Source organism: Lepeophtheirus salmonis, chromosome 1 (assembly GCF_016086655.4).
Source record: "Lepeophtheirus salmonis chromosome 1, UVic_Lsal_1.4, whole genome shotgun sequence".
NCBI classification, from domain to species: Eukaryota; Metazoa; Arthropoda; class Copepoda; order Siphonostomatoida; family Caligidae; genus Lepeophtheirus; species Lepeophtheirus salmonis.
The window spans coordinates 36,748,845-36,889,329 of NC_052131.2; the positions used below are offsets into that span (position 1 = coordinate 36,748,845).

Sequence of the window (140,485 nt, forward strand, 5' to 3'; positions counted from 1 at the left end):
TCTGATGTTTTTAATATATTTAGCTCTCATGAGTATATATTAGACTACTTTTATTTTATAGATTCTCATATTTTGGCATACAATCTGGTCCGTAACCCGACACCACGTAGCCCCAAGTCTATGGTAGATGTGATAACTAGTGTTGTGTCAATCCGGGTTTATTCGGTCCTGTCTTAGGACCAGTTCCATTGGTCCTTAACTGTCGGTACTTGGAATTTTTCATACAAATATAGAAGGTTTATTAAGCTAAATAAGAAAAAGATTATTGCACATAAAAATGAAATAAATTATTATAATACGAACATATTATATTATTGTTACTTAGTTATATAAATTATTTTATTATAGAACGGGATTACTTAAAAAAAGGAAAAATACCCTCAATGACGTCACGAGGGATGGATTTTACCTTCTTTAAGGACCGACAATTGGACTGGATGGGACCAAACTGGACTGGACGGTGGTCCTCGATGCTAAATAAGGACTGACACAACACTAGTGGGAACCGACCTAAAGTGTGATTCTTTTATTTCTTGGACTGGACTAGCACAGTAGAACACTACAGTGGTAAGAAAGAGGAATATTATGTTATGCGACGTAAAATGTCCTTTTTCAGTTGTATTTTATGTGCATTCCTTTTGATGATAAGATGAATACATTAAGGACTTTACGTTCTTATAAAACAAGGATGGGGAATTAATTAGGGGAAAATCCCCCTCTCTCTCTTTCATTCCAAATTGGTATTTCTCTCCTTTTCTTTTTTTTTTTTTTTGTTCTTTTTCTAAGAGAGGTCAAAAAGGAGAAAAGAATATAATATGTAACTGAACATATATATATATTTATGTTTTTTGACGGTAATTTTGTTCCGGAGAAATCGGAAATGAGATTTTCATTCTTCCTTTTATTTCTTCTCATTTTTTTCTTTATTTTTTTGGTGGTTTTTCTTTTCTCCCCCCCCCCCTCCTTTTTCTTCTTCTTCTCATTAAACGTCAAAGGAATTGTTCTTTTTTTTTCCTTTTTTTTTGTTCTATCTCTCCCTCTCCTTCTTACTTGGTTGATTCCTGAACATGAATAATAATAATACAATATTCAATGTATCTTCTACGAGAAGGATGGATACATGAATGATGCTCTCCCCTTCCTTTTTGATAGATAAAACGTTTGCTTATTATTCATTTAATGTGCTGCATTGAGGGCAGGAATGAACAGATTATTTATAGTGTTGTGTCGGCTTGAGGATCCACCCGATGAGGATTTGTCGACTCCTCTCAGTCAAATGTTGAATCCATGCGTTTCAAATTGAAGAAAAAACAGAGTCGTCTTTATATTTTATGTACTGGGTGATCCATTGACATCTGAACACTTACTAATTCAATAATTAATTATGGATGAGTCATTGAAATTCATTCATATTTCGATACATTAAAGCATAAACAGTTAGTAGCAAATAAAGTGAAAACCTGAGCTCACTAGCTTACGTACAACTCCAGAAAATGACCCCTGAATGTGATCTAAGAATTTCCATTTGCGCACTACAAGCAGTTGAGCATCTACAGGACCACCATCTACGCACTCAGTAAGTCCGAAACGTTGGAGAGGAAGAAGGGCTCTATCAAAAAGGCCAAATTTGACCCGTATGTGTTAAAAAAACAGCCAAGATCAAGTCCATGAGGGTCCATACAAGAGATCTTGGAGTTTCACACCAGATTGTTTTGAAATCTATCAATAAAGTGGGTGGAAAGAGCCTTGTGAAGGTGGAGAGGTCATTTTAAATATCAGCAATAAAAGAAACACTGGCACTTCATGACAAAAGACTACATAAACCAGACCCATAATTGCCGATAAGGGCGGTTACATTAATTGTTAAAAGAGCTCAAACACACATCCATTTATAGTATTAATTTTGGTGAAACTTTATTGTTAATTAATAAATTATATCTAGTTGAATTTTAAAATTAAAAGTGTTCAGATTGTAATGGACCACACGGTAGTTGATCGGCTTAGTAATATTTTTCACTAAACCCATCAAATGATATATAATGAATCACAATTCCTAATTATGTTATTCTCATCTCTGACGAGACATATACGGTTTTGAAAAGAATTGCATGACTTGACAGTTTCTGAATAAGTTTATCCCATTACTGTTTATAAAACAACATCAAATTCCACGATATAATACTCAAAAAGTACGTAAGAATCGCACTTAAGGTGTAGTACCACATCTATTGTAATACGGGTATAGTCAATATATTTATAAAAGTTTTGCATATTCCAATCTTCAACATTAGGCTTTGAAATATATTCATATCATTTATTTTAAACAGAGTATTTCGTTAAACAGATTATCTTGAAATTTTGATAGCTATCTTTTGAAGGTTGGTACACACCCAAGTTAATATAAATACAAAGTTGTACCATAACGCGTGTACGCCTGAGTTTTGACTTCCACCACACTTTTAATATTGACGTCATAGTCGATAAGTGGTTCTGTGTTTTGTTAAAATCTGTTTTTCTTACCCAGTAGTCGGCACGATACATTAAATTGATAATTCGTGCAATAGTGACGTCATAAACTATGAGTGGTTGCGTGTTTTGTCAAAATCTGTTTATCTTACCCAGCAGTCTGTGCTATACATCAGATTAAAGATTATAGCAAGCCCGATTACATGAATGTCTAAACTTGTATTTCTATAAGCCTTGGTACTCACTGAAAATGAGGTGAATTAAAAAAGAGCGAAATCTTTTCAGTCCATGTGTTACATACAAATAAAGGTCTTTAAAAAATTGGATATTATAAATTAATAAATGGGTTGCTTCATTATCTTTCCTCTCTCCTTTTCTTCGTTTTCTAATTTGTCGACTCTATTCTGTTCGAGTCAAGTCTACACAACACTAATGATAATTTCAGTGTCTGTTGTTTTTTACTTATTTGATACAATAACTATTATGTGATAATGAGAATTACCGTTGAAATTTCAAAAAAAGAATTGAAACGTAAATAATACAACGAAAAATAGCAATATTACTTCACTCTGCTGTAAAACCCTGAGATATGAGTCAGGGGCTGTAGCCCCCTCCCCACCAAGGAATTTTTGAATTCCTACTAGAAAATTAAATATTTGATTAAATTTGAATTTTTTTTTATTTTTCAAAAAAAATTCCAAAAATTGTGTAATAGCTATGGATTTTTAAAAAATTTCTCCCAAGAATTCAGTACTTGAAATTTTTTTTCATTTTTTCAATTTTATATTTTCAATTTAATTTTAAAAATCTTTTCCAAAAAAATTATTTTTTGAGAACAGCTTTGGATTTAAAAATTTTACCAAAAATTTAATTTTTTGAGAATGGCGGTAGATTTGTGAGATTTTTCTTCGAAAACTTAATTTTTTTGAGGATAGCTGTGGACTTTTGGATTTTTTTTTTTTTCGACTCTTTTTTGTCCCCCTACAGCCCTAACACCAACCCCCTCGACCACACTTTTTGGTTTCATGCCGAGGGAAAGGCCTGTCATCAAAACACAGAGGCTCTCAAATCCACTGGGACGTCATGACAGAGGACTACTTCCGCAGCGGGTACCAGGCCTTTGGTAATCATTTCCTCCAAGGGCGGCCACATTAATGATTAAGAGAGCTGAGACACACATCTATTTATAATATTAATTTTATTTAAATTCTATTTTTCATTAATAAATTATATCTTGTAGAAGTTTTAAATTTAATAGTGTTTAGATTTTAATGGAGCACTCGGTAAATTGCATTGACTTACTAGTTCAGGAACCAATGGAACTCGTATGTTAAGGTATTTCTGTATATACTTGTTATTATTATTATTTTGATGATATGGGATGTATAAATTATGTTATTTTCCCAGGAGCAATCAGTACCAGTCAGTACCCACTATTTTAACACCCCCTGCCTCAATGACTCTTCAAATGAAACTTCATCATTTAAGAATTTTGTTACGTACTGTGTATGTACTCAACTCTTCTTCTCCTTCTTATAATTATCTTATAATAGCAATCTGCATGATACGTCTCTTCAAAAAAAAAAAAAAATCCGTAATAAATTTGTCAACATCATGAGGAGGTCGTGAGAAATCATACGTAGAACATTAACATGTACAGTATTAGTAGTACATATGTACAAGACATCAAGAATTATGAAACATGGGTGAATTAGGAGGTATGGATCATGTGTATGGGTTTCAATGTTGCACAAATTGCAATTTCTATTTCTCATAAGGCCTAATATTCAATTACAACATTAGTCCTTCTAATGAACAACTATTCAATAATGATCGCATTTCAATTTTAGTGCCGGAATTACTGAATTGTTTCAAAAATATCTTTGGAATACTCACAATTAGTAGGAGCGATAAACTTCTTCTAAAAAAATATGAAGGCCCTAATTTTGATGCAATAAAACTACTTATTTATTACGGATTTACGAGTTTTGTACTTTATAATTTGCCACAGAATATGCACTAATTAATTAGTAATTTCCCTCCAAACAGTCAAATATTAAATAATTAATTTATAAATTAGTGTTGGATCAGTCTAAAAAAAACACTGAAAAGACTGCATTTCTATCAGTTTGCCCTTAGTAATTTAGTCAGTCATAGGACCGGTCCTTATCGATCTTTTATCGTAACTACAACAGTTGAAATGACGTAGTTACTTACTATGTAATTTAATCAGTTTAAGTTTCAAAGCTAGTTCTGACTAATCGGTCCATAGGACTGATGAATTTTGAAAAAGAATCGACCGATTAGATAAAAGACTAATAGAAGATGGGGGGGGACTGATTAGGAATGCTGTACTAGGACCGATGCAACACTAAGTAATATGAACCATTCAATAATTCCATTATTATCATCGTAGGAATTCTTCATTTAAAAAGATTACTCTCAAATTTTACAAAAAACATACAACAACTGGAATCATGTGTTTGTACCGAGGGGACCATTAAAAGCTGAACACTTTAAATTCTAAGCTTCAACAGGATATAATTTATGAATAAACAATAAAATTTCAACAAAATTAAATCTATAAATGGATGTGTGTCTGAGCTCTCTTAATCCTTAATGTAGCCTTTCTTAGTGGCAATGGTGGCTTCCAGGCGGCGAAAGAATATCTGGCACCCCCTGCGGATGTAGTCCTCAGTCATGATATCTCTGTGCTGGCTGAGAATGGCTTTGAGGGTCTCGTGTTTAGATGACGGACACACCAGGCCTTACCCTAAACATGTACCCAAAAAGTGTAGTCAACCGGGTTAGTATCATGGCTGTAGCGGGGGCCAAAAGTGTCAAAAACGAACTGAAAAGACTCAATAAAAACTTGTTCAAAAGATTCTTTCAACGGAGGAGATGCAATTCTATCATTGCAGCTGTTTAAAGTGGCCACTCCAACCTAAATCACTTTTTTGATAGCTCTCTGAACAGTCTGGTGTGAAATCCCGAGATCTCTTGCATTGATTATCATGGACTTGAGGGGATTGGTTTGGGCTTCTTTCTTGCTGACGGCGTAGACAGTGGTCCCCGAGACGCCCAACTGTATGGTGTGCGCAAATGGAAATTTGTTGATCACATTCAAGTGTCCTTTTCTTGACTTGTTCATACGCTAGAGAGCTCAGGTTTTTTTTTCTTTAGTAAATAATTGTTCATGCTTTAATATATCTAAATATGTATCACTCAGCCTTCATTAATTATTGAATTAATAAGTGTTCAGACTTGAATGGACTACCCGGTAAAGGGCTGAATGTATCAGTGCCACCTAACTAAATACCTCCACCTCCTCTTCCTAGCTGTAACACATTGATAAGGACTAATAAGACTCAGTAATCATATAATTAATACGAATATACGTACAAGGGACTGAGATACATTATAAACATTCATAATATTTATTATCAAGGCACGTAAAAAGAACACACTAGGTAATAGTTTCCTGCCTCAATACTCTAGTCTACATATTATTATTTATCATTCATGACCTCAAAGGAAGAGGTCTGATTAAAAGACAGAGTGACTCAGTCGTTCCTCTCTTTTTCTTCCTTCTCTTCTCCTTTTTTCTTCTTCTTTACCTGTTTTTTATTTTTCCTTTTTTCACTACTAGTAATAGGTACTAAAGCCCTCCCACTTCTCTATTTTTTTCCTCTCTTCTCCTTTTTCTCTCTCTCTCTTTCTAACTAACAGGCTAAGACGCTTTCTTACCTGTTATTTTATATTAAAAACCCGCCTTTCTACCTGTTTTTTATTATATTATTTTACTTTACCTTTAATCCAAGTAATTTTATTGGCCTCCAAGAGGCAAAAGAGAAGGAAAGAGAATACATACGTCCTCCCTTACGTTTCTCTCTCTTTCTTTCATGTTTTACTCTCATCTGACGGAAAAATATTTGATTTTATCACCAACATCATCATATTTTTTTATTTAAACTAACTTGGAACGTTTGTTTTGTTTTTTAGGGAGTAAGTGAGTGTGTCTGTACTCTGTACATATTGAAGTTGCAAGATGAGATAATATCTTCAGCGTGTTCATTAAGAGTTGGTGGCTCAAGGTGTCATGCTGAGATAGAAAAAGGGAGAGAGTCGCATCATCAGCCTCCTAGCAGCACCAGCAGTCAACCACCAACATAACATCACCTTCCCTCGTTGTCCCTTCAATCCATTGGACAAATTTATCCCTTTTTACTACTCCAAAAAAACCGTCTTTTTATCGTTATTTTGAATGACACACGCACGGGAAAAAATAATCTAATCGATATTATGAATAATATAATAAAACTTAATCGTGTTAGATGTATACAAAGTACGTAGGAGTAAACGTCGCTCTAGGGTTGTTTGGGGTAGGCGAATCCCTCGATTATTATTATTTATATTCGCGCGTCATTTCACTAAGACATCATTATCCTATTACAAGAATAAGAAGCTAGCTGCCTTAACAAACAAAACAATATGTTATGTGGCGGTAACTACTCCAACCCATCACTAATCTTCATCTGGTGGATTTTTGCTTTTTTCTCACATGAATATTGTTGTTTTTATTATTATTCTCTTACTCCCTCAGGAATTCTGTGAAGAAGAACCTGTTATAGAATATTTGATATACATATGTACTGTACACATAATATGTATTAATATGTTGTTTTGAATAACGAGTAACGACACTGTACGTACAAAGTACTTTATTCCTCCTTCAAATCTTTATACAATTGTATTAAATACCGAGTGGTCCATTAAGATCTGAACACTTTGAATTTTAAGCTTCAACAGAATATAATTTCCACAAAATTAATACCTTAAATAGATGTGTGCCTGAGCTCTCTTAATCATTAATGTAGCCTCCCATAGGGTCAATGATGGCTTCTAGGACCCGATGCAAGGCCTGGCACACGCTGCAGATGCAGTGCTCTGGCATGGCGTCCAAGTGGCTTTGAGGACCTCGGTGTTTAGATGATGGACACTCCTGGCCTTCCCTTTGACATGCACCCAAAAGGTGTAGTCGAGGGAGTTGGGATCAGGGCTGTAGGGGGTCCAAAAGTGTTCAAAATAATTCACAACAACTCGGAAGATTAATTTATAACACATTCAAAAGAGTCTTGCAACAAAGTATTTGGTCTTCTTTCATTTCTGGTGTCAAAAGTGGCCTCTCCATCCTCACAAAGCTCTTTTTGCCCACTTTTTTTTATAGCTCACTGGACAGTCAGGTGTCAAATCTCGAGATGTCTTACATGGGCCATCATGGAATGGGGGAATTAACCTGGGCTGTCTTCTTAAATTCCTCCTGGATCCAGTTTGGCCTTTTTGACAGAGCGGTTCTTCCTCTTCAACATTTCGGACATGCTGACGGCGTAGACAGTAGTCCTGGAGACGCCCAACTGGTCGGAGTGCGCGAATAGAAATTTGTCGATCACGTTCAAGTGTCATTTTCTGGACTTTTTTTTTGTCGCAAGCTAGAGCTCTCATGTTTGTTTTCTGTTGTAAATCATTGATTATGCTTTGATATATCGAAATATGAAGTCATTCCAATAACTTAACCTTCATTCCTTATTGAATTATTAACTGTTCAGATTTCAATGGACCACCCCGTAGCTAATAATATATTGTATATTAGCTGATATTATTTTATATCATCTTATTAGAAATATGACGTCATTTTACGTTCATACTCCTCAGTTATCTTCCTACGGGAGGAAGAACGCCATCTTGTCCTTTGAGCTACGTACAATTGAGTACAACAAGCATGCTGTATGATTACGTCAAACCTTTTGAAGGTTAAATTAAAGGAGGGAAAATACGTTTCCAACTACAATGATATATAAATAATAATAATTAATTACAACGTAACTATTTTTCTTTATTAACATACATTGAATTACGAGTCCGGAGAAACCTATAGAGGGAGATCATTTTTTTATGCATTCTTTGTTATCATGAAGGCCTAACCAACAAAGTTTTATAGTAATAAAATCATTTTTTTTTTCAGTAAGATAAAGGAAAATCGTGAACTACTCCCGTGCATTCGAAAGTCAAAATAGGGTTTACAAATATTAAAAAGGATTAAACCTTTACTGTATATGAAAAATATATATCTAACGTTTTCTTAATGCTATACATAAGTTTTAATCTGCATTAATAATATATTGTTACATAGTACTACAATATAACTTCAATAGTGTAGACAATAAATTAATAGTTACAATGGAAGTAATCATATTTTTTTTTTTGTAAATTTCCTTTTTTCTCGTACCTAATCGATAGAAAAAAATATTCTTTATATCTTGTTATTTCATAGTGATTTTCAGTACCTATCATTTGGTTTAATTCAAACATCACAGTGTATCATTTGTATCAAGTAGTATTCAATTCAGGTGACAATGTTAATTGTATTTTAAAAGCCACTTGATGAAGTTACATCAAGATTACTTGTGGAAATTTATTTATTTTATTTTATAACAATATCTACACTGTGGTCCAAATAAATTGGTAACATATCTGAAGGCTTACAACGAACAAACTTGATGGAGTAGAACCATATTTTTTTTGTTATTTGAAAGCTATATTTAATTACATTCAATTATTCATGAGATCCACTTCTCTTGATAGCTTCGACCATACTGAGCCGGAAGCTTTGTTAGGTCCAGAAGACCTCGTGCGGATCCAGCTTTGCCCATAGTGCTGGTTCCTAATTTTGCACTTTTAATTTATATTCCTTAGATGGATGGATTAGCCGAATGAAGAAATTACACATTTCAACAAGACAGTATACCGCCTCACAAGGCAAAAAAAGTACAGGTTGTATTGGCTACACTTTTGGTGCCCGGATTTTTGGCCTGCTAACAGTCCGGACCTGAACCCATGCTATTTCTATCTCTGAAGGAGCGTCGAGCATGAGGCCTGTGTCAAGTATCATTTGTTTGTGGAGACCTTGAAGAAGTCCATTGCCCGTACGATGGGAAAGCTGGATTCGCACGAGGTCGCCCGGGGATGCCCCTGTGGCTCAGGTTATTAAGAGAGGCGGATCTCATTATGAATATTTCAATGGTAGCTTTCAAATAATAAAAAAATATGGTTATACCCCATCTAATTTGTTCGTTGTAAGCCTGTAAAATGGGCACACATTGAAAAGTGAGTCCAGATTTATCAGAATTGATCTTCTCCAAAAAAAAAAGACCTAATCTAGCATAAATTGGGTTGATCTTTCAACATTCAAGAAGTAATATTGTATGCTTCAAACGGTACTCAAAAGATAACTTATTACGTATGAATTTATTTTGAATTTATATTCGTAGCATTACAAGTAGTTACATATTCACTTCCTCGTTTATTCCTATTCATCTCCGTTCCTTCCTTTAAAAAAAATAAAAATATTTTTGTATATAAATAAGCAAAAAAGAAAAGAAAAGAGTGATATATCATAATTCATCTCAAGATTTCTATCCCTAGCTCTCCTTCTAGTTGTCTAGCTCCTTATCATCTTTATTATAAATATTATTATGTATGTTACTCCAACAATCTAAATCCTCAAAATGAGAATGGAGCAAACTCCTCCTGATATTGTAATTACATTCATGTACTAGTATTATTATACATATGCTATGATAATAAATTGAATTAGGAATTTGATGATGCCTTAATGAAATTGCTGCTGTGGATAGGAAGAGATTGGATTAGGTGAATTAGCCACGTCTACTAACCTTCACTAACGAAACTTATTTCTAATTAACAATTACTTAATTACAAAAATATGGATGAAAAAAAAAATAGTAATAATAACAACTAAAAACAGAGGATGTAAGAAATTAGGAAACAAAAAAGTTTCACCGTGTATGATTTATTATATTATTAGTATTTAATTAAAACTTTCTTTAATGAGCTGTAAAGGAGAGGAACACGACGAAGAACGAGGAAACAGAAATCAATTAGAATTATGTATACTTTAGCTGGTAATAAGTAGGAATGGAGTAAAAAGTACTAGGTATTCCAAATATCGAGTAAGTTTCATCGACAATACACTGTTATACGCTATACTAATTAACGCAAAAATAAACTGTGATATATGCATAGAGCCTAATATTTCATAGACATATGTTAACTCCATTATAGGCTTTGTATTCCAATTTCTGGAATGAGATGAGATGCCCAAGAATCTTAACTATAGTTTAGAAACTTTGTTTGATTTATGAGACTTTGTTTGCCCCAAATATGGCCTTTCAAATAGAATATATTCATAATTAATTATTTCATTGTGACAATGCATTTTTCCTACTTTTAGTGACATTTGAGGAGCCTCTAATAGATTAATAAGAATAATTCTAAGGTATAAATTGATTACAATCCCGACTCTAGCTTGTTTTTGTGTTGACGGGATATAATTGAAAGTCACATCAAAATTACATAGAGCCATATTTATAAATTTATATTATGCTATTATTCGATTTTTTCTTCCTTTTCTCTCCTTTTTGTGGTTGTTAATTGTAACAAACACCTTTTTTGTTTGAAGGTAAATAACAAACTTCTTGATGGGACCCATGAACTAAGGAGTATTAAACGATTAATTAATTAAGACATATTTATCTCTCTGTTTATCGTAATGTCATTTATGAATAATGATGACGGAGATAGATGAATAATAATAATATTGTCTGTTGTAGCTGTAGTAATGAGAACGATAACCATTCGAATAATTACTTTATATTTTAAGCTACTTTCTTTATGATGCGTTTGTCGCAATAAAAAATTAATGAATTGTACATTATATTTATAGCAACATCATCATTATATTTATCGTCATCTCAATAGACAAGGAAGATTCGATCCTCTCTCTCATTTTTAGAAGATGATAAAATAATAGGAAACAGGGAGGAGCTCTGCGTGCCCATCATCAATTAGCACCCCGGAAATCAAGGTGTGAATACAAATTTATATGAATCAAACTATAATTTGACACATTGTTGTAATGTGAGATGGTTTCCTATTTATTTAACAGAGTAGTCACATCTCATCCAAAAAAAATAATAATAATAAAAAAGTAACGTAAAACAAAATAAACAATTTTTGAGATGGGGTTTGCTCTCTCCCTCTGGTTGGCTCTACCGCCGTTCTTATTTTGAAGACAAACTCCTTGATGAGAGAGAGAGAGAAGAAGAGGATCTGATAAAGATATTTAAAGAAAAGTGGACACTGATTTACACCTCAAAAAAGTAGGCAGATGCCATTTTAGGTCTATATGTGAGTGACTCCGTGTATTTTCTTAAGAACAGCTGGACTATTTATCTATGTATATTAAAAAGTGTTATTTTACACATCGTCTGAAATAATTAAAAGAGAAGAGATGAAAATAAAAAATTAATTCGTTAAGTTCTATGCGTACAACCGAACATAATATACCACCACTAAGCATTCCCTGCATTCTAAATTTAAATAATAACAGGTCGAAGTAGTATTACATAGTATATAAAGTTCTCATCGAAGCCATATTCCCATCCTCCCCCCTCATCACTAAACAAACAACCATCAACCACCCTTTATTACGAGGGTTGTTATGATTTTTCTTTTCATCCAATGTCAGCCTTTGTTTTTATTTATTATTTAATCATAAGTGAAAAGAAGGGCTGAAGCGGTATTAAAGATGCTCCGTCCTTGCTGTTATTATTTAGAGTCCTGGATAATTATAAATATTGGTCATCTCAGGTATTTTTAAAAAATATTCCTTGTTACTCAATACATTATTCTATGTACGTTATATTCAGGTCGATGATCAGACGACGGTGTCAGATTAATTTAGATGAAGATCCCTTGGAGTAAATTTACGTTAATGACTTCCGTTATCATTTTGAGTCTGGGTATGTATTGTACTTTTTATTCCTTCTACGAGCAAGTGATTAGTTTATTGATTTATATATTATTTGCATGATAATGGGCCTATGGAAGAGGAGGGAGGGGGGGATTTATGACTTCCGTTTGATAAATTAATCTTTTTATTTATTTGATTTGAACAGATTTATGATATGAGGTTTTCTACATCTTTATATATATAGAGAGAGATAGATGTTTGATACAAGTTGATACTAGTATAATCTGCTTGTACAAACTACAATTTCTACGTTTCATTACGCTTTATTTAATTACGACATCCGTCATTTAGTTTGAACAATGACCAACTACTACTTGATGCAATCATTTTATTTTGATTTAAATAAAACTACGGATTTATTCAGTATTTACGAGTAATCTCACTGGACATTTGAACTAGGTATATAATTGTATCATTTGGAAAAATCAAAAGTGGCATCATTAATATTAAGTTATAGCCTTATCTTCATCACACGTCCACTCTAAATCCTTCATTTAAAACAATCCATCTCAGCTTTTGGTTGCAACTTGTACAGCATATATATGAGAGTGGCTCCTGCTTCTAAAAAGGGTGACAACGACAATGATTTCATTACCCCTCGAGTAAAATTGCATCAATCCCTCTTGATTTATATATATATATATTTTAAACAGTGAAATTAGATACTTGAACATTCATTTATTTCATCTCTATATAGTATATTATTATTAATTATAGAGTTGCCCTTGTTATTATTCTTAACAACCTTGTGTGTATATGTAAAAATATTAATTCTTTATCTTTTTGTGTGTCTGTTGAAAGATTTTTCATAATAGTAGTCATACAATTGTTTCTGTTACTTTAGTTTATTTTACCTTTTGACATCAAAAGAACGAAAGAAATGTACAGAAAATACTTTGTTCTCATATTACAAGTCTTCCATTAATGGATTTTCTTTAAACCGGAACGGAGCTATGAGAAAAACACGCGCTTTTCAAGCGACTCCATGACTACTTACTCCTACCACTTCAATTAAAATTCCTTTTAAAAAAGATGTATATATAGCAGGATATATGTATACTCTTTAATTAAAAAAGATTATTATTAATGTGAGAAAAAAATATATTATATATTTCCTTTTTATAAACAACTTCGGGTCATAGTTGTTTATTTAAAATACTAAACTAAAAAAAAAAAAGTGAGTTGAATATATATATTGTAATACTAATAATAAGTATACCCTTTTAGTTTTCTTCATTCGTGCCTTAGTTTCCATTTTAAAGATTATTGAAGAAAGAGTAGTATATATTATGTATATATAATATTAAAAGTCTTATATATATATATAGGTGATTTATTGAAGAGATATATGTACTCGTATATGTTTGTGTAACTGTTATTTGAAGGGAGGAAAAAGAAATGAGAATTACCATTTTGACGAGACGACACACACATTATTGTATGTAAATCAATAAATTAAACAAATTCAAAGTGAAGATATATATGCAAGTCGTGTAGGTTCTATAAGCAAGCAAATTCCAAAAATGAGATGGAAAAATTCTAGACTCCTTGGTGTAGGGATTACCCATATTTTAATGGTGTAATGTTGACCTAGTTGATCATAATATTATAAAGTACTAATGCCCTCAGATATATTGTTCCTAAATGCATAACAAGTAAGACATTTGAATAGCTCAAAAAGTAGTTGGTAATTAACTTATTGCTTATACATAGTATAAGTATATATAGTTATCATTATTCTATTATTCTACTCATCTAATTTCATATATATATATTTTAAATCGGTTAAAGACTCCTGGATGTTGTGATGACTTCATTTAGACTATTTTGAGGCTCAAAATGTACTTATATTTGATTACTTTTTCCATTCTTTTCTTTTTGAATGCTCACATCTTGTTGTTCAAGATGACGTATGTAACTAGGCTTTTAAGTTTTAATGGATATTTTTGTGCATCCTGAGCTGATTATTTATGCATCTAAGTATACAGAACCGGTTTGTTGAGTATCTCTACTCATGTATTACGTGACGTGCCGTGTGTATACAACTCCCAAATGGTGATTATTATTACTTAAGTGTAATTTTTGTGAATCTATGTATTCAAGGGGGTGATCCTGCTAAAAAGATTACCTCCCAAATACTACAACAATTTGATAATATTCTGATGTGATGGGCACTTACCACATATAGCGCTCTCCGTCGTCATCGTCGTCGGTGGGAGCGCAAGGTCTTCTTACTCGTCAATAAAGCTTGCCTCTTTTTTTGACGACGACGCTAAAGGCCTTAATAGTAATTCCCCCTTCCTGTCTTTGGCTTTCTTTGTTGTGTGGGCTTTGAATGATTCAATGTAAATATATGTTTTCCCTTCAAGAAAAATACTATTAAGTGCCTTCCAATTTAGAGCCATCTTTAAAGTATATGTATCTTAATTTGATAGATATGCTGAGTTTAAACAAATAGATATAATTTTAATAAAGTATCTACGTATAAACTCCAAGGTGGGTGAATCTTACATGTGTCAGAAAGAAAGGGAGCGCGCTCCTAGGGGGAATTTGTTATTCACATCTACAACTATAGCTAGTAGTAGAAGTAGTTGTAGTAGTAGTAAGGGCAGCAACGTTTTTCCACCACCCAAAAAAACGCGCTTATTTTTATTATGATATTTTTTTTCTCCGTTCCCCGAAGACTCAAGTTTATTTCCGAGTGAGCTACGGAGCAGAGTGTGACAAGAAATTTTGAATGTTAGAGTGATATGTTCATTGAAATTCATTTTTGTCTTCTTTATTATTATTATTATTATTTACACAATTAGTGATTGAACATCATAGAATTGAAGTAGACAAGTTTGAAATATTTATTAACACGTACACTATTCATCATAAATATAGATATATATGAAGTGATGGCCTCTTTACCAGAGTCACCCAATCTTGCCTTTGCAGCAGCGGCTGCCGCCGCTGCTGCTGCTTCCGCAGTACATCGAAGTCCTGGAGTAGACTACTACGCTAACATGATGAGTAAAATATGGGGAGCGGGGATTCTTTCTCCTCCTGGAGAGAGCAGCAACATCCCCCTTCCACCTATCAATTTGGATAGCCTGCGATTTTCCCCCCAAGACCAAGTCAACTCAGGTAAAAAGACGACACCACTTTGACCTTATTCTTTAGCTTTATTTTATGACACCCTTAGGGTGTCATAAAATATAATATAAATGTGTGTACTGCTTATAAAGTTATGAAAAAAGTAGGCGGAGATTCTGCACATGAAACTTTTTAGTTATAGTTTTTCTTTATCTTGTGACTTTACTCATTTAGGCGTCAATTCCGATAAAATCCATCCTGGACTCCTCAACAATAACAACAACAGCACCAATCATAATAATAACATCCCATCTAAAAAAATTACATCCATCAATAACATTAATAATAATAATAATAGTATTATTAGTAACAACAACAACAACAACAATAATAATAACAATAGCAGACTTGCCTTGAAAGGACAAATCACTTGCAACTGTGGAACCACCTTTCCAAATCTCGAAGTTCTTGAGCGGCACATGGTTGCTCATCATCCTGAAAACACTAATTTAGTAAGAAAGCTTGATGCTTGTATGGATTGAACTAACATTCATTTCTCCTTTTTAGCTGTGTGCCATTTGCTCCAAGCAATTCCCTAATTTTACCAAACTCCAAAGACACATGACCAATCACAATGATAGTCCTGATCTTAGGAAATTCAAGTGCTCTCGTTGTGGAAAAGCATTTAAATTCAAACATCACCTCAAGGTAGCTACCTTCTTTTTTATTGTTTTCTTTTATTTGCCTTCATCTATTAGATATAACACACCAAAACCCTTCTCAAAAGTTTTATTTAAAAAAAAAAAAAAAAAAAAAAAAACCCTCAAAAAAATGTACTCGAAAGAAAATGCATAATATTGCTGCAGATCTTTGAATGATTTGTGACGATGAAATACATACATAACATATAGTTTGCTAATACTTTTTTTTTCTTATTATATTGTCTTTTCCGAATAGTACAAACTTTTTTATGTATAAACTTTTTATTTGTTCAAGTCTTATTCTCTGTCTCAAACTACTTAAAAGTGGGGGATTTATTTATGCGGAAAATGAGTTAAATAGCTCCTATTTTTTGTTTTTTTTTCCTTATAAAAAAGCTTGATGTGTATGATTTGAATAATTTTATCCTCTTTGTTTTTTATGAGAATATTTAATTTAAATGGCTGTTTAATACTTTCAGGAGCATGAAAGAATCCATACCGGAGAAAAACCTTTTGAGTGTAAACATTGTGGGAAAAGGTTCTCACATTCTGGGTCTTATTCCTCTCATACAACTTCCAAAAAGTGTCTGGTGAGTGTTTTAAGGATATTTAAATTCAAGTTTAATTGTCATAACAAAATTTTTCTTATTATTTTGTGCAGCAACTTGGACGACGACCCAATGGTGGTGCCCCACCTCAAAGCCACCATCTTCCACAAACCTCATCTTCACAGTCAAGTCAACAACCTATGCTATTCGGAGGATCTCCATCGAAACAAAATTTGGCAACTTCTTGGTCCTCTTCACTTCGACCCCCATTCCATCAACCCCATCCTAAGCCCTTAAACAGTCGAGATCACCAGCAATCCATGCCTCTTTCCCCTCCCCTTACACCACTACCAACCGCTCGATTTCCACCTCCTGGAGTAATGCTTCAGGGACCGTATCCTCCTCCTCAACCTCCCCATTTGCAAAGTTTCTTGCTCGCTGCAGCACAATATAATCCTCTAATAGGTCAAGGGCCCAGACCGAATCATCTCGAGTTTATGGAAAATCTTCAGAGATATTTACAGATGCGTACAAGTCTTGCTGAAAATAGCATGACGCCCCTTATCACCACCAATACTACTACTCTACCAATGTCTGTCGTGGAAGAGGATGACGATAAGAAATCTCACGAATTTAAATTAATGAATAACAATACTTTAGAAGAAGAGGATGCAATTATTGGGAGTGGCGGAAAGTCTGTCATGCTCAAGAGAGAAGAAGAGTTGGTTGAGGATGAAATGAAGGAGGAGGATGTGGATGAAGAAGAGGATGAGGAGGATGAAACCAAAAACATGCACAACAATAATACCAACCTTCGAGAGGACGTGACACGCTCACATGACAATAACAAAGTAGATGTACTCAAACAGCAACTACAGGAACAGGCAAGACTTGTCATGATGAAAAAGTTCTTGGAAAATGTTAATGCCGAATCAAAGAGGCTAGATGGAACATCTCTCAGTGAGGATCTTGCGGATGGATCAGATTCTTCTGTTATAATTCCTTGTAAGTTTGACTGTGGTAGAAAGTTTAAATCGGATGCATTAGTGGATTTGATTCGTCATCAAGAGAGTTGTGACTCCATTTGCGATGATCAAGATAGTCAAGACGGAATGAACGCAGGAGGCTCTGCTGGTTCAGCAGATGAGAGAAAGGTGAGAGTGCGAACACTGATATCTGAGGAGCAGTTGTCCGTGTTAAAAACGTATTATACACTAAATCCCCGGCCAAAACGGGAAGAGTTGGAAAAAATAGCAGCTGAGATTGGTCATCCTTTTAAAGTAGTCAAAGTCTGGTTTCAGAACTCACGTGCTCGAGATCGTCGAGAGGGAAAGCCCTTAAATCAAACTTTGGGCCCATATCCAGGGGATGCCTCATCTCCTCAACTTATGGCAGGTCTGCTTTCTAGAGTTTCGGCTGCCCTTCATAATAACAACAATAGAAAATGCGACTCCAAGACTCCAGATTCCACACTTTCTGAAAATACGTATGATGATCAGCCCTTGGATCTCTCCAACAAAGGATCCTCTCCTTCAGCCTCTCCTGCCTCTCAACACAAGGACGAAGCTCTCAATCTGAGTGCTGGATGTGGTGGTAATTCCGCCATTCCTCTCTTTCCTATTCTACCGCAAAATCTATCTACTCTACAAGACATTTACAAGCTCAGAGAGGAGTCAAACAATGAGGATGAAGGTGGCTACGTATGCACAAAATGCAATAAATCCTTTAACAAACAAACGGCATTAGCTAAGCATTGCAGCATCGAGCATTCGGGTAAGACTTGTTTTTTTTTTCTCTATTTTAAATATATATATTTATTCGTCTTCTTCTTCCTCCTCCTCCTAAGTAAATTTACAGTAAGATGGAAAAATAAGAAGAAAATGAAAAGAAACATAATTTGTTATTTGTCTGAGAAAAGAATAGAAAAAAAATAATATTTTCTTTTTATTATTACTCTACTACACACACTATTCTTGTTCATGCATCAAATACAAAAATTCTCTTCAGAGAATAATTTTTGTTTCTTTCTTTTTGCTCAAAAAAATTATAAAGAAATTATATCTGCATTATTACGTACGGAAATGGCATTATCCTTTTGTCTTAAAAGGAAAGAAATGGGGGGAGGGGAAAGAGGAAAGAACTTCTTCGATGTACATATAAAATGTAGGTTCGGAGATAGATAGACATACATACATTTGATGAAAAGGAAATTGAGTCTATTATCATTATATTATTGTTTTAATAATTATTTCTTTCTTTTATTTATATTTGTAGAGTCGAGACCCTATCAGTGCGAGTACTGCGAAAAGGCATTTAAACATAAACATCATCTATGTGAGCACAAACGTCTCCACACGGGAGAAAAACCCTTCCAATGCTCTCAGTGTTTGAAAAGATTTTCGCATTCTGGATCCTATAGTCAGCATATAAATCACCGCTACAAGAGTTGCAAGCCCCTCAACAACGCACCCACGAATACAAATACCACCTCCACGAATCCCAACTCACCCCCGTCTCTCCTCGTACCCCCTCCAACTACAACAATCACCTCCTCCTCTTCTGATGGATCCCCTACATCTTCACTCATTATGGAGAATGGACATCACCATCATCATGAAGGATCCGCTCCTCTTAAAGAAGAGAGTGGAGAAATAACAACAACCCTTCCACACTCGCATATGAACAATCTCATTCGATTCTCAAGACCTGTGGTCGTGGATGATGAGGAGGACAACCACAAAAATCCTATTCCAAATATGAACAACAATGAGGAAGACTCTCAGTAGTGGTGTCTTCTACTGGAACACCTTCCTCAACCACACCCCCACACACCTCCCCACAACGATGATAGTCAATTTAATTCTTACTGAATAGATTTTTTTAAATGTAAAGAAAATATAATATTTAAATAATTTTGTTAAAAATGCTCTTTAGAATGATGATGATTTTCTCCTCTCTTTTATTTCTCTCTCTCTCTCTCCAAACTTCAAACATTCTTTAGACATATTATTATTATAATTAATACTACCATTATTGATATTATTATTATTATAGAAAGGATCCCCCTATTAAAAGAAATTTGTAAATAGTTCTACGAAGGCCGCTTACCATTTTGTATACTTTTTTTAAATATTTCATTTGCGGTCGACTTTTTGTTTTGTTTTATGAATTTTTGTAAATAGAGGCTTTCTAGTTAAGAAAAAAAGAAGAAAAGCAGAGAGTAACGACTACTATTATATACAACCTTCTACTTACTACTTGAAAAATTCGCCAAAAACTGCGTCCTTGACCAAAAAAAGATGTAAAAAAGAAAAGAAGGGGGGAATCAACCCCGGTTTACTCTCTTTATTTTCCATATAAAAAGGCTTTCTTTTTTAGCTTTCAAGTATATAAATTTATTTTTTTCCCTTTGGCTTTCAAATCACATTTCGTTTCCTTTTTTTTTTTCAGACTGTTTATTACACCGTATAAAGGAACACAGATTTATTTTTTTTCTAAAAAAAATTTAAATATATATATAAAAATTAATGAATTATAAATAAAACCAACTAGTTTTATATGTTGGAGGGTTATGCAGTGCAGGTTATGGGCCCGCATTTAAGTCGTTGATATTAAATTCTCAAAAATTATATAATTATTGTTACATATGTGATATATATTTTCTGTTCCTTGATATTTCTTTTTTTAGTTTCTTTATCATTAATTTTTTTTGGACTTTATAATTAACGCTCGCATGATACACCCCTCCCTTTCCCCACAACCACCTTCTATATGTACGTTTAATTTGTAATAGTAAATTTTTACTTGCTTTAACGGTTATTATTTTTAGGCTTGCATCATTCGTATTGGTTGATCCCCCCAAACTCCCCTCAAAAAATTAAAGTTATTATGACGATTCTTACCATTATGCACTACAGACCTTTTTTTTTTTTTTTTACTATATTTTTTTAGTTATCTCGTTATTTTTTTTCTCATGAAAACTATTGTATAAGGATAGACAAATGTACCAAGTTGTAAATAAAAACATTCCTATATTTGCCGTTCATTGCGACAGAGAAAATTAAATAACTTGAAGTGTTAATAATAATTTATTTCATTCTACGTGAATCACAGTTCTACTTTGAAAAAAAACTAAAATGACTTGTATATATAAATATATGTTCTAAAATGAATACAAATTCGAACTAGCTCATCGAACGGGTCGTCGTAAGTTAAAATAAGCGTTATAGATATCTTCTTACGAATGGATCTACCTCCTCTTCACTTTCATCAATCATAGAGATAATCTCTTCGTCGGAGGGTTCAGATTCTTCATTCATAATTACATTCCTTCTTGATCGGACATTTCCAGAGTAGCCATCCCGGGGAAGGGCTCTGTCATCAGAATTAAAGGATAGAGAAGGGAAATTATCCCGAGGAAGGGCTCTGTCATCAGAATTGAAGGATAAAGAAGGTAAGGAGTCTGATGAGGAACTAGAATAGGAACCACTTTTCCTTGGCCGAGTAGGGATTGCACGGGGGGAAGAAGAGTAGGGGGATTCGCTCCTCCTAGGTAGTGAACTTCTGAGAGAGGATGAGACGTCTTTTCTTGGTTGAGATGCGGATCGACGTCTATAGGGAGCTGCTCTACCACTTAGTGAACGGGCTCCCCCAGAAAAATAAGTACTTCGCTTTTGAGGAGTGGAATCCTCGTCATCATTTTCCTCTACTTCCTCAACCATAGACATCAAATCAACATCCTCTTCATCTAAGGTGTGCCCAAGTGTGTTCATATGCTCATCTTTCATATCGACAGATTCTACCACAGCATCCACTTCTTCCTCTTCCATTATGTTCCTTCTCATGCGCTCATCTCCCATATAAACAGATTCGACCTCAGCATCCACTTCTTCCTCTTCCATTATGTTCCTTCTCATACGCTCATCTCCCATATAAACAGATTCGACCTCGGCATCAACTTCTTCCTCTTCCATTATGTTCCTTCTCATGCGCTCATCTCCCATATAAACAGATTCGACCTCGGCATCAACTTCTTCCTCATCTTCAGCAATAAGAAATGGATTTGCACTCCTTTTCTCAGGTTGAGCCGCCATTTCTTCTTGCTGTTCAGCTTCATCTGCGCTTCTTCGTCGTCGTCGAGATTTCATGGGCCAATCCATCAATTCAGTTTGATCTTCTTCCTCCATCTCTCCTTCCTCAGAGTTGCGTCTCCTACGTTCCTCCTTAGCAATTTCTTCCTCGATTGCAGAGATAGCACCCACTACAACAGTATCATCATCCTGAATATTTGCTGATATCTTATCTTGAGCTTCCTTGCTAATCACATCTACATCATCATCATCCACCTCCAAACTCCGATGATGAGCACCAAAAATGTCTGAGCCATGGAAAGGGAGTTCGATCAACTCTTCTTGAAGTGCAGCCGCACTTTTTGCAATAGTTGCAGCGGGCTTCAAACCGTTTCCTTTTCCAAACAGATTTCTGATGATGTCTGCCTTCCATTTGGGAACAAGCGCCATCTTCCCCTGGACACTTCGTTTCTCAGGTTCCTCGTGAATATCATCTTCTGGCTCAGAGCGATACACACGACGTAGACCTCCTATTCTGGGAATATAAACTGGAGAGTAGAAGAGATTCGGATAGAAGCGAGAGGGAATCAGACTACGTCTTTGGTATGGAAAGCGGCGGAATCCATAAAAGGACTTAGGATCCCGCTCCAGTTCCTTGATATCATCTACATCAGATTCATCCGCTGCAGCACCTATAGAGCACGGATACAAGTTTAAAGCTTGAAACGGAGAAATATCGTGTAAAGAAAAGGTGAAACTTACGGATTTGTCCAATACAAAGTACGGTAAAGAGGGAAAACAGAATGAAGTTCTTCATTCTGTCAGAATTAAGACTAAAATGGAGGCAAGGGAAGGAGAACTCCTTATATATGTACTGGGATGACTCAAGATGAAGAACAAGTCGGTATTCTTGTTCATCCATTTCTTAGGATCTGCAATTCGTCTGAGTGACACAGTTATTAGTAGTGATGTAGCCTGACTCACCCTTTGAGTCTCTCTCTCTGCTTCGCTACCTATGCACGACGTACGTAGGTACGCAGAACAGGCTAGTAGCTAGGGGAAAGAGAATGGAGTCAAGTCATGTCAAGAATTATGTGTCTACCTGTGATAGGTGTCGATAAACATTAAATAAATATTCTTTTGTCAAAAGGAAAATAAAAAAAAACATACATTTTTCAAGTCACCTATTTCTTTAAATATATGTATGTATGGGTCTGTACATATACATGTAAGTATTATAAATCTTTTCCAAGATTCGTTGCGCATGAGGGACAAGTCAAAAAGACTAATTAAGTAGTAGTCTTTTCTCTCTCTCTACGAAGGGTCAATCCCCACTATATCTTTTCTAAGACCGGTTTCAAGTCATAATCTTAGTAAAGTAATACACAGACGTCTTATTTACCATTCAAGGATAACCAATTTTATCATCCATTTGTAATGAGGAAAGAAATCCCCCTTTTCATTGGTCGTTTTTATCTTCAAAAACAGGGCAGAGAAGCTGCATGGATCGATTTTAATAATAAACATCACCATGGCGCCCCTTTTCTTCTTAATTAACCTTCTTTTTTCATTCTTAGCCTTTCTTTCTCTTCTTCCATTTGAAGAAAAGGAAGAAAAAAGAACCTTTCCTCTGATTGGCCGGTTTATCGCTCCTTCGTCTCTACCTGTTCCTTTTTATTTATTTTTTTTAAAAAGAGAAGAAGCCTCCTACAAAACCTTGAGAGAGAAAAAGGTTTTTTTGACTTTAAAAAACCGGCGGGGATCACCTGAGGCTTAGACATTTCCTCGTTAGATGGCTCTTTTCTATTTAATGTATATATTTTAAAATATGAGAGATGATGCAAGAGACCCTTACTCAAAACGTTGATTACTAACTAATCCTTCTTAATTAAAAGATTTAAAAAAGAAGTAATGTTTCTCTGCCTAACATACATAAATAAATATTATATTCCCCTCCTTTGTAATGTAAAACTCCTTTTTGAGAGAGTTAGATGACACCTTACTTACTCTTCTCTCCCTTACTCAGTCATCATTTGACATTTCTCGTGATAGCTAGGGATTGATTATTTTCTTTACCAGCTTTTTTTATTTTAGCAGAGTACTCTATGAAAGTAGCGAGCTAGGAATAATAAGGAGAAGAAGAAAAGAGTTCAAAATGGCGATGACAATAGTAGTAGTAGTAGTACACATAATAATAATAATAATAATAGCTTGAATAGCTGAGCTGCAAAAAGAAAAGAAAAGATAGCTGAGCTGCAAAAAGAAAAGAAAAGAACCGTTTCTTCTTCTTTCATTTATTTCTCATTATTTTACGGCTATTAATTCTCCCCTTGGAAATAAGGTTTTCTTTTACTATATAATATAAGTATGTACGTATACAACACTACGTACATTTCCGAATCCGGAAGTAGTTTATGGCCAAGAGTCTATGATGATTATGTTGATAATAGCAATAAAAAACAACTTGGAATAGCTATATGTCCTGATTATGAATATAATTACGTATTTAAAGGATGGTGGTGATGCTTTGATTTTGGGTAATTGAAGAGGAGGTAGGAAGGGAGGGGGGAGGGGGGTAAATATATATATATAGAGAGAGAGGGTATTAATCCTCTTCTTCTATCACATAAAAGGTGAGAAGCAGCTGGGGTCCCTCTTCTTGTTTAGTCAGGCATACAACATACAACTAAAGTGGAAACAGTAGCAACTCTGGATTTTTTTGATTTTTTGATTAATAACCATGTAACCGCTGAAGTAAATTAAGCTATACTACACACCTATGTTGGTAGTTGGTGCCTACATTTTCATTTTTCTTTGCTTCAAAACTTAGTCAACCGCATATAATGGGTGAATAATGACTTATTACACCTTCATAAAAGAAAAGTTTCGTCATTCTATTTCTATGTACAACGGTTATGTATTCTTTTTGAGTGGCTTGATCAAATAAGCAACTACGGACTACATTTTATGAATATATATACACTCATAGTATGTTGTTGTATGAGATTTAGCTCATAGAGAGCCTTACTTTTAAAGGGTTCTGCATGTTTATCAGAGTGGACAATGCATGGGCCCATTTATGCAAACCTAATAATATTCGCTCTTTTATATTGAATTTTCTCTCCTAAAAAAATCATTTCTTATGTCTATTGGATGGATAATGTTGGAAACGTACATCAACACAAAAGGGATCTTGAATATAAATCAAGAAAGAGAAAAATTAAAACACAATTACTCACTTTTTAAACTTCATAAATACAAAACGGGAGTGTCCAACCATTTTTCCGGAAGGGGCAACTTGATACGACACTGTTGGTATGTAGATCCATACCATTACACGTTTTTAATAGGATCTAAAGGGCTTAAGTTGATTTATTTTTAGGAGTAAGAGTCACATAAAACCATTTAAGGGCCGCAGGTTGTTCATTTCTCATATAAACAAAACAAATTTTCTGATATATTTTAGTCAATAATGGACTTTATATTCAAATTTCTTGGATGTTTAGAGGTATTCAGGGAAGTTAGCTATAGTCTAAAAGTAGGACTACTCAACTTATATGAGGAAGGATCTAGTTTGACAAGTTCTAAACTATCCATATGTCCTTTAGTTTTTATGTCTAGCTCAAAAATGAGATTTTTTTTTGTTCAGATCAGAGATTTTCTGATGACATTATGTCTCCTCCTCGTCCCTAAGGTGACAATACAAACTCAAAAGGTCATAATTTTGACTAAAATCCGCTAGTTAAGTAGTTCTGGTCTAAATCAAGGCTAGCCAACTGGTGATCTGAGGTCCGAATCCGGACGTTCTGTCTGTTGAAGTTGGACCCCAGGCCCCAGGTTGCTTTTTTCTCATATTTTCATTGTAAAAATCAAAAATAGAATACATACATTGGAAATTGTCTAACTGGACCTTTACACATAATAAGTAAGGTTTAGCCTTCGTTTTATTATTTTTAAAGACTTTATTTTGCTCCAATATGGCCTTATGATATTATTTTTCTACATTAGTGACAGGGAATTTTTGAAACTTTTGAGTAGAATAGAAAGTGAAGATTAATATAAAAGAATACAGACTCTCGTTTGAGAATAATCACTCCAGCTTTCGTTTGTATTGATGTAGCACAGATACTTGATTTGTAATTTCTAGAGAGTAAGAAAGTAGATTATAGGGAGTACAAAGGTGAGAGTATCTCAAGGAAAATGCTCAAGTGTGACAATTATTAAAATAAATGACTTTGACCTGAAGGAAGTACTACTGCTTTAAGTTGCAAAATCTTAAATAAGCAAAGTGACAAGTTGGCGTTTACTTGGATATATATGTTAAGTGGTGTGATTATTTCCAAGTGTGAAAAAACTAGGTAAATTACTACCTTTGCAAAATTATCTATGTAAAAAACAATCTATTTTTTTTGCAAATAAACAAAAGGAATTTAAAGAACTTAATGATATTCGCCTTCGTTATAATATGTATATATGTATACTCTTGCAATGTCGTATAAACAATTATAAAGTATCAAAGCATTCTCTTTTGACATGCAATGTCCATGCTTCAAGTATATATTATGTAGGTATATGTTCTGTACAAATTCTAACTTGTAGGTATAATCAAATTGTACAAGTTACAATCCAAAAAATAAATGAAAATCAATAAATGAATAATACACGTGATGTATTTTTCAACTATTTTTATATATAAAAATAATTATAATTAATAGACAGTTATTATTTGGCAACCTAGATGATTATAATTCAAGTTTTTATCAATTTTAAGTACATCATAAGAGTATATGTCAATAGAAATACCTTCCGCTTCACGTTGAACATAGATATTTGTATTAAAATAGTAAAAAATTACAGCATTAATAAATCAATCAGGGCTATTAAATAATTTCCTTATCCATATCCCAAGTACTGTAAATCCTTCATTTAAAGTTATTCATCTCATTTATTGGCTACAACTTGTACAATTTACTTGTACCAGTTACAACTTGCTCAGTACATATTATATATGTCCTTCTCCTGTACCACCAGTTGCAACTTGTAAAATCAAATTGTACAAGTTGCAACCAAAAAACGCAATGAATAATTCGGATCATTTTTGCTAAGGATAATGTTAGAGCAGCTTCAACTACCATAATTCCCTTATTTATCTTTTGGCAGAACGTTGATTATTAAATAAAAGTGGATCTTTAGTATTATATATTCTATTTACTTCCTTAGCAACACATGAGAGTTACATTGCACACTGATTAAAATATACTCGCTAATGCAATAGTAGAGAATACCTTAAAATCTTCCTCCAATCACAACCCAGTGCATATATACATATATATAAACACGTCTCTACAAATCACTCACTTATTTATGAGTGAACAGATAGTACAATAATTGAATATTTCTTACCTTGTCCACATATCAATGGTCTAATTTAGGACTTCTTTATTGAGAATTACTAATGGATAATTATATTCTGTGGCAGGTTATAGAGCTCAAATGCTCAAACTTACATTATACGTCAATACATAATAAATTCAATATTTTAATGAATTAAAATGAAATTATAACGTCAATTAGTAGTTGTAATTATAATCATTCATGTAGTAATTAAATAAGACTATGTCAGCTTCAAGTTGCAGCTTGTATCTCCTGTGACACGCTATAAAGTTCGATTGTCCATAGTTCCATTTTTCATAGTAGGTAAATAAATAATTTTAATAAATCATACTGAGATTCTAGTATTAATGTATAAATAGACATTGTAACGCCTGATGATGTAATTAAGATAGACGTTATAACACGTACAAATCGTAATTTGTACAATCTATTTATACAAGTTCCAACCAAAAAGTGTTATGGATAATTTTAAATGAAGGATTTACGTTACTTAAGATGAGGATGATGCAATATTTGAATATCCCATGGATGAGTGATGTAATTTTTGACTATTTTAATAAAAATAACTGAAAAATCAGTATTATGTGCACGTTATAAAGTTCAAATACCCACAGTTATATTACCTATAAATACATAAGCACCATGCAATTTGTATAGATCGAAATAAAATGATAGTATCAATGTATAGTTTGTAATAAAAATGCTTGATGTTACATTTTGATACGAAGATATATCAACTTGTACAATGTGCTTATATTAGTTACAACTGGTGCGGGTATCACAACTTCTACACGTCCATATACAAATAAATTTATTTTTCTATGTACGCAACATAAACATATATCTGAGTATGCAGATTTACGGAAAGATAATATCTTGTAGGATGCGGTTGCAAAAGTCTAGAAGTATAGAAATGCTGGACGTTTATTACTTAAATTGGAAAAATCAATTTATACTTAATGTAGATAAATTCTTAATCTTTCACCCAATATAATTTTTTTTTTCAATTCGTTGCTTCGTTTAATCGCACAATTGGCTAGAAAATAAGTTATTTCAAGGTAGTCTTTAAATTTACAAATAAACTATAATGGGTTTAATAAAAACCATTGTGAATTTAAAAAAAAATATTTATCAGGTATTTTGTTAAGTTTTCAAAAAAAAAATGTATGCGACGTACTTTAATTTTAATCCGACATTAGCATTTTCAGTCTTTATTACTGCGCAATATCAAAGTACTTTGTCTTAATTTTTAATCTATCCTTTTTTTTTCAATAACTATCATTAATTGTCTGGAGAGCGTGGGAAGATATTCATATACTCGAATTTCATATTATACAATTCAATAGTAGATATTTAAAAGTGTCAATTTTTGCATAATACTGTGCTCCGGAATTCATAAAAAATCAATTCAATTCTTTTGATGTTTAAGAAAGTTGTGTTGGTTTATTGAAATATCATACATATTTTATTAGACCACAGATTTTGGTGTAGGTTATAACATATACACTACGGAAAAAACCCCGTGAAATTTCGATGATAAATTGGTCAAACTTTCTTAATATTGAAGCTAAAGACATGAGAATGGTATCAAAATGTATTTTATACCATTATCTATTGGATAAAACAGGTTTAAAAGGGGAAAAAATAGAATTTCAAATTTTTTGTACATACTTAGTATATTTATATAATTTTACGATTATTATAAAAATATAATGTTAATTTGATTCTTGCTTTTTTGTATTTTCATTTGGAGGATGTAAATTTGTAGCTACGTTATGTCAGAAAATAAGAGAATGGATAGAGGTAATGCCTATGATGAGTATGTACATATGTTATAATACTATTAATAGATCCGTAATATGCATTCATTCTTACCTGTCATTAGGGAATACTGAGTGTACAATAATATATTTACTTCAAAATGTCAAACCTCATAGATTTACTAAATGTATGTATGTACTACAAAGTATAATTAAAAATTCATTAAATTAATTTAATGCACTACCGGGTGGGTCTAATAAAATACGTGTGCAAATAGGTAAAACTCTTTATTTCTTCTACGTGCTATTGTACCCACCTATAGCAGATGTATGCCTGTGTGGACTGTTTACATTATTATATCCAAGAAAGAAAATCTTTTTCTAATTGAAATGTTTGTAGGTGTAATTTGAATTATGCTAGGTATTTTGAAACATTCACTCTTAAAGGGTTTGAATCACACTGTTCTCAATGTTGATTACTTTATTAGGGTCATTTAAGCATAGGTGTGCGGTCAACATTCAACCCTAGTTTATTTGCTTTTGAGTCATACACTTACTTACATACATAAAAATACATATCTTGTACAATGTACATTTATCTAATTGTGTAGACTTCCTTCGTAGAAGTTAAGCTGAAGAAGAACTGAATCATGTATTGTATTATTACTTACGTAGAACCAACACGGAACTCCAAACTAATACGTCTCAGAAGGATTGTTGATGCTCAAATTGAGTTCTGAATCCATTTTCCCCATAAAATATAAATAAATACGGATTCATCCAAGGGTTCTCAACCCTTTTACTCTAACGTAACAAGATATTAGAAATGAAACTTCAAGATATTAAAACCCATATTTTTTTGTCTATAATAATACCTCTTCTCCGGATGTACATCAAAAACTTCAAAGACACAGTCCAACAATGGCCAAAAATCCGCAAAACAACAACAACGCCAAATAGTGGTATGTGTCCGACGCACAAAATGTATCATTTACACAATTAAAAGTAACATGAGCCAGGTTGGATTTTCATGCCCAAGCATAGCAGCAAAGTTTTCTCACCATTATGTGTTGAGTTGCGAATATAACAGGGCGTCTCCAGAGGTTTGGGGTCTATAGTAACCCCAAATACAGGAAAAAAAAAAAAAAAAAAAATCCTGTGGACACCCTTGATATGCCAAGTAACAGGGCCATGAATATATATTTTTTTGGAGGGGGGGTGGGGGTTAAGTTACTTTTTGACATTATATAGGGGTGTCCACAGGAATTTTTTGGGATCGGCCCTGATTAAAAAAAAAAAGATCAATTGAAAAGATAATTTTTTGTCCTTTGAAATTTCTCCCCAAAGTAATAGCTTTTGTGTTATAACGACAAAAAATCATTAATTTTGGAGGGTTGGGTCAAGCATTACGGCCCACTTCCTCGGGACGTCCTTATAATGTTTTTAAAGCTATTTTTTGAAAAAAAAAAAAGTCTTTTTGACAAAATATTTCAAATTTAACAAAACAAAAAACAAAATCGGCCAAGGGTGTGTACCCCCCCCAAATATCTCTCCAGTTAATGGCGTGTCGAGTACTGAGACTGTGGAGTTCCGGAGTTCTTCTGTATGATGTACCAAAGAATATGAAGAAAAATCAATTTTCCTTTCAAATGTAATTATTCATGGGTCGAATGTGTTTTATGAATGAATTTTCGTTCTTTTCATTCAAATTCTCTCTCTTTATTACGATTTGAGGTAATACATATAGATGTGGTTTTAGTGATGGGTGTATTTTGAGTTGGAATTTGATTTGCTATATCCATTAACATGGACTACATTTGATAATATATTAGAGTCCTCATAATATGAACTTGCTATCCACTGATAGGACTAGATACATTACATATTTGAATAATGCCCCATATGTACATACATATCACTACAAGTCGTAACTTTTTACCACCTTGTGTTTTGTATATATATATCCACTTAATATATTCTTCTATATATATCCAAACATTTTACCCTAGATTTATTCTGAATTATGAATATGGAAAATCGTAATGTTTCCTGAAGCCCTCTTTTTTTAATGTTATTCTTCATTCCACCCATTTCATTATTCCTTAACCATAATCATATATATATATATATATATATAAGTTTTAAGGATCCTTCTGCAAAAATTAATTGCACTTTACTTTCAAATGATAACCATTGTTATTTTAATTTCCTATTACAAGTGTACAATGTACACATTAGAGATGGACTTTGCCTATTTTTCCCCCCTCTCGAACCGAATAGACTGCATATTTATCGAGATATTAAAATACCTGTGAGTAATTAAAAGCTATAAAGCCTTAATTACATCGAACCATCAAAAGTTCAGAACAATGGAAATCGCAACAAAGTAAGGGAAAGGGATGAAAATTGTATGTATTTTAGACATGTTAAAAATTTGAAGAATGTTTTGGAATATAGCAGCTAAGCTGTGCTGACATTACATTAGATCAGCTGTGAAAATAGAGGAAGGAGAAAAGGATATATATAATTATGAAAATCTAGTGTAAAAAAAGAAACCAAAAATCCACATGGTAACCCTGACAATTTGAAGAATGTTTAGGAGAAGAGAGAGACTAATGCTCATGACGTTTCACTATATCAGCTATCATCAGCTGTGACAAGAGAGGAAAGGATAAAAGGATATAAATAAAGACATTTGCTAGAAATACTCCGATGTCGATACCCATTTCTACGTTGAGTCCAACAAGGACTTACAATTAGAACTCTTAACAAATCATCAAGGTTACGCTCCGCCATTTATGAGCACACATGAACGTTCAAACAGATTTTGAATATAATTGAATCTATATAGGAAAGGATTTCCACTACTCAGGAATTAAATAATAATGGCAACTGCTAAGGAAAATAAAGTTCCTTCGTTTTATTACAAATTAACGGGCCAGAAACACGTGCACATGAGTGGTACAAAGCCTTCCAGGAGTCCCTCAAAAGTAAAGGTGATGCTCATTATTTTCTTTGAGATCTACAGTCTGGCGCATCCTAAATTTGTTCCAAATGGACAAACGGTCAATATGGAGTACTATTAATAGTAATTAAAAGATGATTGAAGATGGTACAGATTTACTTGAACAACCCAGTAAAATACAGGGGTAAAAAGAGGTATTCGGCAATGCATACAAATACCAATTAATTTTGTATATAAATGTGGGTATTTTTTTACAGTGAGGGGCTGAGTGGTGAGAGACTTAATTTTGAAAATTATTATTCATCATTATGAGTGGAGGAATTAGACAGAGAAATAAAGGATTTTGCTTGCTTGCGTATGTAGCGAATCTTTTGAGGCGTAATGGTTTTTAATATCAAATAGATAATGGAGCCTGTAATTGTATACCTTCTTCCTCTTCCTCCTCCTGACAGGCTGAATTTATATCCAGGTGCCCTCTATTATGTGGTGATTTTCTCTTTTATGTTGTTCCTATATATATATATTGTAAGAATGGGGGAGCCTTTCGTTATTGTACTTGCAGTAGTACATAAACCACTTACCTCCTCAGATTACTTATTTTTCACCTCAACAACAATAATAATATCCAGGGATAATAGAGATGCTACTTTTTTTTCCTTTTGAACAAAAGTAAATTCTCTCTTTTATGTACACACTATATATGTTTGAGCTTCCTCTTAAATGGGCTTGATGAACAGCATGGATAAAGAAGAAGATTGCATGAATAATAGTAGGAACAGGGGTAGTAGATCTACACAAAACGTTTACTAATCCATTTGTGATATTCAATCTGTCTGATGGTTCAAAAAAGATGGAAAAAGAGGAACTCTGGACATTATGTGCTTCCCTTGAAGTAACCATTCAAGTCCATCTAAATAAATATTATACGTATTTAAACAGATGATGACCATTTCAAGTGTTGCAGTTGTATTTGCCATTAAAGGATATGGCTCTTGAGTTCCCCTTGAACTACTTATATTCATTTATAGGAAATCATTTTTTTAAGATGTCTAATCTAAGATAATTATAACTCCTATTATACAAACTCTACTTATCATATTGTAAATAACCCCAATGGTACTAGAAAAACTGCCCTGGGGGAAATTGTCCGTGGAAGATTGCCCTGGAGGAAAATTGTTCGTTTTTCCTTCAAACTTCACGATGAAAAATTATAAATTTGCTTAATAGTATTTATGACAAATATCAAAACATATTAGTTTGTTCCATGCCCCAAGGGAGTACCTTCAAGTGTGAGCAATATTAGATATATAAAATATGCTTGAATACCCTCCGCCCTCTGAATGACCAGGGAGTAGTGTGGGATAGCTTAAAACCACACTACCCTTGCGTTTGGCTTAAACTATTTTTTGGTATGAAGGGGTTCCTTGGATATATGTGATGCTTCGGAACTATTTTGAAAGGATTCAGGGCTACCCTCAACCCGAGGGCTTGGAACTATTTCTTAATATTAAAGGGGTTCCTTGGATGTATTTGATGCTTCGGCGGTGGTTTTTAAGGATCCAGTGGTACCCTCAAGTATCCTGAACAATCCGACGTCTTTGAATTAATTTGCGGTGTTAGAAGGGTTCCTTGAACGTATTGGCGTTGGTTTTTAACAATTCCACACTACCCCCAGGACACTGGCCAATCCGAGGGTGTAGAATATTCAAGCGTATTTTAAGAGGTCTCTCCTCCTTCTATATTGCAATAATATTACTCACACCTGAAAGTTCTTCTTTGAGAGATTAATTAGAGATTTAATGAGCATTAAACTGCACTCTTTGATTATTTTGATGCCTTTATGACTAGGATGGGCGGCTGACATTTGAAAATAGTGGTTCTAAATCAAATATTTTGAACTGCTTTGATCGATGATGCGTGAAAAATTGAATGTTTGGTGTGGTATTGATTGGAAATACGAGGGTCTGTGTACATCGTAAAAGTGGAAGCAATGAAAAATGGGGATGAATAATTTTAAATGAAGAATTTATAGTCCATTAGATGGTAGATATTTTAAAGGTGTAATATTGGACTGAACCAATGAAAATTAGCAATAAACAAAGGATATATGACTGTTAGATTATAATCCAAGGTTAATTCATTCGTATATATATATAATACCAGTAAAGTTGACGTTGCTCGGGCCAAGGAGAGCGCGGGAAATCACATTAACAATGATCAATATTATTCCTTCTTAATGTTTAGACCCCTTCGGTGCGGGCAGGCAACATGTATTTAAAAAATAAATCGTGATATAAACTTCAAATAACATATCACCATAATATATGCATGAAAATATTTGTCCAGATGTGAAGTCATTTTTTTATTCTCGTCAAAAAATTGCCAAATCAAATTTTGTGAAGTAAAGTGCAGAATACTTTTTTGCACTAGTTTTACAAAAAATAATTAGTAAATAGCATTTATTGGCATTGTCAAGGGAAACACAAACATACCAAAAAAAAAAATCGTACTTGCAAAAACAAAAAAGTTATGAATAATAACATCGAAGAAATAACTCTTCATAACTTGTTCATTTTTGCAAAAATTGCAAAAATATTTAATAAAATGTTCCGGAAATTTTTTGTATGGATAGTTTTTTGGCATTTCTTCTGAAAAATTGAAAATTGACGTTATTTGACGTTGATTATTCAGGAAATGGGGTAATTTTGAGTTAAAGATCAAATTTATTCCAAACAATTTAAACGCAAGCGAATTTATAGAGAAATTTCAACAAACTTTATTTTGTCTACGAATCCAGTATTCTATTGGAAATACATTTTTTTGCACCTGAAAAAAAAAAAAACGATACTGCAATTTTTACCGATTTCTTTTTTTCTCTCATAACTTCTATGATTTTGAATAAATTTAGAAAAGGTTCTTATTCGTAAGGTTGTTTTTTGGTGCGCCAATCAGTCACACTTTGATTTTTAACTTGCCCCCCCCCCTATCCCCCATGCCCCCATGCCCCCTATACCTCCAAAAAACAACTTTTGTTTTTTGGGTATAGAATGAGCCCTCCTTATATGACAGACACTGCAGGCCTTCCACTCGACATGCACCCAAACGGTGTAGTGAAGAGGGTTCCCCTCAGGGCTGTATTGGGGACAAAAAAAAAAAGAGTCTGGCAACGGAGTAAATGGGTTTCTTTTATTGTTTGTGTCAAAAGTAGCCTCTCCACTCCCACAAAACCCTTCCAACTCCTTTTTGACATCTCTCTGGACAGTTTGATGTGAAGCCCGAGATTTCTTGCATATGCCCTCATGGACTTGAGGGGATTGACATAGGCTGCTTTCTTTAACTCCTCCGGGTTCAGTTTCGCCTTTTTGACAGAGCCCTTCTTCCTTTCCAACGTTTTGGACTTGCTGACGGCTTAGACGGTGATTCTGGAGACGCCTAACTGTTTAGATGCGCGAATGGAACTTCGTCGATCACGTTCAAGGGTCATTTTCTTGGCTTGTGCGTAAGATAAAGAGCTCAGGTTTGTTTTGTTTAGTAAATAATGGCTTATGCTTTAATATATCGAAACATGAATTTATTTAAATAAATCTACTTTTATTAATTATTTAAATCATTTGTTAAAATTGAATTAATTAAGGATTTACAATTGCCATATTAGTATTTAGGATGAATGCCTCTTAGACATACTACTAACATACTTGAAAAGTAAATCTTAATTTCAAAAGAAGCCATTATCAATAATTTATTGTCTGTTGTTGTAGTCGGGGATATTTTTTGTTGCTAAATTTAATGGTGCATAAAAACGGCTTAAGATGTCAATTTAAGGTACTCAAGTAGTTTTGTTTTTGAAATTTATTTAACTGTTATAGAATTTATATTGTGAATTATTTGATAAGAAAGTGGGGGGCACTAGGGGCAGGTAGACCTCAATTACACGCACCACCTTCAAGTTAGTCTTATTATTTATCTTTTAACATTTTTATGTATTTTTTTGTGGTACATAATATTAATATAAGTAATATGCGGTCTGAGATGGAACAATAATGAATAGAGATATTCTTGTTAGTAAAATAGCATTCTATTTATTGAAATAATAATTTTTTATGCTTCAGGTTGATTGTCATTTTAATATAATTTATTAAAATAAATTAATATCAGGGGTTTCCAAAGGGGGTGGCATGGGGAGGGGGCTGTAGCCATATTAAGCAATTTTTGCTTTTCACTCCAAAATTTTATTTATAATTTTTTTTTCAAAAAATTAAATATTTGAAATTAATTTCGAAAAAAATTAATTTTTGATGAGCAGCTGTGGAATTTTTGAATTTTTTTCAAAAAAATTTAATTTTTTGATAATAAATATGAATTTCGGAAGTTTTTCTCTAAAGAATTTAATTTTTTGTAAGTAACTGTGATTTTTTGAACTTTTTTCCCCTAAAATTTATTTTTTTGAGAATAGCTATGTGTTTTTTAAATTATTTTTCCAAAACATTTAATATTTCAAATTTATTTCGAAAAAATAAATTTTTTGTTAAGAGCTGTGGAATTTTTGAAATTTTTTCAAAAAAATTAATTTTTTTAAGAATAGTAATGAATTTTGGAAGTTTTTCTCCAAAACAGTTAATTTTTGTAAGCAGCTGTGGTTTTTTGAAGTTTTTTCTCAAAAATAAATTTTTTTTGGGAATAGCTCTGAGTTTTTGAATTTTTTACACAAAATTTAATATTTAATTTTGAAATTTTTTACCCAAAAATTTAATTTTTCAAATTTTTCCACCAAAAAAAAGAAATTTTATATAATCCTGCAGACGCCCCTGTTAAATTTTATACAAAATCTCTGTAATATTTATCTGTATTTTTTAAGACCACCAAATAAAAACTCAATTGTGAATAATTACTGTACCGTATCGTGAACCCTCAGTGTCAAACCACAGTTCTACCGTCGCAGTCCTAATACGTGCAATGTACATATTTTATGTGTCCATTTTAGTCATTAATTTCCATAATTCAATCACTTAGATATCCGTAGATTATGATGTAATAATATGAAATTAGCTCTTTTTTCCCTGACACAAACACAGTTGTACTTGTTTGTATTGTTAGGTGGGTAATTTTGTTTGAGGACTACGTTTCTTAACCTTAGTATCGTATTTATACAACTTCAATAACGGGTGAAAACTTGAAACTTATAAACTTGGAAATTAAAAAGAAAATGGCCTGTCATTCTTTAATTATTCACTCAACTAAAATCTTTATGACTCTTTTTTTGATACTTAGCCAATATCAAATTGATTCATTTTATTCAGGCGCGATTGGTCTACAAATGGCAATAAGCCTCTTGTAAGCCTGCCCACCTCTGTTGGAATATGACCCGCAGGAAAAAGAACTGATGGCTTTAGCCTTAAATCTCGCTGTGATGACATTTCTCATCCGATTTAAAAAATTCAAAAAACAAGAGGTGCTTAAGATACATGACTAACGTTACAATTACTGACAGTTTGAATTTTCTCTCACAAAACCTCTCAAATCAATATAATACAAGTGTGTAAGTTTCAAATTCTTACCTGTTGTAAACCTCTCATTTTTTTTTAGCTGCTAAAACTTTTCATTCTTTTATGTAGGCAATTTATTCATCATATAATGCCTTATTTACATATGATATAAATATCTACTTAAGAACTCTAATACATTAAAGCTATCATTTCATTTTGATCTATTAAAATAAGTTATTTATAAGTTATTGAACTGTAGGTATTTGAACTTTTTAATCTGTGACAAAATTGTCAAAAAAACCACAACAATATCCTTGGTATATTCAATAATTGCATTATTCTAAATCTTCCATCTTATTTTACACAAAATATATAGAGGTTTTATTTTTGTTTATAAAGTGAAATGGTTACAAGACAATGTTGTGACTGCAAACTTCCTAAGCCTGGATATGTCAAGCCCTGGATTGAGAAAGTTGCAGGTGAGAAGCCATTCGTCTGGCAACATGAATCTTATCCACACCACATTGCAAAGAAAACGTAGCCCTGGTTGTCAGATTTTTTTTTGACTTTGTTGGACCTAGTGTTTTGTGTCCATGCTCATCAGACTTCATGGATTTATTTTTGTGGGGTGCTTTTGAGCGACATACCATCAAATCCTCCTGCTACACAAAATCCGAAGTTGATGTTTAGAATCCGGAATGAATTCGGGAATCTGGCAAATGAGACTGTCACCAAGACATGCTCCTAATTTCAGAGGTCGAGTTGAGGCCGTCATTGACACTACAGACGATTACCGGGCGTGCCATTGCAATCTGAAAAATTAATAATTCAATAATTAATGAAGGTTGAGTAACTGAAATTAATTCATATTTCCATATTTATTAAAGCATGACACTTGAATGTTATCGACGAATTTCCATTCGCGCACTCCAAGCAGTTGGGCATCTCCAGAACCACTGTTTACGCCGTCAGCAAGTCTTAAACGTTGGAGAGAAGGAAGGATCTGTCAAGAAGGCCAAACTGGTCCCGGCGGAGTTAAAGGAAATATCCCGGGCTAATCCCGTCAAGTTGATGAGGGTCCATACAAGTTATCTCGGAGTTTCACGCCTAACTATCCAGAGAGCTATCAAAAAAGGGAATGGAAAGAACCTTGTGAGGGTTGAGTGGTCACTTTTAATACCAGCAGTAAAAAAAACCCCATCTCGGGCGTTACCGGACTCATTGGAGTTAGTCTAAAGTCTTTTTTGACACTTTATTCCCACTGACAACCCTATACCAAGGCTTGGAGTCTACTTCATCCAAATACCGAGGACCATAAAGCCACCGTCAGAAAACACTAGAACGCCATAATAGAGTACTATATCTGAAGCAGGTGCCATGCCGAAGGAAGAATGCCTCTGTCATATAGTCCAAACTGTGGCAGGAGGAGTTCAAGAAAACAGCTTAGGCCAATCTCTTTAAGCTCATGAGTGCCCATGCAAGATACCTCCGTGTTTCACACGTCCATAGAGCTGTTAAAAAAGTGGGCGGAAAGTGAAGGTGGATAGGCCACTTTTGGAACCAGAAATGAAAGAAACCTCATGTACTCCGTTACAAGACACATTTGAACTCTTTCTTGACACTTTTACAGCCCTAATGTCAGCGTCTATCATTCAAACAACAAGGCCCTCAAAGCCACTATGAGCCAGTACTAGCACGCCTTGACAGAGGACTACATCATAACTTCTTTCGCCGCCTGGAAGTTATCATTGCCGCTAAGGGTAGGTTCATTAATGATTAAGTGAGCTCAGACACATATCTATTTATAGCATTAATTTTGTTGAAATTCTATTGCTAATTAATAAATTACGTCTTGTTGAAGTTTAAAATTCAAAGTGTTCAGATTTTAATGGACCACTTGGTAGATGTCGCACCTTGTAGATAAAACTATTTCTAATGAACGTTTTAAAACAAAATCTAAATTCACACATACAAGTAAGTTGTTAATGGCGAGAAGATTCCCCATTTTCATTTGGATATTTTTATACTTATAATAATTATTTGTTTAAGCATTTCATTGCGGTACATGCTTTACTCTTTGTACTTGTATGGCCTGTCTTAATTAATAGTTTCCTTCATAAAAAAAGAGAAGGAGTAAGCAATCGATTTACAGGTCAATTTAGAGTAGTATACAGTATGCATGTACAACTAGAATTTTCCATGAATAAATAATAATTATTATTAATATCCCCCTTCACTAAGTATTTTGTTTCTTCCTTCGTTCGACTGTCAAACACACCACGCCACACACAAGAAAGTTAAATTATTTTAAACATTTTAAAAGATTTTATTATTATTATTTTTGTTTTTATTATTTTGCTTTGTCTATCAAAATATTTCATGACTTTTGTATTTCATGAATTTTTCAACAACCTGTATGACAGGGTACAAATTAATTTGTTTTTCTAGACCTTCACAAAAAGTATATTATGTAGGATTGGCCAATTAAAAAGACGTTTTGAATTTTTTAGGCAAGTATATTATTTATTATTATTACTATGGAAATTCATCAAATCCTATGGAGTTTTTGCGATTTATCGACTATAAATTACATTATATACTGGGTGGCCCTTTGAAATCTGAACATTTAATAATTCAATAATTAATGGAGGTTGAGTGATTGAAATTAGTTCATATTTCGATATATCAAAGAATAAACAATTAGTTATATAACAAAACAAATCTGACTCAATGACTCATAAACCTGATCATATAATTTCCATTTCCTCACTCCAAGTAGTAGGGCCTCTCCAGAACCACTGTTTACACCGTCAGCAAGTCCGAAACGTCGAAGAGGAAGAAGGACTCTGTCAAAAAGGCCAAATTGAATCCAGAGGAATTAAAGAAAACATTCCAGGTCAATCCCCTAAAGTCTATGAGGCCCATGCAAGAGATCTCGGAATTTCAAACCTAATTGTCCAGAGAGCTATAAAAAAAGGGGTAAAAAGAGATTTGCAGGGGTTGAAGAGGCCACTTTTGATACCAGAAATCAAAGAAACCCCTCTCCTCCGTTGCAAACTTTCTTGAATGACTCTTTTGAACTCTTTTTTGATACTTTTGGCCCCCTACAGCCCGACAATGACCCCCTTGACTACACTTTTTTGATGCCTGTCGAAGGGAAGACCTGCAGTCATCCAAACACCAGGCCCTCAAAGCCATTGTTAGACAGTAATTGGACGTCATGACAGAGGACTACATCTGCAGCGGGTGTCAAGTCTTCCGCCGCCAACTAAAAGCTATCATTGTTGCTAAGAAGGGCTACATTAATGATTAAAAGATCTCAGACACACATCTATATCTATTTTAATTTTGTTAAAATAAATTGTTAATTAATAAATTATATCGTGTTTAAGTGTAAAATTTAAAGTGTTCAGATTTTAATGGACCACTCGGTAAAGTCATGTTATATATCATATATATGTATACGAATACACCTTGAACAATCAAGGCTGAATATTTGGATTTTGAAGGTTGAATTAATGGCAGGAGTTACATATTATATGTATGTATGTTTTAGCGCTCGGCACGAATGAATTTTTGGGAGACAATAACTAATTAATCTGTCAATGTTTTGTTCCTTTCAAATTGGTAATCCAGTAAAAATATTCAAACAAATGCCCGAGTATGGCCATTTCAGCTGCTTAGTCAAAAACGGCAACTCCCTTCTTCCAGATTTAAGTAATTTAAAGACTTTTTATATATTTTTTTATACAAAAATATTTTGAGCCTGTTTTTTTTTTTGTGTTGATAATATCCAAAACAATCGGCAACTTTTGCCGATTAATAATTTTGCCTGATTAAATCACGCAGTCTTTTATTTTCTCGTTCTTTATTTGTCCAACTAAAGGCTATCAAAGAGTAAAATTAATTAGAAACAATCGTGTAGTGAATGGGTCATCTTTTTATTTAATGTAATCAGAAGAAAGTTATTTTAATTTCTTAAGACATTTGATACATGATTGTTTTAATTCAATTGTATCTTTCATTTCTTAAATGTTTTAATAATAGAAAAATAAACACTATTTAATCAAAAAAAGAAAAGTGCAATTTTCATATATTTATTTTTCATTGATTAATATTCTCGCCGATATATCGGTCAGGCTTTATTATAAATACGATTAGTATTGTCTCATAATTTCATTGTTGGAATCAGTACAGATAAAATGGAGTCCTGAGTGGGTTGTAATTTGAATAAAGGATATGATGTGACATGGATGAAAATAGGAGAATGAAAAATAAAGGATGTGTTAAGTCAGAGGTTCTCAAACTTTTTGCAGTGTATATCAGTCGATAAAATAATATTTAAGTCTCCAAGTACAACCATTATGACCGAATGAATATAATAGGCTGGAGAAAAAGTAATTTTGTATTTTTCGCTATAATTCAATGCTATAAAATGTAGTTTAAAACTTCCGATTTAAGCCAAGTATTCCCCGTTCTGTTTGATAACTTGTTGCCAAGGAGAATTCAACATCATAATGCTCTTCTTGTAGAAGCTCTTGGCCTGAATTTGAACCCATATACAAGAGCGCGTTATCCATATACAAGAACAGATGTTAATCATATTATGACAGGTCCAGACTGTAGAGTTTATGTCCCACCAAACACAAAGTAACACTTTTCTGGCAGTCTGGGCTACTTTCTAGGCCTTCAACCACGATCTCTGTCGCTTGACATTGATGTAAGTGATCCATTTTTTATTCCAAGTGACAATCCACTTTATAAATGGATTGATTTTTTTTCCGATTCAGCAAAATAAATTGGGAAAACCTTCACAGGCTTATAATGAATGAACTAGATGGGTTAGAACTCAATCTAGTTCGTGTGTATCTAGTTTAGAACATTCTACTGGTTTTGCACTTTTAATTGACATTCCCTGGTTGGATGAAGTAACCCAAGGAACAAATTGAACCTTCCAAAATATGACGGAATATTCATTCGTTATGAGCCTTTAAAGATTTTTTTAATTTATCTGGACCACCCTGTAGGCTTTTTAAGATCTGTAAAAGTTCAAATACACAAATCCAGTTGGTAGATTGTCTCTTAGTATCCTTTTGTTTTTGACTATTAGATAAATTCGGAAGAAATTATTATAATTACGAGTTATCCCCACATTGGAGTTATAAGGCGTCCAAAAACAGACACATTTTGCTTTAATAATATGAATTCAAACTCCCTATCAAATCCTTGGTGTTACTCTCATAAGCACACTCAGATGTAGCTTCAAAATACTTAATTGTTATCATCTTTAAGAGTAAAAAAATAACCAACAAAGTCTTGAGATTTTTTTTGTCAGGAAGTACATTAGCTCCTTGCCAAACCTCGTGCCTCAATGTGTACTTTCTTGCCTGTTGAAGTTGTCCTAAGACTTATGGGCCAACTTGTAGATACACAAAACATATTATGTATATATATATATGTCCATTTCACCAACTACATCTGTTGAATCAAAAAGAGCTCTTTTAGCTGATGGTAAATTTGTCTTTAGACTGAGAACTCTTTTTAACCATAAAATTGTGCTAAACTTTTTGCAGGTCTATTTTGAGTGCAAACAGGTTATTATGAACACAATAACTTTTATGAATTTATTTTGCAATACCCAAGAGGCTATTTGTTTTAGGACGTTCAACGTTATATACAGGTGAAATTGGTGCCTGGATAATGAAGACAAATGTGATTCGTCCTTTTATTTTGAAATACATCGATACTTCATTCCTGATCCGCAAGATAAATTAAAGCACATTATTCCTTCTTTATGAAGAGTAAAGCTTTACAAATGAAGTGTAGCATTAAGTCATATGTATTTTGACTCCTGTAGGTGAGTGAATACTCAAATGAAGCATGGGATAAATAGAGACTAATAACTAAACAAATAATAATTGTACATTGTACTTCATTTTGACTCCATCTCTACTCTGTAGATGTAATCATGATTATATTACCTATACAACATACATACATGATGTAAATATATGTGACTTAGACCCGCTCACATTCCTTAATTTATTTCTGTTCATTATTTTTTAAACGATACAATGACCAAGCAATTAATTTTTGTTTAAATTATGTTTACTATATATTTTTTTTATTCCTCTCGAGTTGGAATTTTGAGGTACCTCAAAAGACATCACTAAATCATTTTTCATCATGCCCTGTGATATTTTTTGCGTAATTAAAGGAACATCCGCAGGATTATATATATATATATTTTTTTGCAGGGGAAGCTTGGTTTTTTTTTATTTAAAAAAAAAAAAAAAATCAAAAAGTTAAAATTTTTTGAAAAAAATTAAAAAAACTAAATTTTAAATAAAAAATTTTTAAATTTTTTTTTTCTAAAATCCACAAATATTTACAAAATATTAAATTTTTTTGAAAAAAATTTAAAAAATCAACAGTTCTTCATAAAAAATTAAATTTTTTAGAAAAAAATTTCAAATATTAAATTCTTAGCAATCAATTTCAAATATTAAATTAATTTTATTTTTTTGGATAAATCTTTTAAAAAAAAATTACCCAATTTTTTCGTAATTTTTTTTTCATCCTGACTAAAAAAAAATTCTAGTTAAAATCAGAAATACCTTAATTTTTGAGGTGGGGCTCAGCCGACCCCCTGCCCCCCGGCTTATCTAATGTAACAGCATGACCAATATTCTTTCTCTCCTCCAAAAGATGCTTCAAATTGTCAGGGTTACCATGTTGATTTTCATGAAATTTAATTTAATAGGTTCTGTGGTCGGTTAAAATATTTCAAGTGGCAATTCGATCCACTTTATTAAAAGATTTGTCATCCTTGGGCTAAACGAACGCCGTTCAAAGATTTTTTATACCTTAATGGTTCAACTTTTCCAGCGTTCAGGGCCTTACAAATGAACAACCCTCATTTTCCGCTCAATATCCAATTTCAACATTTACTCCCTTTTGAATCCATCCCTTTTTTAGGCTGCAAGAAATTTGTTGTTATTTAAAATGGTGTCATTCAGGTCATCAAAGCCATCATCTTTTATTTTATTTTAAGAAACATATCTCCAGATTTTTTTTTAAAATTTAGTGCAAATGTCAAATATTTATCTAATATGAATGTATGTATGTTTGATCGTTTGAAGGTCATTGACATTTATAAAAATGGATTCCATATGAGGTTTGGAATGATTTCTTTTACTTCTAAATTATGATGTATGCAAACTCAAAAAGTAGGATGAGAATGAGCTGATTGCCTCTTTTTATCTCTCTCATTTAATAATGCATTTGTGCTCTTATTTATATATTAATGCATAAATGCAATGAACATATTGGGCCTAACTATATATATAAATATAGTTTGTTGCTTTTGATTGTAAGAAAAAACAAACAAAAAAAAACCCTTTTAAATCAAACATTTTCATTTAGTGTTTGTTTTCCTTTGAGAGTAATAATTAGTGATGGGACGATGAATCAGAATCGGAAAAAGAAGAATTGCGTGTTTTTTCTGGAATTGGGACCAGGAAAGAACTATTAATAAAGTAAATAAATGTGTGTCTGAGCTCTCATAATCATTAATGTAGCCGCCCTTAGAAGCAATGTTGGCGTCCAGGGGGATCCAGAAGGCCTGGAATCCACTGCACCCTCATGGCATCCCAGTGCTGACTGAGAGTGGCTTTGAGAGCCTCGATGTTTGGATGAAGAACACTGCAGACCTTCCCCTTGGTATGCACCCCAAAATGTGTAGTCTTGGGGAAGGGCATCAAGGCTGTAGGGTGGCCAAAAGTGTCAAAAAAGATTTCAAAGGAATCAATGGACTCTTGCAATGGAGGAGATGGGTTTCTTTTATTGCTGGTGTTAAAAATGGCGTTTCCACCATCACAAGGCTATTTCCTTCCACTTTTTGAATAGCTCACTAGACAGTCTGCTGTCAAAGTCTGAGGTCTTTTGCAGGAGCCCTCATGGACTTGAGAGAATTGACCTAGGCTGTTTTTTTAAACTCCTGCGGATCCAGTTTGGCCTTTTTGACAGAGTTTGTCTTCCTCTTCGACCTTTCGGACTTGCTGACGGCGTAAACAGTGGTTCTGAAGTTCTTATAATATGTAGATGCACAAAATATCATCCTGGACCGTCCGTCCTGTGCCAAAACAAACACTTGGTTCCTTCTCTATCTCCCGTGAAGGAGATGTACTCATTCATTCATTTGCAAAAATGATCATTAATCTACATTTTTTTTTTGTACATTCAATATCTACATACTACAACCTGTCACATGCTTCAAAATGATAGGCATGTGTGACGCAAATTTATCCTATAATTTTTTATTATTGCTATTCCCCCTTCCATTTTTTTTCCTCTTGTAGAAATCATTTTTCTTCTTATTATTCTTTTAAGTCAAAGGAAGAGGTAAGTGTTTCTTGTACCTAATATGTTGTGTATAATGTCAAAATGGAAAAGTACACTGCGTTTTAATAACTGACCTGCTTTAATAAATATACATATGTGTTAGTGCTAGGCTACTGTAAAAGAGTTTGAGCTCGGTCAAGTTCGAGTTTTTGAAAATTTCCATGTAGTATATAATGCGGTGGATCATCCTTGCATACAACATATCCAGTGATGTAAACCAAGTGATCAAAAATTAAATAACAAATATTAAATTTTTTGCAAAAAAATTAAATATTTGTTATTTAATTTCACAAATATAAATTTTAAATTTTAAATTTAAATTTCAATTATCCACAGCTATTCACAAGATATAAAATTTTTGTGCGAAAAAAAATTTTAAAAATTTATTTTTTGGGGAAAAAAATTTACAAATTAAATTTTTTGTTTTGCTGTATAATTTGCTAGATTTAGGTCGATTTTTTTAAAGAAAATAGACCTTTAAAAAAAAAATTACCCAATTTTCTCGTAAAATTTTTTCATCCTTACAAAAAAAAAATTCTATTAAAAATCAGAAATACCTTAATTTGCAGAGGGGGGCTACATCCCCTCCAGCCGACCCCCTGTAGACGCCCCTGCTGATCTATTGAAATAGCATGAACATTATTCTATATCTCTTCAAATTGTCAGGGTTACCATGTTGATTTTCGGTTTCATTTTTAACATGCCTATTGTACAGGGGATTTTTATCACTAACGATGTCCATTTTTCTTTTAATAGAAAAGGATCACCTGGTTGTGGTAGGGTTATCTCGGTAATTCTGATTCCAATATAACTCTCAGTATGTCGATATTTTTCATTCTTTTTTTTTCTTTCGCTAGAGTGTAAAACCTCCACTTAAAATCAAAATTAGTTATCCATTCCAACTTATGGTCGATTATCCCTTTTTGACATTTTTTGTTACATTGACCCTAACTATTTATCTTGAGCTCTGAAAATTTTATGACCTCTTACTAAAACCAAAATATAACTTTCGTTTCAAATTTGATCAAAATCAATCAGTAACTTTTACCATAATCCTGGTGACTTACAAACAGAGGACAAAACATACCCTCTGTTCAACTTTGTTGCCCAGGAAAAAATGTCTTTCATCCTAATTTTATTACTAAAGATAAATTTTATTCTTGCTTTTTATAAAAATGATAATTTTGTTTGGGACGGAAGGTAAGAAATTTGAGAGTAATTTGAAAACAACCATTACTCAATGTTTCGATTTATTTCTATAAATATTCGAATTAAAGAAAAATCGAAATTTTGAATTAATATTTCGTACTATTTCCATTGTCATTAAAAAAACAAAACATGTCGGTCTAGTAAAGTCAAGTTTCCTCCCCGCGTTCAAGTAATACTCGACTATCCAACACTAATCTATATTATACATATAATATCTATAACAAAAGACAAAAATTATTTTAAATACGTCAAAAAGAAGTTTCCTTCTTAAAATAAGACGGATTGGTAATTAAGACATCATGAGAGAGGAAGGAAGAAGAAAGAATTTGATAAGAGAATTTACAAGTTAAGCAAAATTGGATAGTATGGATAATTAATTTTCTTATCTATCATTGGATTGCTCTGTAGGTAGATATAATAACATACATACATATTATGTATATCACGTAGTTAGTTTTGGTGTATAACCGAACATTAAATTTGAAAGGAAGAAAAAAAAAAAAAGTCCCAAAATCATTGGGTAGTTAGCCAATTCTTCTTCGCTATGGAATAATTAATCAATAAATGTTGGGAAGTGTAGTTTATAGTTTTAAAGAAGGTGATTCTAATTCAACCAATTAACGTTCAGAACACTTATTAAGGGAAAAGAAGAATAAACCTCGACTGCTGACCTCAGAATAGACTTGCCATTTTTGTGTGAGTGAGGTAACACCATGACATAGCTGTTAAAAAAATGACATTGGACGAGCTCCAGACTTTTCTAGTTGGTAACTTGACCAGTCTTTTTTTATTTTCCAATGATGTTATCATTATTAATGAAGAGTAAACACTTAGCTATAAAGCAGGCTTGTAAGCGTTCTTCTATTTTGGCGTTCCGTTCCGCGTTCCAATCATAAGTTAATACCATATCCACTGTACGACAGAAAAATCCGACTTCCACTTTGATAAAGCCAGGGAGACCTCATTTGAGAACTAGGCTTCAAGATTTTTTAAATCAATAATTCGGTGAATATTAGCGGTCAAATCAGCTACAATTGACTAAAATCGGTTTATTTATTGTTGAGATGGAGGCTGAAAGACAAAGTATTGCGATTTGATTCGTGCAGAGCACAGTAACAAGAGAAGAAAAAACTGGACTCTTGACTAGTCGAAAAACTCCAACCACTACATCGCCTACGCGGTCTATTAGGTTCCGCCGGTTAACCACACTAAGTTTTCAGCTCCTGCAATGATTCATCAGACGAGAAAAGGATGTCCTGTATTTGTTCCCCAAAGGCCTGAAAATCGGGGCCCAGAAGTACCAGGACGTCCTCAAGGAGGTGGTCCTTCCCTGGGTGAGGTACAACTATCCAGAGGAAATCTGTGTGTTCCAGCAAGGCACCAACCCAGAGCACAAGAACATATCAAAAGTAGGGACTGTATCATCTGCTATACCACCGTCGATTCGCTAAAGACCTCTGTCGAGGGGTCATGTTCTATAAGAGATTTAAAAAGTGGCCCCTCAGGCTCCCACTGTCACTGCCTACTAAGAGATAATCTTTGCTTTATGAGCCATTTAATTCATATTTAAAAAAGTAAAAAAAAAAATATATAGTCTTTGATTTCTTGAATGTTTTCTAAATACTATTGGAATGGTAAAATGCTAAAATCTTATTATAAGCGGTTTAAAAGTTCCGCTCCGTTCATTGGAACGTCGTTGTTAAATTTTGCGTTTTGTTAAGTATATGTTAAAAGGTCTAGAATTGAGGAGTGACATGGGGGACATTCCTACCTATGTTTGTGCTGACTTCTTGGATTTCATAGTTGCTCCCAGGTAATCAAATTAAAGGCCATTAAAGGCCAAAGCTACACTTATCACATACATTCATCAAATTTCAGGATTCTTAGGATGAGCACCTTCATTTTCAATTTCTTTTTTTAGACATACGGTCTTACTTTTAACAAGATTAATTTATGTATGTTGTATCTACTTATCTCCATAAATAAGCTGTAGGTAGACTCTACTTTATCTTTCCATTCTGTTTCAAGCAAGAACAATGTACAATATGTATCTTTCTTGTACATTTTTTCTTTTTTTTTCTTACCTTTTCTTCAAAAATAAATAAATAAAAAGTAAAGAGAAAAAAAAATCGCTTAGGACAGTTTTTTCTTATGAGAAGAAACAAACAGTTTTGAAATAATTGTGGGTGATGATGTTTTTATGACAGTTCAGTAAAAAAAAAAAGAAAAGAGTGTGACCTTCATGCTTTATTATTGTTAGGTGTTGTGGATTTAGTTGTAGTATTACGAGTAATCGTAGTAGCATTTTCTATTGTATATACAGACCTGTCGGCAAAATTATATATATATATTAGGGGGGTGGGGAAAGAATGGTTTTTGGTTGCTTTATGGGAATTTTTTTTTTAACTTTTTTTCAGAAATCTGCAACAATTCACAATTAAATTTTTTAGGGAAAAAATCAAAAATTAAATTTCATATATTGATTTTTTTGGAAAAAAACTAGAAATAATCAGTTTTTTCTAAAAAAATTTCAAAAATTTACAGATATTCACAATAATTTTATTTTTTGTAAAAATTTCAAATATTAAATTTTTTCCAAAAAATTTAAATTATTAAATTTGTCTCAAAGAAATTTCAAATATTAAATTTTTTTCCAAAAAAATTTAAATTATTAAATTTTTCCCAAAAAAATTCTAATATTATATTTTTTCAAAAACAAATCCTAAAATTAAATTTGAAAAATTAATTTTTTAGAAATTTGGATATTTGGAGGGGGGGGCTACACCCTTCCAGCCAAACACTTGCCGACTTATCTGATATATGTATAGCCTACTAATGTATTACATTCAGAGGAGAGGGGGTTGATTGAAGGGTATGTGGATTCATCCATCAAAGAGTTGAAGCAGTATGTTATTTCTATATTTTTAATTATGAGGTCCCCTGTTTACAAGGATTAACGGGAGGTATATATAAATAAATATAGGAGTGGGCTCATTTAATTAAAAAATAAAGCTCCATCTTCGTAGGAAGTAAAGGGTTGTACAGTGGTGTACATACGTTTCTGAATAGGGGAAAATGATAAAAAAACATTCACGCAACCACTCATATATATGCAATATATTACATGTTCAATAATTCCGAAGGCTTTCTCAGAGATGACGCCAATATTAACCAATGTATACAATTTTTTACACAGTTCCAGCTTTCAAACGAAACGTATCAAATTTTAATGACAATCCGGCTATTTGTTTACAAGTTACAGTGCTTGAAGTGACGCTACTTTTTGTTCAAGCCCAAATTTTGGCTTGATAATTTTTATCCAAACTCTATTCCTTAAAAAGTGAATGTGGAAGGTTGGTTTACTGAGTTTAAATGTAGCTGTACAGACACCGATGACGCTGAACGCTCTGGACGCCCAAATTCGTCAGTTCTTCACGAAAACGCACAAAAAGTCCACAAAATAGTTTTGTCCGATCGTAAAATGAAGGTGCACGAGATAGCCTAAAGATATCAAATAACGGTGTGTTTACTGTTTTGCATGAAAAATGTCTGGTATAAAAAAAAGGTGATCTCAAAGTCGGTGCCACGTTTGCTCACAATTGACCAAAAACTGCAACATGCAAGGACTCGAACCGTTGTTTAGAGCTGTTTTACTCTAATAAACCAAAGTTCTTGCGTCAATATGTTACAATGGACGAAACATCTTATTAAAAATAAATATACATATATATAGGTATATGTAGCGATTAACTACATTGGTAAATATGACCGATTCTCACATATGGACTTTAGGGAGGAGTAAGGAGTATCACCAAAAAAGTCTTCACCTCATAGTCGAAGACATACACTTTGTCGTCCACAACCGATAGAAAATGGTAATATTTTTCAATCTCGTCTGAGACCTTCACAATCCAAATTGAGCCTCAAGTTGGCGAAACGATAACTTGGATTGTTCGGCCAAAAGGGTATAATTTTAATTCGGGTTCACCAGTTTGGGTGTTTCAATAATAGGTCATACACATTTAGACTCATGAAACATACTCGCTTTTATTCTAGTAAAATCTATAAACATTATTATTAAAGTCCGGTAGAGAACCGGTCATATTTACCGATGTAGCTAGTCTTTAGATATATAATTTATCATTCTTGAAGGAGACTATGAAAAAAGTTGAAGGAATGATTAAAAGAAGTGTTATGTGTGTCCTTATTCAGGACTTAAGGCTGACAGGGGCGTCTGCAGAGGGTGGGTTGTAGTTTTTTACTGTTTTTTTTTTTCATTCCGGTAAATCATGGAAAAGAGCCACAAATTTAATATTGAAATTTTTTTTGAATAAGTAATAATTTAAAAATCCAAAAAATGTAAAATTTGAAATTTAATTTTGAAACTTTTTTCCAAAAAATGTTATTTTGAAATTTAATTTTATGAAACTAAATTTTTAAATTTTTTTTAATATTATTTTGGAAAAAATTTTAATTTTTGAAATTTATTTTTAAAAATTTTTAGCGAATACCTTTGAATTTTTAAATTTTTTGATATTATTTTGGAAAAAATTTTATTTTTGAAATTTAATTTTAAAGATTTTTTGCGAATACCTATGAATTTTTAAATTTTTTGATATTATTTTGGAAAAAATTTTATTTTTGAAATTTAATTTTAAAGATTTTTTGCGAATACCTATGAATTTTAAATTTTTTGATATTATTTTGGAAAAAATTTTATTTTTCAGATTTAATTTTGAAATTTTGTAGCGAATACCTATGAATTTTGAAATTTTTTTAAAAAAGATTAATTTTTGTATATTTTTTAGTTAAAAGAACCAAGCCCCCCTCCCCTTAATAAAAAATATAATATTGTGGATTTAGACGATAAAATATAATATTGCGGATTTAAACGATAAAATATAATATAGAATTTTAGATAATATTTTTGGAATAGAACAGGAACAAAATATAGAATAATAAAAAGTGGATTTTGCCGGGACAATTTAATGTTCAAATATCTACCCCAATATTATTTGTCGATCAAAATGAATAAGTATTTTTCATAGATCCAAATAATAGCCTGAATTTACTATAGTTCTTAATTTGAGTTGCAATTAAATTCTAATACGAAAAAATAAGAATCTTCTTATGCAAGTTAAATTTTGTTTAAAATTGTAACATGTAAGGATGATTTATTTACTTATATTCTATATAATATTTATAAATTGAAAAATTATATAGCAAGTGTTCCCATCAAATGATTTTGTATACACAGCCTGGGGGCGGGTGCGAAAGGTATTGGACTTATTAAATCCTGCAGTCTAGTTCAAGTTGGAGGGGCTGTGGAAACTCCAACACTTGTATAAAGTTCATAAACGACGGATGGTACAAGATGGTCTTTGTGTTCTGTACAAGATAAAGTCTCTGTACTGGAATGGGCAATAAAATAAAACTAGCAATGCACCCATACCAAATTTTTAGCAAATTCCGGTTTTGGACGATTCCAATACCGTTTTCTTATTAAATGATTGAGATTGCCCTAGTAAGACCAGAAATTACGTTCAAAAGTTTAAAAAAAGTACTCAATCGTATCGTTAAGCCTGGAGTCGTTGGCTATGTGGGTACGTACGTTGTCCCACGTGAGCAGAAGGTCCTTTATGTGAGTTTTGTTCTTGCATAGGGTGTAAAACTGCTTTCATGTCGTCTGCCCGTACTCTATCGTTGTTTCTCGGCTGGTCGTGGTCCTGGGAGGCTGGGTTGGACCAAAAGTCGCTTGGGTGTACAGGTAAAGACCATCAGGATCATCTTCCTCATGAAACACCTTTTTCAACCCTAAATGTACCATTTGTAATCTCACCAGCCCACCCAAAAGATGATTGCACCTCTAGGGCAGGTATCAGGGTTAACGATAAGGAAGTCCATGTGGATCTCAGACACTATTTTGCTCATTTTGTAGCGTATCAAAAAGTACGCACGAAAATTGTGAGTCTCCATATTCCGCAATGAATGGAGAGCCACGTGCAAATCGGATATTTATGGATGGGTTTGGTTATTTCTAAATTCTTACTTCAACTAAATTTCCTGTAGAAATCGTCAAATGTGTATAATCTCTCTATGTACTTTCCTCCCAACTTTTCTTCTTTTGAATTTGACTTAAGGAGGTCGTTTATTATAGTTATTTTATTGATTTGTAACCATCATTTTGTCTCCAAAAAAGAGCCCAAATAAGTCATATTATCCGTAATAGACAATTATGCATACATATCAGTGGAATCGGGATTATTAGGCCAATTCCGATACTTTAAAAAGGGAGATTTTTCCCGATTCCGATGCATCGGTACACCCCGAGTTGTAATCCTTCTATTTTGATTAATTAATAAGGAACAATGGTTTAGATTATCATAAAATATTTTTAATTGATTCTGCCTCCATCCAATATGTCCGACTTTCACAATAATATACTTGGGACGTCACGTAAAAACGTATAATTCTCGTGAAAGGTGGTTGAGGGGGGGGGGGGCATTTGAATATATACAATATATAACTATAAGAATGAGTGTTTTTTTTGGATCGTTGAACGAGTACCTAAAAATCACTTTCTTCTCCTTTTTGAGCCTTGTCAGTACTAGAGGAGTAAGAACAGCAGATGAATCTCTGATTCTGCACCTGTACTTTTAATATAAGACTCCACTAACCATACGCATCATACAAACGTATACACATTATATGTACAATCAATGCGTTTGAGCATTATCATCTCTTTTATCAAATTACAGTAGGGACACATCTCTTCCTTTATTTCTTTGTATACCTAACTATGGGCGAGAAGGAATAGGATCCCTAACCTTACTTTTATTACCTACGCAGATATCCCATTCATTATTACATATGAACTGATTTCTTATTTTTTCTCCTCGTGTCTGTTGAGGATTCATTAAAGTGGTGAAAATTATAACCAAGTACCGGTTGCGGTGAAAAAATCTTTACACTTTCAATCTATAACTTTATCAAGATATATTTCAGCAACCATTAATAGTAAATGTCACTAAAATAAAAGTATCTTATATGATGTCTTGCCTACCCTAATCATCCATGTAGTAGCCCCAATTGGCAGCAATGATGTCTTCCAGGGTATCACAGAAGTACTTCTACCCATTGTGGATGTAGTACTCAGAATTGGCATTCCAGTGCTGGTTGACGGTGTCCTTCAGGTTGTTGATATTTGTGTGACGGACGGTGCAGGCCTTCGACTCGACATTTAACCAAAAAGTGAGGTCCGATAGGTTGGTATTTTCCTTGGTCAGAAAGGCAAGTTGTCCTTGAATCACTTCTGAGACTTTTTGGACGTGTGTGCAGGCGCACATTCCTGCTGGAAAACCATGTTCATGTCCGTGTAGTTGGTCTGGATCCATGGTAACATGGCAATCTCTGTTGGTTTCTTGCACGGACCGAAATTCGTTGGTCACGTTCAGATGGAATTTTCTCAGTTTCTAAGAGCCTTTGGAAGATCTATTTTTTTTGAGTTTATTTTTAGTATTTTAATCGAACAATTTTACCACATTCACAAAAACCTTGATTTATGTAGCAAAAACAAAGTCTAAAGATTTTTTTTCACCTCACCCGGTAAATATAGATGAATAAAGAGAGAAAGAAAAGCACAAAAGATAAAAAAATTAAAATATCCTTTGTGGAATGAAGAAAAAAAAAACTGAATAAAATTATATTTAACAAAAAAAAAATTTGCTCTTATAAATAAAAAGAGAGATATAAAAAAATAATTTGAAAGTGGTTGTTCATTCCCTTGGTTCAAACGTGTATTATTCTGTAAATGAAAGAAATTTTTTTAATTATTATTATTTTTACAATATAGAATAATAAGTGAAAGAAAATCAAATCTTGGCATCCATCATTTATTTTTGCCTTTCACTTCATGACAATAACTAAATCTGAAAGACACGTCAGAACTGGACACAAAAGGAGTTCCACATAAATGGACTTTGCTATATGACTTCGTCATATGAAAATTCTCCCAGACAGTATTGACTGGCATGAAAGTTTTGCTGTGTGCTTGGTGGGATTCACAGGAAATGATCACTATGAGCTACTCCCCTATGGTGAAACGGTCAAATCTGCCCTTTACTGTCAACAATTCGACGGTTTGAAGCTAGACAATCGAACAGAAGCGGCCAGTGATGGTGAATAGGAGACCAGTTGTATTTCATCAAGACAATGACAGGCTTCACATATATTCGATGGCGCACCAGAAATTCCGTGAGCTCAGATGGGAAGTTCTTATGCATTCAGCCTAAAGCACGCCCCGGCATCAAGTGACTACGACCTGCTCCTGTTTATGGACAACGATCTTGTTGATCAAACATTTGGCATCGATAGGGGGGGTATGAAAATTGGTTGTCCGAGTTTTTTGCCCATAGGGACAATTCTACGAAAAGGGCATTATGAAGTTGGATTCTTGTTGGCAAAAAGTTATCAAACAGAATGGGGCAAAACCTTGTTTAAATCGGGTAACACTGCTCAAAAAGCATTGAAATAAAGCACAAAATACGAAATTACTTTTTCCTCGACCTATTATATATAAAATAAAAGCTATTTATTTGAGGAATTATATTTCGGTGTTGATAATTTTTAGGGCTACCCTCACCCCATGATCAATCAAGCTAGACCATCAAGGATTCAATGTTTATCAGAATAATACATGGTTGAACATTCAAACGTGGAGACGAGAGGTTGCTTAAAAAAATAATATCAATTTGGTGGGGTACTTTCTTGATTTCCTTCTCCAAACTGAACACGAACTCAGGACCCTCTTTAAATTGTGCCCTACACTTGCTGCTTTCATAGAAGAGGTCTTCTTCATCATTCTTCATGTTGGCCAACTAGAAAACCGGGCTTCCGTAGTACTTCACAATGTCCATAATCCTCGCCACTTCAACTTCAGAATCTAGGTGATCTGAGAGCCACTGCCTTTCGACTTTTTGCTCGCTCATGATGACGATATGATGGAATGTTTATGTTAGTATGTTTATACACAAAGGATGCATGAACCAGAATGACGTCAAAAATCACTAAACCTTCCTATATTAATTAGAAAATTAACATTAATTAACAGTCCAGGTTTTTCTATTCTATTCTATTTTAACTATTTTTGTACATGAAAGATAATTAAAGTTGTACATAAAAAATTAAATGTTAAACTGGGGTTGGTATTTTACTATAATATGCCAATCGATTTGGACTCGAAAGTCCTTTCAATTTTTTGAATGGATATAAAGTACTCTTTATTGGATCTTATTTCTGAGGACTTGAGCTGAACTCGATACAAATATTGAAGGACTCCATGATGATATGCAAAAACTTGGAATGGTGAGCAAAGGCTCGACTTGTGCCTGTTTTAATAAGGACCAATAAAACCCACGAGTCCAATTTGAGATTGATTTTTTTTCTTCATCCATTAAAATGGTCCCTTTTTCACTCCTATTAATAATATATTATTGTTATTAGTATATATTAAATGAAATAAGACGACTTTGGTGTGAGTCTGGACTCAGGTGATAACGAATGACCCACGCCTTTTACCATTTATTTATAGGGATTTATACCCCCATCTCATAAATTTTGATGATGATGTGAGGTGAGCAGATGATAATGAGTCTACATAGGACATTGGAAGTGTCCATTAAAAAAAAGAAAACTAACCGAGAACAGCTAGTGATTGATGGATTTTCCCTTTTTCATGACTCGAAATCCACAGAGAGAGAGAGAGAAAGCCATTTTTTCCATAAATAATAATGTGGATATTGTGATTAAAGAAGACTCACTTTTTGACAAAATATTAAATGAATTAACTATTATAATTTTATTTATTGGATGCCCAAATATTCATTTCTTTCGTTTTTTCTCTCAACATATATGTATAAATGTGATTCAATTTATCATTTTTGGGTCAAATCCTATCAATCATACAATTATATCTACTCTTTTTTTTTTGCAAATATTGCAAAAATGCAGATAAAAAAATGAAACTATTAGTCATAATTAGAGCACTCATCCAAAAGATTTCGTTATTCCTCAAGATGTGCTAGTCAAGCATGTGGGTCACTAATGCTTCAAATATATGGTCCTTCAACATAAAAATAAGCTAGAATGAACTCTATAGAAATTGAATATTTTTATAAATCCACGAATTAATTCTTGATTGTAAATTGCACATAAATTAAAATATCATTGACATAATCAAACAATTAGAAATTGATAGATTTGATGGTTGGAGTGTCAAATTGTGGTTTAAATTAAACCAAATAATAGGTAGGTTGGCAAAGCTGGACCCACACGAGGCCCCACGGCTAAAACTTCGTGTGACAAAAGTTACCATAAGCCTTTAAATATTTTCTCAATTTATCTGGACACCCCTGTAATATACATACATTATGTAACTATGGTGTGGAACTAAAAATATAATTTTAAACTTTGAGATTGTTAGATACTGATTTTAGTATGTGGACGTTGAAAAGGAGGATGAGAGTGGTAGGAAACCCCATTATCAATCCAGATAACCTCAATTATATCATTGGGAGGAGTCAAAGTGATCACCCTATAGCCCAAATCCTAATCCATCTTTATTATTCTTTCTGGCTGGATGTTAAGATGAAGGTGTGTTGAGTCAATGAAGAGATCTGTTGAATAGGCCTTGATTAAGATAGATCTTGACTCCATCCGTAAGTTTTATGGATCTTTCCGTAAGAGGAGAACTACCATAGTAACAACTCACATAGATAAATAAGTGAGGGTATTTGGAGATATTTTTTGTATTAAATTGTATTTTTGTAACATATACCACAAGAAATATATTAGCCATTCAAGAATAATATGCAAACTGTGTACATTTGGAATTTCCAGCCCGTAAATAAGATGTTCATAACAAAAAATCGCTGGTTTTGATATAGATTTTTTAATTTATAATTTAATAAAGACCAGTTAGTATTAAGAAATACAAAGTCATGGACTTTCTAAGGGTCTATTCTGTCTCTCAGTAATTATTTACTCAGTTTTAATTCTATTGAACTAATCCTTCATTTTAAGGATACATCCTATGCTAGCTTGTAGAGTTTAATATAATTTCTAAAGATACATTAAGGATAGAGGCGACAAGTCCGTTGAAATAATAAAAAATGTGTTCACTCAATCACACAGCATCAATCAAAAAATGACAAGAGATGGACATTGGGCAATGGACAACACGCTTAGGAAAAATTATTCTCTTCAACTCAATATGTCTAATTTCTATATTAGCTCACTCATATGTAAAGTAGAAATGAACTTCAAAGACAATGCCTAGTTAGAGCTACTCACAAAAAAGAATTGAAATTTTTTAAAAAATTTAAAAAAGAAATTTCAATTATTACATTTTTCTAAAAAATTCAAAAATCCACAGCTATTATCAAAAAATTTAATTATAAATATAATTCTTTTTTTAAATCCATAGCAATTAACAGAAAATTAAACTATAGATTAAGAAAAGTCAGTCAAAATTATAGTATTACAATTATTCCATCTTACCTCAGGGGTATCTAGAAGGGGTGGGCTGGAGGGGCTGTAGCCAACCCCTTGTGGACACCCCTGAATAATTGTAATACTTTAATTTTAACTGACTTTTCTTAATCAATGCAACTCCAATCTGACCAATTAAAGGAACAATTTCAAAAAATTTCGAGGAATCAGGCTTTCGTAGAGTGCAAAAATAAAAAACTGTAATTGTTCTCTATATAAATACCATATCTAACAATCATGCGAGATAAATAGGAACTTAGCGCAGTAGTTAATGTTAAACCAATCAAATTTACTCAATGATAGGGTTGTTGTCTTTTTCTTTCGAGTTTTTTTAATATTGTGATTAATAAGGGATTTTTAATGAAAAAAAAAGAAAAAAAGAAGAAGACTGACAGGAGAAGAAGAAAATAGTAGCTAAATATCTATTTTCCACGACTCAAATTGCCTCATAGTTTTACAGACATTTCATTTATGTAAGAGTTAGTGACGATATGAGATAAACAAAGAGGAATCCGACATAGTTTCGTCTTTAATGTCGAACACACACACACACACACACATATTATTATACTATGCCTTTGATTCCCGACTCCTTTTCTTTCCCATATATAAAAGTAGCAAGATACATATTTACACATATTAGGTTGGGGAATAAGTAATTTCGTATTTTTCTCTTTATTTCAAATATTAATAAGATGCTTTACAATCATCCAATTTAAAACAAGTAAGTCCCATTTTGTTCAATCGCTTGTTGCCAACGAGAATCCAACTTCATAATACAATTTTTGTAGAAGGAAACCACTCGGGCAACCAATTTTCATAGGCATTCTATTGAGGCCAAACTTCCGATACGAGCACCTTCAGCTTTTGGCGCGTCATCAAAGATGTGTGCGGCCGGGTGTTATCTTGATAAAGCACGATTCCTCTCCTATTTGAGTTTCTTTTTGTATTCAGCCTTCTGAAAATGGTTCAAAACGGTTTAACGTTCGATGATTCCGTCTGCTAACATGACGGTCTATTTTGATGTTTTGCTTGATTTTATTGACATTTTCGACGACAGGCCTATCAATACGGCGTGCAGCATTCACTCCTAATGTACCAGAATAAAATCTGTCGAACCACTGCTGTACAACGACCGAAGGAATATCAGCCACATATATATTGCAAATTTTCTAGGTCACTTTTGACGCATTTTCCCCTTCGTTATATTGTAAAAATAACAAATATGGTGAATGTCTTCCTTTAAGACCTCCATACTAGACGCAAGATAATTCATAACTGAACTGGTAAAGCACAATACTGTCCGAAAAGCGTTTGTAGTATAAATTTGCTACCTTTACAAAACCTTATCGTATGATCCAATGCCACCAATAAGGAACTACATTTACCCTGTTAAGAAGAGGGGGGGGGGGTGTTGAATACGAAATGACTTTTTCTCCAACCTAGTATAATAATATTAAATCGTTTTGATGTTTTATCCGGAGTGACCTTAATGTTTTGAAACTTTCGTTTTTATTGCAACGTGATGATGCACTTTGCTGTTATCTTTTAGTACTAAAGTACCTATTTAATCATAGCGTTTCAAAGTAGATTAAAGTTCATAGACGAGTAAGAAAGTATATAGATGCAGTGTATAGATGCAGATACATAAATTTCGTTGTAATTCCGTAAAAACGCACTCCTTATTACCCTGTGCTTAGTTACATAATGTAATGCACAGTCAATTCTAATCCCGTTGATCTAATAGTCGATTTATCGTCTTTTTTGCATTAACAGACAATTCCTTCAATTTATCTGGATCGTACCAATAATTTTTTTTTTTGCTAAACTATTACATAAGTTGTACAAGATGAAAAATTTATATTGGATACAAGTTTGAATATCATAGGTTTTCAATATATTAGGTCGGTATAAAAGTCATTTCGTATTTCCAACCTTTTTTTAACTAAGTAAATCTTGTTCATTCTTGGTCACATCGGATCATACGGTACAGTGATGTAAAGGTTTGAGTGTATACTACAAACTCTTTTTGGACAGTATTACTCTTGACCAGTTCAGTCGTGAATTATCTTGCGACGAGTATAGAGGTCTTAAAGGGAAAATTTCGCTATATTTTACATTTTTGCTACCTGAAAGGAAAATCCCAGCGAAAGCGATCAAGAAAATTTGTAATGTATATGGGGCCGATACTCTTACAATTCGTGTTGCACAACATTTGTTCTAGCCAAGACAAAGCTAGGCTGCACACATCTTTGAGGATGTGCCAAAAGCTCTGGGAGCTCAGATGGGAAGCTCTTATGCATTCACACTACAGTTCAGGCCTGACATCAAGTGTCTACAACATGTTCCTGTCTATGAATAACTAATTTTTTTTTGTCAATAAGGACAAGGACTTCTTCGAGAAGGACATTAAGAAGTTGGATTCTCCGTGGCAACAAGTCATTGAACAGAACAGAGCAGAACATGTAACACTTTGTATAAAGCATTTACTTTTTCTTAAACCTATTATGTATAGTATATCTGACCCCAAGATGTATTAAAATTATACTTGTACATTGTTGTAGAATTTTATATATATTGTGGAGACAACAAATTAGCCATTACAATGTAATTTGCTAATTTTCTCATCCCCCATTGATTCGTGTTGAGTCTTATTTAGTAAATAAGGCCACTTAATGGATTTTTATCAAGAGTTATAGGAAAATGAACACTTTATTTAGTACAAATGTCAACCATGAGCCCCCAAGATGGCCTCTCCTTCAACCATGATGCAATCTATAACGTCAACACGAGTGTTTTATTATTTTAATTTAAATTATGTATATAAATGATGTATGAGCGCGCCATCTATCCAAACTTGTCCAACTATAGACATAATAATATATTATGTACAATAAATAAATAAATAAAAAAAAACAAGAATAAAAGGGAAAATCCCAAATAAACTTCATTTATATTCTGGGATTACATATTGCTATTATTCTTATGTACCAAAATAATAAGAATAAAGAAAAAGTTGAATATTTGAATATATTCAATCACGTAAGACACACGCAAATGACTTTTTTGTGAATTCAAGTGTATTTTCAATTGTGACATTCTTACATCGTTTGTTTTCTTGCTTTTATATTACTACATATAAAATATATACATATACATGTATATAGAAGTTTGTACGTTTGAAGGAATAAAATAAAATGAAATAAAAAATGGGAAAAAGTTGATTCCCATTTTCTTTTAGTATTTGTTTGCTCTTTTAAATTGCCTTTCAGATAAAATTATCTTTGATGAATGAAGAAGACCCGGGGTTTAAGGACATATTTTTAGCTCCAAGAGAATCAACACAGATGAGGACACACTTCAATTAGCTCTCTCTAAATATATGTACTATATATCTATCTCACTGAGTCACACTCCACGCCTTACTGTTTAATAGTGCTTGTTATTGTTTTAAACAATTGAGATGATTACTAGAGTGTATAAGACATAACTTGTTTTTATTTCTGTTTGTTTTATTAGCGGATGTTTAGTATGATTTTTCAAAATAAGAATGAAGAACCCTTGGATCCTACTACTGATTCTCTGGAGACAACTCGAACTGTAAATCATTCTCCAAGTACCTTGCCAAAAATAAAACGCCACCTTTTTTTGTAGTGTTTGTGGTGGATGTCCCTTTCAGAATCCCTTTTGGTTTGTGGAGAAGCCCACGGTAGTGACAGTCTATGACGAAAATGGGGAAATGATTCCTAACAAGGCTCGTGTCATGTGGGGACGCATGGAGAACTTTCGCTGTGTGGACTACTTCCAAGTCGAATACTTTCAAAAACAAGATCCTCAAGGCACCGTCCGTCTCACTCCCAAAATCAATCGACATCGACGAAGCTTTGAAATTGACGTGATTCCTTGTACAGACTATTACTTTAAGGTAAATCATTTAAGCCTGGTTGGTAATTTCCCATATGCAAGATGCTATTCAGGGTTATCTTCTTGTACATAGGTCATTGCGTCAGAAGATTGGAAAGGAATGAGAGAGGACTTTAAAATGAACTCGGAGGTAGTGTACTTCAAATTGGCCTACACGCCTAGATTTATAAATCGACCCACAGTCAAGGAAAAAAGACGAGGACAGTAGTGAGTGATTTACCCTTAGATATCCTTTCAATTATTTCTCTTTCAGTAAATCTCCAGGTCGAGGAGGGGCTCCTCCTCCATCCGACTCCCCTGAGCCAACCCTTGAAGAAGAATACAGCATCAAAGTCTTTTGGCGTCTCACTGACGTGGACTATCCCATTTGTTTGGATTACTTTGAGCTCAAGCTCTATGACAACTCCTACAATGAAACCGTTCTCACACGCAACTTTCCCCGCCCCTTTAGTCGACCACGGTTTGAATTTGTGGTGAGCAACAAGGATGCTCCATGCGACCTGGACTACCTCTTTATGCTCAAGGCCTACGGCTATAATCGCCTCTACTCCACAACGGATTGGACTCCACCCTCCTGTGTTGTAACAACCCCTGCCCCAACGACTACCACAGAGACATCCCCCACATCAACCGTGGCTGGAGAAACAACACCTGGATTGGGTCAGCAGCTGGAAGAGGTCCTAGCTGAGAATGAACGGCTCACTGTCAAAATCAACGGACTCAAACAGGAATATGAGAAAATTGGGCTACAAGTGTATTTATCGTTTAAAGAGGACTTTTTTAAGGGATTACAAGACTTTTTAGCAAGTAGACACTCTGGAAATACAGCTGGCCTCGTTCCAATATCAGGGAACCAGTCAGAGCCCCTTTTTGGATAGCTTGATTTAAATAATATATTTATGTACCGATCTATGGTGTTATGATCTTATTTACATTTGAGAGTTTATTGCGTTTTTTGAGTGGTAGGTGTCTCTGCATCATGCAAAGGAAAAGAGTCTTTTGAGTCAGGGGCCATCTTACAACCAAAAAGATGAACCACTCAGAAAGAAAGAAAGTGTTTCCTTAGTGTGTATATGTGTATATATACTAAAGGAGTAGAAAGGTACTCTTCTAAATACCATACATAGCTATAGATATTTGGATGCTTTTCCTTCCTCCTTCTCCGACTGCTCCTTGGAGAGCATCATCATCATCATCCTTTTTACAGGTTTTCTGTGTGTACTGATGATGTAAAAGCGGGCGCTCCACCTTTTCTCTCCTCTGTCGTAGAAGAATAAATAATAAAGCCCTCTCCCCCCCTCCTCCCCAAAAAAAGGGGAAATTCGTGTGTTCTAAATTTACGGCAGTCCCCTTTTGAGAAGGAAGAAGGAGTTTTAAGTAAAGGATCGTAAAAAAGCATCGTCACCTTCCCAAGGATTACCCTTCTTCCCTTTTTCTTCCCCCCCTATTTTTTTTTCTTTTCTATCCATCTCTCACTCTGTCTATCCATTCTCCATCACATTATATCCATTCTATTCTACATACCTTTTTCTTCTCCTTCTCTTTTTTCTGGATCATGGGTGCTGCTGCTTCCATCTCAACATGACAAACAAAAACCATCTCTCTAATCTCAACGGTGAGTATCTCTCTCTCTCTCTCTCTTTCTTCTTTTCTTTAGCTATGTCACTTTGTGTTTCATGCATTTTTATTTTTTTGGGGTAATAGTTAGAGTTTGTTATTGTTCTCGTTGATGGTCCAGGAGACATAAGTAGGGAGGGGGGCGAGCGCGCTTTTCTCTTATGAGCAAACCATAAATACTATTATGATGATAGAAGAGTGCATGTTCTTTGAATGGATACGTGATGCTTTCGTTGCGGTAGCATGCAAGCGATCCTTTCTTGAGCGACTTATGTCACCTGTTCCTCCTTTTCCTCGCTTACTCACTCATTCTCTCTTTTACATATACACTCAAAACAGGAATTATATTCCGATTATGGAGCTAGGGATTACGATCCGGGACTGTCATCTATGTCGTATATCTTTGTACGTTGATGATCACGTTCCTGAAGAGAAGAGAAACGGGGATGATGTATATCTACGTAGAGAGAAATTAATGACCAAATTTATATATATATATAGTATATACCATTGGTCCCTCCAAGAGTCCTAATTAAAAAAAGAATAGATGGAGAGAAAGGTATTTAAAGTCTTAAAAGGAAACAGGAGAGAAGTGAGTGAGTGGGATTGGAAGCGTGGAAACACAAAAAAAGAGCTTGCTTTCTCTCTCTTTATGAGTATTTGTATGGACCTACCTATGTATGTATATAACACCATCCACTACATAAGATTATTTTCTTCTCTTCTTCCAACTTTCCAAGAGCCCCCCTCTACTATGTACACACACACTTTCATTTAGATTAGTATGCTTACATATTCAAGGTGAGCTTTAATCTACATACTAATTTTGCCCGAATATTTGGTACTAAAAACATATTCTGATGACCTTTAAAAAAAACACCGAATATATTATCCGAATGTTCCTATCTTTGCCTTAATTTGAAGGGTTAGATGAGTAATTAACCTCTGTAGCTGACGACTATGTTTACGCTAATAAAATAATACAGGTAAACCTTGGTATACGAGTGTCTCCACATAATATTTTTTTGTATGTTTTACGTACTTAAATACATATGGAACGACGTAGGTCAATGGATATTACGATCGGGAGAAATTGTTTTCTTGAACTCAATGTCTGAAGGTTCGCGCCCCAGTCGTTTCTAGGGAAGGAAATATACTTTATGTATATGAACGTCAGTGGTCAAATGGAGTAAATGTAATACTATAATGTTTATTTATATCTACTTAATCAGTACAACTCCATCTGAACATTAAAAACAACCAGGTTTTCGCAAATAAAGCAATACAAGTGTTCTTTGAGATACGAGTCCCCCCACACACGAGTTTTATTTGTATGTTTCGTGCTAAAAAGCATTCATTTGAATTTATTTATTTATTTTATTCTTGAGATACGAGCTGGTCAGTTTTAAATACACATTTCTGATATGGGATACACTTACGAAGAGCTCGCTCAGAAAGGAGTAAAAACTCTTTCGGCATGGTTGATGAATTGCCTGTCTCAGGTGGTATACAGATGTTGTTGTTGTTTTGGGTAGGTAGTTGTAGAATGTGTCACCATACATCTTCCCCCCTAGCCCATTATCCCCCCCAATAATCATTAAGCATTAGTATTGTTGTTATTGAGATGTGCTGGCAGGTGCTTCCATTATTTCTATAACACCCCGCACACATCTCCTATCCTCATCATCAATTTGAATCAGGTATAATAATATAATCAGTGCCTTTCTCTCTCTCTCTTCTCCCCAATAATAATATTGTCATCTGCCTTCTTCTATGTAGGTACCTAATTCTTCTTTTTTTTCAAAGGAGCTGTTTGATGAGAGGAGGATAGTGGTGATTATTGTAAGTTTTCTTCTGCTTTTGCAAGGTAAGGAGAGAGCCCCAGAGATAGAGAGAATAAAAAATAAAAGGGGGGGGGGATTACCTACTTATTCCTCTAGACGTAACCTCGGCTCCCATTCCCTCATCAACACTTTTTCTTCTTTTATGTAGGCATCTACATATTTAAAAGAATATCTCAAAAGATACCTACCTACGTGAATACTAGGAGAACATAACATAAACGACTTCAATTCCTATTCATAAAGAACCCTTTTTGACACCTTTAATATTGACTAGTGTTATTTCAATATCAAATATTTTGTACCCGTTCTGGAACCAAAATTTGTATTGGGATTTCCATACTTTTTTTCACTGCAAATATATTTAAAAGAACAATTTACTAGTGAAGAAATTGGAAGACTTTTTTTAAAAAGAAAAACCATTTTAATTATTGTTTTTTTTATATATATAAAGGGGGGGAGGAGGGGGAGGGGGTTAGTGATGGATCAGTCTAAAAAGACTGCATTCTTACTTGTTCGGTCCTAATAAAATTTTCAGTCCGGACCGGTCCTTATGTGTGTTTTAAAGAAAAATGCAAGAGCAGAAATGACGTGGGTTACAACTAACTACGTCATTTGAGTCGCTTGAGTTTTATCATAATAATTTATATAGGAAAATTTGTGGGTTACGTCATCGACGTTCAAATATTGTTATCACATAATGGTGCTTCAAGTACGGATTTCAATATCAATTTAGTTTAAATAAGTCGGTACTAGTGTTCTGTCAGTCATTAAAGAGGGTAAAATCGATCCTTGTGATGTCATAGAGGTGTTTTTTTTTTTGCTTTTTTAATTACTAGATTATATAATTATAGAATCAACTATATAACTAAGTAAAGAAATAATGTGTTCATTTTATAATGCATTATAATGAAAGCAGGGATATTTTTTCCAAGATATGTGCAATGCTCTTGATACAAACCGGGGCAAACGTTATTATTTTATCATCTATATTATTCACATTTTGAGAGGTGAAGAGTTATTTTTTTTTACAATTTTCCTATGAGTAATGTAGTAGAAAACATAATTAACTGTCGATTGCTAAGAAAAACATAGTCCTAGTCACCACCATGAGCCCATAGTACGATTAGAGGATTGAGATATCGGCGTTCCTCCTTGAGGAATTGTTCCAGAAGGCCATCGAGGAGCAGACTGGGGACTCGAGGCAGATGATTGTCATTGTTGTCCATGCATGGAGACTATGGCAATGTTTGTCTGAGACATGGATAACTAATTATGTGTTCTACAACATTGTTTATAGGAAAATCGTAAAAAAATGTCGCTTCACTTTAACGGTTGATCCGGTATCTCAAATATCTTATCCAAAGGCAGATAGGATCTGTCTGTCCTAAGCGTTCAGTCTACCTAATTACACAGAACTAGTCAGTACCTATCCCTGTGCTCCGAACAACACTATACTTTACTATGCACAATGATTCCTTTTTGTATAGGATATGGTGGGTGGTTGAAGAAGAAGAATGGGTAGGAGGGGAGGGGGGAGTGGCACGCTACAACAACTCTCTGTTGACAAAATCTTGTTCACCTGCATCAATCTCTCTCCTTCATCTGCTCCTGTTTTCTTTTATACCCTTTTTTATTTAGACCCAATTTTGTATGTACTTGGAGCTATTACCTACTTAGTTACACATCCACATAGTTATATATGAATATATATCTCTCTCTCTCTAACATAACATAGCATAAAGGTTATTTCCAACTCCACAATATTGACTCTATTAAAAGGTCTTGAACCTTACATAAAAGAAAAGAAACAAATAATACTAATCATTTTTAGGGAAATTAAAGTTGAAAAAATAAAATAAAGGAAGGAATTACGTCATTATGTAAGGCTTAAATAGAAAGAGAGAACAATGGGGGTTAAAGAAAATACGATGGGGAATTAGGAGCTACACAATACATATACCATATATTGAGAACTAGAAGTATAGAAGGTGAACTTTGAAATAGGTGTATGTGTGAATGATTTATGGATTAGAGATCGGGTTACTTTTAATTGTTTCTAGGAGTTGAAGGGAGTAAGTGGTCGAGGGTGGTGTTGAGTGTGAATGTTGTAATAGCCTTTATACTTTGATATTAGTTGAAGGCAATGGCGGAGACAAAGCCCCTCATACTGAAAGTCCCAGTCTTTGCTCAGTAGGAACATTGACTTAAGATCCTTTAATCTTTTTATCAAGTCCAGTTTGAGTATGTAGTTGAATACTTTCATGGAGTCGAGATCGGGTCCTTAAGTACAAATCCATCTTTGTCATTGTACGGGTAACACACTTTTTAGGGCCTCCATAGACGAACGATACTTGGCACTGGGCTCATGCTCGACCTACCCTCAGAGATAGAAATCTCATGGGTTCAGGTTTGGGCTGTTTGTAGGCCAAAAACAAGATATCCTGCACTTTGTTGCCCTTGTGGGCCGTGCATTGTCTTGTTGGAAGGTATAATTTATTCCTTGGTCTACTTCATTCATCCGAGAAATGTAAATTAAATGTGCAAAACTAGTACAATGGCAAAACTGGATCCATAAAAGCTCGCCAGGGCCTGCCAAAGCTTCTGACGCCGTGTGGGCGAGGATATTATGGAAGGCGGATCTCATTATGAATAATGGAAAGTCATTAAATGGAGCTTTTAGATAATATTGAGTTTAGTAGAAATAGTTTTTCAGTCGCGAGTCTTTGAGTGTGAGATCAAGTCGAATTCAAGTCCCAATTTCTATTAGATACATATGCGTTAGGAGAGATAATTTAATTTTTTTTTTTTTTTGGGGGGGTGTACAAATTTTGTCCTATTATTTGGGACTAGCATTTTAATAATCTTTTATTGTTGACCTTTTTTAACAAAGGTAGAATATATCAGGAAACTATAATTATTTTTTTAGTAGACAATTTGAGTTTTCAAAAACTTTCAAATTGTAAATTTTTGAGTATTTTTACATTTATAATTTGGTTTGAGCCAATTTAAAATTATAAAAGTAATCAATGATTCACATAAAAGCTGATTTTCTTTTTGCAAAGTTATATTTTAATCTCAAATATGTGCAGATATTTGATATGCAATTTCCAGTCTTGAGATAAAACAAGTTAAAAGTTAAAAAAACTACCATATTTTAAGGGTTTGATTTGAAAAGGAATTGCATTTCGGGTTATCAATTGTTTGTACACCAAAGAATCTTATTTGGATCGTAAATAATTTAGGTTTTTGTTTTTAAAAGTCTAGTTCAGGAGCAATATTTATTTGTTTTCAATTTTATTGAGGAAATAGTCATTAGAATTTTAATAAAATAAAAAACTATTATTAATGTCTCCTTTTAATAAAATATAATTCATTATCACGGAATTTAAAAAAAATCATTACTGAGCCCCGATATTTTTCTACTTAAAAAACGAGAAATATTGCATCTTAACTAAAACTTCTAGATCAAAATAATACTTGATTAATGAAACCCTTATAAGTCATGCTTCAAATAAGTTCCTTTGGCGTAGAAACAGTTGAAAAACCTAGGGGTTATTATTTTTCAAACAAAAACATTAAAATGTGGTGTTGTTTAATTTTTAAATTGCATAATTTCAGGGTTTAAGGACTGCAAATATAATATTGGCACATATTTAAAATCCACATATAATTTTGCAAAAATGCAACCACTAATTTTTGTGTAAATTATTGATTTGTCATCCTCAAAAATGTCTCATTTTGACATACTTTTGGAAAAATTGTTAAAATGCTCATTTTTATATACTGGAATCAATTAAATACAGAAATTTTGATTCTAGTTTGATTACACAAAAGCTTTTGATGATATTTTTAGTGGGAATTTGACCTACAAACAGCTAAAAATATTATAATGAAATCAGGGTTATGATTGGATATGTGAAGGAGCCAGATTCACACTGCAGCTAGTTAGAGGAAGGAAACAATTGGCACAAAATTGACTGTTGAAGAATCTTGCAACACATTATAAATACTTTTGCGTCAAATTTTGAAATCCTTATCTTCCATTTATGCAAAAGGTTGGACGTAATATCGCCGTAGATCTAATAAGTCTCCCGTAAATCCCACCAACTTCAAATTTGCTCCAACTAATAATATAGATGTTGAAGTATGCTTAAAACTACCAATACTGATTGAAGGGAAAAATTAATGTAAGAAAATATTTCTAAAATCTTGAATGTGATAAAATATGGCAACATTTATGGATAAATTAAAAATGAGTATGAAAGAACACTCATTTCTTTAAATTATCGTTTTAAAACTGTATTTTTATTTAAATACAAATTTCTCAATTTTCATATATGGGTCCTCATTTTTACTTTATTTAGTGGTCGGTTTTTTTATTTGTTTTGGCCAAAAAATCGATGAGAAGTCAAAATTCTAGTAATCACCGAAAATTTTAAATGGATTTTTTTTGAGGGGCGGACAATGCTCCCATTGCCCTCATGTCTACATATAAATAGCGTGAAAGGAATGACTGTAAAAGGAAGAACCTCCTTAATGAATAAATGTTTCATAATATCCGTTTGTTTTGATTACTCTTGTTATTAATATTTTAATTATGTAATCTGTTCGTTTAGAATTACTGTCAGTACCCACAGACATAGATATACATACCTATAACTAAATATAAGGTATATAAATTCACTTCTTTCTTTCACTTTTGCCTTAAACTGTTTGGTTCATAAATTACATTGTACGACTAATGCACAAACAGTTACAAGTCAAATTATTAATAATATTTCATTAAATTCATTTTTACATCATGTTCTCTACAACAATATCTCATAGAGATATGTACATTATACGTATGTCTTTTTATGTTCTATTTACGTAAGGGCTAAAGGACGACCTTACTGTCTGTGTGTGTGTGTGTGTGAACGAGGGAATACACACCTGCAATTTACCAAATTCCAATTTGATATTATCCATGTATGTACTTATAGATATGTATAACACAAATTTTTGTTCAAACGAGATAAGGTATTTCTGTGCTTGCTCTGTTAGGACGTCTCCTAAAAACTTCCTTACTTCATGATTACACCACTATTTATAAAAAATTAAAGGTAAGAATCCGCTTTAATTGTTTTGAATATACCCAAAAAAAACCTTAAAGCATCGTCAATGCATGGCATGCTTTATCTAAAGCAAGCAGATCGTCCATGATTAACTCTTCATTCTAATATAGTATATGATCTATATCAGGGGTTGCAACCTATGGCACGCATGGCACTGCTGGCACGGCGAGGCATATTCCTTGGCACGAGCAAATTAGATCATATTCCTGTAGTTTGTGTATGTTTTTTACCATTATTGTTGATAGTATCACACTCATTGATTGGAAATGTTGAAGTTGGTGATCCATGTCTCAAAGGTTGCCTACCCCTGATCTATATACATATACAAGGGGGTTCGCAAGTTTATATATATATGTATTTTTTTTTTTTGGAGGGGAGCTTGGATTTTGATTTTTTCCAAAAATAAAAAAAATAAGAAAAAAATTGGAAAAAATTTCAAAATTTAATTTCAAATATTAAATTTTTTCAAAAATCCACAGCAAATGACAATAAATTTAACTTTTTCGAAAAAAATTTCAATAATTCGTAGCTGTTGAAAAATATTTTAAAAATTAAATTTCAAATAATAATGTTTTTGTAAAAAAAAATTATAAAATCCAGAGCTGTTCCAAAAAAAATTCAAAAATTCATAGTTATTAGCAGACAATAAAATTCTTGAGAAAAAAAATTTAAAAATTGAATTAAATTTCAAATATTAATTTTTTTGCAAAAAAAAATTCAATAATTCGTAACTGTTGCAAAATATTTAAAAAATTAAATTTCTAATAATAATTATTTTGGAAAAAAATTAGAAAATATACAGTTATTCACAAGAAATTTCAAAATTCATAGCTATTACGAGAAAAAATTTTTTTTGAGAAAAAAAAATTAAAAATTAAATTTCAAATATTAAATTATTTGAAAACAAATCTTTATTATTTTTACATAGTTAAAAAGAAAAGTTCCTTAATTTGGAGGGGCTACAGCCCCTCCAGCCTGCCCGTGCGGACGCACCTTATATAATATCTTTTTCTGTTTGTAAGTAGAGAGAAATTTGAGAGTCCAGATATTTTTGTGAATCCTCCTATATTTACGTGCAAAATTTTGTATTATTTATTCATAGTAATCATTTACTTACCTTGTAATTTATTTGACATATCCACCCAGAATAAGAAAATAAAATAACAAATCCTGACAACTTTGTGCCTGCTTTCAACAACAAACAAATAATATTTTAGTCATGTTTTTTTAAGGAAAAAAAAAAAAATAATAAATATTCAAATGTCTTACCTCAGGTTTATTAATTATCACAAGACATTCCTCCAAGGTAAATAGGAGATGGGGGGTCTTTTCTCCTCCTTCCCAGTGTACTAGAGGAGTAGTTGACTTACATAACAGTAATGATAAATGAACATGTTTTCACCATGTAATAATTTATCTGTTTTCTAGGATTGTCAATGTAGTGTGTCTTTATAAATGACGGACTTTTACCTGAGTGATGAAAACTTATGAGAGAGTCAGTTGTGTCTTTGTTACTAAGGACCCGTAGGGTCTTATCTTAAAAACAAAACAAAGCAATTAAAAATATCTTTCTTATCATGTGCCTACTTGAATTTTATGTCAATTACCTACTCTTTTCATAAAATTAAACTGTTGATCTTCTAAAAACAATGGAAAAAAATTACTTTGGGAAACTTTAAGGCCATTTTATATTAAATGATTTGCGGTTTCTATATTTAATTAACGATACAGAGAAGTGTTATTGTACAAAAAAAAAAGTAACAGGTGACTTGATAGTTGTTGAATGAAAAGGAAGATCACGTTATTAAGGAAACTTCAAATCATTGAGCACATCTTAGACACTTTAAATGATCAAATGAAGCAGTTGTATAATAGTTTTTACTGATAAATCAAATGTCAAAAAATATACATTTTTTGACTTATAATATAATCAAATTTGTGACTGTATGAGAGTCTGGAAAATGACCTATTTCCACTGAAAAATCTATTTTTTTTTTCATATTAAAATGACTTCATTCACTCTTAAAAGGGTTTAAAAACTTGACCAAAATCAGCTTTTTGATTGTCCCAACAGAAAAAGTCTTTGTGTGACGAAAATAGTATGATCATAAAATTGGACAGTTTTTAAATATAAAAATATTATAAACATTGATCATTGTGTTCCTTATTATTAATGATCCAGGGAGCTCGTTCATTCATGTGTCCACAGCATTAAAAAAATCTTGAAAACAAATCAAAAAAAGGAAAAAATCCCAATAAATTTCCTTTATCATATATACATACAAGCCAAGATTTCATAGGCATATTTGAGTCAATTATAAGGCCTTGTATTCAAGTTTGGATGGATGATTTGGGGTACTCAAGAGTTTTAGCTACATAATATATGATATGGACCCTTTCATCCTTGATCTTATCTAGAGGTAAACATTTTATTTTATTTCAATTGTTCAAGAGTGCAATTTAAACAAGAGGTTTTGTGGGAACATTTATTTCAGACAATCATCTGAAAATCGTGCTTGGCACAACTTTTATTCAATATATGAACTCTTCAGCTTTAATAATTGTCCCAATACGAGGTCTAAATCCCTTACAGACTTTGACTATGATGTCAAACTCGAGCTTGGTCAACAAATACAGATACTGGACACTCCTGGAAGGGAGTAGTACACACCCTCTCCTCCTGACGTACCTAGATAGAGAAGTCCAAGGGGTTTGCGTCTGGAGAGGAGGGTGGCTACATGTTGAGGTACAAAAAACATCTTCATTGATCACTGTTTCCTCAGCACAAAAATGGAAGGTAAACTTTACAACGACCAAAACAATAGTTCCGCATGAATTTTTTGTTCTGAAGACATATTTTATTGAAGGTGGGATATTGTCTGAATGTTCAGTTGTGATGTAGCGGCAGTTCTGCTTATTCATAGTGACATCAAAGTTGAAAATTTTATCGTCAGAATGACCAAAAAACCTTGGCCAAATTTATATAATCTTCTTCACTTTTTTCAACTTTCTCAGGCTGCTCTATTCAGAGATAAGATTTTGCACCAATGACATTCCGGATTTGAAATAATAAAATGTGTACCACTAGATTAGACCAGCCCTGTTTTTTTGAAAAAAAAAAAATCCAAAAATTAAAATTGTTGGAAAAAAATTTCAAAAATTAATTTACAAATCGTTCATTTTTTCAGAAAAAAAATTCAAAAACTAATTTTCAAATATTAAATTTGTAAAAAAAAAATATTACAAAATCCAAATCTATTCACAAAATATAAAATATTTTAGAAAAAGATTTAAAAAATCTATAGGTAGTCTCAAAAAATTAAATTTATTGGAAAAAATGTCAAAAGTCCATTACTATTCAAAAGAAATTAAATTATTGGGGGAAAAAAAAATAAGTAGGAAAAAAATCAATTTAGCATGCTTTTGTGTTGATGGGCCACATTTGTAAATAGTAAGAAGTGCCTACTCTGTGCACTTTTGATATTCTCATAAATATGGTCAAATTGTATGTATGTCCATCGTTATTTTACCTGTCTCCTTATTCACCTATGTATATTCATATGTCTTGACTTTTGATGATAAATATAGTGCAATTTCTCCACACGATTTGCATTTTAAGAGAGAGAGAGAGATAAATGAATTATGTATCTAAATAAATACCTATATAGGTATGTATGGGACAGGAAGACCTGTAAGAATTTATGAGGATTTCCTTTACATTTTCTTGTTGTAATTTATTTGATATTTCGAATGACTCTTCGAATAGAAGTAAGGAGGAGAACATGTTGTAAGTTGTGCTGCAAAACATAGGTACTCAAACAGGGGTGTCCGCTGAATTATATATATATTTTTTTTTTTGGTTGGAGGGGGAATTGGTTTTTGAATTCATTTTTTAAAATAATCCAATGCTACTTTCAAAAAATTGTAATATTAAATTTTTGGCGAATTTTGTTTAAAATCCAAAACTATTTACAAAAAATTAAATTTCAAAAATCCAAAGCTGCTTATCGAAAATTAAGTTTTTGAGTAAAAATTTAAAAATTAAATTCTATAAATTTAAGTAGTAAAATATAGCTGAATATGTGAAAAAAAAGTCAGGTATTTTGTTCTTTTCTACCTTTGTATTATGCATACATAAAAAATTCCCAATGCCGATGCAATTTTAGTAAAAATTAAATACTAGTAATAAATAATTATACATCAGAATTGGAATTGTCAATTAAACATTACTTTACGAATGTCTGTTCAAGAAAAAACACCCCCATTCTCCGATTCTGATTAATCGCCCCATGACTAATATATATATATATCATCATGTGGATAGATAAAATAATCTGTAATAAGGCTTTACTTTATCCTTTCACCAGAAATGTACAACTTATGCACAATGAATAAAGTTTGTTCTTCTATGACTTTATTGCACAAAAAAAAAATGTTTGAAAGATAAAAAATTCTACATTCTGTTGATTCCTTATTTGTGCATGGTACACATGGCTGATTCATGGAATTCTAAAGTCATGAAAGTCTATCGACGTCATTTTGTTTTCTTTTTTTTCCCAATTGAGTCATAGATCCAGTGTTGTATCGCTCCTCATTTAGGACTGAAGAATGTAGTCCTGCATATCAGTTCTAAAGGTGTGTTACCTCATCTACCCTGCGTGTACACGTCTATTTTTAAATATAGGTATATTTATCTATACCTATATATAAATGATCTTGGAAGGCGAATTCCTGTAACAAGAATATCATTTATTGACCTCGTACAGATCCTGCTTTGCCATTTCGGGGTAATGAACATGTTCAGTGCCTCCACAGGCCTCATGCTTGACCCTCCCCTATAGTTAGAAATGGTATGGGTTAGGTCCGGGCTGTTTGTAGGGAAAAAATCCGCCTAAAAAAGTGACTATATGTTGTAGCCAAGCCATCCTGCACTTTTTTGGCCTTATCAGCCGGTGTACTGTCTTGATGAAAGCTGTAATTTCTTCCTTGGCTACTACTTCCATCCATCCAAGAAATATAAATTAAAATTGCAAAACCAGTACAATAACAAACCTGGATCTGCACAAGGTCCCCAGGCCTGCCAAAGCTTCCATGTGGCTGAGTTTATCACGATAAGTGTGAGTAACAAACATGAGCATGGTATGTGTCATTCCACATTAGCCTCCTCCGGTAGTTTACTCTGCTTCCTCTGCACTGTTTTTTCGCTTTAAAATAGAGGATGTGGGTAGTTTCAATCCGTATTTTTTTCTTGATCGTTCAATTGGAAGTGGAGGAAATCCCAGCCAGACAGACCGACAAAAGGCTTGATAAATTTCTCAATTTGCTTGAATTTAAAATGTTTATTTTTAACATCCAAATTAACATTAACTTAACCAAGGTCCAGTAAGTTAATTTAACTTAAATTACTTTAAAGTTAATAAAATAAAACTTAACTAGTTAAAAAAATTGACTCAAAATTAACTGTTACTCAACTAGTTATTAAAAGATAAAATAATAATTAACTTTTACTTAACTAGCTAAAAAGATAAGATAACTGGCCCATCACTGATAGAAGTCCTACTCAAAAATGAAATATTAGAACCGTAACTCAATACATCCTTAAGTTCTGAGGTCTTTAAGATGAAAAAATATACATTTTGATGAATATTTGATTACTGATATACATCGTAAACTTAAACAATGATAGGCATACATTATTAAAAACCTGTCAAAACATTGCAATTTGTTGTTCAAGAAATTGAAAATACTATATTGTAGAATTAGGGTTTAAAATTTTGTCTCCAAAATACATCTTCTTGTGGTATTTCTTCGTAAAAATTGAAAATTGACGTTTAGTAAAAAAAGAAGATAAAAAAAATCTAAAAATTCAAAAAAATATTTCAGAAAAGGACAGATATTTAAGCTAAAAATCAATTTTTATATGTCATTAATATGCAAACAAATTTTCAGACAAATTTCTACAAACTTTATTTGTATCTACGAAACCAAATTCCTGCGGAAATTCGTTTTTATGACCCCTGAAAACTACTATTATTGACTATTTCTTATTTTTCCCATAACTTTTTTCATTTTAAATAAATTAAGAAAAAGTCCTTAATTCATATAGTTGCTTTTTAAGACGCCAGTCACCTTACTTTTTACCCAAAAACTATTTCTGTGTCTTGGCAATAGAATAAGACCCTTAAAGGATCCCTCAAAGTCTACAAATCTGTGTTAGCCTGTCCAACTTCAAAAGAGCAAGCCCCATGCAAAGTTTCAGCCTTCTTGGTCCAACGGTATGGGTACCCATAAATGCCACACGCACACAAACTGTGTTTTATATAATATGTTGTATTCAGATTTTGTGTCCATCTATTTATATTTCACTATAAAAGGATATGAAATCTTTTTTTCTTGAATAAATTAAAAATTTAATACATAAAAAAAATTATAAAATACTCTATCTCTAGATTGTTAAAATTAAAAAAACAAAAATCAAAGATCACCAATCTTAAAGTATATTCATAAAAATGATAATTTATTCAATTTTAAGACCTCAAGGCTCAAAGTTGAATTGAATTACGGATCTAATATAACAAAACTACGAAGAATTACTATCAATAATACCAGATACCAAATTTGAGTTAAATCCCTTTCTTCGTGAAAATTTCTCTTCGAATGACCTATATATATATAAGTCCTATATTAGGATGAATAATTTTAAATTAATGATTTATTCAACTTGTGATGAGAATCATGCAAAATTTGAATATTACAAGGTTGATTTTTGATATATTAATTAATTTGAAAATTTTGATTTTATTAAATGATTATTTTACTCTATGCAACATTATAAAGTACCCGTAAGTAATTTTAATAGATCTTAACATTAGAATCTACATACTTGATAATTAAAAAGACTAAATTTTTAATTGGTAACTAGTAAAATCTTCTTATACAAGTGCAGCAATATTATGAGATGTATAATTTTAAATGAAAAATTTATAGCACGACCTGTGATGAGGATGAATTATAAATTAATAATTGAATATTTCTTGGTTAACCAATGCATTAATGGCGTAATTTTTGACTGTTTTGATGATAATTAATATTTGACAAATAATATGTTCCACAATATCAAGTTCAAATTGCTTGTAAATTCATAATAAATTCGTTTCATAAGACGGTGATTCACAAATGGGGTTACGCGTACCCCTTGGAGATTTTGAAAGAATATTTTACAAGTGGTAGATAATACAGGGGTGTCCACAGGAGGTGGGCTGTATCCCCTCACACAAATTAAGGAATTTTGGTTTTTCCAAAAAAATTAATATTTGAAATTTAATTTTCTGTAAATTGATATGGATTTTAAAATTTTTGTACAAAAACTTTTATAAATGATTTTTTTTTCCTTAAAAATTAATTTATTGTCAACAGCTATGGATTTTAATTTTTTTTTCTAAACAAATTAAATTTTTTGTTAGTAGCTAAGGATTTTAAATTTTTTTAGATTAACTATAGATTTTTGAAATTTTTTTACTAATAGTTTTAACTTTTTGTATTTTTTTAAAAATTACATAAACCAAGCCTCCTCAAAAATATGATCCTTCTGACGCCCCTGTTACTGAAGCTAAAAATAATTTGTGCTGGTAAGGGGGTACATGGGTGAAATAAATATTTACAATTTTTTTTATTTTGTTTAAAGGGTCAGGGAACTTTTTTTTTGTATAAATTGATTAAATGTCCCATTTTTTGAGGGACAAATGATTGAATATTGACTTAAAATAATAATTAAAGTAAAATATGAGATGAAAAAGACAAAATAATTTCAAAATATATATATAAACACCCTAAAACCGACACCCATCCGTCAGCGTGAAGTATTTTTGAGAAAACAACATATGTCCATTGTCCACCCTAAATTACAACGATCTATTTTGTAATTAAAGAAAGAAACAAAATGTTATTGGATGTACAAGTTGTAACTTGTACAATATGCTTATGATAGTTGGGGGAAAATTAATTTCGTTTTTTTTTTTTTTCTCAATTCTTTACAAGAAGTGTTACAATTAACCAATTTAATCTAAGTATGCCCATTCTTTTCAATAACTTGTTGTTAACGAGAATCCAACTTCATAATGCCCTTCTCGTAAAAACCCTTGTCCCTATTGGCAAAACACTTGGACAACCAATTTTCACATGCATTTCTTGGTGCGAGGGTGGATGAATAAGAACTTCCCATCTAAGCTCTTGAACTTTCTGGGACGTCATCAAAAGATGTGTGTGGTCTGGTGTTGTCTTGATAATGTCATGTTGTGTCCTATTTACTAATGTTGACCGCTCTTGTTCGATTGTCACCTTCAAACTGTCGAGTTGTTCACAGAAGAGGTCAAAATTGAGTAGGGGGTAATTCGCTTGAACCACTGCTGTGCAAAATATGACCCTAGTATATAAAATATGGCAGATTCTTTCCTTTGAGACCTACATACTCGAGGCACGATAATTCGCAAATGAACCAGCCTAACACAATACTGTCCAAAAAACCTTTTTAGTATGTAGTCACACTCTTATAGCACCTGATCGTATGATCTAATATAACCAATAATGAACATGATATACTTTGTTAAAAAAAGGTGCAGGAGATATAATATTACTTTTTACCGAACCAATAATTTCCAACTTGTACACAATAGGTATATGCACACTAAAATATATATTTCCATAAAAACATTATGATTTGCCATACACATATCTGTAGAATAACGTCTCTACGATATATATATATTGAAGGATTAATATACAAAATGGTGATTTAGTTGATAACTATTATGCTTGTAGATTTCCATAGACCCACGTTCAATTTCCGTTTTGTAGATATGGCTATCCTGAAGTTTTCCTTTCTACAGACATAGGATATAAGTGAAGATATGTATGTATACTTATAACTTGATTATCATAGATGTATACAAGACTTTTACCAAACATACCTACATACATATAATAACTACAATTCATCGCGAGGACTTGCCTTTTTTCCCCAGGTATACTGATATCCATCCAATAAAAAACAAGCGTTGCTCCTAGTTTTTTTGCTTTCACTCACTACACATGCGAAGAAGTCGATTTTAATGTATCTTTCTTTATTTCTTTGTCTACGGACGTTGTACATAGTCATGCAATCAAATGAAGTAATTCAAATTACAGTTTCTCTTAAGAGTGGGGTGGATTTTAATTAAGCATTTTATTAATTCATAGAGTCCTAGCAGGGACGTCTAATTATGTAGGTATTACGTAATTATAATTATAATGTATATTATAGTAAATTTTCGTTGTATTTCCATACCTTATAAGAAATGTTTCAATCATATGATTTAAGCCAAATATGCCCCATTCTGTTGGATAATTTGATTTTTACGAGACTCCAACTTCATAAATCCCTTTTCGTAGAAGCCCTATTAAGAAAACACTTGGACAACCAATTTTCACATGCCTCTATTGAGGCCAAATTTCTAGTCCCAAAAGCGTTGGTCATAGAGAGGAACATGTGCCATGTCTAGAATGTTATGTAGATACAAAAATAACTTCCGTTCCTATCTGCAGGAGCTTCTGAAGCGTCATCAAAGATGTGTGCAGCCTGGGGTTGTCTATTCCCCTATGCCGGACACTTCTATTCAATTGCCAGCTTCAAACGGCCGAATTGTTCACAGTAAAGGGGAGAATTGAGTGTTTGGCCATAGAGGTGCAGCTCATAGTAGATGATATCCTCCCAATCTAACCAAACGTACAGCATTACTTTCCTGGCTTAGCCAACGACCTGGGCCGCTTAACATTGACGGAAGTGATCCTTTTTTCATCACCAGTCACAATCCACTGAAGAAATGGATTGTTTTTTGGGCGATTCAGCATTGACTCGCAGATGGAAATTCGGTGTATGAAATTTTTAAAAAATGGCATTTTTTTTCCTTTTAGACCTCCATACTAGACGCACGATAATTCACGACTGAACCAGCCATGCGCAATACTGGCGAAAAAGTGTTTGTAGTATACACCTACACCTTTACAATACGTTATTGTATGATTCGATACGACCAATATTGAACAAGATATACTTATTTAAAAAAAGGATGAGAAATACGAAATTACTTTTCCTAATATGTAGCCCACAGTTTGATCCACATGATAAAAGATGGATCCTCCAATCCCCACTCAATTCATATCATGACACAAAACCGTTTGTTTATCCCTCTCTCTCTCTCTTTCTTCCATTTCCCCCATGTCTTTGTTATTGTTGACTTTTATAAGTAGTGATGATGGATCTATTGTTTATTTAGGACTCACTTACCTTGATTGAAATCAATTTTTTATTGCTGTTTCCTCAGTCGACGAAGAAAGATGATGAAGGAGAAAGATAATCTCCTTATGTTCGCTTTATTCATCATACATACTTTACTAATATTTATGTAGATTGAGCATTAACTTGGATAGTCCTCCTCGTTCCTCATTCTTTCTTTTAAACTCTATGTATATGTCTCGTAAATATCATCCACCTTACATTTTAGTAGGAGTAATCCACGTCTGTTTTTCTAATAAGGAGAAAAATTCAACCTGTTTCACATCCCTGAAAACGACATCTGTAAAGTCATTTGTAAAGTCGGTAACTAATTAAAGGAAAATATGTGAAAAAAATAAAATAATAATAATAATTTATGAGTAGTACAAAGGCCTGTAGCTTCTAAAAATAATGTACGTTTTTGTTCCTTGAACTACTCAATCGTAGGAGTAGGTTATATATATGTAGAAGCACCCCTGTTATTTTTTCTTTTCCCCTTCCATTTTGTTTTTAATTTTTGAAAAAAAAGGAGGGAAAATCAAGCCATGATTTACTTATCCTTTTCTGTGGAGAGGAGAAGAGCGAATATACGTTAAAAATGAACCTGTATTATAAGGATGAAAAAATAAAGGTTGTGGGTAAGGAGGAGGGGATGGATCGATAATCAAATCTTTGTAATCAAAAGGTTCATCACGCTGCTGCGTTACTCCTTTTTTTTCTTCTTCTATTAATAACAATAATAATAGCCATAAGTAACTATGTACATATAATACACACGTGACTCACAACGTTACTTTGCTTTCGCTATTTTTATTTTTCCTTCCTGGACAAAAAGAAGAAGTCCCCTACATTTTGGGTATTCTTTTCTTCTTTCCTTGCTTTTTACAGTGCTCGTGCTCTGGAGCTGGCTAGCAGTGGATAAAAAGGAAGAGAAAAAGAAGATGTTATAATCAGAAAGAACGGGGGGAAGAGGAGCCCATCATAACAATAATAATAACAGACCGGTGAGAGGAGATATTCCTCCTTCTTTCTTCTCCTTCAGCTCTTTCTCTCTTCCCTTCTTTATATACTATGTACCTATTTCCGGATGGATATAAACATACGTACATGCTCTACTACGTATGAAGGTACTCTAAATAAGAATAAACACAATAATGTATGTATGTTCAATGTATTGGAGGAATAAAGAGGTAAAAGAAAAGGAAAGTGTATACAAGATATTCTCCCCTATGACTATGATAAAAGTCAAAATTAACCATTATTTATCATATAAGAAAGTTTCAAGACTCTCACCATCATCATTATCCTTACCATCATCGAAGATATACCGGGTGGTTCATTGATCACTTACTAATTTTAATAATAATTGATGGTTTATGGACTGAAAATAATTCAAATTTCGATATATTAAAACAACACACAATTAGTTACAAAACAAAACAAACCTAAGCTCTCTAGCTTATGTACAAGTTGAGAAAATGATACTTGAAGGGGATTGACATTTGTCCACTCCATGGGATTGGCCGTCTCCAGGACCACCGTCTACGCCATCAGCATGTCCGAAATGTTGGAGAGGGCTCTGTCGAAAAGGGCAAACTGAACCCAGAGGAGATAAAGAAAACATCCCAGGCCAATCTCCTCAAGTCCATGTGGGTCCATGCAAGAGGTCTCGGAGTTTTACACCAGACTATCCAGAGACCTATCAAAAAAGTGGGTCGAAAGAGCCGTGTGAGGGTGGAGAAGCCACTTTTGATAGCATCATTGAAAGGAACCCCTCTCTTCCGTTGCAAGACTCTTTTGAGCTCTTCTTTTCCACGTTATAGACAGTCTTCCTGGAACCTCCAAATGGCCTTGGAATTTTAGTAGGAGTGCGATCTGTGCGAATTAATGTTCAGAACATGAAACTTTGTTTACCGCTGAATATTTGTAACTTTTGAAGTTAGTCACTTAAAATCCTCGGAATTTTAAAGAAAAAACCATTTTACGTTTCAAGTTTCCACCTGGTATCTACAAAGTAGTACTTGCTATAATTTTTCCCGACTTACTTCATATGTATAAAAATATTATAAACGGAGAGACATAGTAGTATTTCAAGGACAACTTATCAATGTTAGTTAATATAAGGATATATGTACCTTGTACATAGTAAAGGTGGAAAAAACGAATGTCCCTGCGGAGTATCAAGTATTTTCTCCCAAGTCCAAGATCATTAATAATTGCGTCAAATCTACTTTAGCCACGGTTTTTTGCGCTTCATCTATTCAAATATATACTCATTACTGTTTTAACTGTTTAAAAGATCTTTCAGTTTTCTTTGAGTGAATTTTTCCTTAGATATCTCCAGTTCTTTCGTATGTCCTTTCTTGGCATGCCTATGCCTCCATAGTGTGAACGTATTTCCCTTTTTGATGGGATGATTATTGGAGTATTTTTCACTGTTTCATTGATCCTGGGAGCCCCAACTTAATATATATACAGATGAAAAGAGTCGTTTGAATGATGATGAGGGTTCGTTCCTATTTTAATCTCCAGCCATTTCCATATAATTTGGAGCCCAGATTTTTGTCCTGTAAACAGACCAGACCTCAGCCCAAGTGATCTGTGAAGCATGAGTCCTGTGCCTAGTATTATTCTTCTGTGGAGGCTCTGAAAAAGTCCATTACCTGTACAATTGCAAAGCTGGATTTGTATGACATCTTGATTCTTGAGGTGATTTTGTGGCCAAAAGAATAAAAAGATTGGAAACCAGTTTTATTTTAAGTGTAGATTGTCCAGACTTCAAAACTAGACACGAATTGTTGTTTAAAGATTTAAAGAAGCTGAATTTTCCTTTGCCCGTCATATAACTACTCAAAGTTTTTATTTTCATTTTTAATGTCTAGGTTACTATTGGACTATTGGTTACTATTCTGGGGTTGTTTTAGTGCTGTCAATATATCAAGTTTTCACATTGGTGTCAGTATTAAAATTGGAGTCAATATTTTGATATAATATTTTTATCATATAATGGCTTTGCATGTATTGATTTCAATACCAATTTAGTATAGAAGCATTTATAATTGATTAGCAGGGTTGTCAGGTAAAGAGTAGCATTTGCTCGCCAACTCTAATAATTGAAATTGGATAAAAAAAAATCCCTGTCATTTTTATTCGAAAAGGATAAAATCTGTTATGCCCCCACTCCATATTTTAGAGCTTCCGACGGGCCTGATCAATTCTCAGGTACCAATATAGTATCAATACAAGGCGAGGACTCAGAGATTAGAATCCTCTTTGAGGCCGTCTAGCCTCTATTTCAAAAGTCCGATAATTTTGTACTTGAAATTTTACAAAATAACTAACAAAAAGCTACAATTTGATGTTTGTTGTGTTTTTGTGCGGTCAAAAATATCCGAGGGAGAAGCAAAACAACAGATGGTCTGATATCTCCTCGTCGCATAAGTCGATCTCTCACAAGAAGTTCTTCACAGTGGACGCTGTTCTGAACATGAGAAATAATCGCTTCTTGGCTGAATCAACGACGGCAAGATGCTTCCCTTCTTCTGCAAGGCCAACGAGAATGTCAAAGCGGACTCCACTATCAGGTCCTGAAGTACCATGTCTTGCCATGGAGTGTTAAAGAGCACGTTCCCCAGGAACATATCTGTGTTTACACAAAATGGTGCCCCTGAACCCACGTCCAAAAAGGTTCGACTGGTTTCTGACCGGCAGACTTCTTGCTTTTGTCCTCACCCAACGTGAACCCTGTGGATGTCTCATCCGAACACCAATGCCTTGAAGACCGTGATCACGGAGGAGTAGAACAACTTGTCCTCAGACTTCATCAATGCCAGCTGTGCTTCTGTTCGTCCACGTTTTGAAGCCATCATTTAGAATGAAGTGGCACATATTGAATTAGGAGTGTAGAAAATTGTTGAATTACAAACTTTTGCTTCAAAAGTTTGCCATAAAAATGGCTTAAAATAGAATAATGTAGAAGTCAAAACGGCTTATAAAATATTCTAATCTTTGAGTCCTCCCCACTATAACACGCAAAACTATTATAGTGAAACTCTTCTGTTTAATTAAGAAGTTTTCAACCTTTTAGGCACTCACGACGCCTTTCAACTAAAAATATACCAACCAAGGATGCTCTCAATAATAATAGCTTATATTTATCACCTTACAACACAAATAAGTGTATGTGAAATCTTATCCCAACTACTTAAGTATATCATTTCAATACACTGATTAATTAAGGGAAAAAAAAGACAAACAATGATGAGGTTTTGAAGAGCCTAATATTACATGTTCCGAATATACATCTGATCTATTTTGTTAAAGATATAAAACGAGCTCTTTTAGGTTGATGCAATATACTTATAAGGGGTGGAACAGCCAAAATAAACAAATACATTAATCGTCATAAGAAACATAGCTACGTGCAATAAATAAAAATAATATCTATTTTTTTTTCAATTTTGGATATTTTGAAAACTTTCGAGAAATGAGATGTAAAATAATTTTTTTTTTCTCCTATCTCTTTTGCCGAACATGATACCCATGTCTGTAACAAAACTTTTCACTAATATAGAAAAGTTATTTTCCAAAGATTGATTCTTGTTTTGGTTAAGGAAACTATCATCAAATTTGCAATCTTATTTGATATTATATGTATTCTGCCTCCATTTGGTGAGTAGTGCTTTTAGCAAATAAAGAATGATTGCGAAACAAATTTATAATTATATTACATACAAATAAAACTACTATTTTATAATAGGTTGGGGAAAAAATAATTTCGTATTTTTTAAAAATTTGAATGCTTTATAAGAAGGGTTACTATTATAACCAAATAGGACCCGTTCTGTTGAATAACTGGTTGCCAATGAGAATCCTATTTCATAATACCGTTCTTGTAGAATTCTTGTCACTATTGTCAAAAAATTGGACAACCAATTTTCACAGGTCTCTATTGAAGTCAAATTTGTACACCCAAGCGCGTTGGCCATAGAAAAGAACAGTTGGTAGTCACTTAATACCAGGCTCAGACTGTAGGAGGGATGCATAAAAACTTCCCATCCGAGCTCCCAGAGTTTCTGACGCGTTATCAAAGATATGTGCGCCCTGGGGTCATCTTGATGACGCCTTATTGTCTCCTAGTTTGGATGCTTTTGTTTGATTACCAGCTTTAAACGGTCGAGTTTTTCACAGTAGAGGGCAGAATAAGGCAATCGCTCAAACAACTTTTATGCAACAGGGAACGAAAGGGTATCGGCCCGCATACATCTAACATTTTATTGGTGGCTTTCGACACGTTTTACCAGGTAGTAAAAATGAAAAAAAATATGGCGAGTTTTTTCTTATGAGACTTCCAAACTCTACGCAAGATAATTCACGACTAAATAGGTCAAGCGCAATACTATCTGAAAAGTATTTTTAGTATAGACTCACGCCTTTGCAACATCTGATCGTATAATCTGATTTAACCAATAATGAAGAAGATAATCTTGGTTTAAAAAAAAAATACTAAATTGGTTTAAAAAAACTAACTAAATTTCTGATATTTTAGAGAAACCACCTCTATTATAAAATTGAAGGAAAACAGCATCAGAAGTTTCTTAGTATTTGAAGGACAAGTCTAATCGTTCCTTTCTTTGCAATGCTTTTATCCATTTCACTTCATCTTTGAGATTCGATAGCTTATTCTTTTTTTTCATAAACGAAATGACCTGTTTTACATCTCAGAACCGGATATCTACACAAAAATTAAAACCTAAAGCTTACCAAATGTAAAGAGCTCTTAAAAGTAATGTTTTAACTTATTCATGTATAGTACAGTCGATGGAGTAAACATATACAGTTATAGAAAATAAGAAGTGATATTTTGACGACTAATGTATTGCTCCCAGAAAAATATTTTGCTTGTGCAATCCATGTTTATTACCCTTATTATTACCTTGCAACCTTTCATGAAAAAATAAAAAAAAAAGAGTCAAAATCAGTTAGAAGCTCATCAATTATTCATAACTAGTAAAACTAGGAACAACTTAACAACAAGAACTATTTCGACTTCAAACCCCATCAATGTTTGGAATATTAATAATGGGAAATGTTGAAGAAATATCGACAGCTACACTATCTACATACATACTTAGACCATAAATTTAAAAGTATACAATATAATATAAAACACACAACTCAATTTAAATATAAAACTTTTATTTTTTCATTTTTTAGAATTTATTTTCCCTAATATTTAATTTAATTTTTTTTCTTTACCTTATTTATATGGAAAGCTTATAACTATATTTTTTATGTATGTACAAGAGAAGATGTGCTTTGCTTTTTATTCCTTTAACAAATGTTTGCAGACAGGGAACTTATAAACAATTTAATATAATACTAATAATAATTCGATATCCCACCTTGAAATAAGACACAAGGTATTTATACACGAGGCAACACACTCATTACATGATATAAATCTTTATAAAGGTGTTAATCTAACAAACAAGTTCTTAAATATCAATTTATAATTATTATTAAAGACAAGCATTCAATTATGTATTTATGCATGTGAACACAAGCTTCAATTATGCTAATATATTTACATACATAAATAAATGAATTTCTTCTTCTGTTGACGTAACAGACTCCTTTAATTAGACACTCATATTCCACCCTGAAATTTTGATTACTTTCAAATGTTAATCAGTATGAATTGAATAATTATATCTATGTATGTACATAGTTCTACAGGGTGTGCTCCCAAAAAAGTCCAGTTAAATAACCTTAAATTTAAAAGCGTATAACTATTTTCTAACCCATTAAGACCGAAATTTTTTCATTTTTTTTTCAACATTCTTTATTTGTTTCACATATTATTCAGCACATCTATATATTTAAATAAACCAGAGCAGTTGCGTAAAAAGTACGTAAATAAACATTATAGTTTATACTGGATGCTCCGGGGTAGACTTTCAACTAATATTCTAAAAATCAATCTTTAAAAAAACAACAGCAAACATGCAAATTAACAATTATGATACATATTTGTGGAAATTTCTAAGCACCCTTTATAAAATACTTTGATGATTCCGTGAAGTTGATGGAATGTGCCAGATTTATTCCCCTGCAAAATTCCATGACTCACTTCCTGATTTAGGAATGTTTATTGTGAGAGAAACATAGTCGTCTAGCGATGAGGGCTTTACAATTAAGAATGGCAAAGTCCAGAGCTCTTGTTACCTCAGAAGTTCCACCCTTCTTCTTTGGAATTTCAAAAAGAACAAGACCTTTAACATGTTTCTCTTGCCCATTCGTCAGCCCTTTTAGATTTATGTATACCAAATATTTAAAGATATAGATGTCAGGGCAGTCCAACAACGCATGAGGAGTGTTAGTACATAGTTTTCCTCAGCCCTTGTAGGGACAAGTATATTTAATACAATCTGTGGAGATTTGTAATTGAATGGTAAACTTTTAACTCTGGATTCTTTAATTTTTTTTCGAAAAATTTAATTTTTGAGAATAGTTATAGATTTAAGAATAATTTATATTAGAAATCAGAGTTAAATTAAAATATATGTCAATTTTTAATTGTTTTTTTTTTAAATCCAGAAAAAATTTCAAATATGTAATTTATCGGAGAAAAATTTCAAAATCTATAGCTATTCTCACAAAATTTCAAAAATATGAAGCTGTTCGCATAAAATTTCTACAATTAAGTTTTAAATACAACTCTTTTTTTTTTTTAATTTGAAAAATTCAGAAAAAATTTAAAAAAAATTTAATTTCAAACATAAAATTTTTGAAAAAAGAAAAATTTAACTATTAAATTTTTCAGAGAAAAAGATCAAAAATCTATAGCTATTCTCACAAAATTTCAAAAATCCAAAGCTGTTTGCACAAAATTTCTACAGTTAAATTTTAAATTCAACTTTTTTTTTACTTCAAAAATACAGAAAAAATTTCAAAAAAATTTAATTTCAAACATGAAAAAAGAAAAATTTAACTATTAAATTTTTCAGAGAAAAAGATCAAAAATCTATAGCTATTCATAGAAAATTAATTTTTTTGGAAAAAATTTGAAAGATTAATATAAATTTCAAATATTAAATTTTTCTAGTAAGAATAAAAAGTTCCTTAATTGTAATATGTCCCCTCCAGCCTCCCCCTGCGGACGCCACTGTTACTATATATGAAACAACTTAACTGGACATTTTGCAGTATGCACTCTGTACGAGTATAAAAACGAGTCAAAATTTTCAAGGAGTGTAAACTAACTATCCCCAGTCACCTTGTTGAGTACTCCATTTTTACTCAATAATTAATTCCTTTTTGTTTTTTGCACATTTTAGGAGACATGGATTCTGGAGTTGAGAGTGAAGCATCCCAGGCTAGTCCTGACTCAACAGAGAGGTCTGAGATGGAAACAGCCGTCACACTCCTCTCCCTGAGTGGACCAAAAAAGCCTGCGTCTTCAACCTCATCAACGTCACCGCCACCCCTTGTCATTTTTCCAAGAGAGCCGGAGGAAGAAAGTAGAATCAGAGGTAAGACGTCGAGGAACTAACCTAATTGAAATATCAATGAAAATTGAACAAGTACACACATAGTAAATAGTAATAAAATAAACAAATTTCACGACTCATAAAGAATAGATGGAGCAAATTTACCTTAAACATATTGTACATACGCACATGCCTCCTACTTTGTTAACAACTACCTAATAGCAACGAAGAATGTTTCTACCTTGTAAATAGTAAGATGAGAAATAATGAGACTTAGTAGGGGGGTTCCTCTGGAGGTGGGCCCCTCCAGCCAAAATTAAATGTCTTAAAACATATAATTCGTAGTGATAATTTGTATTTAGATACGTTTTTCGTTAGTGTTTTTTTTTTCTTCGGAAATAGAGATATCAAACCATATCCTTAATAGATAATGAGTTTCCTTTAAAAAAATGGTTATTTTACATTAAAATTTGTAATTAAAAAAATGTGAGAAAAACCAATCTTTTCTGAAATATTTAGTTTTGTATTTAAAAAATATTAAATACAATAGGTATATTGAAACCCTATTTTACTCTGACATACATATTATTGTTTAGAGTGGTTCAGATAAATTGCGAAATCTTTAAAGGCAAACTAATGAACAAACTAGAGGGAATAGAACTCTAATTTGTGTATTGTTTAAAAGTTATATTTAATCAAAAAATCAATTATTTATAATAAAATCCGCCTTTCTCGATAACCTCTGCCACACGGCGATGGGAGCGTTGGCTGGCTGGGGGGACCTCGTGCGGATTCAGCTTTGCTATTGTACGGGTATTTGAATTATTCAGGGCCACCATGGACGTATGATACTCGGCACATGCCACATGCTCAACTTTCCCCAAGAAAAAAAAAAGAAATCGGCCCCCCTATCTTAGCCTTACCAGCTTTTAAAGAGGCACCCATATCAAGTTTCAACCTTCCTAGATGCAAGGAAAGGAGAGAACTGATACTAATTGGACCACTTGTCCCTTTTTCGGAAGTCGAAATATATTCACTCTAAAGCAATAAAACATAGTCGTGAAATGGGACTATTAGTAGGATTATATTTTGTGGAGGGGGGGGACCCTGGTTTAAAAAAAATAAATTAAATTTCAATTATTACATTTTTTCAAAAAAAATTCTCAGGTCCACAACTATTCAAAAAAAAAAAAAAAAATTAAAAATGCAAAAATATTTTCCAAAAATTAATTTCTTTAGAATTTTTTTTCAAAAATCCAAAGATATTCTCAAAAAATTTAAACTACAGCTTCTCTAGACACCCCCTGCGGACGCCCCTGGTTAGCTTGAATATACCTCTGGTCATTCTAATATCTTACCCCCTCTTTTAAGTATACCAAATATCACTTTATCATTTTCGGTCCCCACATGAAGTATTCATCTTGTTCGGCCCTTTGCAGAATTAAAATTACGTAGCTGGTAGGTACATAATCAATATGTCGTACTCTCCCATACTCTAAATGTTTTTCCTTATTTAAAAATTGAGACATTAGGTATGCTGTGTAAAAAATATACATCGACAATATGTACTTAATATATATATGTAGGTACAATTATTTTCTTTTGAGGAGATAAGCACGGAATCAAGGATTTCCCCTGTCAATGACTTAAAATATTATTAAAATAACAGAAAATAATAAAACAATATTTAAGTGTTTTAATAATTTTTGTTTGCTTGCATGGAAGAGCAAACAACTAACAGGAGGGAGGAGAATAATGAATACTAGGGTTTCTCTCCCGGGATTTATCGAGATTTTATTTTAATCTCTCATTTAATTATTTCATAATGTAAGACTAATTTAATTATAACGGCCAACTCTTATTAGTATCTCATTTTAACACACAAAGTATTCAAGTCCATGATAGGATCATGAAACACGATTATCAACTATTAATTCAAAGACAAAATACATGTGTTAGTCAATGTACTCAGAATTGATGGTGAGCTCCAAGCGTTGACGGAAGCTGCTGCAGACCCTCTGGATGAACTCAGCCCTCATGGAGATCCATGTCTTGATGACGGAGGTCTTCAAGGAGCGATGGCTCTTGTAGCGTCTCCTGCAGGCCTTGGACTCCAAAGTACATTAATAAGGAATAGGACTAGGCTCTGCTGCGGCCGAGAGTCCATTGTCAATAATTGCATTTTGGTATGGAGCACCCCTTGGGATTTCTTTGTGGTGTGGGCAAGTGTGCAATCTTGTTGGATCACCCAGAGAGAATTGGCGACGATGGATTTCTTCCATGGGAGATATAGCATTGATGAATTCGACTTTTACTTGAAGACTGAATGACACGTCACGGAGACGGAGGATATCCTGCCTGCTCCTGGAGAGTGGAACATTGTAGAAAAAATGAAACTTAACCCCTCAATATTTGCATAATAGATATTATTAAAGATAACGGTATTTAATCCACCAAAATTCAGACTACAAAACTCAAAAAAGCTGAGCCCGCTCTTCGAGTGATAATAATTAAAATGGAGGATATATTAGGGGCAAGATTACATATTTTAAATTTTTAATAAAAATACTTCAAATTCACAGTAGTTAAAGTAGAGTCAAACTTGGTATAACGGCCATCTGTTTTATGTGTGTCACTAAAATACGCGTCCATATCCTTTTTGTCAAATTGAGAATTTTGGCAAAATAGGTAACCTGGTTTAAGAGAAGTCGCCTGCACTAAGCATTATCTTGATTAATTTCCTTTGCCTGACGGTTTAATAAAGGTTTGACTGTATTTACAACCGGGTTTCCTAGGTAACTTAAATATTTATGTCCGGGATTCCACTCAATGACAATTTCCCGGGAAAGGAAAGCCTAATAGGTATAAAGGTGCGTTCTTGTTGGACAATGACGTTACTAAGGAAATTCAAAATATCACGGACACTATTGACTTTATTTTTATGTTATTTTTACGTGCATGTATGAATTGAATTACCTTTCCTAAGTACTCATCAGCTAATTTAATCATGCACACACATACAAATTTATGAATATTGTACATGCTTTTTACATATGGGTATAGTGTGTACATACTCTAGGCCCTCTTACATTCTAAGAATCAATTGATTTAGTCAATATTTGTGTAAGTGTGTATTTGAAGTGGATCCCTATTTATTTTGGACTGACCCACTTCATCTCATCATTAATTAGTAAAGAGATTGATAAATGGTAAAATACAATATTTAAGCCACAATAACTATTCTTCAGATACAAATACATATATGACTCGTCAACACAAAAATAAGCATGTTAAAAACAACAACGGAAAATCAACATGGAAACCTAGACAATTTGTAGAATGTTTCAGCTACAATCAGCTGTAACAAGCGGGGGGAGAAATGGGATATATTAACAAGAACATATGTTAGAATTACTCCGATGTCGATGCCCAATTCTACTCTGAGTCCAACATGGACTCCGCAACAAATCCTCAAGGTCTTTCATCAGCACACATGAATGTTTAATCAGGTTTTCAATATAATTGAATCTATTTAAGAAAGGATGTTTACTACTCAGGAATTAAATAATAATGACAATTGCTAAGGAAAAGAAAATTAATTATTCATATTACCAATTACAAATTAACGGACCAGCTAAAAAATACAATGGATTTTCATCATTGCCTCTCTCTGTCTCTTTTATTCTACCTTCATTCTTTGTTTCTATTCATCTCTATTCAGCCCTGCAACGCGGGCACTCCCTGTTTATATCTAAATAATTAAACTATTTATATAAGTAACTTTACAACGGTGAGGATAATTTTTGGGAATATGCCCCTCCCCCCGTTAACATAATTGAGTATCTCAAATATTGCCAGAAATTTGAATACAAAGTCTAGCCCGTAGCTAGGATTTTTTTCCTTTATGTTAAAATGTTTCAAATTTTGACATTATATAATTTTTTGAGAACAGCTGCTGTCTTCAGGATCGTCTGCAGATTATATTTTGTGGCCGGGGGGCTTGGTTTTTGGATTTTTTTGAGAAATATACAACAGTTCACAAAAAATTAAAAAATCCATAACTATTCTCAAAAATAGTTTTTTTTCAGAAAAATTTCAAAAATCCACACCTGTTCACAAAAAATTTAAAAAATCCATGGCTATTTAAAAAAATTAAATTTTTTGTAAAAATAATTCAAAAACCACAGCTATTTACAAAAATTTTAAATATTAAATTTTTGGAAAAAAATTCAAAAATCCAAATTTATTGACAGAAAATAAAATTTTTCGGAAACAAATTTGAAAAATTAAACTTTGTGGAAATTTGGGAACGGTGTGCTACAGAAACGCCAGCCCTTGGTCTTTTACTCAAAATATTACAAATTTGACTTCAAAATTTTAGACAGTGGAGGAGGGATATCCCACCCCCCATCCCTGTGGCTATGACCCTGACAAAACTATGAAATGTTGGTCTGATTAATTTTTTTATAATGTAAAAAAATAAACCAGGAATTTGTCTTTTTTTTATTTGTTTTTCAGATTGTTTTTGATTCCTCTCAGACCTTTTACGTTACATTAAGAGAAATAAGACAAAAATACTAAATAATTTATATGTCTTTCCTTAAATTGATATAGAGTATGGTTGATATAACCATATGGATTCAATCTACGTATTTATGGAGAATGTACTAGCGTAGATACGTAATTTCATTAGACGTATATTACTATCTTTTAAATAATGAAATCTGTACATTCAATACATATAACAATGGTAGAACTAACATTAAAAATGAGCAATCAGGGAAAGGATCAGCAGCTCTTCTTCTCCGCGAGGAAAAGGAAACATGGGCTAAGACAGGAGGGGCACTCTTGGGGGTCCCCTTTTTCATATTATCATCTATTAAGTATAACAATACATTTATGAATTGATATAAAAGTATAAATATATATTTTCTGTATTGTTTCACCATATGGTAGGCAATCAGTCTCCCATGGACGGCGATCTTTTGTCTGGATCGTCATGTGTATGTACATCAGGTTCTCCTAAAGAATTCTCTGTGATTTTTGCTTTCCTTGCTTTTTGAAGGATTTTTGATAGTAATGGGGCAATTAACTTATCTTTTTAACTAGTTAAGTTGAAGTTAATGATTATTTTATCTTTTAATAACTAGTTGAGTTACAGTTAATTTCGATTTCTATAAAAATGAACTAGTTAACTTAAAGTTAAATTAACTTACCGAACCTTGGTTAAGTTAATGTTAATTTTAATGTTAAAAATAAATATTTAAGTTCAAGTCAATTGACAGAGTTATCAAGGATACATATTAAAGATTATTCTGTCTGTCTGTCTTGCTGGGATTTTCTCCACTTCAAATTCAACCATCAATAAAAAAAATACAGATTCAAACTCCCAACAACTTCTGTTTTGAAACGAAAATACAATGAAAGTTAAGCTTGCTTCGTATTATAACTCCAGGTGGAGGCTAATGTGGAATGAAACACGCTGAACGACGTGTATACTGATTTTCACTTGTACTTTAGCTTAATCTAGAAAAGTTAAGATAATTAAAAAATTAACTAGTTCAGTTAAAGGTTAATTTTGACATATAAAAATTGTTAGTAGAGTTTTTTGCCAATAGTGACAAGGCTTCTACGTGAGTGGCATTATGAAGTTAGATTCTCCTTGGCAACAAGTTATCAAATATAATGGGGGTATATTTGGCTTAAATGGGATGATTGTAACTCTTCTTATAAAGAATGATTTCCTATGATTTCTTTTTGTGGTATGGAATTGTACTCAAATATTTGTAGGAAGTAAATAAAAAGGTTTTTTTTTTAAATTAAACACCTACGTCTATAAATAATTAACAAACCCAATGGTTCGAATGTTTTCTCTCTTTCTCCATTATAAGGATGTGCACAGTTCAGGTTCGGCAGTTCTATCGGTCACAGTTCTTTCATTTCAATGTTTTAGGTCTCGGTTCAGCTTTATGCGTTGCGGTTCTGGCCTTTGGTCTCCGTTCTTTATACAGGCTCAGTTTGGTAATAGGCATTTAAAATAAGGGGCGTCGCTCAAACCCAGGAAATGATATTAGACACAAACAGGGAGGAAGTTACCTCATACGTAGTACCCCAAGTTCCAGTAGGGCTTCCGGAAACTAAGGTTGCTTAAGACAATAGTTTTCAAAGTGTTCCGTGAGTAGAGGCTCTGGAGGGGGCACAGGAAGATGAAGAATTGAGGATTGCTTTCAGTTTACACAACACAGTAGTGATGTTTTGAATAAAGGGGGGTTCAACTTGGCATAGTAAAGTTTGGGAACCCCTGGCTTAAGAAATATTATAGATACCATATTATGGGGCACTGACAAGATTAGTAGCGGTCCTTGATCCATAATCAATCCTCTTTTGTTTACAGCGTTTGGTGCCTCAAATTTTAGATTATGAATTGAGGTATAATCGTTAATTAAAAGAATAATTACATTTCTCACATCATTTCTGATCAATTCCCTGGGAAAATGTCTTGTATAGTTGTAGTATATTCAATGAACATTTCTCAAAAAAATAACATCTAAATATTGGGATGGGCAAAGTACTTACTATGTACCTCTTTTTTATATGAAAAAAGTCTATGTATGTATTTAAAATACCTACATATAAGTTATTAAACCTTTCATTAATAAATCATATTTATTATTATTATTATTTCTTACAAAAAAACACATACACTTTAAAAAATAAAAAAGTTTCTTTCTACAGCACTATACATATGTATATGTATATATTAGTGATGGAACGATTAAAAAAAATCCCCATGCCGATGCGGATTCTTTAATATTTTAAATAATAGTTCAAAAATACCATTTTACAATCAGGGGTGCCCACACGATTATATTTTAAGAGGAGAGTGGGAGGCTTTTTTTAGAATTTTTTTGAAAAAAAAATTCAAATATACAGTCTCTCATTTAATTTTTTTTTCAAAAATCCACAACCATTCACAAAAAAGTTCAAAAATTCATAGTTTTTGCAAAGAAAATAAAATTTTTGTATAAAAATTAGAAAAATTCAATTTTTTGGGAAACAAAAAATTGAAAAATTAAATCGTCTTATCACTAATTTATAGTGTGTTGGGGTTTGGTTTGGAAATCCTAGACCGGTATTTGTTCTAGAACTTATCGTTTACTTTTAGACTTAAAAAAAAAAAAAATGACAGTGGATCTAGAAAAAAAAAGGGTTTCTCATAATATATGAGACCGAAAAAAACGGTCCACGGTCTGAGACCGCGGTCTGGACCGAAAAATCGGTCCAGACCGCCTTAGAAAAAATTACTTAAGATCAAACCAAAATAATAATAATAATAATCTGTGCTGGACCGAGTCTCAACACTAGTGTTCATCATTGAATGGGTTATATTTGAATCATACAAAATATGATATCCTTTGTGTGAACCCACATTTAATGAATGATTCTATATATTGCATACTTACATTAAGATGAATGCATTTTAATTTATTTGTGTCATAATTGATGGTTGAAGAAAGTTCAGCATGTATTAGGCTACAATGCACACATCACGAGCTGGAAGAATTCTTCTCATCCTTTTCGTCGTCTAATGTACATATATCAGGGACGTCCGCAGGATTTTATGTTGGGGAGGGCTTTGTTTTTGGAGTTTTTTCGAAAAATTCCAATTTTTCCTCTGTTGCAATCCCAAGGGATACAATTAATAGTAAAAAGCTAAAAATTCCTGCGAACGCCCTCTGTTTATTTAGTGAATATGTCACAATAGTCGTCAATTTCATTTAATTTTATTTATCCACAAAGGCAGATATGGTGACAGGCAGCTTTGCCTCAAACACGTTCGCCTTGCACTCTATTGCCTCGAGCATACTCACCGTCAAGCTTCTTTGGCGTCATACATACTTGCCGCCAAAAGTTATAAAATAGATCTTATGCACTAAATACTCTGGCTGGTAGTGATGGAACGGTAACAAAAAAAAAAAAAAAACTTCAAGCTTATAAAGATATTTATACATTTTATTAAAATTATGGAAGTCAATTCTTTATTTGATACGTAAGCCCTGACTTCAATATTTAGATCTAAGAAGTAGTTATTTATCTCTGAAAAATACAAATAACATGTCAATATTAACTGTACAAGATCTATTTTATAACTTTTGACGGCGAAAGTGCTGGGCGGCAAGTATGTAGTATAGCAAACATGTTGGAGGCAAGCATGTTTGCCAGTAAAGATGTTTGACTGCGAGTGTGTTCGAGGCAAAAGAGTGCAAAGAGAATGTGTGTAAGGTGAATTCTCTTAGAACCCTAAGATATCACATTTTCTCTCGAGTGTTCCCTTGTTAATTCAAGGGGGGGTGGCGTAGTTAGTTATATAACAATATTCACGGCATCTTCAGCGCCCCCTAGTAAACAAATTAATATTATCCTAGCCAACTAATGGTTGAAATACATATTGATAACAAAGTTCTTTTGTTGGATCATTCATAATTTCTTAATCTCTCTTTTTTTATCGATCTGATCTTTTTTACCATTTAACGGTCCTAAAGACATATTAGTAGTTCCTTCAGTTCTAGCAATCTTTTAATTTTCTTCACTTGTAGCTATGACTGAAAAAAAAAAAAACCGAAGACAAAAATGTAAGAAAGCTAGAACGTATGATACTGCAACATTATACTTTTTAACCTGCTTTAAACTTCCGGTATCCTTTCTCTTTGAAAGAGGTCATCATTAAACATCAACAACTGGAATGAATTAGTTAGTCTCGTCTTTATTTTGTCAAGGAACGAGAATGTTTTTTTTTAGTGAGACGAACCATTAAAAATTGCTTTGATTCGTTTTCATTTCTTAATTGTAATGCAAATAGCATTCGTTGTCGAATATGTTTTGACTGGATGACAAAATTAACATATTGCTTCGCCTTATATTGGAAATTCAAAACTACTAGAGTAGGTTTCCCCAGCGCTGCCCGGGACATTAAGTTATTAAAATTAATTATGAACTATTCTGCTTTTTTGTCAACGGAGATTATAAAGTTTAGAGAATACAAAATATGCAAGTTGAAATATTGTTCGTTCATCTTTCATATTACTATCAAAAATCCTTTGTTTTATTCTTTCTCGTTTTTTTTTTCTCCTCTAAATCTTATAATCTCCTTTTAAAAAAAATATGCAAAAATACATACCAATATGCAGTAATAATAATTGTTAGAATTTTACGGGCTTTATTGCTTGTTTTATATGAAATAGTTGTTTGTCAGTCAAAAAACTCGTTTTTTAAGGGACAAAAAATATTACCAGAACCATCTCTTGAGCCTTAAGAACGTACACGAAAAATTTCCACATAAATACACGCACACAAACATTCGAATTTAATATATAGTAGATTAGCGGGCAAGGAGCTACTATGGACAGCTTATAGTGATTTCTTTGGGCAGTTATCATGCTGTTTCTTGTGTAGTTACCAATGTTGTTGAGACTCGATCCGATACCTTTTTTTTTTTTTTTGTGGATGAAATTTGACTGCAGAACCAATCCAGATCCAAGTTGAACCGAATTTATAAAGATATTTGAGGGTTTCCAGACCGAATCAAACACCATATTTTCTTATAATATCTTCTCAGACATGCCTTAGTGCTCACCAAGATTCCGACCCTTTTCATATACCCGAGAAAACGTTTTGATTTATTCATCTCTATAATGCAGGTTTTTAGAGGTTAAGAGTCATTTTTATTACAATATTCCCATAAGCAATGTTGCAGAGCACATAATTAGCTGTCGATTGCTATGAAAGACATTTTCCTATTGAGTACCATGGGCACACAGTACGAGAAGAGGATTGAGATACGATTTACAATGTGTTCCATACATGGAACATATTGTAAATCTCGTACAGTCTTCTCGTACAGTGTGCTCATGGTGGCGACTAGAACAATGTTTTTCTTAGCAATCGACAGCTAAATATGTGTTTTACAACATTTTTTATAGGAAAATTATATATATATAAAGACTCTTAACAGTGTCCAGATTATTCGTTGTTAGAAAGAGAAGAAAAGAAAACCTGTTTTAGGAGTAGAGAAATTATTATTTACTTTAGACATATTATATAGGAGAAAGGAACTTTCATTTTTTTAAATTTTTTGTAGTTTATTATTCAGGCAGTATACATACCTTTATTCATGGGTCATAGAAGGCCATCAAATAGAGATGGATCGATCGGACATAAAATAGTCAAAGTAGAGTTATATCCTTCTAAAGTATATACATAAGAATATTTTTTTTTTTTAAACCAGAATCTTCATTTCCTTAGGTAGTTGTACACATAATAATATTGGAAAGTTATAAGATCCAAGTCCCTTGGTTATTAGCATACATACATAGTCAAAAGGAAGTCGTCATTTCCATCATTAAAGTCCCGTCCTTTGGGCTATGATCCATATACATATTATTATGTTACTTTTATAAAGAATGATAATATATCCGCTGATGAGAGTTGATGAACTTCATTTCCGACTTTTTGGACGGGGACAAGATAAGGCTACCACCTCCGTTCCTTTTTTAGGAGGAGGAGGAAAGCCAAATTGGTCCACTTGATTTTTTTTTTATTATCTAAATTAGACACATCAATGCCAAGGTTCACTCCTTTTCTTCCCCCATCTTTTCCTCCTTTTTTTTTTCTTTTCTTCTCTCGGATCTGAGTGAAGGGAAATTGGACTCATAAAACTTTATGAGCACTTTCTTCTTTTCCTTCTGTTTAAGGGAGATTTTTTTTCCTTTTTCGTTTACTTTTATTATTATTTCATTTTGTCACAATTGACTCAATTTTTTTTATGAATATTATTAATAATGATAGTAACAAATATGCCCCATTTTTTCCTTCTTTGATTCTGGCTAAGGAGCTCATTCTTTGTCTATCCCTCCCCCCTTCTTCTCTCCTCAATTTTTCTTTCTTTCTTCGATGTTAATTTTAGATAAAAACACAACATTGCAGGCATGTATATTGTACACCATATATGCTGTAATATGTGAATACATAAACTTATATTTAACCGTATTCATATACATTGGCTACATCCACATTAAAGCTTAACTACAAGGAATATCTTCCTTATTAATATGATAAAATACAAATGAATAAATTTTGTCCCCTGTTTTTTTAACAGATAAAACTTCGGAATTGGAATTCTTCGTTCATTGCCCCAAATGCCCAAAATCCTTCTCCTCCATTAATGATTTCCGTGAACATGTTGTATCCATTCATCAATTGGAGGCACGAGATTTACCTGATCTCCTTGTGGCTGCTGGCAATCAACTACAACACTCAGGTCAAGAGGATGACAATCAAATTGCCACTTCCACAACGCCTTCTCCTCACCATCATCGCGACCTCTCCAACTCACCCACCTCCTCTTCCAATACTTCCTCATCGCCAACGTCTCTCTCTCATGTTGTAATCTATTATTCTATTACTTTTTACTTCTAGGCCTTTGTCAACTAACCCTTCTTGTTTTTTTTGCAACCAATATTATAGGCATGTAAAATCTGTGGGAAGCAATTTGCAAACGTCTACAGACTTCAACGACACATGATCTCTCATGATGAATCCGCTGTTTTAAGAAGGTTCAAATGCTCAGATTGTGGAAAGGCTTTCAAATTCAAACATCATTTGAAGGTGGGTCCAATGTATGTATATTTGTATGTAATCTTTTTATTTCCTCTGCAAATAGGAACATATTCGGATCCACACAGGGGATAAACCCTTTGAATGTAAGCACTGTGGTAAGAGATTTAGTCACTCAGGGTCCTATTCATCCCACATGACGTCCAAAAAATGTCAATCTTCTGGTAAACCAGCCAAGGAGTGTGAGGAAGATGATGATGAAGAAGAGCCCCCTCTTCATCAATTGACGTCATCCCCCCTACCCCCAGTATCCTCACCGTCACCGCTACCAGAGCAACAGCTACAACCATCGACAGATTTAACAAAGACCATTACTACTGCTCATCACCTCATTCCACCTGAACTCCTTCCAAGAGAGCCTGCAGATCCTGCGTCACTCCCTCATCCTAGCAACAGTCGTCCTCCTCCTCCCATCGTATCGCTCGTTCTCAATGCATCAAATAATGCCGCTGCAATCACCCATCACAACCAATCTCCCCTTTATCCACCATCGATATCGCCGTCTTCTCCCCATTTGGCGGTCGAACAACAACCTCCATTGCTACAAATAGAACAAGAATTGCTCAAGCCACCCATTATTGCAGACACTTTTTGCACAAGTCTATTTGGACCTCAGGACATTATCCGTCTAAGATCTTTACTCGAATGTGTCAACTCCAACGTAACAATGAACCTTCTGCGTGACAATCTACTTAAATGGAATTCACATTCTGACAATGAGGATGACGATGAAGAGGATGAAGAGGACGTGGAGGATGCTGATGAATCCTCTTCAGGGGATGAAGAAGATTCATTCCCATTGATCTATAGAAAGGAAGAAGAGAGGCCGTTGGATTTATCTACAAAGCGTCTTGGAGACTCACCCTCTGAAACGCCCCCTCCCCTTGTGATTAACTCGGATTTGGACGATGAGGATGATGATGTATCTGAGGATGAAGAGGATGAGGAGCCTCACTGTAAAAAAAGCAAATTAGAGTTTGAAAAAATGATTCAAAATAAACTCATTGCTCTCACTCCTGAGGTTCCCAACAACAACAACGATCATAACGATGGTATGTCAAAACCTCCCATGGTTGTGATTGTAAGCAGCACCTCCTTTAAACAGGGTATTTATAGCTGTGATCTCTGTGACAAAAAGTTTACCAAAAAGAGCTCCATCACTCGGCACAAGTATGAACATTCTGGTAAGTATTGAGTTTATTTCCTTATTCCATGAGTGAATGTACATAGTCACATATTTCCATACATTTTACAGATCAACGTCCACACAAATGTAACGAATGTGACAAAGCCTTCAAACACAAACACCACTTAACAGAGCATAAAAGACTTCACTCCGGAGAGAAGCCTTTTCAGTGTCCAAAATGTTTGAAGAGATTCTCCCATTCCGGCTCCTACAGTCAACATATTAATCATCGATTCTCCTATTGTAAACCATATAGAGATTAAAGAAAAGACAACGAATTAATAACAAGACTATATACATATTATGAATGTACTATTGAGTTATGTCAGAACGGCATCTTTTTGGCTTTCAATTATGATCTCATACCAATACAAAAAACAAAAACGAAGGAACGCGAAATGAAAAAGCAGCATTATTTCAATTCATTTCTATTTTTTTAAGGCTATACATAAATTATACTGCGACGTACTATATTGAAACTCAGTGCCAAACAGATGCCAAAAATGATAATTATTAACAGATAACTTAAATCTTCAAAAAAAAAAAAAAAAAGAAGAGATTCAAAAGCCAAAAATAAAAAGATTTAAAGAAAAATCCAAGGAAATGGTATTTGATAGCAATACAACTTTACAATTTTTATTTCTTTTTTTCATTTGTCTATTGTGGTTTTTATTTATATATATATGTCGTGTACAAGTTGAGTTTTTGTTCAGGTTGTAACTTGTACAGGCACATTGTACAAGATACAATTTGTACGTCTCCAAATGCCTTATTTCATTAGAACTGTAGCTATTTTATTTTAGGTTGTCGAATCGTTTTTCCAAGAATGTTTTTTTTCTATTCTGTACGGGGTTTTCGATAGACTCGTCGTGAATTGGCCGGTTGGAATCGGGAAAAACACATTTTAAAAATGAACTTTCAATTCAAGTAAAAATCAACATATAAAAAGACAAAAGTGAAAATTTAAGAAATGGAGAAATTTTCTTAGAAAGTCATAAAATTGTTAGTTTATTTTTAACTCTAATCATTTCAAAATATTACCTCTTGCACTTCAAATCAACACTGATTTGTATCCTCTTTTTGAAAAATCATAAAATGACCACCCTCTTCAACTATCAACTATGAATGTATAATACTGTTACTGGAAATATTTGAAATTTATAAAGTGCTGCAGAATACATTTAATCAATTAGTAATTTTCATTAAAATAGTCAAAAATTAAACCATTCAATTTTTGCATTGTCCTCACCACAAGTAGCATCAATTATAATTATTTGTATCATTTTTTGTAGTGATGTGACGATTTCAAAAATAATCCCGATATGATTCTAGTAAAAATTCCCGATGTTGATTCCTTGTATCCATAGCTGTTCACAAAAAATTAATTTTTTTCGAGAAAAATTTCAAAAATTAAATTTGCTACATTTATATATTTTTTTAAAATTCAAAATTAAATTTGTAATATAATCTTTTTTAAAAAATTCAAATATTAAATTTTTTGAAGAAAAATTTAAAAAATACATAGTTATTCACAGAAAATTAAATTTTTTGGAATAAAAATTTGAAAAATTAAATTTTACAGAATAAAAATTTGAAAAATTAAATTTTTTTGGAATAAAAAATGAAAAATTAAATTTTTTTGGAATAAAAAATCGAAAATTATAATTTTCGGGATTGAAAATTTGTTAAATTAAATGAAACTTCAAATATTTTAGTATAAAATTATTGAATTTGGGGGGGGGCTTTTTTTTTATATAGCTGAAAAAATAATAAACATTTAAATACTATTAATAAATAAAATACAACATTATTTTCCCGATTTTGATTCCAGAAAAAAACACTCCATTCTCCAATTCCGATCAATCATCGTCCCATCACTAATTTTTAATACAACTTGTCCAAAATCGCAATTTGTACACGACATATATCTTGCAGAGTCTTATAGTGATATTTTTAGATATTTCATTTGTAATCATTTTGTTATTTATTTTGCAATTATGAAGAGGTGCTCAAAACCTTCAAATTTACCGATAATTAATTATATATATATTTAATAAGCATGCAAATCTGCTTCTTTAGTTTTTCTTAGCTTTTTCTATCAATTTAAATATTATTAGTACATATTTCTTATATATTGCCTATGAAATTAAAATTTAAAAAAAATGCCTAGGTCCAAAAAAGTAAAAAAAAAAAAAATGAAAAGATTTTTAAATTCATATTGTAAATATTTATCTATTATTTATTCACTCACACAAATCATACATGGAAACTACTTGTGTGTAAATCTATACATCTATCGATATTTATATATAAATATAATATATATTTATTCCAAAAATTTATATTCTTTTAAGATATTTATAATATTGTTTCTAAAATTACTTTTTATTATAAATATGTTATAATAATAATCATTACTACTACACATTAAATCAAATTAACTCCTCTAATTAATTACACATAGAACAAGTTCAAAAAACAGGGGGAAAGTTTGTAGAATGACACATAGATGGCGACATCCTTTGATTTTTAGTTAGTATCAATCTTCAAAAGAGACATGCACAAGTTTGTCAGTTCTCAAATGATTGGTTCGGGCTTTGCTTATGATTAACAAAAAGCAAAGAAAAAATAGTATCATAATGAGGCATTGCTTTTTGGTGAAAATCAAAACAACTGTTGAAGCACTGGCTTGGTTTGATAACATTACTAAGATTCACCACCAGCAAAATAAACTGCTACAAAATGGTTTCCTTAATTTAAATTAATTAGATGAAGACATCCAAAGTCCAATCGACAATTAGCCGGGTGGACGACACCCGATGAACAGAATCCAATGCCTAAAAAGATATAAAAGTTGGTATAAAGGTTACGATATCAGTAGTGAAGTGCATGGTATAATATTAATTGATTATTGCGAAAAGGGCCAGACCACAGGGCATTGTTGGAGCGTTTGAAAGATGAAAGTGTAAAAAAAACAAAAACAATCACTCAGGAAAAAAGTAATGTTTCGCCAGAACAGTGCACCGTCTCACAATGTTGCAAAAATTGTATGGATTAGAAGAAATAAAAATGTTTCTCCGTCCGCCGTATTCTCCATATCTGGCCCCAGGGACTTTTCCCCTGTTTGCACACCTCAACAGAATACTCGCTGAAAAATAAAAAAACGGAGTCATATTTGCGCGACTAAAGATAAATCGTACTATAAACATGGCATTGGAAAATTCAATGATCACATTCATCGTTGTATTGCCCTTGTAAGTAACCACATAAAATAAATGAATCGAATTTAGCCAAACATATGTGTTTTACTATGTGAGCAAACGAACTTTTCGGTCCGATTTGTTATATTTTCTAAAATTCAACACACACTTTGAAGTCGTATTTTGAAGCTCGCAATACCTAGGTTAAATAAAGCTACATACAAAGTGATAAAACGAAGACTTCATTTTTGCTATTTTTCCTAGTAATTAGTTGGAAATATTGATTTTTTTTTTGTCATAACTTGAAATATATAAATAAATAATTATTGCCTAAAATGAATTTTACAAAATAAGTTTTGTCTTAAAAAAAAAAAGTATACCCCCCCCAAAAAAAAACACACACAAAAAAAATAATAACAACATAGTAAAAGCCCTAAATAAAGTATGCAAATGGATTTTTTGGTGAATAATAAACTATTTTAGAAAGTAGAAAAAGTTCTTGGTACGTGTGCTCTTTTTTTTTTTTTTTTTTCATTTTTAAATAGATCCTCGTTGTGTACACATCTATATTAGAAAAAAGAATTCCCGCTTATTTTGGGGGAAAAAAAAAATAACAAACAAACATATCTGTAATATGAAAGGCAAGATACACATTACTAAAGCCACCCATTGGAAAAATAATGGATTTCTTTTTACGACAACTAATATATATTTATTATACATCAATATCTATAATATTTTATTTGCATTAATGTTATTTTAAATGTATAGAATGTTCACCTCTGTATAGAATAAAAGTTGTGCCGAGTACTATTTTCAGATGATTTTGTCAAATAATTGTCCTCACAAAACCTTTCGTTCAAATTTTATTCTTGAAAAATTCAAAATAATAAAATATGTACCACAAAATAAGATCAACCCTGTATCATTTTGATTTTGTTCTGTAAATATAAAACGTAGAATGCTTTCGTTTTATGAAGGAAAAGTAATGCGCGCTATGCACAGTACAAAAATGGTCTCTTTTTAATATATTTTTCATTTTTCTGTGTACTAAGAAGCTACTTTCATAACAAATACTACTTACTTATTTGTCCCAATTTGTTATTAATCATACTCTCAGACACAATTTCAAACAATCTGCAGTGTTATAGATTAATTAACATTCTATAACTTTCTTTTAATTAGGTACATAATGTTTGAGCCATCATTATAAAATTAACAATTTTCTCATAGTGAGAAATAAGCACAAAAATAACTATTGAACCACTTCAAAACCATTAAAACAAAACAAAACAATCTTTTAAATATAATGTATATGCTACTTATTGATTTCACATTGGGGGATTGCACGTTTGAATTCATTTACAAATGGAGTGTGCAATATTGCATTTTTTAACTCAATATATGTACAAAATCTAATGCCGTCTTTCTCAAATTGTGTTGTTTTAAATTAGGAAAAAGTACCTTAAGTTAATGATCTTATTTTGTTTACAATTTATTTCTCAAGCTGCATACATGAATACACATTAGGTGTGCATTAACAAAGGAGGGAAGTGATCTACTTTCCATCTATTTGCCATTAAGGAATATGATGATTATGTATAGTATCGTGGATTTGGAGTATTGTCCCAATTAAAGTACCTATGTTCAGTGCTGTAATTACAAATACCACTAAGAAATATATATTTAAATATATAATAGGTTGGGAAATGATAACTTCGTAATTTTGCTTTATTTAAATACTTTATAAAAAGTGTTTCAACCTTCCGATTTAAGCCAATTATGCCACGTTCTGATCAATAAATTTTTGCTAACAAAATCCAACTGCATAACGTCCTGTTCGTAGAACCCCTTGTCCCTATTTAGTAAAAAGCTCGGAAAACCAATTTTCACAATTTTGTTCCCCAAGAGCATTGGTCATAGTCAGAACCAGGTGGCAGTAACTTGATGCTAGGTCCAGATCATAGAGTGGATGCATAAGAACTTTAAATCCAAGATCCTGGAGCTTCTGGCGCGTCATCAAATATGTGTTCTGCCTGGTGTTGTCTCATATTCACGAATGCTGGCTGCTTTTGTTCGATTGCTAGCTTTCAACGGTCGAGTTTCGTATTGCTACTGCATTCACCGTATTCTCCAGATCTGATCCCCAGCGACTACTGGCTCTTAGCAGAACTCAAAAAGATGCTCCCAGGAAAGAGATTTGGCTCAGATGAGGAAGTGATTGTCGAAACAAAAGTATATTTTGAAGGTCTCGATAAATTGTTCTACACCCGTGTTATGGAAAAGCTAAAGAAACGTTCGAATGATTGCATCCTTCTAACAGGAGAATAATGTTCATGACGTCTCATTAGTTCAGCTACAATTAGCTGTGGCAAGGGAGGAAGGAGAAAATGAAATAAACAAAGACATTTGCTAAAGTCATTCCGATATCGATCCCCAATTCTACTCTGAGTCCAATACGGGCTTACAATTACAACTCCGTTTAACATGCGTTTAGAACACGTTTTTTTCATATTCAATTTCTGCAAAATTCGTTGTTTCTCAGTTTTCAAGCATTAAAAATCATGAATTATTGCATTACGATAGTTTATAAAATTATAAGACTCAAGTGATAAATTCACAAGGTAATTTTTTGTATCTTGACGGATATATATATTTCATAACTTAGAAATGTAATAAATAGTTAAATACCAGTTATAAATAGAAATATATAAGAATCAGAATCGGAAATTAAGCATTATTATCCCGATGCTGATTGCAGAAAAACCATTTGATTCTCGGATTCTCATTAATCATTCTTCACTAATTATAATATGTCGTAAATATTGTGGTTTGCCTTTACAATAAAGGCATGTGGCCATTGGAGACAATAGCCTTCTTCCTTAAACTCTTTTTTTAACTTAACCGGTGTGTTCCAATTCGAGTTTTATATCATTTTCAACGTTAAGGAATAGTTTTCAAACTTAACATTTAAAATGATTAAATATCGGACAAATGAAAGAATATCTCCCATTAGGAAAAATTTGTCCTTACATTTTGAACCATTCGAGAGGAGTGGAAATCCACGTTCTATAACAAATGATTCTTTCCCCGTTAAACTGAGACAAAGGAAATATTATTTACTGTTTCATCTCACCTTTGACCTAACCTCTAGACTTACCTAATTACCCCCTATAAAAGCTTGAAAGTAAGCATTTCTGTAATTTATTTTATTCTTCGTTTAAAGTGATAATTTTTTTGATAATTAGGATAATCTTCTTCAATATTCAAATAGTTCCGACTATCCGATAAAAATATGGATTAAAATATTTTCTTTAGAAATTCAAGGTCAAATATTTGAATTGCACCGATAAGGAAATATTTTAGTAGAGTAATCATGCTTTGAAGACTTTCAGAAACAAAAATTAATGGATCACTTAAAAAATAATTTAAATACTTCCTTTTTTAATATACCATTCAACACGGAAGCAGGTTTGTTCGGCGTTGCATGGACATTATCAAATGAAACTTAATTCTGAAATTTTCTGCTTTTTATAAAAAAAATAAATAAACTATTATTCTCGTTGCTCATTTTTCATATTATTGTCAAAAATCCTTTGTCTAAATATCTTCTTTTTTTTTTTTTCTAAGCTTTATAATATCTTTTAAAAATCATGAATAGATATTCATACCAATATGAGTGAGAATAATTTTTAGAATATTACAGTCATTATTTTTTGTTTTATAAGAAATAGTCTTTTGTTAGTCAAAAAAATTATTTTTAGAAAAAAACCTTTTTTAAGACCACGATGGCCTTAAGGTCCAAAAAAATGTTACAGGAACCATCTTTTGAGCCTTAAAAACTTACACAAAAGTTGAAAAAAAAAATCCGTACATTAGTTTGACAACATACTGACATTTGCATTTAATTTAACGATAAATAATTATATTTGTCCCTTGTTTGAAAAAAAAAGACAATTTTATTCTAAGGATATTTTCTCTAAAATAGTTACAGCAAGTTATAGGGGTACACTAATACAATAATTAGGGGATTGTACACGTTACATCAGAGAAGCCAAACTTTTTTTAAATTGTAAAAAATGAAATTATGTCAAAATGTTTAGAACCATAAAATATCAAATAGTTAAATAAATGTTATTATTTTTTGTAGCAAAAGAAAAAAAAGAGAAATTTTAATTTAAATATAAAAAAAATCAAAATTCATCTCTACAAGAATGTCACCTAAGCTCACAACTCTAAAGGCCCCTCTTTTTCTCTTTACATTAGGTCCTACTCACTATAAACCAGCCTTTAGATTAGTTCCACATTTCTAAAATCAAAATAACATATGAAGTTAATATGAAAATTTGTTTTTATTCATGACATTAAAAAACATTCACTAAAGGATTTGGCTTTGATGACGTAATTTTAAAAAAAATCAGTTCTAGTACTGACAGACCAAAGGACCTACACTTTTAAGGACTGGTCCATAGAATATAGTGGAACAAAAAAATAAGGGCAGGCACAATGTATATTATTTCATTGTAATCGAATTTAGTTTTGACCCTCTGGATAAAAAATGTTATTTGAAATGAAAAAATATGTATATTATTTATTACTGAACAGAGCTGCCCGCAAGATTATATTTTAGGGGGGTGGGGGGCTTATTTTGGATTTTTTTGTAAAAAAATTAGAATTTTTTTAATTTTTCTTCCAAACTTTTCCGAAAAATTAAATTTTTTGGAAAAAAAAATACAAATATTAAAACTTCTTAATGGGGGGGGGGTCTAGAGCCCCTACAAACCACCCCTATGGACACCCCTGCTTAATTACCTTTTAGTATCAACTCATCCACTATAGTATAATATTATAGAATATGTCTGTCCGTCCATCCAATTAAATAAATGGAATTAGGAAGAGGATTCGCAAGTTAGTCTTAATATCTATCTAGTTTATATATTATTATATGATTTTATCAACCATGTTTGATATCTGAACATAATTAATTTCCAACAGCATGACTCTAAGACCTTCCTCCATTCTATAAAAAAGAAAAAATAATGGATTGAAACAGGGATTTTTAAACACTCGTCAATAAATCTATTTAAAAAGTGCAGACAAGAACCAAACTGCCAAACATAATTTAAAATACAATAGTCAAACATTAATCTTCCTTCTCAACTAATTATAATAGTTCTAATTTTTGTGACTCCTAATTGAATGAAGAAATATTTAAGTAATTAAGGGTATACTGATTTTGAAAAAGACAAAAGAAAAGTGATTCTACATCGCTTATGTTTACGTAAGATAAATCAAGTATCACAGGTCATTGTCATTCAATATTTTCTTTAAAGGATCATAAGTCCGTTTGAAGGGGGAAAAAATCAAAATCTAGGATTTTGTTGAGGTTTATCCCTAGGGATCAAGTGGTCCAAGGGATTTTAAAGGATTATACAATAGAATAAGAAACCATTGGCGTCCCAAGGATTATATTTGGGAGAAGAGAGAGTTTGGTTTTCGGATTTTAAATATTAAGTTTATTGGAAAATATTTTAAATATGAAGTTTTTTCAAAAAGCTTCATCTGTTTACAAAAATTCAATTTCATATATTAATTTTTTTCGAAGAAATTTAATATTTATTCAAGGAAAATTAAATTTTTTGGAAAATTTTAAAGATTAAATATATTAAAAAATATTTTAAATATTAATTTTGTAGGAAAAAAATCCAAAATCTACAGCTATTCACAAAAAAATTTAAAACTTCGATTCCAAATATTTTTTTTTTTTTTCAAAATCCATAGCTATTCACAAAAATTTCAAAAATTAAATTTCATATATTAAATTTTTTCGAAAAAATTTCAAAATTTCATATCTATTCAAGGAAGATTAAATTTTTAGGAAAAAATTTTAATGATTAAATAAATTAGAAAATAGTTAAAATATTAATTTTTTTGGAAAGTATATTAAATACTAATTTTTTGGGGGAAAAAAAATCCAAAATCCACAGCTATTTACAAAAAATTTCAAAAATTCAATTTCACATATTACATTTTCGGGAAAAAAATTTCAAAAATCCATAGCTTTTCACAAAATATATAATATTAAATTTTTCAAGAAGAAAAAATCCTTAATCCCCCCCCCAACCCCCGCAGACGCCTCCGGAAACAGTGTATAACAGTAAACATAAATAAAAGTGAGCTCCATCATGCCTAGAGCTGAATTTGAAATGAAATGAAATCAAAGCAAATTGTTACATATGGATCAAATAATAATCACTATATTTATGAGAGGTTGTGTATTTTCTGTTCATTCTCGAATTATATACTTTTATATTATATAATATCCCGCAAACAAATTATTATTATTATTATTATTAATGTCCAATGTACTCAGACAACCATGAAGCCTCTGAATTCTCCCATTGAAACACTGAGTGCGTTACATTCTTACTCATTAATCCCCCATTCTTAGAAGAGGAAAAAGACAAAAAGAGAGAGAGAAAGTACAATAAATGAACACGAGAAATTATGAATTACATCCATTTTGTGAAATAGAGAGCGAAAAAAAATTCCCTTCCTCTTTTGATTTATGTGTTTCTTTTTTTTCTTTCTTACAAAAAGCTATGTAGTATGTAACTTGTCTGACGACGATGAAAAAGAGAGAAAGAAGACCTTAAGCCCAACTGTTAAGATAAGTTAAATAAATACATCAAATCCCTTCGTTTTGTTTTAAAGAAACTATAAATCATATTAGAAGCGTTTCTATAAAAAAAAAAAAGGTTAGAAAATAAAAGCTAAAATATATTGTTATTAGAAAATAGGAGAAAACTGTTGGAGGTTATCTATCTCAGTGGTTCTCAAACTTTTTTGAGTTCGACCCTTAATGTGTCACCCCAACACCACTCATTGAGAGATGAATATAAAATTTGGAGTGTAATTATATGCAAATGGGCTATTTAAAGGCCATATCAACCCTTTAAAGGTCAAACCAGAGACCAAAAATATATACGTTATTTGACACTATTGATCAAAAATAAAGATTTTAATTCTTCATATTAACTACAACGACAAAATAATCGAATATATTTTAAATATAAAATGTCCTACTACAAGAAATCCTTCTTCACTATCAATAGCACTATTTTTGCCATAAAAAATCAAAATTGAGACTCACAAACTAATAATGTTGCAGGCTGTAGACGTGCAAATAGGTTTATTAATGAATCAAGGTAATAAATTGGCGGATGTGCACACGTATGTCCATTCTAGGATCATTAATTTTGAGCACAGCAACTCGAATATCATCCTCCATGTTAAGACGCGATATTTATTTATTTTTTTGGAAATCCTCTCACGACCCTATGTCGTATCCCGCGATCCCCTCTTTGGTAACAACTGATGTATGTGACTCCTACGTATATAAATGGAACATTGCATCATACTGGCAAACTAAGTTACGTGTGTAGGTGTCCAAGGTAGGAAAATGGAACCTATTATCGCATATTTAAATGAAGTTTTGTGTTATACTTATTTAGGGGCGGAAGACTAAAGTCTTGTCCAGTTTAATCTCGGTTCGGTAAAGTTCAGACCTGTATATCAGTCCTAAAAACTTATAAATTTCGGTCCTTGCTGACGTCACTCAACTTTATTTATTCTTTTTTATAGACCTGACAGTCCTGATGGTCTTAGGGACCGATCCTAATGAGTGATAGGATCGATACTAAAACTGGACCGGACCAAATTAATAAGGGCCAACATAACACTATTTAAATGAGATAAAGCAAATAAAAGGACTTAAATCTGTACAGTGGACCAAAAAAATATATCTCTAAGGCAATGGATCTTATTAATCTTTTCGATTTCTTCATTATTAAGATATATTCCCTTTTTTATGCATATACAATATACATATTTCTTTGAATGAATCTTTGCTTTATTTTTGAAGCAATTTGATAGAAATTCTTTCATATTTATTGGAAATTTTTATAAATATCCACTCTATGCCCAACTCAATATTGATGGAATTTATGGCATCATTGAAAACATTCCATAAGAATAATTAATGTTGTTCTCCATATCAGTGTTGGTCTCAACCCCTCAAAGTCTTGGTGTTGGTGGGTTATCGAACTCTTAAAAAACTTGATCTCGGTGTCAATACCAAGACCAGGGTAACTAGACTAAAATGTCTTAATGCCTTAATTACGGTTTTACATTCTGTCTAAAAGCTCTATATTAATTTGATATTATTGTTGGATCAGTCTAAAAAATAAAAAAAGGACTGTAGTCCAAGTAACCCAGAAGTGAATAATAAAAAAAAATAGATATGATTGAAAGACCGACTAATTGGTCCGTAAGACCCGTGAATGGTAAAAAACACAGAACCAGTAATACAAAAAAGACAGAAAGAGGACACGACTTTACCTCGCTTATAAAAATAACCTATGTATTTTGTTGTCAGCTGTCGATTCACTCATCTCACTTGATACGTCAAGGATATGACATAGTGTATTCTTTTTGAAATGGACAAAGTAATAAGCTTTTTAATACTTATGCTTCGTTTCCAAAAGGACAGAAATTAAATGCCTTGTTGATTCCTCGTCGTATATATATATAAACAGGCCATTTTAGTATTTTCTAGCAAGAATTTTTGGCTATCATACACAAATATAAATGTATAGCCAGGTTTTTCTTTAATATTATTAATAGAGTATCGAATAAAATACTATGTAGGTTTTTAATATTATAAAATATGCATATTTAATTCATTTTAAAAATTGTGGCATTGATATTCTGGAAGCAGTTGTTAGGATTGACATATTAGCCTAATTGCTAGATTATTGGCCGCTTTTTTCTGTTTCTTTTTATAGGAAAGGTTGCGTGTGATGCAATAAAGGTAAAGACGTGAGAGTAAAAAATAAATGATTAGAAATACAGCCCTTGGACTGATCCAAAACTCAGGTGTAGGGATTGGAAGGGCTGCAGCTCCCCCGCCCCCTTAAAAAATATATATGTAATCCTGCGAACGCCCCTGAACACTAGTTATATCTATTAAATGAATATGTATAGCAATATGTGCCCTATAAGATATATGTAGGCAGACCTACTTCTGAGTCAATGCTCTCCTTTTCCCTTTTCAATGTACTTAATTGGTGTAAAAGGTTTGAAAAGACATAACTATAATCATGGAATAATAGATTTGAATACGTGGATTTTATTATTTGTATTGTCTCTTCAGAATTAAACATATTCCGTTGACGGCAGGTGAAGGAGAGTTTGTTTACAAAAATTAATCAATTATGATACAGCATGACTACATTTAGTGTATGTATAGTGTACATTCTAGTAGATGGTATCATTAAATCAGAAAGGAATGTTCAATGTATGACCATCTGGACATCTGCAAATGATAAAAAATTCCAATTAATGTTTAACTCCATAATATCTGTTTAATTAGAGATGTTATTCTTGGGATTTTGATTCCAAGAGGACTGAAGATATATAGTGGATATCACCATGTATTGCCGTATGAGGGAGGATGCGGTTTGCAGGACGTTGTGGAGTGCATGTTTCGCAGATTTTTTTAAACTCCAATTCGTCCCAATATACATATATATATATATTAAGATTGGGATGGTAACCGTAATAACGCCTTTAGGTAGTTTTTCAAGTTTTTTTCGATATTTTATTCTTGTATATATCCATTATCTACAAATAAATTATTCCGAAATATACTTAACTATTCTAAAAAAAAGTTGATATAAAATATAAATGGCTCATGTTATACAATTATTCAGAATTTATAAATTTTTTGCCTACAAGATGAGCTTGACTACATTTTCCAAATTTAATAAGACCAATTAACAATCTAAATATCGCTAGCCCTGGAAAAAAATATTTCGTTTGATAGAAATGTACCTGTAGTTGCGAGGTATCGTGAAGCTAACTTGGAAACCTTTGGGAAATTTATCTAAATAATCCCTCTAACATAGTAATGGGTTTTTGTCAATTGGAATGCATGTTATTATTTGTTAAGTCATTATCTCATTTTCTATTTATTTTAAATAGTGTTGTATTTCCTTTGAATTAGATTTTTATCACCGAATATTTTTGCTATGAAAGTTTTTATTAGAAGTCAACAATCTATCATTTATTTCACCCAAACAATAAAGTACTGTCGAATTGACTTCTTCAGTCTTGAGGTTTTGATAGATAGAATATACAGAATTTTATAATAGCAAAATATTTAATATGTCATTATATATATACTTACTTCAATGTGAGTGCCCTACCGAACCGAGGTACAACCCCGTACCGTACCAGTTCTATCATGTATATATATAAGTATATATTCAGAATAATGCCCCAATCCCCATTTTAGAAATTATATTTTCATCTCGGAGATAGATAATAACTTAAATGTATCTAGGGAATGCTCAGTCAAATCCAATTTACAGAAATTGACATAAACAGACACAAAATATACTCTATACGAATAATTTCGACTCAAACCATCAATTTTGACCACATTTAAATCACAATTCGCCCTTTTTGGATGTATACAAAAAAAAAATGATGATTTTTGCCTTACGCTGTTTTTTTCAATGGATCCCTTCTGATTTAAAGGAGCTGAGTCTATGTATCTATGAACTCAAAGGAGTATTATTAATTTATCTTAGTATCTCAAAGCTAACTTAGCTTGAAAAATTTCATAATGCTTACGGTGTTACTTTTAATTTACTATGTCAAGGGCGTCCGTAAGATTATGTATATATATATATTTGGAGGAGGGAGGGGCGTGGGCTTGTTTTTTGAATTTTACTGAAAAAAAAATTTAAAAATCCACAGCTATTCACAAAAAATTAGATTTTTTGGAAAAAATTTCAAAAATTTTTTTAAAAGAAAATTCAAACATAACATTTTCTTATAAAAAGCAAACATTCCTTAATTTTGGGAGGGCTACACTCCCTTCAGAACACCCCCTCTAGACGCCACCGTATGTACCATGTTGTCAGCTGTTTTTCTTCTTCTTTTCCCTAATCTTCCTTCTGAACGCTGTTTGTTGAGTTTGAAAACTTATTGTTTAGGTATAAACAATTAATATTTACATAGTGATGAAGAATGATTTAACTATCAATAGACTTTGCGTTTTTGTTTCAGCTTCTTTTTAGGGCGAAAGGTTGCCAGATACAGTAAAAGTAACGACCGTTTGTCAAAAGTTTCCTTTTCTTTTTAAAGGTCGAAGTTACAAGTTGACAAAATAGCACGTCGTCAATTAAAAATAAGGTTTACTCACCCATTCATAAATACATATATATCATGTATTCTAATTAATTTATGCCCATAAAAACACATTGCTATGTAATGGTTTATGGATATACTTACATCATTAAACATTCAGTTTGTCTTCTCTGCCTAATATTTACCTATAATAGTTAGGTTTATAGAAAGTAAGATACTTGATAATAGCCTCAAAACTACATAATAAACATTGCTTTCCGTTAATTAAATACATGTACATATGTATTTCATTAATGAGCCTCATATAAAATCGAATGAAATATTTAATCTCTTAATGAATATAAATATTTTATGTATATGTACAGGGTTGGCCTTATCTAATGATACTCATTTTATTAGATAATTTTCTCCAGACTAAAGTTGGGAGCGGATTTGTTAGGACATTTATTTAACAAAATCATCTGAAAATAGTGATTGGCACAATTTTTAATCAATATATCAGCTCTATCAATTGCCTAAAACCCTTAAAGACCTCGACTATGTAGTCAGACTCGAGCTTGGACAACTCCTTCTTGATGGAAGCCTCTTGTGAAGAGTAACACAAACCCCCTCCTACGGACACGCCTAGATAGAGTAGTCCAAGGGGTTCGCATCTGGAAAGGAGGACGGTTGTATATTGAGGTCCCAAAGTACATAAAGTTTTCTCTTAGGAACGCCTGTGTATTAGCGGTACGATGACAAAGAACTTCTTCTTAATCGAATTCAAACTTTTCCCCAAAACTTTTATCTGGCCAAAGAAAGCAGTTTTTTTTTTTCTAGAAGTTTGATGTAAGCATCTGCATTGAGCCACTCCTTTCTCTCCACGGTGCCGGCTGGATTTTTTTTTTTCTGGAGCTGAGACATTGTCTGGATGTTCAGTTGTGATATAGAGGATGATGTGCTTATTCCCAGTGTCATCAACGGTGAAAAAAAATTAATCAAAAAAGATCCAAATTTTGAGGAAATTTAGAATCTTTTTTGCTCTTTCCAACCGTCTCAGCTTGCTCTGTTCAGAGATAAGACGTCTTATTGTCCTCCTGTTTCATTTTTGATGAATGTCATTCCGGATTCAAAATAATAAAATTTGTACCACTAGATACTATCATCCCTGTATTTAATACATATCTATACTCAATCAAATGTAATCATTGAAATCGATTGACTGCCATTGCACTCATTTTCTTTACACAGTTGCAAATGCAATCATACGGGGTTTGCAATTTGAATGCACTTTAGAAATTTATATAGTTTTTTAATCTAATGATGTATTGTGAATAATATTGGTATGTGGGCATTCAAGAGGGAATGTTAACAGAGAGATTGGTAATTAAAATTAGTTTACATACTATATATATAAATGTAGAAAGCCCTCCCCATTAATTAAATAAAGAGTAGATACATTAAATTAAATGCTGCTAATTTGTGAGGTGGGCTTGTACGTCGAAGGATTTTCATTTATTTCCAATGTTTAACCTAGTTGATTTATAAATACGAGTCTCATTATTATCTGGGTTCTTTCAAATTGAGGAAAAATAAAGTGGAAACATTTCTAAAGAAAGACACATGGCCAGTTTTAAAGAGAGTATTGGGGGTACATGGGAGAACTTGATTATAAAAATAGGTACGTCACAAAGTGTAGAAAGTGTATATGTATGTATTTTTTTTAAAGTCATCAAAAGTATTAACTTATTTTTCCTTTAAAAAAAGCTCATTAAATCACTCACAAAATAAGAAATAAAATAAATATAAATGTCACCTTAGAAAAGGGGCATGCATTTTATTTTCGTACAAAAAATGAGGATTCTAAATCATTTAATTAATAAAAAGATTTCCACTTTATTTTCTACAAAAACAAAACTCAATATTAAATTCATATAATTAAAAAAGATAGAAAAGGCACATTTATCGTTGCCTTAGGCCCTTCCAGTCCTAATATCGTGTCTGTTATTTAAAATTTATAATGATATCAATTGAAAAGTATTCCCACTCCTAAAAAAAAATCTTTTGAGTATGTCAACATAACCCCATACCGAGTTGTCTATTAAATCTGACCACTTTGAATGTTAAGCTTCAACAAGATATAATTTATAAATTAATTATAGAATTTCAACAGAATAAATGGTATAAATAGATGTGTGTCTGACCTCTCCTAGTCATTAATGTAGATACCCTTATGGGCAATGATGACTTCCAGGCGGTGCAAGGTTTTGACATCCAGTTGTAGGCCGTTGGGTGGCCAAACGTGTCAAAGAATAGTTCAAAAGAACTCAAAAGAGTCGTGTAACGGAGGAGATGGGATTCTTTCATTACTGGTCTCAAAAGGGGCCTCTTCAACCTCACAAGACTCATTCAACCAACTTGTTTGATAGCTCTATGGACAGATTGGTGTAATTCATCTCTAACGTTTTTGAGTTGCTGACGGCGTAGACGGTGGTCCCGAAAACACCCAACTGCTTGGAGTTTGCGAATGGAAATTCCTCAATCACGTTCAAGTATCATTTTCTCCACTTGAACGTAAGATAGAGAGCTCAGGTTTGTTTTATTTTGTAATTAATTGTTGATGGTTTAATATATATTGGAATATGAATGAATTTGAATCACTCAACCTTCATTAATTATTGAATTAGTAAGTGATCAGAGTTCCATGCGGCACCCGGTATTTCTATTACAAATATTATCAAATTCAACACTTTTACATACGTACATGGATCAAAGTATGAAAGCAAAAGAGCCTATAATCCACACAAGGAATGAAATTGGCCGTTTATCTATAACTTTTAGTTAAGGCCAATTCAGAAGGAATAACTCTCATAGGAACGTGTGTTAAGAGAGTTCATACAATAAAACAAACTTTTTCAAATAAACGAATAAATGAACAAAATATATTAATTGGATGCATAATATATTATACAAAGATTTGAGTATTCATCTTATTTTGTTGTTGAGTACAGGAGCACACGTTGTCTTTCATCCATGTACTTTCTGATCAAATGGTTAAATGAAATAACAATTGTTCATATAAAAAAGGAATGATGGTATTGTCATATGAAATCCGTTTATTTGAGTTCCGGTAAGAATTGATTATATTATGTCCTACGTAGATACAAAAACCTACATCGTGTTCTGCACACGTTACAAAGGGACCGTTGTTGTTATTAAATTGTTATATTTGTATTTTTTGGGGCAGGAGGAGAGGTGGGGAGGGGGGGTTTTCTATCGATTTTTTAATACTCAAAAGGTGTAAGCGTAGGATCAATGGATTGGGCGAATGTGTGTGAGAGGGAAACAGGGAGAAGAAGAAGAAGAAGAGTGTATTCGAAAAAAACCATGTTACAAAAGTAATATACAAATCCTTTCTTTCAAGTCCTATATACAATATCCCATGATCACTTTTAGCTTTCATTTGTATTCATTTATGGTGGATCATTAAGTCAGATAATGCATCATTAGGACCTCGTAATATGTAAATATATTGTAAAGGGTGGTCCAGATAAATGGAGGGAAATCTTTAAAGGCTTATAACGAAAGAACTGGATGGGACGATTCTTGTTCAAAGAGATACGATCCCCTCCTCACTAGATTTGAACCCACTGGACTTTTTTATACGGAGAGGGAAACCAATAGGACCACACAGCCAAATGTGGACTCACTAAAGTCCTCCATAGTGGCTGCATGGGACAATTTGTCAGACGAGTTTGTAATAAAATCCTGCATGGTCTTCAGGGGACGTGTAAAGGCTGTGATTGATCATGAATGAGGCCATATTGAGCGAAAAAAAAGTGTCTACAAAAACCTTGTCTACATGTTTTGTCAAGAATATATTTTTTTGCCGATTATTAAAAATATAAAATTATTAGTGTATTTCTAAATCCATCTCTTGAGTCCACGCTTTGCTGCCCTATGCTGTAGAAACTCCAATGCATATTAATCTAAACGATTGACCCATTTCCATTGTCTATTGAATATCAATTCTTGATTGAACGACTCCTTCCATTCTTTCAACATGATTTCTGTTTCTAATTTATTTATTGAACGGTTGTTAAGATTTTTGTTACAAAGGTTATAAGAATAGGTAGAGCCAACGTTTAAAGCATCTTTTTAAACAATCAATACTTAACCATTGTAATTCGTGGCAAGTAATAATAAGACCTTTTATTTTATGATTGGGAATCATTATTACGAGGGTACTTTGAAAAGTATGTGCAAAGTCAAAGAGATGACACTACTGGCGCGTATCGAGGTTATGATTAGTTTGTAGCATCCCTTGGAAGACCACACACCAACTTTCAGTCAGATCGGTCTATTTCTTTCTGTTTGGTATACGTTTGAAATGAAAATGTGGGGGATTTTCAAAAAATGAACGATTTTTTTTTCGTGTGTTGATTAAATATTACTTCATTAATGTCCAAATGTCTCAAGAAACTAAAAAGAAGCTTGATAAACATTACGGGGACTCTGCACCTTCCATTAGAACGGTTTATAAGTGGTTTCAAAATTTTCCGAGTGACCTAAAGGGGCACAAGTAACGCTGAACGTCCCTGTTGAGGATACTACTCCAGAAAATCATAGATAAAATCCATGATATTGTGATGGATCAAGATACGTAAATTGCTAGTGCTATGGGTATCTCGAATTGGAACACTATTTCCATTAATTTTGCGACCAGAACTGCTGAGGTGTGAGATGGAATAGGACTTTTTTTGTGGGACAATCGTGGATATTTTTCTTAAAGCTCGGCTTTCAAACGGTCTAATAAGGATGAATAATATGCGCCTGTAATAATTTTACCCATTTACAGATAGTCGATGAGGATTATTCTTTGCGAATCCAAAAAAACAACCTTTATAATCTTTCCAGCCGATTCCTCGATTCAAATGAATGCCAAACAGAAAAAAATTGACGGATCTAGCTGAAAGTTGGTGTGTGTTCTACAAATAGATGCCACTAACTAAACATAACTCCGATACGCGCCAGTGTCTCCTCTCTCGGACTACGCACATACCCTCGTACATGGAATTGTAGCATGAATTATCATACAAAGCGCCCTTTTAGCAATAAGGTTTTCGGTAATTGTCCGTGAATTAGTTTTCATTGGTTATAAAAATACTAATCAAAATTGTAAGGTGCGAAATAACGAATAATGTTGTTGGTTTTTTTAAAAATCTTTATTGATTAAATAAGGAACTTTTCCTTTTTTTCAAACGTTGACCAATATGTTTCTGGGTTAAAGATGCTATCATGGATCAAAGCAATTTTGCAGAGGTTATTGCCTTGCCATATTACAACTTTTCTGTACATTCCCCGATCGAAATTTGAAAAAAAGTTGAAAGCAAATGGCTTTAATGTTACGTAGAAATTTTTTTAAAGCTCCTTTCCTCCGTTTTATGTGCCTCACCCCTTCCAGAGTACCATCCCTAGAATAAAGGACATTATGAATTATTATGCTTTATTCATATCTTATCATAGTCCTAGTATGTAATGATAAAGTGTTTATCCCTCACTGAGAATTAAGACTACAAAGAACTTCTTTTCGCTTGGGTAATTATTGCAATCATTAAAAAAACAAGATGTTTTTTAATGGTTCCTTTACAACTAACTATCTAAGAATATTCAAGTTGTAGTATTAGTCAAGACGATCCTCATTATACATGAGAGATAAACACTTTAAATATCCTTAATTACACACTCACTAGTCAACTCACTTGAGCAAGAACAAACAACACAAGTGTGACTTCGGTTCAAGACTCAAAGTGAAATGAATCCCTCTTTCTCCATCCATTTTGTTTCTTGTTTCAGGAGCACGTGTCAAAATGACTAAGAGTTATTTTTTGTCATTTGACTTCCGTAAGTTCATTGAAATTTTATTGTTATTATTTAAATAAAGGGAATCAGTGTGTGTCTAGGGTCTCCAGAGTAGTCTACTGAACAGACATACAATACAAAACGAAGCTTTGGGGACGACACAATGGAGAAAAGGAAATAAATAATTTTTTATTTTCATTATTCTATTCTGAGGACTCATTTGTACCAGTCATGGTTCCTTCCTTATTTAGAAAAAATAAGTGACTCTTAATTGATAAAAAAAAGAAAAAAAGAAGTTGAAATAATCCCTGAATTACCTCATTAAATGACTTTTCAAAGGGAATTCATAAAAGAAAGCCTTTGTTTGTAGATCCCTTTCGTTATATATAACGCCAGAAATTACACTTGAGAGAGAGCTACGCTGCTTATTATCACCAATGATCCCCTCAATTAATGGCTCAAATGTATGTACATATTTCAAAATTACATAGAGGGGTATTCTATTTCTCGCTCTAAATAATGGATTATTTTTGTATTCACTCAAAACTAATTCTTAACACCACTTTTATTGTCTCTCGCAACCTTTTTGTATTCACTCAAAACTAATTCTTAACACCACTTTTATTGTCTCTCGCAACCTTTTATCCGAACAGAAACAGAACAAAGAGGGTCCAAATCAGTTGGTATACCGAGTTTTACATTAAAATCTAAACACTTTGAATTTTACACTTCAACACGATAAAGACTATTAATTAATAATACAATTTCAACTAAATATATACTGTAAATAAATGTGTGTCTGAGCTCTCTTAATCAATGATGTAGCCTCCCTTAGCAGCAATAATGACTTCCAGGTTGCCGCAGAAGGCCTGGCGCCTGTTGGGTTGTACTCTTCTGTCTTGACGTCCCTGTGCTGGGGACAGTGACTATGAGGGCCTCATTGTTGATATGACAGACACTACAGGCCTTCCCGTCGACATGCAGCTAAAAGATGACGTCGAGGGTTTCGGTATCAGGGGTGTAGGGGCCCAAAAGTGTCAGAAAAGAGTTCAAATGAACTCAAAAAACTCATTGAAAAGAGTCATACAACGGAGGAGATGGGTGTCTTTCATTGCTGGTGTCAAAAGTGGACTCTCCATCATGACAAGACTCTTTCCAACAACTTCTTTGATAGCTCTCCGAACAGTTTAGTAAGAAACCCCGATATCTTTTGCGTGGGGCCTTATGGAATTGAGAGGATTGGCCTGGGACTTTTTTCTTTTACCCTTCTCGATCCAGTTTGTCCTATTAGACAGAGCTCTTCTTGCTCTCCATCGTTTGGGACTTGCTGACGGCGTAGAGAGTGATCCTGGAGACGCCCAACTGCTTGGACTCCGAGAATGGAAATTCGTCGATCACGTTCCAGTATGATTTTTTTGGCTTGTAAGTAAGCTAGAGAGCTCAAGTTTTTTTTTTATGCTTTAATATATAAAAATATGATTTAATTTCAATTACTCAACCTTCATTAATTATTGAGTGCTCAGATTTCAGTGAACAATCTGGTAATTAGCCAATTATTTTATACTAAGTGTGAAATTATTAGTTAAGAATTCTTATTAGGGTTTATTCAAAGCTTAACAAAACCTAAACCGAATGCAGCCAATCAATTTCAAGCAATTATCAACTCGGTTTGGCTCGACTTGCGTGGGTGATTTTTAGAATGGATTCAAAAGATGAGTTGATTTTTAAATTCGAAAAAATCCGTGTCAACTTCATATTTTTTTACTTACTAGGGTTCATTTGTATCACTCAAGCTCATCAAATATTTTGAGTTTAGTGATGCTGGTATCCTTAAGTGTGTGCGTGTGGTTTTTTTTTCTTTCTTATCAGTCTCAATTTCTAATGAATTTCTTCTAATCTCTATGGAGACAGACTGGTATACCACGGTTTTGTAACCATTTCCACGATCTCATAGTTACAATCACCTATAAATTAATAAATAGACAGTCAAGGAACTCTGCTTGTGGAAGGCTGGGGGTTGTGACCCTCCTCCCAAAATCAAGGAATTTTTCTCGTTTTCACGCAAAAATTATCGCTTTGCGGAAAATTTTAAATGTCAAAACAGGTTAAAAATAAGGTTTTAAGAGTAAGCCCCCATTCTCTCTAATAAAAAATTTCAAAATCCTACGCCCCTGACATACGTAGCTACTTAATTATTTACCTATCTTCGTTTTCTAATTTATTGTCACTTTTTATTGTCATTGTTTATTGAGAAAACTAGTGGAGAACACTGACTTTTTTTTTTTTTTTTTTTTTGAGGGGGAAAGGAAATTAATCGACAGCTGATATCAAAATACACAGTAATATTTTATATTTGTAGATAATCCCGTTCTAATTGTAAGGATTATGTTACTTTTAATAATATATTTAATAAATTGATGGGAAATGAGGTTGTGTGATTGCAGAGGTTGTCTCGGAAATAGATAATAATTTACTAAAATATGTATGGACTTCTCTGTGTGCCGAAATTCATGACATATGATAAAAAAAAGTTGTATAGACACGATTCTTTTCGAAGCGTCCAAATAAATATATCTGAGTCCAATTCATAAACATAATTAAGTGCTTCAGTTCAATTCGTAATGAATGTTATAATTCATTATGGAGAAATACATTAAAATTACTACACTGCATATTTTGTATTACAAAGAATTAAACAGTTCTAATAAAAGAGAATTAATACGCAGATGCCTATAAGAGGTTGTGTAATCTTCATTATGAATAAAAAGGGTTGAACGACTTTCCCTCTGATGTTTTTAATGATTGATGAAACAGACATCCAACAAAAAAAGAAATGGAGTTTTAGGTAATGAAACTAATGACAATCCGTTTGATTACAACATTCAATATATTGTATCTGATGAAAAGGCATGAGGAAATCATGAAAAAACTCAAGGCAAGATTTCCTTTTCCTGAAACACTCTATAAAATGACTATCGGTGTAATTTAATTTATCAAGGAATACGGCAAAATAAATCCTATTCCACAATATTTATTTCCATTATGGTATATCTATGTACATTTAATTTAAGGAAAACATATTGTTATATTATTCCATTACAACTAATAGCCACCCTTACAAAATGGAAAACTAAATCCCTCAATAAGTATATGAAGAATTATTAAATTAAATTTAAAATAAAACGAACGGAACTTTATCCTTTGCTAACACAACCTCTCAAATGATTCAATCTATAAATTGACATGGAGGCGGCTGGGAATCTAGTACTCTCAGCACTCTTTCTGTGGTTTTGAATATAATTTAGAGATTAATTTTTATTATTTATGTTTATATTTGTATGAGGCCCTTTAAGTATTTGAGTTGCCTGACTAGCCACTACATACTCTACGAGTATTTATTTTTACTTTTAATTTATCTAATGTACTTAAGGGTTCTACTTCAATTTGTTACAGATGGTTCAAATATATTTATTATCTTAATTTATAGGTAAGCAAGGTGTGTATAAGTGTGTAAAAAGTAAGAAAAAGAGTACATATGGTATATATTCTCGGGTTATGAATATTTAATCGATCCAATAAATAAATGTTTGTTCTGTTAATTTGAGTTTCTTATTCTTATTACAAAAATTACAAGGTTGATCTTATATAGTGATATATATTTTATTATTTTCAATCCCTGGAAAATCACGGAGTAGGACTACAAGACATCTTATCTCTGAGTATAGCAAATTGAAACGGTTGGAAAGAACATTGAAGATTTTAAACTTCCACAAGGCCAAAAAAAATTATGGCAAATTTTTTCTCATATCTAATAAAAGAAATTTCAAGGTTGATGTGACTTTGAATAAAAAGAACAACCCCTACATCACAACCAAAAATCCATGCAATGTTTCACCTTCAGTGATACATGTCTTCAGAACAAAAAATCCAGCTGGAACCATGGTCTTGGGGGGTCTGGAGTCAAGAAGCATAATTTGATAACTTTTAAAAATAAATCCTTAAAGAAAATAATTTTAATCTTGTTAAATCATTAAAAAAATTAAATGGTAATTTTTCTATAATTCCTTTATTTGGGAGTGGGGACTAGAGCACCTTCAGGCCTACCCCGAGAACGCCTCTGTGAATAAGATAAATATTTTGTATGTCTATTTTACTGAGGTAAGGTTTGTCCAGGACTTCATAATTTCTACGACTGCCACTGGGTATGACAGCTAAACAGCTCTCCTCATAAACATTCTTCAAATTGTCAAGATTACTATTTTTATTTTCGATTTTTTTTACTTAACTAAAATGCTTACAATTTACATCTCTATATGTCATTCTTATTTTTAATTCCCTTCCTTTTATCTCTATATCTTTTTTACAAGTCATGATTCGTCTCTAAATTTCTGCGAAATTTCTGTTCAAAAATTAATAACAAGATCAGAGATTTCATAATTTATACCATGTAATTCTAGATACCTGGAGTTATCACGCAGACTTTTTATTACCACATGAAGGGAATATAAAGGAAATGATTGGTTGAAAAAGGTGGATAAATAGTCCCCGTCTTTTTTTACTCAGTTCCTTCAAGAGGAAAAATAAAGAAAAATTAGCTATACTGCCTTAATACTAATGTAAGTAAGGTTTAAAAGTCTATATATTAGGGTTCGGTTAAAGTAGTTTGGTATGCCAAAGAGAATCCAACTTCATAATACTCTTCTCGCGTAGAATCCCTTGTCCCTATAGGCAAAAAATTCAGACAACCCATTTTTTACAGGGTTCTACTGAGGCCAAATTTGTACCCTCAAGACACTCATATTCAGGAACAGGTGGTGGTTGTTTAGGTACCAGGTCCAGACTGTAGGGTGAATGCATAAGAACTTCCCATACGAGTTCCCAGAGCTACTGGCTCGTCATCAAAGATGTGTACGACATGGCTCTATCTTGATTGAAAACAATACCTCTCCTGTTCGAGTTTCTTTTTGTATTCGCCAAATAGTTCAAAACGGGGTTTGATCAATGTTCAGCTCCTGGACAATACTACAACTACTAACATGACGACTTATGTCGATATTTTTGATGATTTTATGGACATACTCGACAATAGGACTACCAGTGTGTGGTGCATCATTCACCTCTACTACACCAGAACGAAATCGCTCGAACCACGACACGAGAAAAAAAAATATCTGGCGACTATAAATCGCAAATTTTATTGGTTGCCTTCTATGCGTTTTTTCCTTTCATGCAGTTAAAATGTAAAAAATGAAGAATTTCTTCCTTATAGACCTCGATACTGGACGCATGATAATTCACAACTGAACCAGTCAAGTGCAAAAAATCGTTTGTAGTATACTCTCATTCCTTTACAAACATTTATTGTACGATCCGATATGACCAATAATGAACAAGATATACTTAATTAAAAAAATGGGCAGGAACTACCCAATTACTTTTTCCCCAACCTATCATCATCAATATGATAACTCTTTAATTTTGAGTTGGAGTAAACTTCTGTCTTATAATGAGCAAATTAATCCGAGTTTTTTTTTTTTTTTTTTTTCTCAAGAAATTTATGGAAGTAATCAAATGTTTAAAACTCTGTAGTTTTACTAAGATTGATGTCAAAAGGGACTTACTTTCAAAGATCTAATAAATTTAATACATGGGTTCCTTTAAATCATGGATCCGGGGCATTTGCATTTCTTTCATCTGCCTTGCTCTGTTCCTGACCTTTCTTCAAAAAGTTACTGGATGTGATGGACCTTTGTTCTGATCTTGAGAATTAACATTTAGAACAACTCTTCAAAATATGGCGAGGATTGGACAGTATCTTAGATTGACACATTTGGATTAAACAAATTGGATTATTTATTTTTTTATCCCATTGATTTTTTCACTGGTTTGATAAGCGACCACGACAATAATCGACTTCTTGAAGTATCTTATGAAATTTTTTCTCGTTTTTTGATGTGACTACATAGTAATTGCATAGTTTCTCTCCTCTATGTATCTGCGGCATCATTTACAACAAATAGGTTTCCTTCAATGGATTGTATATTAATACAAGTATAACTATTATTTGATTTCCATTTAGATACAAGTGTCTTTAAAACATCAGAACTGATATTGAATGCCCAACTATCTCGCCAAATGAATTCTGATAAATCAGTAGTATTTTCTTAAGGATGGAGAGTAAATTTACGTTTTCCAAACAGAGTTCCAGGTCTGTTTTAGCTTTTAAATGGGGTTTATATTTAGAAAATTTTGCTCATAATCCTCATTTTTGGCTGCGTCATCAATTGACTCAATTAACAATGATAATGGAACCAATTCTTCTGTCAAATACTACATATGCAAACCCATTGCTTTAATAGCGACACTTGGCAAAATTGTTTCTAAATTTTTATATTCTGGGATAGTATTAATTAGATTTAAATCATTTATATGAGCAGAAGTTGAATATTTAATTTTTCCAATTGCCCAGAGTAAAAAAACTGTTCTTTGAAGCAATACGTTTATTCTGGCTGGTAGTTTTTGTTAACATTTCAGAGGTGCTTCAACAAGATAAATGAGTGTGCGATGATTTAATTCTTTATAGTACCTTCTTGAATAGGCAAACTCGAAAGCTTGCTTCTAGAGTGAATCTATAATTTTTTTTTTCTGTTTCCATTTTTCTTCCTATTATAGGTATTGAAAGACAATCTTTTATTTTTTTTTTTTTTTTTTTTTGTGAAAAATATTTCAAAACTTTTTAAATATTTTTCAAATATTTAAACCTTAGTACTTTTTGATGCTTTAATTTTCAATGCATCACAAGAATATATCAGAAATCTTTCTCCAATTTGATGTCTACGAACAAGCCACAATAGCTTTCTCTTCAACAATTGTTGAATAGATGTACAAGCCGCAGATAGTTTCCCAGTTTTCGATGCTGTTTTGTGAAACCCCAGTTTCCTAACATTTCCAATCACTCAATAAATTAAAAGTAGTCTTTACAATTCTCTGGCTGAGTAAATCTATTCTATTGTGTTGATATGCAGGAACACCAAGTAATTTCAATCCACCCATTCTCAAAACAAATATGGGTAATCTTTCTTTCAAGCCATTAGGATTTTCTAGAGTTTCCATGAGTTTTCCATTCCATTGCAATGGACGGAGGTTTCCAGGAAGAGTTAATTTGTTTGCAATACTAGTAACAGTTTCAATACAATATTTATAAACTTGAGTGTAACTTAAATTATTCTTCTTTACCTTTGCGTTGCTTTCCTTGATCAATACTGAGGTTATTTCTGTCAAGCCTGTGATTGAAACATTATTCCTCATGGGAGACTAAACAACGTTTGGATTTTTAAGAGCATGATTTGACCAGAAACCTTTAGCTCTAGATTTAAAAATTCGGCGATATTTTCGGCCTTGGCTAGTAGTTGAAGAGTAAGAAATATGAGAAAGAGAAAACAAAGAGCAAGGGATTTTTTTTTGCAAAATAGAACTGATAAAAAATAAGAGTGTACCAATTTTTATGAAATTCTGGATTGAGCCTCAGTATATCAAACCTCAAGATTATGCAAATAAATAGCAAGATCAAAAAAGGTTGGGACAGTTTATTTAACCTAATGCACATAAAATTATTCAAAGATAACAAATTTGAAACCCCCTCTCCCATATATGTTGCCTCATCTACGCTCTTGGAGTGAATGAAGATGTAAAAACACATTTTTATATACTGAGTGTAGAAAAAGTAATGAGACCTTGAAATGATGAAAATGTCCTTGTACGCCACATGTAGGTATATCCGTCTACTTTGGGCTAATCCATCCATAAGGGTTGAGGAAGGTCGCTTAGAAGAATTGAGAGGCCACTCCAGTCCCAATGTCAAAAAGAACTCCATCTTCAGCGATGTCAACAACTCTTGAATGATCTGAAGCACAACAGCAACCTGGTAATTTTTGTCTCTGGTGAAAAGACCCTTTACTGTTGATACCGTCAATAACAAGCAAAAGGATCGGAGGCATACTCTAGCAAGGCTGACAACAGCATCAGGACAGTCACCAAGACCAAACATCCAGCCTATGTGATGATGTAGGGCGTTTTGGGATCAACTGGAGGAATATGCTTCCAATTTGGTTTCCTGTTGGACACTGCTTACCCGCAGCCGATTACTTGTTGGTCTTGAAGAAAAATGTGGTCCCATAGATCACCAAAACCATGAAGAAGTCCAACAAGCCCACTTACGTATTTCAACAGGACAGGACTCCAACCCATACTGCTAATATTGTAGAAGAGTGGATGGGTAGTAGTATGAGCTTCTGGTTCAAGAACCTTTGGTCACCTCAGAGGCCAGATCTGAATCGATTGGGTACTTCATTTTGTGACGAATTGAGAAAAAGGCCTGCAATGTCCGCCACCTGAATATTGATACCCTGAAGACCTCCGCTAACCAGCAGTGGAGGATCAAGAAGAAGGAGTACGTTGCCAATGTGTGCAAGGGGTTTCGGAGGCGGTTGGAGGCTGTCATTGAGGGTGATGGTGGGTAGTTTCATCATTAATCTGCATTGTTATAGTAAAAAATATTATAAAATAGAATTTTCTATGTAGAACATCGTCAATGATCAATTATGAGTATTTTAATGATTACGTAGAGACAGGTCTTTGTACTTTTTCTACAACCGGTATTTTAAGGTATGATATATAATAAAATTAAATGTTTTATTTTTTATTTGTCAGTCCCGTTTTGAATCTAAAAACACAAAGCAGCTCGCCATTTTCCTTAATATTATTGATAAAGGGTTTTTATTCTTATAAAATATGCTTCAAGATAGACAATATCAACCCTGTTGATGTCACGTGAAAGCTTTAATACTTTTTTATGTGAGCGAGGCTTGAGCTAAATTCGAAATGTGGGATCCTTTTATTCATAATATGTAAAATACTCAGAACCCCTGTTTATTCAGTGGCAGTTAATGAGGAATGTGGGGGGGGACTTTTACTAGGTCTCACACTTTAACATAATAAAATAAGGATCTGTGCAAAGTTATTGTCTTTAAAAAATGTATTGCAAATAGTTATCAGATGAAGAAAATAAACTCCAACCCCACTTTGTATCTTGCAAGGATATAGACAGGAATTACTCAATTGGGGATCCTCAATTATATTCTAACCACAACAAGTAGTGATGGAAATCCTGTGTATAATGAACATGTTAAAAATAAGAAACCGAAATTGGGAACCTTGAAAATTTGAAGAATTTTTCGGAGGAGATAAAGATAAAGGCTCATGACGTTTCATTAGATCAGCTACAATCATCTTTGAAAAGGGAAGAAAGAAAGAAAGAACTAAGCAAGGACATTATCGAGTGTTACTCCGATGTCGATCTCCAATCTCTTCTACTCTGAGACTAACAAGGACTCCCAATTATAACTCCACAACCAATCCTTAGGGTTACTCGCCGTCTTTTATGAGCACAAACGTCTTTAATACATTCTGTCAAAAAAGTACCAGGAATTGTTAATTTATATTGCCCACACTTAAGGGATTTAAAAATAATTTTTTTCCTAAGTCGGCTACACTATCTTTTACTATGATGCCTAGTTTGAGCGTGATTTGTTGACCAGTTTGCTTGCAACAGCTGGATAAGTCAGTCTTCTTCACTAGTGCTCCACGATTTTTACTATGGACGAAATTGTTGAAAAAAGAGTTTGCCATAACTTTTGTGTTGCTACCGAGAGGCTTTCGAGGTTGGAGAGACGACTTTTGATACCAGCAATAAAATAGCCCCATCTCCTCTGTTGCAAAACTCTTGTGAGTTAGCCTTTTAAGTTGTTTCAAACTCTTTCTGTACACTTTTGGCCCCTCTACAGCCCTGTTGCCAACCAGCTTGACCACAACTTTTAGGTGAGTGTCAAGGTGAAGTATTGCAGTGTCTGTCATCCAAACACTGAGGCCCTCAAAACCACTACGAGAGAATCACAAGTTCAACATTGATATGTTTTTAAATGAAAATAAAGGTAGATTTTAGAATATTATCTTAAGCTTATGTGGAAAGCTTTGTAATGAGGCACTCTTGTCCAAAATCAATCTACTATTTTGTGTTAGTTATGCCTATGGACATGGCCACCCCCTCCATTTAAGTTCAAAGAATCAGAAAAATCAAGTTTCGAGTTCTTGAGCCATATTTTTATTATTTTAGAAAAATAAGTTTGGTCATCCTTAATTTCAACTTTTAGAACAGGTAAAAAGACCTTGATTTTTTTTTTACAATTTTATTAATATCTACCTTCAGTCTAGAGATATGGAGGCAAAGAGGGGAAGAGTAGCAGCACTTCTAAGAGCCAATTTGTCATTCTCAAAGATCATGGACAAGGAGAAGTGCTCCAGAACTTTTATTTATAAAGTATAGGCTATGGTTAAGTCCGAAAATGGCCTTTAGAGGATAAAAGCTAGTGGTGAACACAATAGGAAGCGGACATAACCTAAGTTGCCCGAGATCAAGGCCAGAATCCATGAGAACTCCGAAATATTAATAACCAACCTTGGAAAGGTCATAGGGTTGTCCAAGACGACTAAAATTGATGCAGTAAGGAACCTAGGGCTCAAAATCTACAAGAGAAGGCTTCGGCAGCTCCTTACCAAGGCCATAATGGCAATGAGAGTGACCAAAGGAAAAATACTTTTGAACTTGATAAAGAAAAATTCCAAAGTTGTGTGCATATTCAGTGATGAGAAGTTTTGGACTGTTGACCAGACAGAAATACACAAAACGATTGTTATTTGGCCACAAGTCCTAAAGAGGTTCCCCCTTTTCAATGATTTGCTCTACCGCACTGTAGGACAATATTAGGTCCAAATTTAGTCTGATAGATAAAACAGAGGTTTTAAACTACAGTTAACACTCTCGAGTATGTTAATTCATCCTAGAAATGAAATTTTAATTGACCGTAATATCTCCTTGAAATAGTGTCTTTCAAGTTAAACCCTAGTATATATAGATGTTTAAATATCCATGGTCGTTATCATCTTAATTATATGTATGTTGCATATAATATATTAACCAAATAAATATTGTCATAAAAAAAGTTGAGGTTGTTGACGAATATAAAATCCCAAGTAATTAATAATTATAAATTATTATTTGAATGAACGTTGGAATATTATATTTCTCACTTCATCTTTATTGAACTTTTTGTTTAATAAAATATATACAAACTTCATGCTATAAGAAACACAGCTTTGAGGAATAAATGATATGTATATTTAAAATTATAAGATGCACTATTAAATAATTTTATTAAAATTTAATAGAGTTTCTTAACTGTTATATATATATATATAGACATATGTATGTACAATTTACATTGTCTATTCAAATTGTATAATAGCTAACTTAATTCCAGGGATTAAATAATTACAAGTCAATGAAATTATAAATGTTTCTTTGTTTTTTTTGCGCAAGGAAATTTGTTTATTCAGCAAATAATTAACGGATTACGAAAATTGAGATTTCATTTGATGTCAAGGGAAAATAAGCCCCAAGCTTTGGAAACTTGTAACGTTAGGATATATAATTTTAGATTATAAGGGATTACTATACTCGTATATTACCCTCCACTCAATTTTTCGGCATTTTCTAACGATTTATAATAAACAATTTCAAGGTTTTGTTAATGAGTTAAATTTTTTGACTCCGTCCAAGTTAGTAAAATTAAACTTTGAAACCCATCCTCCATCATAGGATGGGGTGCATTGACCTGAGGTAGTAAAAACTCCACACTTTCCCGTCTTTCATATGGGGTTAAGATCAACATGAACACCCAACTTTGACTTTTAAAAACTAAAATACTGCCATTAAATCCAGGAGTTGCTTCAGGAACCAGGATCTGCTATCAACAGGATGAATAAGGCCAGTTTTAGTATAATCGGGAACTGGTAGAAATAAAGGGTTGATCTTATCTAGTGGTACACATTTCAACAGTCAACGAGGACTTTTGTGTGGACATTTATTTGACAAAATCATCTGAAAATAATACTGGGTTCAACTTTTATTAAATATATGAACTCTCAGCTTTGATAATTGTCCCGATACGATGCCTAAATCCCTTGAAGACCTTTGACTATGTAGTAAGACTCGACTTTGGTACACTCCTTCTCGATGGAAGCCTTTAAAGGCTGGACCCTCCTGAGAGGAGTAATACACACCCTCTTCTAAGATGCAACTAGATAGACTAGTCCAAGGGGTTTGCATCTGGATAGGACATGTTGAGATCCCAAAAGTTTGGAAAGTTGTCTTTCAGCAAGGCCTAAATCTTAGCGGCACGAGTTCACGTAGCTCCATCTTCAGTGAAAACTAACTTGTTCCCGATAATAAGCGTAATATTGTCAAAAAAGAGTTTATATTGGACACTCACAACTTTAGAACACCTTCCTTGTATGATCCCATGTGATCAATAATGACCCAGATATGGCTAATTACAAAATAAGCAGGAAATACGAAATTACTTTTTGCTGAGATTGATTTTTCTTCATATTGTTTTTATGTTGACACACCATATATGTACACACAAGAAATGAGGTAAAAAGATGTGGCGTTGCACACGTAAATGAACGTTTTATTTTTAAATCACCTAATTTTACTCCAAATATATTATTTTGAATATAGGAAAATGAGCCTCGCTTTTTTTCCTAAAAAATAATAAGAATTATTTTAAAGATGTTTGCACATAAATTCCATAGAAAAAAAAACACTAGAGTCACTAATTTATTATGAGAGAATCATCCATCAGTTGTTCGTAGCTCAGCCCCATACATATAATATTATACAACTGACAAAAACATCAATTCTGTTTGTTATGAAAGACATAAATTTAATGCTTTGTACAATATAAACATATTATTTAGAGTTGAGTATGCTTAATCAAGTACTTTTATTGAAATAGGGGGGGGGGGAGAGAAAATAAAAAAAAAAGCTTTATCTTAATTAATTTAAGGAATGAGACATTATGTGTATAATGATACATAATATGTACATACCGGACCAATCGTTATTACTTGATCATCTCTATTATGCAAATTTTTAGAGGTTAAGAGTCATTTTTATTACAATATTCCCATGAGCAATGTTGTAGAACACATAGCTCTCGATTGCTAAGAAAAACATTGTTCTAGTCACCACTATGAGCACACAGTACGAGAAGAGGATTCAGGTAGCAGCGCTCCTTCGCGCAGAATTGTCCCAGAAGGCCATGAGGGAGCAAACTGTGCCCTCAAGGAAGACGATTCAAAATATCTCCATAAGGTTGAAGGTTGGGGTGTGCCTCAAACACTCTCAAGGAGCAGGTAGGAAACTCTCTAAGTCCACTAAAAACCATGACTATCTCAGTCTGGTGTAGGATTTTCAAACCGATTCCTAACACTAGTATCTATTTAGAATAGATTACAAATACTCTGAGTAATGAAGGATTGATATCCAAGAAGTGTTAACTTCGTCAGAATTTTCTGTTTCGTCTCGTCTTTGTACTATATCTTCTTATCTTCGTCAGTCATTGGTCTTCGTCATAATTTCATCAGCTTTTGTCTTCTTCGGAGTTTCCTCTGCGTCATAATATTATCTTTGTCAGACAACGTCATTGTTTCGTCATAGTTATTTATTATTTCGTCTTCGTCAGTTTTTTTATTTTGACATAATTTTATTAGATATATTATGCCAGCCACGAGTCACATGTAAAACTCCTCCTTAGACCGACGAGCTGGTATTTCTTGGATAATTTTTTCATGTACTTTTATAATGACGATCACTTCATGACGAGTTTTACTCTTGACCCATCACTAAAATCTAAGTAATTATGACGTCATCCATTCGCAAAAATATATCAAATTCTCATATAGAGTTAACACCATGCCAACAGGAATTCAGAATTCATACTGTTTGCAATAGTCAAAAATTACATTTTCGATTATTTTTGACCCATTTTAAAAGAAGTCTAACTTTACCTGAAACGTATGTGCTTACAACATAATTTAAATCATTTTGTATTAGACCTACGTGGATAGACTTACTTTCAGCAAAATGAAAGTACCACCAAATTCTCGTCTTCGTCTTGTCTCCGTCAGAGTTTCGTATTTGTCAGTTTTGTCTTTGTCATAATTTTAGTCTGATTTTCGTTTTCGTCATGAAAAAAAGTTTCGTTTACAAAATGACTTATTCTCGTCAGGCTTGACAAAGTTAACACAATATACAAGTATTTAATTGATGTAAAATCAATTAACTAATCATTTAAGGTTATGTATGACAAAGAAGCTTATTTCTTCTTTTGTGTGATTTTTCAACATCTTGATAATGAACACTTCAGCTTTAACTTTTAAATAAATTCCGTCATATTATTTTTATCTTCCTTTGCCAGGGGTGAACTGCTCATTAATATTCAATACAGAGTGTTGTTTTAACTTTAAACTTTCTCAATTTTCTCGTATGTATGTTTACTTTGAAAAGAAAAATATATATAATAGTTACGAATAGCACAGAAAAATCTTCATTCATGAAAAGTCAGAGTGTTTAATGTGGAATAAGACATTAAGTTTGAATTGGAGAATGATATAACCAATTGTAAGGTTCACATTTTTGACTTTGAAAGGGAAGAAGGAATATGGTAATGCCGTTTTTAGGGTAGAGAAGTGGGAGAACTTAGTCTATGCCCTTTTCTTTAACGTAAAAAGTTAAATGAACTTTGTTCCTCCTACAACTCAAATTTAAACAGTAACATGACTTTAATCTTCTAAACTGTAAAAGTGTGACCACATATTATATTCTTGTGTGTAACAAGTGTTTATTTATAAATATGCCAGACCTGTTTCCTCAAAGGGCTGATATATTAATAACATATAAATGTTACTTAATTTAAAAAAATAAAACTTTATAACAAAAAGTTCTAAGAATGAATAAATAAAAATGTAATCTCAAGATAGTCAACCCCCAAAGAAAATCCTGGTCACGGTAGGCCTTTTCCCTTCCCCAAGAACTTGGATGCCCCATCTATAGATATTGGTCTAGTTACAGGACTGGCTATATACCAAAGACAGAGTTTGTAGCAGGACCGGGGCCAGACACCCCTGATTTTCAAGGTTTACTAAATGAATATGTATGTTTAAGGACTTTTGGGACCTCAACTTGTGACCGCCTCTTCTCCAGATGCAAACCCTTTGGACTACTCTATCTAAGTACTTCTGGAGAAGAGGGTGTGTGCTAATCCTCACAAGAGTATGTGACCAGTCTCTAGAGGCTTCCATCAAGAAGGAGTGGGCCAAGGTCGAGTCTGACTACATAGTCAAGGTCCGTAAAGGTTTTAGACCTTGTATTGGGAAAATTATTAGAGTTGAGGGCTTACATATGGAATAAAAGTTTTGCTCAGCCCTATTTTCAGGTGATTTTGCTAATTAAATATCCTCACATAACCTGTTGTTTAAATTTGAACGTGAAAAATTGTATACCAATAGGAAAGATCAACCCTGTACATATTGTGAATAAAAGGTCTTTCATTCTTTCTTTGCCCAAGACCCGCTCAGAGTCAAACCATTTGAATTGTTTTTCTGCTTTGGATCAATTAACAAGTATGATTCAGGACATTCAAAATAAATCAGATTCGTAAGCTTAGACTTAAGTTTATATCTATACATAAATACCTCAGTTTGAATGGACTCAAATAAAGTATGTATTTAGATAAAAGTATTACTGTCAGAGTTGGATTTCAGTCAGGAAATCCTAGACCCCTCTGATATCGCGTTATATTGTCGTCGGAACGAAGTAATAATTGGTGAGTCCCATGTAAAAATTAATTGCCTTTTCTCTTTCCGTAGATAGAGGGAAGACTTTTGTTTCCCATATTTAAATTTGACATTTAAGAATGTTTAATGTGATTGCTTTAATGAGGCAAGGTATTGATTCCATGAGTAAAAAGGATTCACGGAAAGCCTGGATCTACTGTGAACAAGACCTAGGGTAGAGATACATGGGTAATCCATTTCTACTTCTTTTTTAACTTCAATTTCATTTCTAAAGATTTTTACTTTTTTTTTATATAGAAAATACAGGCTTGTGATCGGAACGCAAAATGGAACGGCGTTCGATGAAACGTGGGTTCAATTTTTTCATTGAAATGAACTATAATTTGTAGGAAAATGTATTTCATGTTCAATTTTGAGATAAATTATTCTAGCTTCCTTATGGGTTGACGTGCTACAAATATGCAATTTTATTACAATGACTCAGTACTATTAAGAGTTGGTCATAAGTTATACCTAATCGATTTTAATAATTAATAATGACTAAATGCATATGGGATTAAGAGGGGATCGATATGAATCACAGCAAGTATAGCTATTCTACTTCTGTGCATGTTTAATTTATATACAAAGTTAGATTATTATGTAATTTCAATTTGATGTATCGTACTGACTGCTTGCCAAGACAGACAGATTTTGATAAAACACGCAACCGCTTATAGTACATGATGTCGCTATTGCTCGAATTTTCAATTTAATGTATTGTACCGACTACTTGGCAAGAAAAAAAGATTTTGACAAAACACGCAACCACTCATCCCCACTATGACGTCAATATTAAAAGTGTGGTGGAAATCAAACATCAGTCGTACAGGAGTTACGGTATAACCTAGTATTTCTATTAATCTGACTTCTGTTAAATTAAATTACTTTTTATTTTTTGTCTTTTGAACTTTAGTTTGATTAATTTTTTTTAATGATTCTCACAGACATTTCAGACAAAAAAAAAAGCTTTAGATGAATGTGTTCTCGTTTTTCTATATTCAATCTAATTTAGCAATCTCATTTGGAGTATCCGACTTTTAATTCCTCAAAAAATGAGCAGCTTCATTTAACGGGAGCGCTAACTTATGTATGCATACTGTACAAGCCTGGTATTACCTTATGATTGGAACACTAAACGGAACACGGAACTGAATGAAAATAATAACTGAACGATGTATTTTTTTTTTCAACAGAACGCCAAAATAGCGGAACACTTACAAGCCTGCAGTAATGTAGCCATCCTCAGTGGCAGGGTGGCTTCCACCGGCGGAGAAACACCTGACACCCGCTGCAGAGGTAGTCCTCTGTCATGGCGTCTCTGTGCTGGCTGACAGTCGCTTTGATGGCCTTGGTGTTTGTATGACGGACACTACGGGACTTCCCATTGACATGAACCCAAAAATTGTAGTCACAGGGATTAGCACCAGGCCTGTAAGGGCACCAAAAGTGTAGAGAAAGTGTTCAAAACAACTCAAAAGACTCATTCACAAGAGTTTTACAACGGAGGAGATAGGGGGTTATATCATTGCTGGTCTCAAAAGTTGTCCATCCACCCTCAAAAAGCTCTTTTCGCCAACCGATATAGTATGATTCTGGACAAATTGGTATGAAACAATTATATATCTTGCATGGGAAATTGAACGGAACGCTTACATACCTAACAAAATACAAAAGAACCTGATTTTGAAAGATTTGATTTCAACTGAACGTTATCTTGATCAAAGTTAGGTTCAATATTAGAAGATGATAATAATA

General features: G+C 32.8%; 4 protein-coding genes across 9 annotated transcripts; 3 read left to right on the forward strand and 1 right to left on the reverse strand.

Moving 5' to 3' along the window:
- Positions 1-11,646: 11,646 nt before the first annotated feature.
- On the forward strand, positions 11,647-20,753 carry LOC121126487 (uncharacterized). 2 transcript variants are annotated; one of them, XM_040721817.2, is made up of 8 exons: positions 11,647-12,195; positions 12,255-12,347; positions 15,245-15,487; positions 15,671-15,948; positions 16,004-16,144; positions 16,617-16,727; positions 16,799-18,458; positions 18,960-20,753. In XM_040721817.2, exons 2-8 carry the CDS (start codon positions 12,290-12,292, stop codon positions 19,469-19,471), a joined length of 3,003 nt encoding a protein of 1,000 aa, XP_040577751.1. In that variant the 5' UTR covers positions 11,647-12,195; positions 12,255-12,289; the 3' UTR covers positions 19,472-20,753. The 2 variants fall into 2 exon arrangements, with proteins under 2 accessions (XP_040577751.1, XP_040577757.1); XM_040721823.2 differs by lacking the exon at positions 15,245-15,487 and having other exon boundaries at positions 12,057-12,195.
- Positions 20,754-20,760: 7 nt separating this feature from the next.
- Positions 20,761-23,092, reverse strand: LOC121126525 (uncharacterized). 2 transcript variants are annotated; one of them, XM_040721854.2, is made up of 3 exons: positions 22,925-23,092; positions 22,517-22,807; positions 20,761-22,446 (listed from the first exon to the last, which is right to left on the reverse strand). In XM_040721854.2, exons 2-3 carry the CDS (start codon positions 22,674-22,676, stop codon positions 20,909-20,911), a joined length of 1,698 nt encoding a protein of 565 aa, XP_040577788.1. In that variant the 5' UTR covers positions 22,677-22,807; positions 22,925-23,092; the 3' UTR covers positions 20,761-20,908. The 2 variants fall into 2 exon arrangements, with proteins under 2 accessions (XP_040577788.1, XP_071747952.1); XM_071891851.1 differs by lacking the exon at positions 22,925-23,092 and having other exon boundaries at positions 20,761-22,473; positions 22,517-22,735.
- Positions 23,093-61,925: 38,833 nt separating this feature from the next.
- Positions 61,926-63,345, forward strand: LOC121126537 (uncharacterized). Its single transcript, XM_040721858.2, has 4 exons — positions 61,926-62,115; positions 62,170-62,440; positions 62,513-62,646; positions 62,693-63,345. The coding sequence occupies exons 1-4, from the start codon at positions 62,066-62,068 to the stop codon at positions 63,315-63,317; spliced, it is 1,080 nt and encodes a 359-aa protein (XP_040577792.1). The 5' UTR covers positions 61,926-62,065; the 3' UTR covers positions 63,318-63,345.
- Positions 63,346-63,732: 387 nt separating this feature from the next.
- Positions 63,733-103,254, forward strand: LOC121126508 (uncharacterized). Of its 4 annotated transcripts, none has more exons than XM_040721831.2 (6): positions 63,733-64,054; positions 89,663-89,857; positions 100,971-101,257; positions 101,339-101,479; positions 101,535-102,672; positions 102,744-103,254. In XM_040721831.2, the coding sequence occupies exons 1-6, from the start codon at positions 64,021-64,023 to the stop codon at positions 102,935-102,937; spliced, it is 1,989 nt and encodes a 662-aa protein (XP_040577765.1). In that variant the 5' UTR covers positions 63,733-64,020; the 3' UTR covers positions 102,938-103,254. The 4 variants fall into 4 exon arrangements, with proteins under 4 accessions (XP_040577765.1, XP_040577774.1, XP_040577778.1 ...); XM_040721840.2 differs by having other exon boundaries at positions 63,784-64,054; positions 100,971-101,254; XM_040721844.2 differs by lacking the exon at positions 63,733-64,054 and adding an exon at positions 70,883-71,002.
- The last annotated feature ends 37,231 nt before the right edge of the window (positions 103,255-140,485 follow it).

Bases quoted from the DNA above. Each gene is read 5' to 3' on its own strand.
- LOC121126537 (XM_040721858.2), top strand. From the start codon at position 62,066: ATGAAGAACCCTTGGATCCTACTACTGATTCTCTGGAGACAACTCGAA. The intron at 62,441-62,512 runs GTAAATCATTTA...TCTTGTACATAG, and splicing joins GTACAGACTATTACTTTAAG to GTCATTGCGTCAGAAGATTG. The intron at 62,647-62,692 runs GTGAGTGATTTA...TTTCTCTTTCAG, and splicing joins GAAAAAAGACGAGGACAGTA to TAAATCTCCAGGTCGAGGAG.
- LOC121126487 (XM_040721817.2), top strand. From the start codon at position 12,290: ATGAAGATCCCTTGGAGTAAATTTACGTTAATGACTTCCGTTATCATT. The intron at 15,488-15,670 runs GTAAAAAGACGA...TTACTCATTTAG, and splicing joins CCAAGACCAAGTCAACTCAG to GCGTCAATTCCGATAAAATC. The intron at 16,728-16,798 runs GTGAGTGTTTTA...TATTTTGTGCAG, and splicing joins CAACTTCCAAAAAGTGTCTG to CAACTTGGACGACGACCCAA.
- LOC121126508 (XM_040721831.2), top strand. From the start codon at position 64,021: ATGACAAACAAAAACCATCTCTCTAATCTCAACG. The intron at 64,055-89,662 runs GTGAGTATCTCT...TGCACATTTTAG, and splicing joins CCATCTCTCTAATCTCAACG to GAGACATGGATTCTGGAGTT. The intron at 101,258-101,338 runs GTAATCTATTAT...CCAATATTATAG, and splicing joins CAACGTCTCTCTCTCATGTT to GCATGTAAAATCTGTGGGAA.
- LOC121126525 (XM_071891851.1), bottom strand. From the start codon at position 22,676: ATGGATGAACAAGAATACCGACTTGTTCTTCATCTTGAGTCATCCCAG. The intron at 22,474-22,516 runs GTAAGTTTCACC...CTCCGTTTCAAG, and splicing joins ACTTTGTATTGGACAAATCC to CTTTAAACTTGTATCCGTGC.